Raw genomic sequence first — 121,896 nt, forward strand, 5'->3', positions numbered from 1 at the left:
ACAGTATTTTACCGAGGTTCAAATCTCATGAATCCATTAAGGTGGTACATAACACTACAGGGAGATAACTCTGTAAAAATCAGCTGGACGTTTTAATCACATTCTATTTTAAGGGAATATTAAGCTTCTCAATTATCAAAATTAGTATTTGTCAAACTGCTATATATCCAATAAAATTTTTCCGATAAAGTGTTTGGTTCAAGTGTTTTGAAATTTTTATATTTTCATCAAAGGGTCAAAGTAAATATTTTGTCAAAATGTGTTATGAAAATTAAACGAGACATAATAATTTTAGTCAAGGTGTTTGGTACCACCTTAAGTAGATAAAAAGAAAAAGAATACATAAGGGCATTGCATGCATTCCTAAAAGAGCGAGACCGGTTGCATCGACAGGGTAAGCGTCTCCTGCTGTGCATGCATCGTCCGCCCTGTGAACACACACTAGAGTTAGTTTTAGACGAATTCATAGTTTAACTACAACTACTAAAGCCAATTTTAAATGTAGAAAGACTTTTTGCGGTTACCATTGGGAGCAGATTTATTGGTTTATTTTCAGGGTCTTGTTTGTCTTATTTATATTTCTTTACGCGTAAATCCTACAAATTCACATTTAAGACAATCTTCCAATACCAATCCATGTATATTGAAGTTTAATTATAAATTGATACTTTAACTATGCGACTGATAATTTTCCTATAAGGCAGTAGCTAATGCTGTCCACGTACCTGAATCGGTCCGTTATTTTATTATTTTATTTTAAATGTTTTCACCATGGTTTGTTGTTGTTGTTATGTGCAATTGAAACATATTATTGCATCAAATATTATTTGCAAAAAATGTTAATGTTGTAAATCTACGCTATAATTGAACCTAAAAATAAATTATCATATTAGTTTCATTTTATATCTAAATAGTTTAACGTGTATATATATCATACTGTATAATATGAGATAGAACATAAAAGGGATTTTAATCTATGCTTTAGGTCCAGTGGTGGCCGGAGTAGTAGGATCTAAGAATCCGAAGTATTGTTTATTTGGATCTACAGTTCATGTTGCTGCACTAATGGAATCGTCTAGTGAAAGTAAGACTTTTAACTTTTTCAAAGGAAAATGAAATTTGATATAGTTTATTTAACCATGGAATGGTCAGTTTGGTTTCGACTTATGCGTTTGGATATCCCTATGGTATCATTCGCCTCTCTTTTTCTCTTTCGTGAATTTTAGAGTTGTATTTGAAATTAAAGATAACACAACACATCGAAATGTTTATATACTTCAATTATTTATTGCTAAATCAAAGAATTTAATTCCATTAAAGAAATGTATTGTCTAAAACATATTACCTTTCTTCCAGGCAATAAAATTCAAGTTAGTGCTTCAACAAAAAGACTCTTATACGACATAGGTGGATTTGAAATAACAGAGAGAATGGATGGTTCATCAACAAAAACGGTAAGTTGACAAATAAGTGTTTAAGTTTATTTTTTAGTGATAATTTTTAAATATGATATCTGTTCTTTGAGGCACGTGTTAGGCTCTCGTCCTTTTTGTTTATATTATCAAATCATTAGGCATTATAAGTGATTTTATTTTATTTTGGAATTGACAAGACTTTTGACAAATACAAAATGTGCATTTAACACACTTTCATCACAAAAAACAATCAAAACATCGTTTTATATAAACTCATCATATATATCAGGATAATGATTTTATACGCCAGACTCGCGTTTCGTCTAAAACAGTCTCATCGATGACGCTCGAATCAAAAAAGAGAAAAGTACGAAGTTAAGGAGCATTGAGAACCAAAACTTCCGAAAAATTTTGTCAAATACAGCTAACTTAAGGTAATCTCTCCGTAGGCAGAAAATCCTTAGTATTTTGAATATCAGAGTTTTGTAAACAGTTAATTGAAAATTATGACCATTATATTTGACGGTTTAGTTTTCTTTGTTTTACAGTTGAAAGCTGTATTGGAAGAACACAGTTTGTCGACAAAGACTTACTGGTTAACTGGAACTGATCACAACAGTTGTACAACTGATATATCATCACTTTCTACTGTATCTATCATATCAAAACAATAAAACTTATATATAAATTGTAAAAATTTACAACTTTTTCAAATTTGCCTCCCCCCCCCCCCCCCCCCCCCCCCCCGAGTTATGAGGTAGAACGACTAAAATCGACACTTCACAAGTTTTACGATCACCTTCTAATTTCTTGACCGATACGAAGTGTCGATGTATCACATCATTAACAAAATGTATTAGCGGTCTTAGATTTTTATATACCAGTATAGATCTGTAGTTTACTCATTGTGTCCCCTTCCCATTTTGGCGGAGTGTGGATCGCATGGAGGGTGATATAAAAATAAGAAGATGTGGTATGATTGTCGTTGAGATGCAAGCATTGCAGGAGACGTTTACCCTGTCGACACATCCGGTCTCGATCATTTTGGAGTTCATGCGATTCCCTTAGTTTTTTTGTGTGTTTCCTTGATTAGACTCTTATTAATCGATTTACGCGATTTAAACATTGGTAAACTACTGTCGCCTTAATTTTAATACTTTTTAAAGAAACTACAATACGCGAGAACTTCTGGACTGACATGAAATGACATTGATATGTTAATTTTTATTTTACTTTTCATCAAATGTTATAATCATCTTGAAAACTAAGACTTTTCGCATCAATGCATATATAGCTTTAGTCAATTTTGCACAACTTTTTTGAAACCTCTTATTGGTTCTGATGGTCCTTTACTTTGTAATTGATTTAGCCTTCAATCCGTTTTGATTCGAGCGGTTCTGAAAAAACTTCTCAAGACGAAACACACGTCTGACGTACTAGATTCTGAGCCTTGTTTCTTTGATGACTTTTTAAGGGTCCTTTCCCATCCAAATGTTGAAAAGAACGCTCTTCTTTATTGACTCAGTAAATCAGTATTGTGTTATATGATATGGATAATAGGTAATTAAATTTACTATTCCAATTTCGGATATTTTACTGAATGTACAATCGCTTGAGCACCGACTGTACAATCACTTGGCCTTTTACTATACAATTGCTTGGCCACTTCAAAACCTTGCTATTTTTTCGCTTGACAAAAAAAAAACCTGTACAGCTCCTCCTTACTTCGTGATAAAGGCTTGCTATTTACACGGAAGCTAATGAGACATTTTTTCTTAAATTGGACGTCAAGTTTAAACGGCACTTTCACGAGTTCTTAAACGTATATGGAATATATTTGTCATAGATCGATGAACAAGGAAATATGTATAAATTTGTCACAGAAACAATCCAGTCCTCTTTTCTTGATATCTTCGAATAATCTTCATATTTTATTTTGTCACGAACAACACGTGACTGCATCTTCAAGTGAATGAATTGTTTGCCTTTTCGAAGCACCAGACTTGTCTCTGGTTTAAACGGTGGCTCTTCTAATTGACCTTTTAGTTTTTATGTGTGTTTGTTATGTGTTATTATAAATGCAATTTCTTGTTTTCATCGTTTTCTGTTAATTAAGGTTTAGAAATATGGGCACAAGAACTATCATCCGGACGAGTGACGTCTGTCTTTCTTTTTCTTTTTATTATTTTGGTTGTCCGAGAGTTTAAGTTCGCACTTAGTTGTACAGAACAGAGAATATACTGGAAAAATGGTTATGCAATCTGTGTTTCTAAGAACGCTTGTATGACCTTGTATCTGCATAATTAAGAATCCTACGGGTCTATAGATGAATTTATTTCAAGGTCAAGTTTTGCTCTTTTTTATATACACTCTTTTGTTAATGGTAGTTTAATGGAGGATGGCATATGATAAAAAATAATATGGCCATTTTATTTCAAACTAAGGTTGATTTTATAGATAAATGAAAAGGATAATACAATCATGACACGTTAGTTCAGAAATGTTAATTGAAGTACATGTGAACCAGTCCAGAAATGTCAATTGAAGTTACATGTGAACCAGTTCAGAAATGTCAATTGAAGTTACATGTGAACCAGTTCAGAAATGTCAATTGAAGTTACATGTGAACCAATGCCTTACCAAAAGAGATGTTCACCCATGTATTAGGCAAATCTTCTTTTTTTAGGGGTTGGCAGGTACAATTGTTAGTTCATATAGTTTGTATGGTTTTGCATTGAAAGAGATTAAAGTTTTATGCACATCCGAAGGATATTCTTTTATATACGAATTATATATTAATTTTGAGAGATTCCAGAGGGGGATTAGTTTTATCATACTTTTTCCTTTTTGACTAATCATTGCAGAGCTTGTTGATTGTTTGATCAATTTCTTCCGTGTGGTTTAGTGTTGAATATACATGCAATATTTGTCACTGGACATTAAAGTAAAAAATAATGACTAGTCAATTTTCTAGTCATGATTTTGTCTATCCTTCTTCTGTTTGAGATGTTTTGATTTTAATTTCCAACTTTTATATCAGGTCGTGTTAAGAATTAGAGAATGGTCATGTGCCGATTTTATATTGCAACCACTTGTTGTATTACAGTTTAACTCTCATTTCAGGTACTTGTAGTGTTTATGGTAGCTATAATGTTGACACATTGTTGGCTGATTATCAATACCAATTGGTTATATTTTTTTTATTGCAAGAAATAGTATTTGAAAAACAAAACAGTATACTCAGCAATATCAAAGAGTGCACCACCTCCATTTATTTCTTTGGTGTAAACATTTGTTTCGTAATTTGACATTTTGTAAAGTCATTGGAATCAGTCAAAATTTTCTCCAAATATTTCTTTGGTCATATCAATACTAAATTGTGTGAAAATAAAAAATTTATTCATTTTAATTTTTTGCATAAAAAAAAGCACCTTTTTTGAACTCTCAAAGATAGCAATGTTGACAAATTTGTGAAAACTAAGATTGCGTGTTTCTTTCCATCTATTAAAAAAGAAAATTACTTTGAAATTTGGTTTCTCAAATGAACACTTTTCAAACGAACATTTTGAAATTACCTTATTTCAGACTTTTAATTTCGGCTTTTTTGGATGAAATCAAAATTTTGCCACTTAAATGAAAGTTGGTTTTGTAAGCCGCGGATTATTTCAATGGTTATGCTTGAAATATACTGTATTTCTACAAACATTCAGCAAAACACGAAATTGTGTAACTACAGTACATGAGAAGTGGTGCGTTTTTGAGGGGCAAGGTATATATTGTATATCATTATAGATTATTGTTGGTCATCTCAACGAGATTGATTTTCTCGCTTTAGCCGGCACGGCGAAAGTGAGAAAAGCAATCGAGTTGAGATGACCAATGCTAATCTTTTTATCGCTATTTTACCTATGGCGACGTTGTTAACTTCATTGACAACCGCACGTGTGCCCTTAGTTTCTAGTTTAATTTTAATTTTTCATATCACTCTACTGTGCTGAGAATGGAAATTATCAGTCAGTAAGATCAAAAGAAAATTTCGTAAAATAGCGATATCATGAAATATAAGCTACAAATATAAAGCTATAAGAAAAATCCCGTCACCTAATATTATTAAGATATGATAAAAAAATTCAAACATTAACTATGGTAAACCCTTTTCAAGTTATGTAAAATTAATAAAGTACTAAACCATGAATAAGACAATGATAAAAAAAATTTTAAGTATATCCTAGCTAAGATACCCATTGTATGTTCGAAAGTTACCGTATTTATTCATTTTTTGGAGGGCGTAAGCAACTGGAAATCCTTTCGAAGGAAAACATGTTTTAAACATATAGTTTGAACTATACGTTCAAATACGTTGAACCTTGAGCACTTTACATATTCTAAGTTTGTAAGAGAATGACAATATGTTTCCCCGTGCTAATTACTCGCTCTTACAAAATCATTAAACTTTTATACCGATATCATTCCGGTACTTGTTCAAATACTCGCATGTACTCGAAAAACTCAACCTTGCCACTCCTACTTATAATAATAATACTATATTTCTGTAAGCAAACATAACTTATTGCATTTACACAATATAAATATTCAATAGACTATATACAAAATAATATAACATGTATAATAATAGTATAAAATATATCAAATAACTGAAGCAAAGTTAGATTTTCCAACATACAAGCTTAATAAACAAATTCTCGATTAATTTTACAAACACAATGCTTTTTGTGCAGAGAATTAGTATTTTCCGAGATTGTTAACCTCATTGATATTTCTCACAGATAAAATTTCCATTAATTTAAATGTCGATGGTTTTTTTAAGTAATAACTCTCGATATATTTACCTCTCAATATGTTATATTCTTCACATTATAAAGTAAAATGATACTCATCTCCAATATCATTTTTCTTGCATATATTACTCAGCTGATCATTTTTTGCAATACGAAAATATTCGGCTCTTTTTACATTCAAGTTATGAGGATCAATTTTATATTTAGCAAAAATATATATATACAAACTGCTAAAAGGCCGATGAAGAAAAAATTGCATAGTGTGGCATCAAGTAGAGATACATGTACATTTCGGTAAATTTTCAAAAAAATTTAAACCTTCAGATATATTATTATCTATGACTCTCGAAATCACTTAAACCATATTAACATAATATATCTCGTACTTTACGTTTGGCTTCACATAATTTTATTTAACCATATCATCATATACATTATTTGAAAATATATTAAGTTTATATGTAACACATTCTGAGTTGAACACTCATTCACAGTATCTAGAATCTCTTTTGTAGATCAATAATTCTTTCGCTTAAAAGAACATATCGCATGCGAACATATACAGACATAAACTTAACATTACTACTTCATATAGTTCAATTCTTTGTTTCATCATTTGCGTAGATATAATATAACTAGAGGCTCCAAAGAGCCTGTGTTGCCCACCTAGGTTTATGGGCATCTTCAGCAATAGACACTCTCTTACATTATAGACTATTTACAGTTTTTTCCATCTTCTTTAGTTTCTGCCCAAAAGACAAATAAAATGCTCCTCTGGGCGCAACTCGATACGACATCAGAGGTCGAACCCTGAACAGTTGGGGCTATACGAACAATATATTCAAACTTGATAGGGCTCTGGATTTGGATTGTGATTAAATTTTTGACACAGAATATGTTTTTGACAAAGAATGAATGTGGTCAGACAGCTGAAAATTTTGAAATTCCTATTGTGTTATGGGTCCTTGTGCTAATATTTCATAAAGATCCATGTACTAATCTCAAGTTATCGTCTGCAGACAAAAATGTCTTCGGACGACAAATGTCTATAACAGGCTATGACCCAAAAAAATAAATTCCAACTTTCTTATTGAGGTATGGAACTTTGTGATAAAATTATAGAGATTCATACATTTATACTCAAGTTATTGTTTGTGAACCAAGTTATTATCTGCGAACCAGAATAATGCTTGTTTTGGTCCTTAATTACATAACAGCTGTGACGATAACCCCCAAATTGAATCCAAACATTCCTATTGTGGTATTAAACCTTGTTCTAGAATTTCATAGAGATCCATTCACTTATACTCAAATTATTGTCTCCGAACCAAAATGTCTTCAGACTACAAATGTCTTCGGACGACGACGCAGACATCGCCATAACATAATACGAACGCAAAAATTTTGCGATCGTATGAAAAGGGTAAAAAAAAATCATCGTTTAAGGTCAATCACTACCATAAAGAGTCTACTAACGATTTCGGCAATTTCGATTTATTTGTAGATGTTGTCTTGCTGATTAGGTTTGCTATATAAAGTGTCTATCTGTCTTTTATATATAGTTTTCAAGATGATAGGCAAAACTAAAAAAAAAAATGTAGATCTCATCTTGCTGATCATTTTGATATTTTAAGTGTCTATAGATCGATTAAAGTGTTCAAAATGATAGGCAACAACATTACTGATTGGTAAAAATATTTATTAAAGAGCAATAACTCCAATATAGAGTCGACTGACGATTCGGTTGAATGCTTATTTGTAGATCTGATCTTGCTGATTATTTTGGCTTCTGAACGTTTCCATCTTTATTTTATAGTTTTTTTAGATAATTAGCCAAAAATTGGTATAAAAGGGTCATTAAAGGGAAAAAAACTCCAATAAGAAGTCGTCTGACTATTTCGAAATACAGACTTATTTGAAGATATAGTCTTGCATACTTGTCACATTTCCTCTATTTTTACCGGTTTTCAAGATAATAAAAAACATATGCACTTTACCACTATGTTCTTTTTTCAGCTTTGTCAGTCCTGTTGGTTGGCAAGCGGGGTCATCGGACATATCACAATTATGATTATGGCCAAGTTTAGTTAAATTTGACCGAGTAGTTTCAGACGAGAAGAGGCAACGTCGACAGACGACGACTACAAACGGAAATCGATGGACGACGGACGCCAAGTGATGAGAAAAGCTAACTTGACCCTTTGGGCCAGATGACCTAAAACAGAGATAATGAGTCCCCTATCATTAATTCCTTAATACAGATTAAAACTTAAAACGAAATCTGAAAACTCATCATTGTAATTTATACACATGTATTCAATTCAGAATACATATATTTGATTATACTCATGAGGTTAGTTGTTTCACACTTAAGATTTTTTTTGTCATAAAATATAATGAGATACACTGTTAAAAGCTTCGACACAATCAATAAAACAGCAATATATATATACATATATACACGTATAATTATGTTTTCTTTACGGAAGTATTCAGCTACGACGGATTGAAGAGCAAAGATAGCGTCCCTTATACAAAGGAAGGCGAACCGGAAGCACGAGGTTGATAAAGTGTTTTATGTTTTAATAGGACTGGGTCGATAAGTTTTATAGATTTTGAAAAGACATTGTAAGAATGATAAAGAAAAAAAAATTCAAAATTTTATTTATCATTCATACAATGTCTTTTCAAAATCTATAAAACTTATCTGTAATTATCTTCAAAATTAGTACATTTTAACATTATTTATACAGTCCTATAAAGCTTATAATCATCAACACTTAAAAAAAAACAGAAAATGTTCAATTAAATCTGTAAATCCAATTATAATTGTGTGAGACATTTACCAGATGCTCTTATCTATCAACGGGTGAAAAATTGTCATGTTAGTGTAATCAAATTTTATATATATATAATTAACCATTTCTGTTCAAAGAGAAATAACTCAATCACATTAAAGATCCTTTTGGATATTAAAAAGGGCGATAACTCAACAAGGAGAAAAGCTAATTGTCAAAGCGTTTTCATGTTATTGAGGAGACACTGTTTGGCAGCCGCCGCCCGCCCGCCCGCCCGATCGCCCGCCCGCCCGCCGTACATCCCCAAATCAATAACCGATATTTCCTTCGAAAATCTGTTAAAAAAGCTCTTCTGACGGACGAAATTTATAACGTGTTATTTTCGTTTACTAGCACTAGGTCGATGCCACTGCTGATGGACTTTTTGTCTCCGATGATATTATCAACCCAGTAGTCCTTACTTCGTTACTGATTTATAACATACTTTTACTCTTTTCTCAATTCCCTGATCATAAATGAAGAAATTAAAAAACTAAGAATTACAACTCCCTCTGGCAAACCTGACCTTAGATGAATTTATCTACTACTTTTAAGTTCCTTTTTATCATAGCTCTCTCCCTATTTATATATATGCATATACTCGGAAACGGTTTCTTTAATTGGATTAAATGTAATATTCGTAATTTTCGCTCAATACGTTTCTACTTATTTTACATCTCTTGCATTTAATTATTGGGGTTTGAGCGTCCTTGACGAAGGTTAACCCAGAAAATCGTTATGGACGCACGAAGTTCGTATTGTGTAATTTTCTTTTAGAACCATATTATGGATCAAACATCATTGTGCATCAATCAAGAAACTGTTTCCCTCACACCATTTCACCATTCATCATAACCACAAATTTGTTTTTCTTTTTGGAATCTTTCAAAATGCCTGATTACAATCATGACGTATAATTTTGTGGTTATGAATAAATCTTTGATAGCATCTGTTTGATTGATTCACTAATGTTCTTCGCTTGATGGGATTTACAGCTTAAAATAACGAATCGACATTTGTCTAATGTTTAACTTTTGAATTTTTGTGTCAATGTGTTGCTGTCTGATTGACGAATACCCCAATCTTTTTTTTTATCCATATCAACTTAAAATTTACAGTGCTTTATCATTTTAGCTATCTATCTCTCCGTTCCGTTCATTCATCAGAGTGAACACTTTTAAAAGTATCTAATCTCGCTTCGTGGAGTATCTTGATATCTTTTTCTATTGGAACAATGTTCTCCAGATTATCTTCGCCTGAATCATCACATACCTGCAATAAGAAATTCGAACGTGTAAAATATTTCAGGCATACAGCTGCATGTTATATTTTCGATAAAGTTCACACATCATCTATATAGACCAGGTCGCAACCCATAAAATCACCCATAACCTTCCTTTAATGGTTTAAGCACTTTTAGCACAATTAAATAGCAATTCATAGACTATTTTCAAGTCATTGTTTTGAAACCAGAAAATCCTAGTTTTTACCCCTGTTCGGCCCCTAATTCATAAACAGTTTTGGCAGTGACCCCAAAAATCAATCACAACCTTCCTTTTAAAGTATGAAACCTTGCGGTAAAATTTCATCGAGATCCATACTCTTATTCACAAGTTATTGTTCAGAAATAAGAAAAATGCTTGCTTTTGGACCCAAATACTAACCAGCTACGACAATAAACCCCCAAAGTCAATCCCAACCTTCCAATTGTTGTATGCATTCTTGTGCTAAAATTTCATAGAGATCCATACACATATGCTAGTGATTGTATGCTAACCAGAGACATGCTTGCTTTTGTCCCTTTTTTGGCCCCTAATTACTTACCAGCATCAACAATAACAACCAAAAATCCATCCCGAGCCACTTATACTCAAGTAAATGTTTGTGGACCAAGTAATTAATTGTCTGCGGACCAAACTGCCTTCGGACGACGACGCAGACATCGGCATGACATAATACGGACGCAAAAATTCTGCGGTCGTATAAATATAAAGCAATATTCATTATTTATATTGATCATATTCGTCATTCGTATGAAAACAATTCAAACGACCATCTTTGTACATCTAGCTTTCAAATTTGGTGTTTTCCAACTTTCGGCAAAATTCAAAGAACGTAAGAGAGCAGCCAAATCAGCTGATGAAGTGTTTGTTTTTGAAAACTATGAGCACTCGGGTTATTATCTTGTATTGATTTTAATATAGCTGTGTTTTAATCGAATGTTGATATTACAAAATGTATTACAACTACTGTCACAGTGAATTTAACCTCACGTCTTTTTATTTATAAAGTTTTAATATATCAACTGAAGGTAGATCTATTATTTTGTTTTATTACAGACGATGTTTTTATCATTAATTACAAAATACCTGCTGAAACCTGCTCTGCTCCATATTTCCAATAGGATACGGTACAGTCATTTGCATTTGATTAGTTCGTTGGCCAATACCACACTCACTGTTAGATTGTTCATCCGACCTGAAATGCAGTGAAGTAATGTGAACATTGACTCAAGTGAAATGCAGAATATGTCGTTTAAACATGATCATTACTTTTAAGCGTACATAACATATACTGCATATGGGTTGTCTTGGTATCGTGCTAGCCTAAAGTGATGTAGGGCGTGGATTCGATCATCGGTTAAGACAAACCTAATTTAACATTTACTGCTTCTCAACCTAACATGCGACATTAATTAAGCAGTAAAAGTTATGGGTGGGTCGGTTCGTATTCAAAATAATAGGCCAAGTAAGGATGCATGTCTTTTTGTGGAGTGTTACCATTTGAGCTTTATATATATTTATTAAAAAAAACATGAAAACTACTCGTACTTGTTTCACAAAGAAGAATCAAAGGGGGAAATATATATATTTTATATTTGATAAGAAAATATGTTAGTTCTGTTTTCAGCGCAGAAAATGCTACAAGTCAGTTCTCTTTTGGTTGTCTTAGAGTTGATTGATTTTTCACATTTTAATCCACCATTGTTTTATCTATTAGTTTTTGCTAATTTGTTATTTTTCATAACATTTTGCTGAATTTATCTTTGTTTCGAATAAAGAAAGACTTAGCATGCGTATAGTTTTATCCTGTCCAGTAAAACAGTGAAAATTTCACATGGAATTTCATTGCATATAAGATAGTTAACATCACTGGAAGTTAACCAATTAAATTTTAACCCCTTTTTGTCCTGTGTACAAGCTTTAGTAACCATATCACTTCAAGTTTCCAAAATATTTTATAGAAACTCCAAATAAAAAAACTAGAGGCTCTCAAGAGCCTGTGTCGCTCACCTGTATTTACTGATGATTGGGAAATTGGTAAAATAAGGTTAAAATCATAATTAATAGTATTAGATATTAGATATTATAATGATATCTAAGATAATAACAAAAAACTGCAGCAACGGGTTGTCGGTTTCGTCTAAAAATTTCAGGGCAGATAAATTTAAATCTGATGAACATTTTTGCTACCTGTCAGATTTGCTCTAAATGCTTTAGTTTCAGAGATATAAACCAAAAACTGCATTTTACCCCTATGTTCTATTTTTAACCAAGTTGGCCATGATGGTTGGAAGGCGGGGTCATCGGACAAATTTTTTAAACTAGATACCCTAATAATGATTATGGCCAAGTATGGTTAAATTTGTCTCAGTAGTTTCAGAAAAGAAGATTTTTGTAAAAGATTACAAAAATTTACGAAAAATTGTTAAAAATTGACTTTTAAGGGCAATAACTCCTAAAGGGGTCGACTGACAATTTTGCTCATGACAACTTATTTGTAGATCATACTTTGCTGAACATTATTGCTGTTTACAGTTTATCTCTATCTATAATAATATTCAAGATAATAACCAAAAACTGCAAAATTTTCTTTAAATTACCAATTCAGGGGCAGCAACCGAACAACAGGTTGTCAGATTTGTCTGAAAATTTCAGGGCAGATTGATCTTGACCTGATAATCAGTTTTACCTTGTCAGATTTACTCTAAATGCTTTGGTTTCAGAGATATAAGCCAAAATCTACATTTTACCCCTATGTCATATTTTTAGCCATGGCGGCCATCTTGGTTAGTTGGCGGGGTCATCGGACACATTTTTTAAGTTTGGTTAAATTTGGCCCAGTGGTTTCAGAGGAGAAGATTTATGTAAAAAGCTAACGAGGACGGACGACGACGACGCCAAGTGATGAGAAAAGCTCACTTGGCCCTTTGGGCCAGGTGAGCTAAACAAAAGTGCTTCTAATCCCCCAAGGTATATGTTTATGACTTAGAAATGTTGACCTGCAATGAAATGCAGGGTTAATTTCCAGCAACTGTCAAATTCAAGGAAAATTTGTTTTCGACCCTTTTCGTATGGAACAGGCTGTGACTACCATTTTTTGGTAGTATTACACCTTGTTACACCGTTGCGTTGTTAATGATTCCCACTTCTTACAACGAAATTTAACATACGAAAAGGCAACCATGCAATTCTTTTAACTATTTAAATCTACTACTTCGTTCAGTTCTAAAGAAGTCATGATCAACACGGAACGTAATGTCAAAATCAGCAAAAAACAATATAAACTAGAATTAGGTGTGCTTTAACGGTTGATGCCAAAACCAACATGCAAATTCAATGTGCCCTGTATTTTATGTTTCATAACAATATGTTAAAGTCTAACAATATTTCATCAAATGGTACTATCATTTTTAATTGAAAACAAAAATATCAAAAGGTTAAGTTAACTAAGGGGAATAACTCATTAAAAAAGCAAATCAATTGTTTAATTGTTTAAGGTAAGGGAAATAACTCTTGATCTGTAAATTTCAAAATCGAACTTGACATTTAGTTTATGATACAGGTTAATGTGTCCATATATAAGAAGTAGTATTTTAGCTTTAATCCATTTTTTTAATATAAATTTATGGCTACTTAGGGGCATAACTCTTGAACTATACTTGTCAAAATCATCAATACAATACTTGACCTGTATTCTATATTCCAAATCTAATTGTTGAAATTTCTAAAGCTTTGGTCAAGTGGTACTTTAATTATCATCTGGAAACCAAACAAATACCAATTTTGGAAGTAACTAAGTGCCTAATTCTTGAAGGCAAATGCCAAACCATCAAAATTAAACTTGGCCCGTATTTTATGATACATACCATTGTGTTTAAGTTTCAAAATATTTGGTAAAATGGTAATAACATTATCAAAGAAAACCCCAATTTAAAGTTCGTGTTCCTCAGTCTTTAGTTTTCCATATTGTGTATTGTGTAGTATTGTTTGTCGGTTGGTCTTTTTTTAGCCATTGCATTGTCGGATTGTTTTCGACTTATGTGTTCGAATGTCCCTCGGTATCTTTCGCCTCTCTTTTAAAGATAAAGAGCGTAATTCATGAACAGTAAATGACAAACACCATTAATGTCGAAATGGACATAGGCCTGGACTAATGGTCCAATACAATGCAATAATACAATGTGTTACAATTTCAACAGATTTCTTCAAGTGGTACTTTAAATATCATCGAGATATGTGACGAACGAACGGACACCCGGTATTCCTATGACCCCCTGAAGTCCCCAAAACCAATCATAAACACCCCTGCAAGGTTTTGCGCAGAGGGACAAGAATGAAGACCGAATTCGATGACAGAGTTGTCCCGTAAACTAATATTTTTAATATGTAAACTGTACACTTTTTAAATCTTTGACATGAAATCAAAAAGACAAAGAAAAATAGTCATTATACAAAAAATGTCCTTCGAATGAACAGACCAAACTAAAGTGAAAATTATTCAATTTTTACAATTTGAGTTAAAGTATTTTGAAGTTTAAATTTTTATTTTATTTCAAAAAAATTCTCCTTATGTAAGTTACATTATTTTTGGAATGTTAATTTTTGATAAAGAAGAATGACATACAACTTGAATATTTAGATTACGTAATTAAGCCGGATAACAAAGAGACATGTAAGTGCTAAATTATTTACTTTGGACAGAGACATATATACACATATGTGTATATATGTCTCTGCTTTGGATTATGTACCTTACATGTAAATGTGTATATATGTCTCTGATTAAGGCTTTTTGTTAAACAACCTTTTCCTATTACTCATGTGTGAAATTGTTAATAACACCTGTCACCCATGACTTGATTATTGACCAACCAGTGAAAATAGGTTGTGGTCAAGGGAGCGATACGAGGTACTTTTTGATTGGTGAAAACAGGAGAAAGTTAAGAAATCAGTGATCATGTGACCACGCCCGCATGGAAACAATTTAGGTTTTCAACGGTCACTTTGATTACTGATTTCCAATAATAAACATCTATATTTACTAGAACTTTCTCTTGTTTTACACCAGGTAAGTTGTTTTGTATTTTTGTTTTATTTAAATTAAAGAGTTTTAATTACTTTATATTTTTGGGTAAAGCAAACTAAAGTTAAAATTCATTTTATGATATTCACTTAAATTAATTGTATATATTTTGTATAGATTTTATTTCGTTTCCATTGTGATTAATTATTTTGTATTGGTTACGCTTAGGACGCGAAGCTTTTTATTTATGTAAACAATTGATAAATGTTTCAAGAATTTATTTAATACAAATCTATCCTATGTTTAGAAATATATAGTTGATTTTATAATAGTTATTTTCAAAAGTTTATTGAAAGTCCGGAAATATTTCATATTGTATCCGTATTGACTTTAAATATTATAATGTCCAGGGGAGATAATTTGTAATTTTTATTTGCCGGGAGAAATGTCTTTTGTTGATAAAAGCAATGATTATAGAGTTTTATCGAAAGCTAAATAACAAAGACATGAAACCTTATTTTCTACTTCATTATTCTGTAAGCTGTGTTTTTATATTTTGTATATAGATTGCATATTTAGTTCATAAATTAGGTTTTGGAAAGCGACACTTTTCCGCAGGATTTCAGTTTGTTTACAAAATTGTTTGAACATTTGAATTGACTTTAGAACTTATATCTAAGTTGAATTTTGTTAATTTATTGTATTACACACATACACGGAACTCGTGACAGAAGTACATGTTTGTTGCTTAGCAACATGAACATGGGTATATTCTTTATTTTAATATTTTGCAAAAGGAGTAAATACTGTTTAAGCATTATGCAAGGTTATTTTACATACCAATTTATTCATAAATAAATTGTATTTGGTATTAGATTTTATGTGATTAAATATTAAGATAGTATGACAAAGATTTTATTAATTTTAAAAGTTTATTGTTTCCATCAGTCAGAGATATAACTCTATAGGGTTATTACAGAAAATAACTTGCGTGTGTTATTACAGATACTTTCATGAGTTGTCTACTCTTTATTCCTTAAATTTTCTAAATCTGTAATAACATATGTTTGTTATTTGTAAAATTATTTCATTTATAGTGGCCTCTAGGGATCTCTTGAGACTTTGCGCAGAAACTAAATGCATAGCCTTGATAACTAATTTTTTAATTAAATTAATACATTTTTGATTAACCATGGTAAATCAATGAGACAAGGCTATTAAGGGATAAACTTAGCTGTGATAACAAGGCTCAGTTATTAAAGGAATTTAACTTATTATATAAGACACTTGGGAATTACTGAGAAACTTGCGCAGAACCTCATTACATGCTCTGGTCATTATTTCTTACAATAAATTAAAATACATTGTAATTAAGCATGATGTATGTCTGAGCAAATGCTTTGAAGTGATATAGAGAAGCTGTGATAACACCCTTTAGTTATTACAGGCATATTTTTACTGTAATAACATATAGGTGTACTATGCAAAATTGGCAAACTATGAACTGTTATATCTTTCAATAGTTAAGTATACATATAGACAAAAGTAATATCAATAGAACTTTTAAACATTTTAACTAAACTAATGATGTATATTGTCCCTTTGAAACATATAACATACATAAGTTATCACAGTTCTTTGATTTTTTAATCCACAATAACAAATGTATGTTATTTTTCTGTAATAACCCTATAGAGTTATATCCCTGACTGTCCATAGCAACAAATAATTATGCAAAACTTTTGAAATTAAGTATCCATTTAGGTTTAATTATGCATTAACCTGTACGTAAAGTTTTGTAAAGCTGTTTCACTTGATAAAATAGAGTTTGGGCAAGTTTTATTTAATTGATTAAAATTTGTATAGAGTTATGTCCCTTAATTTAGTTCAGTTGTGAAATTCTAAATTTATTATCAAGTGAGACTTGCTATTTTATTGTGTAAAATCTGTAGCACTTTTTTTACTGATTTCCAATAATAAACATCTATATTTACTAGAACTTTCTCTTGTTTTACACCAGGCGCTAAAAGTCATCAGATGCAGCAGAAAAGTCAGTACGACATTTGGTGGAGTGACTGAAAGATCCAAAGCTAGTCCCAAAACAAGAAAGAAAATAAAATCAGCAACATACAAATGCCAGCACCACTGAATAGCTACCTTCTCCGCAGTCAGGATACAATAAGACCAGAAGCAAGAGTGCATCAACAAGCAACTGAGACAACAGCTTCAACGTCAACAGCTTCAACTTCAACAGCCCCTACAACATCAACAGTACCTGTCCTATCAACAGATACCACAACAACAACATCAACAGTATCAACTGCATCAGCAGCATCAACAGTATCAACTGCATCAACAGCATCAACAGCATCAACACCATCAACACCTGCAGTAGTTCAAGTAATTAGAGAAGTAAGTGTTAACATGCCATCAGGAATCAACCTAAATAATTATGATGGAAAATCATCCGCAGCACAATGGTGGGGATATTTTATCCGTTGGACACTCATTCAAAAAATGTGCGAACAACAACAATGCAATTCCTTTCCATTCTTTATGGCAGATGGTATACCAAAACAATGGTTTGCTACACTTTCAGAAACTGTTCAAAATTCATTACAACTATTAAAGGATGAATTTTTTAAACGTTTTGAAAAATCCCAAGGACTTTTTGATGTAAATATACTTCAGTTAAAACAAGGTTTAAACGAACGAGTTGATGAGTTTATGGCAAGATTACAGGGAAAAACTATAGGACAGGACATTCCTGACAACATTAAGATAGGTATTGCCATACAAGGTTTCAGAGGGGAGATAGGGAAAACAGTGCATAACACTTTCCCAAAGCCAACTACATTGGAACAATTAAGGGCAATCGCAGAAAATGCAGAAAAATCTGAACAACTTGTTCCAGCATCGTCCATCACTGCTGATACAATAGCAGCAATACTGGAAGCCAAGATGCAGGAACCATTGGAGGAGATAAGAAGATTGCATACATTGATTAACATGGCAAGACCAAACCAGCCTCAACAGAACAAAAACAGGTACAACAAACCAAGACAGAACTACAGACAAGGAACTGGTAACCAACAACAACATGCTTTTTTACCCCAACAACAATACATTCCACAACAGCCAGTGTATAATGGACAACAGTACAACCAACCAATGCCAGCAGCAGTACAAAATCCATATCACCAGCAGCAACAACAACAACAAGATGATAAATCATGTCAAAATTGTGGTATGTTTTGTGGTTCTAATTGCCCAGCAAGAAATAAAGAATGTTATAATTGTCATAACATAGGGCATTATGGTCGTAAATGCAGAAGTTCTCAAAAATCTGGTCAAAACCCCCCTTCTCACTGCTAGCGATTCGCGCCTGTCCCTAGACATTTGTCAAAGGATAGGCACAGAAGTAGAAATTCTTTTGCAGAGGTAAATTTGGTATTGCCTATGCAGAAAAATACTTCAATTATTGATATCAATGGCAGAAAAACATATGCATTGATTGATACTGGTGCAGAAATTACTTGCTGTAGCTTTGATTTTTGTCGAGCCTTCGACTGTTGTCGAAAAAGCGAGACATAGCGATCCTACATTCCGTCGGCGTTGTCGTCGGCGGCGTCCACAAATATTCACTCTGTGGTTAAAGTTTTTGAAATTTTAATAACTTTCTTAAACTATCCTGGATTTCTACCAAACTTGGACAGAAGCTTGTTTATGATCATAAGATAATATTCAAAAGTAAATTTTGTAAAAAAAAAATTCCATTTTTTCCGTATTTTACTTATAAATGGACTTAGTTTTTCTGCCAGGAAACATTACATTCACTCTGTGGTTAAAGTTTTTGAAATTTTAATAACTTTCTTAAACTATCCTGGATTTCTACCAAACTTGGAAAGAAGCTTGTTTATGATCATAAGATAGTATCCAGAAGTAAATTTTGTAAAAAAAAAAATCCATTTTTTCCGTATTTTACTTATAAATGGACTTAGTTTTTCTGCCAGTTAACATTACATTCACTCTGTGGTTAAAGTTTTTAAAATTTTAACAACTTTCTTAAACTATCCTGGATTTGTACCAAACTTGGACAGAAGCTTGTTTATGATTAAAAGCTAGTATCCAGAAGTAAATTTTGTAAAAAAAAAATTCCATTTTTTCCGTATTTTACTTATAAATGGACTTAGTTTTTCTGCCAGTTAACATTTCATTCACTCTGTGGTTACAGTTTTTAAAATTTTAACAACTTTCTTAAACTATCCTGGATTTGTACCAAACTTAGACAGAAGCTTGTTTATGATTAAAAGCTAGTATCTAGAAGGAAATTTTGTTCCATTTTTTCCGTATTTTACTTATAAATGGACTTAGTTTTTCTTCCAGTTAACATTACATACAGTCTGCCGTTTAAGTTTTTAAAACATTTATTAGATTCATAAACTATCCTGGATTTTTACCAAACTTGGACAGAAGCTACTTACAATCAAAAGATAGTAAAGAGAGGAATATTTTTATTAATGTTTTTCCTCATTTTTGCTGAGCCTGTGATTAACAGCAAAAAGAAGGCGAGACACTGGGTTCCGCGGAACCCTTACGAATTTTTATAGCAAGTTGGCCCTTTCTGATAAACTTTCGCAATCAGATATTTCATCAATTAAAGGTGTAAGTGTACATAGGTTACAAGTGCTAGGAAAAGTTAATCTACCAATTTCATTTAAAGGTGCTGTTTTTAGTTATCATGTTTATGTTATAGATGGGCTACATCATTCTTTTATAGTTGGTTGGGATTTTTTACATGCAAACAAGATTAATATTGATTTTTCTAAAAGTGTTTTACAGGTACCAGATAAAGAAAATGCAGATATTCCTAAAGTATGTATGATACAGACTATTAGTACTGGCCTTGCTAGAACGTATTACCCTGTCACTATTTCTCCATTTTGTGAAATGAATGTTGGTGTCAAAATTTCAAAGAGAAATTCAGGAGAAATAGTTCTTTTAGAACCAGTAAGTAATTTAGTGGATTCCAATCTTACGAGTGCTAAATGTTTGGTCAAAATTATTAAGAAAAGAGCGGTCATAAGATTGATGAATCCTACAAATCAAGAAATACACATTCCCGCAACAAAAGTGCTAGCTTCTGTTTCAGACATTGATTCAAATTTTATTAATGATTTAGATAATAACATGCCATCTGTAGCTAGTTTACAGCAAACTAAGGAAGTCAAGGAGCCTATAAATTTTGATTTCAGCACTTCTGATTTAAGTTCTGAACAGAGACAGAAAATGTAGACATTTCTTGATTCCTATAGAGATATTTTTGCAACTAATTTATCAGAATTAGGTTTTACTAATGGGTACAAGCACAGAATTGAAACTTTTAGGGATGCCAGACCAGTCAAAATGGGATTCTATAATCAGTCTCCTCATATGCATAAAGAAACTGAAAGACATTTGGTAGAAATGAAGAAAAACAACATCATCAAAGAATCAACCAGTGAGTATCATTCACCTGTTATATTAGTGAAAAAGAAAACTGCACCGGGTCAGCCTCAGCAGTACACATTTTGTGTGGACTTAAGAAAATTGAATCTCCAGACAAAAAATTCATCATTTCCAATTCGTCATCTCAAAAACGTATTTGACACAATTGGTGAAGTGCAGCCTCAAATTCTAAGTTGTCTCGACCTTCACAGTGGTTTTTGGCAAGTCGAGATGGACGAGGAAACCAGACATAATCAGCTTTTATTACTCGCAATGGTGTCTATGAATTTCTCAGAATGCCTTTTGGTCTTAAAAATGCTCCTATTAGTTTTCAACAGCTCATGTCAAATGTTTTACGTGGTCTTAATTGGCAATTTGTTTTAGTTTATGTGGATGATATTTTGGTATTTAGTAGGAGTTTTGAAGAGCATCTTTCGCATCTAGAACAAGTTTTCACTCGTCTTCGTGATGCAAATCTCACATTGAAACCAAGCAAATGTGTGTAGCAGCAAAAGAGGTGAAATACTTAGGTCACATCATTTCAAAAGAAGGTATTAAGGTTGATCCTGAAAAGACAAAAGCTATTAGTACTTTTCCTGTCCCTACAAGACAAAAACAGGTTCGGTCATTTTTGGGAATGTGCAATTATTACCGACGCTTTGTTGATTCATATTCAAAAATTGCCACTCCTTTAAATGGGTTGTTAAAGAAGGAAAGAGAAAGAAGTTTTAAATGGAATAGGGAATGTCAGGTAGCTTTTGACAATTTAAAACAGGCTTTATTAACACCTCCTGTCCTGGCTTACCCTGACATGAATAAACCCTTTATGCTGACTTGTGATGCTTCAAACTCAGCTATTGGTTTTGGTCTAGGTCAATTAGACAGTCAGAGAAAAGAACGTGTCATTGCTTTTGGTGGTAAAAGTTTATCTAAAACTGAACAGGTTTGGAATACAACTGAAAAAGAGTGTTATGCAGTAGTTCAAGGTGTAAAAACATTTAACACTTATCTCGCTACTGGCAAATTCACTATATATACTGATCACAAAGCATTGACATATCTAATGAATCAGAAGGCAAATACAGGTAAACTTACAAGATGGGCAATGGATTTGCAGCATTACAACTTTGAGATTAAGTATAGGAAAGGTTGTAACAATCAAGTAGCTGATGCTCTCAGTAGACGCTCATATCCTAACAGCCTGACGATGAAAATGAAGTCGCAGCTGTAAAGGTATCTGAAGTGAATACTAGAACAGAAGCTAGTGGCAATGATAAGACTTCTGAGAGTATCCAAGTGGAATTTTTTTATGATGATTACACTATGGTTGCTCCATTAGATCCCATTATTGCCAGACCAGAATTGTCAAACCTGCCTGCTATTGCAAAGTTGCAACAAAATTGTCATGATTTTGGAAATATGTACAGATTTCTTACTCAGGGTATTCTTCCTGCAGACAATGATCAGAGTTCAAAAGTTCAAAAATCTGCTCAAGATTACTCCATCTGTAATAATGTTCTGTATAAGTGGTTTCAGAAGAGAGTCAGAGTTGACAATGGTGAAAAGTGGATCAAACAATTATGTCTCCCTCAAGCTCTAAGAGAGGATGCTCTTTTAAGTTACCATGACAGTTTTGTAGGTGGTGCACATCTTGGGATTGAACGTGTTTATCATGCTTTGAGTCTTAAGTACTTTTGGCCTAAAATGCACCAAAGTATTGAAAACTACATTCGATCATGTGATCGCTGTCAGAGATTTAAAAGAGATACAAAGGGTAAGAAACCACCTCTTAATCCTCTGCCAGTTGACACAACCTTTGAAAGATAGGATATGGATTTTCTGAAACTTAGTTATTCTTATGTGTTGTTACTAGTAGATTTTTTTTCAAAATGGAGTGAGGCCTTTCCTATGAAAACTCAAGAAGCTTCTGAGGTTGCAAAGGTTTTATTTCGTGAGATTATTAGTCGTTACGGTGCAATGAAGTGTCTAGTAACAGATCTTGGTCGAAATTTTGTATCGAATTTGGTGAATGCTTTGTGTGAAATGTTGAATATTACAAGGCATCATACAAGTTCATACCATCCACAGACAAATGGATTAGTGGAAAGGACCAATAGCACACTGATACAGGCAGTCAGAGTTTATAGTGATAAGGACCAGAACAATTGGCCAAATAAACTCCCTGGTATTTTAATGGCTTTTAGAAATTCTCCATCAACTCAATCAACAGAGTATTCTCCCTTCTCAATGGTGTTCGGCAAGGAGATGACCTTACCTTTTAATGCATCTGTTTTGCCAAAAGACAATCTGTCAAAAGATGCAAAACACCATTTAGAAGAAATAATTTCAAACCTCAAAATTACCCAAGATTTGGCTGCTGAAAATATTAATCTTAAACAAGCAAAAATGAAAGAACGATACGACAAAAATACCAAAATTCCTGAATTTAGGCTTAGAGATAAAGTTTTACTTAAAGAACATGTAGTTCCTGTCGGTCGTTCACCAAAATTAGTTGATAAATTTAATGGTCCTTATTACATAACTGACTGTGGGCCGAATTTTACATATAAATTAAGACGCTGTAGTGACCAAAAGGAACTTAAAGCTGTGGTCAATGCGAGCAATCTTAGGCAATATGTAGATCCCACTGACTTCCGTGATCCGTCACAAGCTCCAGAACGCCCAGTTCCAAATAATGCACCTGATGAGCAAAATAATCCACCTGCAGATAATGATCAAGTTGCAGAAAATGAGAGTTCAGATTCAGAAACTAACAGTGATAATGGAGATGAACCGAACAATGTTATTGATGATACGTTTCATGAGGTTGAGAAACTACTAAATAACAGGAATACAAGAGGTATACAATATTTTCTTGTAAAATGGAAAGATGGTTCCAAACCGACATGGGAACCAAAACAGAATATAGGAGAGGGCTTGATACAAGAATATTTTACAAGGAAAACTAGGAAAGGAAGGAGGAGAAAACGGAGGAAATATTTTACGAGGCCATAGGTGGAAACAAATTACTGTATAAATTTCACTGGAATAACACAGATAAAGCTTTAATGGTGAATAACTCACATTCAAATAATCTGGATTGTACTCCAGTTTCGAATCTGCGCAGTGGACCATTCTTTATTTATTTGACCCTTTGATTAACTTTTTTTTTCTAATTTCAGAAATTTGATAGGCAAATTATGATGTGAAGTCAAACCAAATAGAATGCATATGTGTTTTGTTGTCAGAAGTGCTAGAGTACGGCCGTGCTCATTCGACTAATCATCACTTTTTTTTTTATTTTAGCAACTGAGTGTCCTGAGAAACTAGAATCCATTCCAATATTATACTTATGTATGATGAAGTTAAGTGTTCAGTGAAATGTTACCGAGAGCCAGAGTGGAGGAGTTTAGAGCATATTAATGTTTAGTTTATTGCTTTTGTAGGATTTAGAACACAGATATATTAAACATTTATTTTTGTAGATTACATTATACCATGGAGATTGCAGAACATGCGCTTGCAAGAAGTGAGCATGTAATGAATTGTTCATTTTCATGTTTTATATTTGAATTTTATATTGTTCATTGTCTATTAATATGAAAATTTATTGGTACTTTGACTTTTCTGTTGCACTAGCACCTGGTTTTCTTGATTTTTCATTATTGGAAAACTGCATCAGTACTATTTTAGAAACACACATATTTTAGTGTGAAGTGTCAATATCCCTCCTCACATGCAAAATGACAATACTGATTAAATGCATATTTGCAAACACACAATACCTCAGTGCCTTCTCGTTACAAACCTATAAACGTACATCCTTTGAAATTTTGGAAGTGTCTTATTGAATATCTGCAATTATGACCATACATATATATATTTTTTTTATTTTTAACTTAAGTATTTTATGGGCATTAGATCACAAAACTACATTCACATAAGTGTGATATATAAACAATGACTCAATATGAAAATTTACATTATATTTTATCATACTTATCTTCATTCTATAAACATGTATATATACCGGTATATATTATTATTCTTATTTTATCTGTTCAGATGATGTTTAAAATTCAAGCTTTGGGACAAAGCTTAGTGAGGTTGAGGAAGAGTTGTTATAGTAAAATTATGAATTGCCAAAGACAAAATTTTAATATAACAGACCAAACTAAAGTGAAAATTATTCAATTTTTACAATTTGAGTTAAAGTATTTTGAAGTTTAAATTTTTATTTTATTTCAAAAAAATTCTCCTTATGTAAGTTACATTATTTTTGGAATGTTAATTTTTGATAAAGAAGAATGACATACAACTTGAATATTTAGATTACGTAATTAAGCCGGATAACAAAGAGACATGTAAGTGCTAAATTATTTACTTTGGATTATGTACCTTACATGTAAATTAAGGCTTTTTGTTAAACAACCTTTTCCTTTTACTCATGTGTGAAATTGTTAATAACACCTGTCACCCATGACTTGATTATTGACCAACCAGTGAAAATAGGTTGTGGTCAAGGGAGCGATACAAGGTACTTTTTGATTTGTGAAAACAGGAGAAAGTTAAGAAATCAGTGATCATGTGACCACGCCCGCATGGAAACAATTTAGGTTTTCAACGGTCACTTTGATTACTGATTTCCAATAATAAACATCTATATTTACTAGAACTTTCTCTTGTTTTACACCAGGTAAGTTGTTTTGTATTTTTGTTTTATTTAAATTAAAGAGTTTTAATTACTTTATATTTTTGGGTAAAGCAAACTAAAGTTAAAATTCATTTTATGATATTCACTTAAATTAATTGTATATATTTTGTAAAGATTTTATTTCGTTTCCATTGTGATTAATTATTTTGTAGTTTTTTTTGTTACGCTTAGGACGCGACGCTTTTTATTTATGTAAACAATTGATAAATGTTTCAAGAATTTTTTTAATACAAATCTATTCTATGTTTAGAAATATATAGTTGATTTTATAATAGTTATTTTCAAAAGTTTATTGAAAGTCCGGAAATATTTCATATTGTATCCGTATTGACTTTAAATATTATAATGTCCAGGGGAGATAATTTGTAATTTTTATTTGCCGGGAGAAATGTCTTTTGTTGATAAAAGCAATGATTATAGAGTTTTATCGAAAGCTAAATAACAAAGACATGAAACCTTATTTTCTACTTCATTATTCTGTAAGCTGTGTTTTTATATTTTGTATATAGATTGCATATTTAGTTCATAAATTAGGTTTTGGAAAGCGACACTTTTCCGCAGGATTTCAGTTTGTTTACAAAATTGTTTGAACATTTGAATTGACTTTAGAACTTATATCTAAGTTGAATTTAGTTAATTTATTGTATTACACACATACACGGAACTCGTGACAGAAGTACATGTTTGTTGCTTAGCAACATGAACATGGATATATTCTTTATTTTAATATTTTGCAAAAGGAGTAAATACTGTTTAAGCATTATGCAAGGTTATTTTACATACCAATTTATTCATAAATAAATTGTATTTGGTATTAGATTTTATGTGATTAAATATTAAGATAGTATGACAAAGATTTTATTAATTTTAAAAGTTTATTGTTTCCATAGCAACAAATAATTATGCAAAACTTTTGAAATTAGGTATCCATTTAGGTTGAAACGATTCGGTTTATTTATCATATTGTATTATGCATTAACCTGTACGTAAAGTTTTGTAAAGCTGTTTCACTTGATAAAATAGAGTTTGGGCAAGTTTTATTTAATTGATTAAAATTTGTATAGAGTTATGTCCCTTAATTTAGTTCAGTTGTGAAATTCTAAATTTATTATCAAGTGAGACTTGCTATTTTATTGTGTAAAATCTGTAGCACTTTTTTTACTGATTTCCAATAATAAACATCTATATTTACTAGAACTTTCTCTTGTTTTACACCAGGCGCTAAAAGTCATCAGACGCAGCAGAAAAGTCAGTACGACATATGTATTTATAAATGGTTACTCGGGAACACGTGTATTTGTTTACGTTGAGCACGTGTGTTCAAATCAAAACATTTTTATGTTTAATTTGATTGGACTAACAGTAAGTTATTACCTGTTTAGATAATATTCATCATGATAATTTCATGCTAGAATTTTAGCGCTAAATTATAATATTATAGTCTAGAATTATCATTCGATGTTCGCCTTTCCGACAGTATAGGTATCATGTCCCACCCACCCTTTACTCCAGAGGAAATTACATAAGTTATATAGTAAATAGCATATATGATCAGTATAAATTAATGTAAAGATTTTGTTCTTCAACTTATAGAATACTTTTCTAATGTAGATTGTGTTTATATGTGATGGCAGCGGTCGATGACAGCAAATTTGACATTTGTGTTTTATTTGTAATAAGATAAGCTTTCTGTGCTGTCGGGGCGAGTTGATTACTAAATATTGGTGTAGCATTGAATAAGAACATAACTGATTTTATATTGGGTCACATGAATTTTGGAGATATTCGAAAGTCATCTTGATGGTATAAACAAGGGGACGAAATTTTATACTTTAACAATTCGATATATTGTTTATTGATTCTCATATGAACTTTTCTAATTTGGATACATGTTATAGTACCAGTATTTGTTTAATAAATCAGGTCCGATAATTAAGTCAACTAGGTTGAGATGAAATTGGTAGCTAAAGCCCATTTAACGACCGAAAACATTATATGAACTTACGAACTACTTTCTTCTGTTGAACTTGACATATTTTCTTCTTCAATGTGATCATCAATATGGTTACTGTTGATTGGTTGTTTTAGGTTAGTTGTATCTAGACAGATTAGAAAGTGTGTTATATATTTTATAATTTCTAGTATACTCTAGTGAGTTTCTATATCATAGACTAAAATTTAATAATAAAGATGACAAAGCATAAAATAAGCCAAATGACAAAATATTATACTACATAATATGGTAAGATTATTGTTTAAGACTAAACTGGCCATATTTGAGGGGTCATTTTAACTGCTACTGACGAGTCTAATCAGTAACTTTTTTTGTAATTATACATATAGGATTAACTATCAAAATCAAATGGGAAGAGAAAGCAAAATATATATAACCTTCTGTGACTCTGATTTGTCTGTCATGTTGTTCAACTGTTTGTCGGCGTACTTCATTCTGAACGCCGTCGAGTACATCCAATGGACAATTAAATTCTCGTTTTAATTCCTGTTGTATTTCAAAGAATTTATCTTCAACTGTGTTGCTTGCGATGTAATAACTTTGATTTTCTGTTGACGCTGCCAGCTCTAATCGCTCTTTAATTGATGAATATGGCATATTGTTAGAATTTATTCCAAGTGTCTGGTCTAACCATACAACAATGGTTGACAAAATGACTAACTTTTCATTATTTCGACCTCTTGGAATTGTTCTTATTAAATTTTCTACTATATCCTTTGTTTTAATTACAGCCTGTAAAAGGTGGTACCATTCTTGTAATGGATTTATCGTTTTGCATTTCTTTCTGTGTCTTTTAATGCATTTATTGCATGCAACAACTCTGCATTTCCTACAGTATGAATCAGCCACACCATTATCATGCTTTTTAATTTGGCAAACAGATTCTGGTGCAAAATCTGTTATTTTGAGATCTTTCCTGCCTGTATCAAAGATGAAATATTTGTGAGTACGCCAATTTAGTATCCTCTGATGAAAGCCGAGGCAGGATTGATCGATGAAGCCTGAACATGTTTTACAGTAGCCAATAGCTTTACCCTTCTCTGTACAAGAATCGCATCGTATTGCATCATTGTATTTGAAAGATGTCCATTTGCGTAAAGCGAAGTTTACATTCGACTTTTCACCTCCTGATTCTTCTTTTCCGAGGTGTTCAGATCCATGAAACTTTAAATAATTTAAAACAGACCGACATTTTACTGCAATAGTTTCCATAAATCCATTCGAAGGCCTGCAAAAGAACAATGTGTATGCTTCTATTTTAAAGAATGCATGTGTATTAATTTAACAATTAAAGATATTGACAAATTCAGTTCTATAAAAAACATACATCATTTTAAAATACGAATTTGAGTTGGTTAATTTTTCGACTATTTTTGAAGACAACGCAAATCAAACGACGATATGTCCTCAGACATAATGGGATAAAAAGACTGTGCATGACTTAAGCTGTGGGAAATATAATATAGTTGGTCATGTGTCATGGCCATAGGATATTATATTATAGAAACTATGGCAATTTTGATATTGAAATTTGGATGTTTAATTTTGACGTTTAATCGAACTATCAAGATTTAGACCTTAAAAAAATTAATTTTGCAAAAATTTGCCTTTTGAATGTTCTTGAATTTAATATATTAAGTACTAAAAGCAACTGAACACAAATTTTTTTATCAGATTTATTACAATTATTCAAAAGTCAAATTTCTATGAGCCCGTGCCTAAAAGTAGAGATTTTCGAAGCGGAGCCTTACATTAACTTGAATTTTTTTCAACTTTTTAAAGTTTTTGGAAGTTTTTTACCATACAGTATTCTTTCATATATTTCGAATGTACTTTAAATGGAAAGAAAAGTTACAAAAAGCATACACCATGAGTATACAATGGTCTTAGGCCATGTAAGACTGAAAATTATTTAGAGTAAATTTAGGCCGTAGCACATATTTACATGCAAAAATGCATGCAGAAGCTATAAGAAATGGGAATTGGTTACTTTTTGCTCATTTCTATGCTAAGATGTCAGGATACAAGAAGTCTAATTGCAAAATACTTTAGGATTGTTTATAAGCGTAAACCCAAATATATCTAAATAGTAAACCCATCATGTATCTGTAAATTAAACAGTGCTTGCAAGATTTGTTTAAGGTAGACGAAATTTTAAACTGACTTTCTTTGTTGAAAAATATACAGATCGCTCATATTTTGACCTCGGCTACTCACTGCTTTTGATCTGGTTCAATGAAATGATTACGTTATAGATAATGCACATTTTAAGGTTTTTCTTATTGTTTAACACACCGAGGGGTGTCAGGATTGATCAAATGAAAGACCAACCGTAGCGAGGTCTTTCTTTTGGGCATTCCTGACACCAGAAGGTGTGTTACACGACAAGAAGAACCTTAAAATATGCATTATCTGACTTATGTACAATAAAAAAATACTATTAACTGTAAATGTTTTTAAGAATTGTATCCAATTTACCGGTCACATTGAAGTGTGATATTCATTCCTCATGAGTTTAGGTATAAATACGCCTTACGGCTCAATTTTAATTTGAAACAAAACTCACTAATAATCTAGACATAAACGTTAGAAATAACTGTCCAGTTGCAATATAAGTGTTACAGTAAATGCATGAAATAAGAAGCAAACGAATTGTAAGATGACGAAAGATCACTTTGTAAGTAATTTATCATATAAACTAAATAAAGGAGGTGCTATATTTTTTTCTCTTGTTTCACGACATTTTTTATCGCTGAAAAAGCAGATTATTTTTCAACACTTTTTAACGAACTTTTCAGAATAATTGTTTTCTCTCTTATGCCTGGCAATGCATTCTTTTTCTTCGGAAATTGAGAATCAAGATGCCTTAAATATCGTCGCTGTTTTATCAATCCAAGGAAAAGTTTGTCATATAACAGAGTAACTGGTATTTTTTTCAGATTAATAAATGGAAGGAAGGACTTTTCTGCCTAAACTTTAAAAAAATGTTCGAGATAGTAAATTGTACAGTAAATCCCCAATTGGCATGAACACACGTTTTACATATTTAAGTACTATATATAATTTGCATTTGTATCATAGTAAATAATGGAAAATAATGACCTGACGCAGGTCATTATTTAATGCCTTGAAGCACATTTCATTGAAACTTCGTATCGTCCAGGTTGTTTCTTCAATCTAATGACCTGTCGTTCTGGAAGGAAATAACTCCATATAGGTATATAAAGCCGATAAGACTGAAGTAATCCTATTTTGAATATACTTCAATGTTTCTCTTCATGTCATATGAAACATCAAGTTTAAGAAAAGTTTAATATGTTTTATATACTAGAATAGCTAAGTTATACAATAGAATCAAGTGTACGTGAACTTTCTTATAAATGAAAATCCTTGAAATTACCAAAATCTTCATAAATGTACTGCTATTTCAACAATGTCTTCCCGTACACTAATTCGTCGATATTTTCTCGTATGCATTGTCCTTCATCTACGAGGATTTCGGCAACCGCACATCGCAAGTTGGAGGAGAAAGCCGTAATAAAAGAATGTAAACAAACGAGATATGAGGTAGACTCAACTGTATTTGTTAAATCTTTTATTCCAAGTTCGATGGGACAGGTGCATTCAACAAACTTTTAGTCATTTAGCCAGACGACATCATCTATATTGCGGGATGTGAAGTTAAAAGAGTATGCTAACTTCTTATCATTTTTCACAAGAAGTTCCTCTATAAAGTCTACCTCATAAAATCGATAAAAAGAGGAACAAAGTTGGTTTCCATAACAAAGTCCTCTAAACGTAACACGTTTGTTGTCAATCTATAAATCTTGATAATGTCAGTTTCAGATAACTGTTTGAACCAAAGTGGTATTTTACAGAGTATCATTTATCTATCTCTCCCTAAAACAAGATGATTGTATCTACGTTGGTCATCTTTTTTATGGATCAATTCTTTCACTTTAAATTTGTCCTGTATTTCAAATGGGAAATACGTGTGTAAAGGATAGAAAGGTCAAATATTTAAATACCATTGCAAGAGGAAAGCGACTAAGATGGCTTTGATTGCTGATAAAATTGATGTTAATAGTTTGTGGAGCACAATATAACACTTTTTATAAGGACAAATATGTAATTAGGTATCCTCATTAGTTCCTCATTAGGGGAAATTTTAAAGGAAAATAGAACAGATCTATGATTAGTTATGGTTTTATCATTGGTAAGTGTTGTGGGGTATATGATGAGTTTCCTGTCAATTATCAATATCCATAAATTAACTTTCAATCGCTTTATGTAAGGTGAACTACAGACAGACCCACAGTGTGCGGGGATAGCAACATAATTTTAAAACAGCGAAGACAGTTCTTAGCAACATATTGGTCTTAAAAGATAGTATGGTTATTCATAAATCCATTCATTTTTTTATTCTAATTTGAATCAACAGCCTCCAATTGAAAAAGAGTATCTACATGTTGTTTTTTTTTTTTGCAATTATCACATTGTTTGGCATAATCCTAGACTGCATTCGTAAATATTTTGAATTTTTGTTTCTGATTGATGAATTAAGACTCGCGATATTTTAGATAACACAATATTGAGATCCTTCAACACGTTTTTGTTATTGAAAGTTAAGCCGTAATTGATTTGGTGTAGGTCTTAGAATGATGGGTACAGACTGATCTTTAAGGAAGGGAGTTATTTTGTTTTTAATTCTATGATGGACGATATTGCCCACGTAGAAATTTGTTGGAAAAGAAAACTTTACGAAATGATTTTTATCTGTTTCATGTTTTAGGTTTAAATGTGATTTAGTTAACTTAATTGGAAAACCTCAATATAAAATAGCGATCTTTTATTGGCACTTCCCACAATTTTTACACTTAACTCACATGTTTATGATGAATCATTTAGACAATCGATCTTCTTTACAAACTGTCTTTTGAAATACTTCGTAAATTTTGCCCTGCCTGTAGTTAGGGCAATCATTTTGTTAAATAGTTGAAATTGAAACAACATACCATGATGATTGAGTCTTTGGTAAGTCAAAGATTTAATACAGTTGTTCAAATTGTTTTTTTCAGAAAAGATCCCATATTTATATTTATCGCAGTGCATAAAAAGGTAATGCATTTAATTTAAAAAATATATATAGTTTCTTCTACCCTTTTTTTAGAAACCCGTCACCTTGCCACCCTCTAATTTTATTGTCACATTACACGATTGCTCTCTTACCTTATAAATGTTATTTGAACTTTTGCAGCAGTAATCGAAGGTCTGAACGCTTTGCAGCTCCTTGGTAAAAGTGCAGCTATTGAAACGATTGGACATCTAAATTTAAACAGGCATAAACTGTATTGCCTATTATCATAAATAACTTGCTATTTAAAGCACAGCAGTTCAGGTAAATTTCTAAACATTTATTTTTATTTCTGTTGCAAAGGTTCTATTTATACACATTACGAAATGAATAAGATTATTACTTTGTGAAATAGAGGAGACGAAAAAAGTAAGTACTGTATTTTAGTTATTTTCAATGTTTTTGTATTGTTTGATTTGTAGTGTAATGTATATGCAATAGTTTTACTATTTTGATTCCTGGTCTTGGTTTGGCAATATTTTTTGTCCATTTTTTATTTAATCGGCGCTCTCACATTTCTGTCAGGTTATTATACGACCGAAAAGTTTTGGCGGCCATATAATAGATTGACTGGCGAAATCGTCGCCATCATCGTCGTCGTCGACGTCGTCCTACCACATTTGGTTTCCAGACAAGAAATCAAATATAACTATATGGCTCTCTTTGAAATTGTATCACAAGGTTCCATACCAAAAACGGAAAGTTGTGAATGATTTTGGGTGTTATGGCCCAAACCCTTGAGGAATTAGGGACAAACAACAACAATTTTCGGATTTCCGGACAATAACTTGAGTATAAGTCTATGGATCTCTATGAAATTGTACCACAAGGTATTAAGATATCAGGATTGCGTGAAATGGTATCTTATCTTTCATTGCTGTCTCAAGACTTTTATCCCTTTTTATCGGTGTTAACATCATAGGCGCTCTGTACATAAAAGAACAATACAACGAACTGATGAAAATTTATATTTGCGCAGCGTCCCGAGATCGTCACAGATTTGTCCGAGGACTACTTTTAAATCTTTACGATAAGAGATTTGTTGCATGGAGATCTGTTCTAAAACCATGGTGAACGATTTCACAATAAAATTCAAATCGTGCGTCGAAAGGATTAGCAGGTCAAACTGAGACCACCATATTCAAAATACCAATAGAAATCAAAACAGTAAAAGTTATAAAAATTTTTCCAAAAAAGCATTGTGATTCGGAGGTTTTTGGGATAGCCTGACTGAACTGACTCAAACTGATTTTTGGAAAATACAGTGTGTGACTTTGTAAATCATAAATTATACCATTATGATAGAAATCGAAAGAAATTTGTTAAATCTTTTGATAACGGACATTTCTACTGCCATTAAAGGTCTGACGCCGCTCATGGCATTGCATCTGGTAAGTGGCCGCCTACCTGAATTCATTTCGGATTTCAAGCAAAATATCGACAGACGAAACGGACTAATAATCTTTTGTCGAAAAAATGAAAATTTGAGGTCTTTTGTCAATTTTACGAAGTATGTGGAAGAATTGAACATACAATTCACATTGATCACATGATGTAGATACTCAATTGTGTATAACGTACCGAAAAATCAGTAGTCCAGCGATAATTTTGAGGCAAAACTGTTCTTGTTCGATCCGCCATTATCAGTTTCGACACATGACTTTATCTTAACTCTACCGTTAGAATAAAAAGCAGCAAAAACGGTTACCACAAATAAACTTTTTCTGATGATGAGAAGTAGTGTTTGGGGATGATTAAAATAATTCAAGTTTTGATATTGTTTCGAATTTGAACAATGTCATTAATGTTTTCGAATCAGTATTCTTTACATTGTTTTGTCATATTTAGCGTAAGGCAATAAGGATGCTGAAAATGGAATAACGTGTACAGTATTCTTTTCCGATGTGGTCACAACCTTTTTGGCGTTTTGATATTTCAATGGTAAATATTTTATTACAGTCACCTGAGAGTCAATAAGCCTTCCTTTACGCCGACTAATTTATGCATTCATACGATTTAAACCATTGTCGTGACGTTAGCCTATTCATTTACCGTGGATTCTTTTTCTAGAATCAACGCTTTCTAAATCTGTCGCTGAAATGGATTCACCAAATTATATTCAATTGTTTCCTTTGTGTGCCTAATTTCATTAAGTTTGAATTAGCTAATTTACTGATTTCTGTTCACTAATGGAATTAATTTAGAAACCTACCTTTATTTTTTGTATTTTTTATATGCCTTCACTGGGAATCGAACCCGTCCTTAAAATCTGTTATGTGTGACTGACATCAACACATCGACGAAACCTCTCGGCTACCAATTGGTTACAATTTATATGTATATTTTATATATATAAATGAACATATGATATACATCAGTACAACGGACACACAGGGCTTGTACCTTTATATATATACATAATAGGCACTCGTATAGTATATGTTGGTTGCCGCGAGGTTAGCATGGTTAAGATCAATGAGTTAAAGAGTCAAGTTAAAGGTAGGGACTTGTCGGTTTAGGTTCAAATCCCTGTATTCTCTTTGTTGTCCCTATTCTTTAGTTTTTCTGGTTTTTTTTCTTATTTTGTATGTTATTGTGGATATTTTTGTAATAATAGCAAGTTTTATCGTTTATTTTTGGATTATTATTGGCTATTTTACATATTTGAAACGAAAATGATTACATTCAATTTGTCCATTTTTGTATTATAAATATAGTAAGACTTCGTCTATTTTACTACATAATTTTCCAAATGTTTATTCGCAAATTCCTGTGCGAGTAAATCGCCTAGAATTAGGCTTCTTGCTAGAAATTTCGGTAACACACTTCTTATATATACTTTATATATGCTCTTTGGTCAGGTTGTTGTCTCTTTGACACATTCCCCATTTCCATTTTCAATTTTATTAGAAATAAGATCGAATATGTTTTATTTTGTAAACACAGTTAATATTCAGATGCCTGGTAATATAAAGGCAGACGTGTTGTGTTATATTTGTATTTTTCTAACCAATTAGTTGTGATCTTATATTTAGTAATGCATCGTTGAACATGATACCATGGTTATTTAAACTCACTTACAATACCTTCTAATTAAGAAAAGGCTTTAATTTTGAAAAGACATTAACACAATAGTTTAAGTTATAGATACAATGGATAAGCGTTGATTCACGAAAAACAAACCATTCGCCCTCCGGGCTCATGGTTTCTTTTTTCAAGAATCAACGCTTATTCATTGTATCTATATAACGTATATCTCATGCATAGGTTTCTCCGGGAAAATGGAATGAAGCTATCATCATTCTTAAAAGATGAATTGGTGTCATTGGAAGTTGGAAAAATGCTGAGTTTGTTATCGTATACATTCTGTTAAAATTTCGATGAAAAATACTTCAGAAACTGTCCGGCCTGCTTTGTACTTTGGCCTACACTTAGCCAACGAAAGTGGGTGTCATTTGAATACAGTTCATTTCAATCTATTATAACAGTTTTGGTCTCAACAAATAATTTTCGGGAAAAAATGTGTTTAGGAACTGTATAAAATTTTGAGGATTAAGAAAATTCAACCATTTCTGAAAATGAAAAAAATTATTTTTAGAGCAATTAACACATAATATCAATTATGGTTTAAAATCAATAAGTTTGACTACAGGTAATTATTGATTCTGCATCTGTTGCAACATTTCATTACTCAAGATTTGTTTCTTTTTTAATATGCACGCTTCAGCGAATATATTGAAAAAAATAAAAGTAAACTATTGTTAGTGAAGAAATAAAGTAACTCTTGAAAAGTCTTGTTTCTCCAATATATAATTTCAGTTTTTTAATGTAAATACATAATGCATTATATATCTCTTTTCACCTTAACCTTGTTTTTTTTTATATTTAGAACAAACCATGCTAGAACGGAAAATGTCATTTCCGAGGTATACAAATAAATGTCAATTGTGTATCGATCACAGTGGAGCCACGTATTGGTGTAAAACATGCAGGAAGGCTATATGTAACTATTGTAAACTTTATCATGAGAAAGTGTGGGTAGTGAGGGACCATATTGTTCATCGGCTGCCACAGACAAAATAAACGATAAAGGATTCATTGCAAGAATAAACAGATCCTCTTTTTGTATTAGTATATCTGGTGTAAGCACAACTATTATATTTTCTAGGTATTAAATGTTCAAAATATTTTCTCTTCCTTATTTGTATGCCCTACGATGCTTTTTATGTCAACATTTGTGACACAATGGTAAAATCATATCAGAATCTGACTAGAATTGATAAATATTGGATTATTCAAAATTTGAAAAAAATATATCATTGAACGCATTTATCTCCGATGTCATACCAATTTTGTTCATATGGTTTAATGGTAAAAATAGTAATATCTCTTTTGGCAGTTACAAAGAACTATCTTTTGTCTATCTGAGGGATAATTCTACATTTGCGGTGGGGGAAAGTTTCTAATAAATTGCTCCTACATTTTTCTTCAAAAGACCACGACATTTCCCTGTTTAGTTTGGGTTAAAAATAAATATCTATATAGTATTCATTCACAAAACAAACAAAAATGACGTAAATGTTCTAGTATAGTGGATGTGCCTTACTGCTGGTTGCAAGTTGTTGGCTGCATTGTATATACTCAATATGCAGGTGCTGCTGAAATGCTGTTATATATAAATGGAAATCTTAGCATTGGAAAATCATTTGTCGTAAAGTTGAGACCAAATACCATCGTTAATTTAGGGTGCAGTGGAAAATATAAACCAGACCAGCTTATGTGCGTGTCGTCTCTAAGTTGCTCTTTTGTTGTATTTATGTGAAAACTGCCAATAACAGATGTTTGATTCTTTGTCAGAGTACGAGTATTTTATGACATTTTTGCTTTTGATACATAGCGGTTTTTTTTTAAATTAATCCTCAAAATCACAATGCGGGTTTGTTATGTCAGTATTGACAATGTTTTTATAATAATCTGTGATGGATCTCCATGTATCTTTCTCGGTTGCATTTTTTGGGTAAAATGTGTATTGAAATAAGTAATTTCATTTTTGTCTATATTTGTCTATATACATCTTTTTGTTCTTGTCTTGTTAGTTAGCACATAAGCGTGTTATCCATTAATCATATTGTTAAAGAAAATTGTTATGGTAGGTTTTTCGCCTAGTTAGTTGGATTGGATAATGTGCCATGTTTCTGTACATAAAAGAGCGGGTGAATATTGAACAAGTTCCAAGAGAAACATTAAATTCCTCATTCAGAGGAACTGGGATTCAAACTTGTATAAATATAGAAACATATAAACATAAACATATAAGTGAAAAAGTATATTTTAACAAAACGCATTTGACTAGCAGGTCGAACAACTGATGTTCTTAAACTCAGCAGGGTTTTGTTAAAATATACTTTTTTCACTTTTTTGGTCTTTTGGAAAATGTTGTTTGTGCTGTATTTAGAAATTTGTTTTGCATGCACACGTATAAAAATTGCGGTTTTTATCCAACGCAATCATAGGTTTGAACGTTGTTTTCAATTTAGACTTATTAACATAAACATATATATATAAAAATAAATTCCGACCACGTGCAATTGGATTTTTCTAGGTCTATTTGATTTCATGTTATAGGTTAGGAAAATAATTTAATCATCGTTTTATCTGTATAAGAATGATAGTTATTCATGTTATTGGATCGAATCAGTCAACGAAATGGTTCACCTTTGTTTCATTTAAATATTGACATTCTTTTCCTTTTTATGGCTGGACACGACTAACACATGCGTATTTAATCTCCAGCTAATGGGTTAAATTGATGGTCACATGAATACGGATTCAATGAGATCAATTATTCGATTCCAAGTCAAGTGATTAATTCGCTTCCAATGTTTCTTAGCTTATTTTGACATAAATTGAACTAAACTGCCTATTAAAAGCGAACTATTATTTCATTATTTCGCTATCATTAATTATTGAACAAAGAAAAATATTATTTTAATTTCTTCTATATCTCGTAGCTAATGCCCCTCTAAATGATTAGAAGAATGCATTGACTTGACATGAATAAAATAATTGAAAAGCAATGATTTATTTATTATCTGTTTATTTACACAAATAAAAATGGAACCACACAATGGATTATATCCGGGCCCGTATGTTTAAAGCTACTTAAGTTAGGATTTTCCTTAGTAACCACTTAAATTTAGGATACTCCGTCCGTTTTACTTGAGAATGCGTAAAGCATCTTAAACTAAGTATTTCCTTCGTAAAATATTATTTGGTTTATGACGCCCATAAAACTTAAGTAGTATGCATAAAATCCTTTAAACTAAGAAAACTTCTCAAATTTCCTTAACTTAAAGTATAAGATACCTTAAATTTTCAAAATAGAGAAAATCAGTCGAAAGTATGTGGTTATGCAAGAAAATTAGAAAATTGATCCTACCTCATTTGATTGTTGTAAAAGGAAGAGGACAAAAATTACTTCTAATCGATATATTTACAAAAAACGGATTTGAAAACAGATTTAGCTAGCTATAAAACTAGGTTTAATCCACCATTTTCTACATAAGAAAATGCCTGTAACAAGTCAGGAATATGACAGTTGTTATCCATTCGTTTGATGTGTTTTTGATTTTGCCATTTGACTACGGACTTTTCGTTTTGAATATTCCTCGGAGTTCGGTATTTTTGTTATTTTTTCTTTTTGGTCCTGTATTGTTAGAGTTGAAAAGATATATTTGTCTCGAGAGAAAAAAAAAAACAAGTCAACTCCACCAAGCAACGCGCATTAAAGATGAATGGTCGGCGGTGCCTAAGAGAAAGGGAAAATCTTATTGATAAAATAGGACGATTTGGAAGTTATATTTTAATGAAGATTTTACATCATTTGCATATGACATTATTAAGCCGTAAAGTTTGCTACATGATAATATTGAGTATTGAACAATTCGACGTTTTACGACTCCTACTGTGATTGAAGTTTTGTTTTCTATAAAAATGAAGAAGGAATGTGTTCATGGGACACAGATGATGCCCTTGCTTGCATATCATATAAAGTTATAAAGGGACAAAACTGAAGAACGTAAAAGTGATGATATCCAAATATGTACTTGGTCTGAGTTTTGTAGCAATATTATTGTTAATAAGTTTCATAACATTTGGCTGAGGCAAACTAAAGTAAGAGAACAAAAACGAAAAATTCAGCAATTTTTTCCATTTGTAAAGGGGCATAATTCTAGAACAGTAAGAGTGACACCGCCAAAATTAATACTTGATCTGTATTTTGTGGTAATAAGTATTGTGTACAAGTTTCCCAACATTTAGTGGAGGCAAACTAAAGTTAGAGAACGGAAACGAAAAACTCAGCAATTTTTCCATTTGTAAATGGGCATAACTCTAGATGGTTAAAGTGACGCCACTAAATTTCAAACATGATCTGTGTTATGTGGTAATAAGCATTGTCTATAAGTTTCATAACATTTGGTTGAGGCAAAATAAAAGTTAGAGAACGGAAAACAACTTTGGGACATACGGACGTACGGACGTACAGACGGACAAGGTAAAACTTAATGCCCCCTCCGCTATGGTGGAGGTATTAAAAATAAAACAAGTGGATAATTTCGAAATATTTGGGTATATTACTTATATCACTACATGCATAAGTTGTCCCACTTATCTAATATTTCTTAAAAATCTCTCAAAACAATCTATTTTATATTTGCAAAATTTTGGAAACGGTATTATGAACAGCGGTATACTACTGTTGCCTTTATATATCTCCCATGGAATTTTCTGTTTAATATCTTTTATATTTGCAAAACTTATCTTTGCCAGGCTTTGACTACACTTTTTGTCCTTTTTCGTTTATAAGCTAGATCTTCATTTTTTAATCAGTTTTGGGTTTACAAAATTTTGGCATCGAGCATTATGAAAGATACACTTATTGTTGAAATGCGCATCTCGTGTAGAAAAAAAATAATATCGTAAATTACTGTTATTAAGAATAAATTTTAATGGGCTTTATGTGCCAGGAAACTGTTTTATGAAGAAGGAAAAAACATCATTTTAGTTTTTGTTCCATGTAAAACATATATTATGCGAAACATATACTCAGTCAAACCGTCATTAAAATATTTTTAACTGAATGAATATTTACCGTTTACAAATCGATATTTCACAAGTACGTCCTACAGGCTTAAGAAACTTCAAACATCTAAAACTATTTTGCTTCTAAATATACTACAAAAAGTATAATATATAAGGGAAATTCCAAAATTAATGAAAACTGGGTTTCCCAATATGAAAAAAACCGCATTGTTTATATTAGGACGTAATCTTAAAATAGAAAAGAAGGCACATTTGTGAAATAGCAATTGATATAAAGGTAAGTTCTAAAATTAATGAAAACTAGGTTTTCCAATATGAAAAAAAAACCGCTTTGTTTATATTAGGACGTAATCTTAAAATAGAAAAGAAGGCACATTTGTGAAACAGTAATAGATATAAAAGGTAAATTCCAAAATTAATGAAAACTAAAATAATGAAAACTAAAATAAAAACGCACAAAATTGGAATTCTATGCGACTGTCATACAAGTGAGAGGTTTAGCTGAATTCTAAAACCAGGTTTAATCCACCATTTTCTAAATGAGGAAATGTCTTTACCAAGTCAGGAATATGAGTTGTATTCCATTCGTCTGAAGTGTTTTATCATTTGATTTTGCCATCCGATAAATGAATTTCCGTTTTAAATTTTCCTTGGAGTTTGATATTTTTGCTATATATTGGCGTCTTTGTTAAATTCATTTGTTTGAAAATAAGAAGATGTGGTATAATTGCCAATACGACAACTTTCCACATGAGACCAAATGACACAGAAATTAACAACCTCAGTTAACAACTATAGTCACCGTACGTATGTTTGTTTGAACTTTTGAGTCAATTGTGTTATAGGTCTGTGATGTATGTTGGCACAGTTTTTGGCTGCTGCATCCCAATTATTGTCATATTAACCTATTATGTTTGTTTGGATTGCTCACTTCATTTTGTTAATTTAACGGCACCATAAGCAACTGTCATATATAGGTCCACCTGACTGTTAAACCATGTTTAACTCACCATTTTCTTCGGGATATGTGTGTACCAAAATGCAAATTTGTGATTCACTCGTTCTGTTGGTTGATACCGTTAGATTTTGTCAGTTTTCATGGACTTTCCTTTTTTTTTTTTTTTTGGAGTTCGGGGTTTTTTTTTTTTTCTTGAGTTGTTTCTTCTAAGTCGTTTTACGAGATGTGGATGATTTTTGACGTTTTTTGCACTACCAACTAAGTAAAAAGTAAAATCACAAAATACTGAACTCCGCGGAAAATTCAAAACGGAAAGTACCTAATCAAGTGGCAAAATCAAAAGCTCAAAGACATCATACGAATGGATAACAGATTGATTAATAGACTAAATACGACTATTATTTTATATCATTGACACGGAAATTATGTATCAACAACATAAATATTTTTAAGAAAAATGTATGGATTTGAAATACAGATTTTATGATTTTATTTTCGGCGATTTTATGTGCTTTCTACATTGTATATTAAAAGTTCAATCTGTAATATTGCAGAAACATCAAAGATAATTGCATCATTTTTTCGATTTAATAATAATAAATGACAGTATATAAAGGATATTACTGTATGCAAAAAGTATCCTTACATTCTATCATATCTGAGAAAACTCTGATCAAACTTGCTTTATGGTTAGTGATTAAGGAATAGTAACTTACATATACTTACTTTGGCCTGGATTTGAACTTGCTCACTGAATAGCTTATGATGCTATACGTTCTATTAACCCGCTGCATTTGTTTGCACCTGTCCTAAGTCAGGAATTTGATGTTCAGTAGTTGTCGTTTGTTGATGTGGTTCATAAGTGTTTCTCGTTTCTCGTTTTTTATATAGATTAGACCGTTGGTTTTCCCGTTTGAATGGTTTTACACTAGTAATTTTTGGGGCCCTTTATAGCTTACTGTTCGGTGTAAGCCAAGGCTCCGTGTTGAAGACCGTACTTTGACCTATAATGGTTTACTTTTATAAATTTTGACTTGGATGGAGAGTTGTCTCATTGGCACTCATACCACATCTTCTTATATCTATTTACAAACAAATTTTTACATTGGCTTGATAACTGGTAATCATTAATTAAGACTGAAGTCAAATTCACGTGCCAGGTACCAATGACATAGAGAAACAAAAGACAACTGATTATTCCCTCTCACTGTTTAAACACTATCTGTTACAAGTTATATTGTTTTCTTTAGTCTATATTATACTGTATTGATGTCAGCACTTCTGAATGAGAATATGGTTCCTATTCTCTCTAGTGGGTCTCATTGGGGTCTAAGCGTGACCCGTGATTGCCGATTTTTTGTAAGCGTGACACGTGAAAGTCAAATTATTGTGCCGTGAAAACGGGAAATGAAGTATAGCGGGACACGGGAAATTACGAAAAAATGGGAATTGCTTACGTACATAGTGTAAGCGGAATACGGGAATCTGACAAAACAGTAAGCGGGATCCGGGATCAGAACACCCCAATGAGACCCCCTCTCTACTTCAATTCAAAGTAAAACCTGATTAACTTCTTACTGTCAACATTCTCAAATAGATGATTGATTGATAGTGTTTATCGCAACCTTTAACACACTTACCTATATCGTTGCTGACAACTTTTAATCATGGAGGAAGTTGGTGTGTCCCAAGAGCACCACCAAACTTCGGCTGATAAACTAGTAATCCTAATCGAGTAAGATCTGAGTAGAATGCATCTGCCAGTGCTCGAACTCACAAGCTCAGTGTTGACAAGCTGGTGATTACAGTAAACGAACTACTAAGACCACCAGCTATACTAGGTCTCGACTACTCAAATGATAATTTTTAGTCCCCTACCGACGAAGTCGAAGGGGACTTTAGGTTTGCACTCTGTCCGTCTGTCTGTCTGTCTGTCTGTCCGTCTGTCAGTCCGACAAATCAATTTTTTCTTCATGCTTAAAGATATTGATTGTTTATTTTAAAATATCTTTATAAACTATAAGATTGTTCAAAATTCAAATTGCATTTCAGTTTAAAACGTACTTTTCACAATTTTCAAATTCTGTGTTTATTTAAACACTGCACAGTACTGTCACATACAGATAAAACTCTGAAGTAGTTGCCCATTTTTACAGGTACATTTTGATATGATTGGAAGAATTAAGATTTTTCTTTGTGGTAAAAGCATCTTGGCATTGACTTTAGTTTCTACTTTAAAACTGATGGAATAATTGTTCATGGATACCAGCACCATTTGGATCTTGAAAACAAGATTATCTCCTCAAGATAACTAATGTCAATGTAAATTTGAGGGAAAATAGTTTCAAAGAACCAAAACAAACTCGTTTTGCTAATAACTCATGCAAGAAAAAATAAGATTACCTCACTATAATTTATGTGCGTTCAATTGCATTTCTGGATTTACCTTCACCAGCAACTCTCAATGTCAAATGTTTTAAATCCAAGCTCTTTTAAAAACTGAAACAGCTCAAGTACTGTTTGACCAAAAAAAGACCTAAAAATAATACTCAAATTTAATATTCCATTTAAGGTCAAGCAACTTTGCCTGAGGGAGTTAAAACCATAGCTTCTTATCAATTTCTTAATCTATATATGAACAATTTTAGAAAAGTTTGCTTTAAATCATGTCAGTATATTCCATCAGCACCTGTATTGACCAAGTGCTGTGAAAAATGAAAACAACATTTACAAATTTCATGAGTCTGGAGCACTTTTCTGGGTTTACCTTCATCATGTAATTCAATCATGCAAAATAATGAAAAAACAGTGATACATTTATTAACAACAGAAATCTCAACAATAAAATACAATGTTTTAAGAAAAAAGTTATAATATCAAAACATAAACAATGTAAATTAGAACTTTGGCACAAAAGTTCATCGTAAAATGATGATTAATTCACAAATCAGCATCCATTTACTCTAATATGTGTCTCCATCCTTGTAAAGAAACGTTTCCAATAACTTAAGTGGGCAACAGCTTCTGGATTATACATATCCCTGGTGTAATCTTTCATGATGATAGAATCACCCTGGAGGTAATACCGGTACCTGTAATACACCATAAAAAACATATGTATGTAAACTCAACATCAAAAGAAACGCACCACCTATATTAATTTCTATTTCATATAAAAGTGATTGAAATTAGTTAAAATTTTGACACAATGTAGACAAAAGCACCAAATTCTGTAGAAATGAAAATTTCTAAAATTATATTTTTGATAAACAAATTTAACCAAAAAAACTGCTGCCAGATTTGTGAATAGATATAAGAAAATGTGGTATGAGTGCCAATGAGACAACTCTCCATCCAAGTCACAATCTGTTGTGAAAAAACTAAAGTCGAGTGTATCTTTTAAACTGAAAGCAAAGAAAATGCCTGATTTTCAGTTTTCTTCGAATTCTTGCCTAATGATCAATTTGAAATTTACTTATCTCAGACTTTAGATTTTTTATTTTTGTGGTTGAAATCTTCATTGTTGCCACTAAAATAAAATTTCTTTGTAAACTTGGCATTAGTTTCATGGTTAAGCTTAAAATATAATAGATTTCCACAAATTTCTAGCAAAAACAAGAAATTGTAATACTCCTTTATATGCTTAAATGTGGTGAATTATTTGTGTTGTTAAGTATATTTTCAATAATGAGCTGCATCTAAAGTTAAAATGGTCTCCTAGATTTTAGATGCTTCTGAAGATTTGCTATAACATTTTACTCCTTCAGCAGTTCTTTATCATGTTTACCTTTCAACCTTTGAAAGTGAAAATGTAAGTCAGAAGATTGAAATATTATTGAGTTAGCTGGTGATTTTCTATATATGACAAATATCAAGGTAATGTTTTTTCATTATTTAGAGAATGGCAGATGTTGGTTTCTCTCAAATTCAAATGAAGATTTAAATTGTATAGACATATTTTTATTGTTGAAGATATCATTTGGTTATTTTGTTCATTAAGTCTCATTGACTTGTACCATACATCTCCTTTTATCAATTGTTGACATAAATTGAACAGGAGTAATTGCATTGAATGAATGGAACATTGGATTGTAATATAAGTTGCCAGAATCTATATTAGGGTCAGGATGGAATTTAAAGAATAGAGAATAAAATTAAAAATCAAAGAATAGAGACCAAAAAAATTATTGAATAAAGATAAATAGGGTGCTAAATTATAAACAAAAGAGAATAATTGGCCAAAATATAAAAAGTACAGAGAAAAATGTCCTAAAATTAAAATAAAAAACAGAAAAGAAGATCCAATCCAGACCCTCCTTTATTACCTTTCTGTTCCTGATTCTTCAATATACTGGTAGCCACCATTACCATATATGATGTAGTAATGCCCATTTTCTAATAGCTCTATAGTACATCTTAGGTTCATCCAAAAATCTACCTCACTATCTACTGTTAAATCTGATCTGTCTGGAACTATATATTACAAGGATTTATTAAGATGCATGATGTTCATTTATTAAGATGTGTGAGGTTCTTTTTGTATTTTACAATTCTAACCACTATAATTGTTAACCCTTAACCTGAATCTGTTCTGTCTGGAGCTATACATTGCAAGGGTTTATTAAGATATATGAGGGTCTTTTTACATTTTGCAATTCTAACCACAATAATTAACTGTTACCTGAGGTTTGTTTTTGGCTTTACAATGATTTCTAAACAAAATATATAGTTCAATTCAACAAGTGTGCAGTTTACAGATTATTGGACTAAATAATATGATTCATGAATACAATTTGGACAGGTTTTCATTTTATATAGTCTACTGTGTCTAAACAGCTTTTACTAAATTTGGAATGATCACATCATGTAATAACACAAGAATATCAATGTTGAATCATGTTTTATCAAAGAAAATTTCCTTTTTTTCTTTTTGAAACCATAGGAAATTAACTGCAACTTAAATACCAACTGTAATGTCAGTGGGGATTGTTGAATAACATTGCATATAGTTCAAATATACTATATAACTATTCAGGTGCAGATCCCCCTTCCTAAAAAAAAAAGAAAATGTAATAAAGGTAAAAATATAGCCAATTTAGTCATCTAATTCCTAATTTTCAGGAGCACACACCCCTAACATCAAATCCTAGATCCGCATCTGCTCTTATACGTAAAATAATTTATTTCAAAATGAACACTTCCATTTGTTCAAGTCATCCATCATATTTCTGAGATGCTAGAATTTCAAAATGTCCTAAGGTAAAGAGTTGTAAACTTTAACAGAAATGTTATATGATACTGTGTGGAACCTTCTTCTGTATTGGCAAGAAGTAAACTTTGTCATAGTTTCCTTTGAAACTAGCAAGTTTCCATACTGCAGTGATGCTTCAAATAAACTGATAAAGATATCATAAGAAGCAGATGAAAAAGACATTTAAACTCATATTTTAAATTCATTGTTAAAGATGTAAGTTCTCAACTTATTTGAAGTTGTTTATTGAGTCAATAACTGCTGGATTATGTAAATTGCAGGAACAGTGCAAATGGTTAAGTCATTAAAATGTCTAATCAGCATAGAAATGGTTCTATTCACAATGAACAAGAATATGGGTCCAACATTTTAATTACTTCCTGAGGATGATCTGTTCAATTTGGACCAAAGTGCTCCAGTTACATGTAATCAGAGCTATTTCCATTTTTGTGTTTGACGTAAATGATATTATGGTGTAAACCATAAGCTGTAAGTCATAGAAACTTATAGTCTTTTGATTTTAAGGTCCATGGTTCATAGGCAGAAAATTGAGGTCAAGGTCAAATGTCTAAATTAACTCCTGTGTAACAGTAAAAGTTATAGACATAGTTTTTTTGTCAAATTATAAGTTGACACAACACAGATCATTAAGGACAAAGTGATGTGGTGACTTTTACAGGATGTTTCTCCACTTCAATATTCAAAAGAATCTGTTTAGTAGGACAACTTCCTAAAGATATAATCAGAGGACTTGGGTCTTTTTATTTGTAATCCTTGATATTTGACCAGCAATTTTTTTTTTTAAATCTTTTTTTTTATTCAACTGTATTCAAGTTCATCTGGACTTAAATGATCAACAAGTCTGAATTTGTTATGGAAAGACCTTCAATTGTTCTCTGAGCCATTGGTTTTTAATTTGATTCATAATTTTTCTCAAAACATTTTTCAACCATATTTTCTTTAAAAAAAACATCTTTTTAATGAATAGAGAAAATGATTGATTGATAGGGTGATTCTTAACATAGAGCATACAGATGGATGTATGCATAATTTTTTAGAGGCAACTGTTACATGCTAATTCTGGACAATAACATGTTAAAAACATTGTATGAACATACCCTAAATACTTTAGTTTGACCTGATAAGATTTCCAGTCCATGACCTCCTCCAATCAAGACAGGCAAGCTACTAAAATGACCATCAAGGAGGATCAATTAAAAAGAGATATAGATTGTAATAAGTACTACATCTTACCTGTATCTATGACTGATTCAATAACAGTAGAAATGACAATGTGATTCCCAGCAATCCTGGCACCACTCACTTTTATCCTTACCTGTATTTATGACTGATTGAATAACAGTAGAAATGACAATGTGATTCCCAGCAATCCTGGCTCTACTCATTTTGATCCTTACCTGTATTTATGACTGATTGAATAACAGTAGAAATGACAATGTGATTCCCAGCAATCCTGGCTCCATTCACTTTTATCCTTAACACTGTAATTAGAAATTCAATATGTGTTAAATGGGTAAAAGATACAAATAACTAGATTGCAATAATTATGGCTTTTAATTTGAAAGGCCAAGTAAAAGGTAATAACACTATCTTGTAATATTCAATATGCCCTAAGGAAAATATATTGGATGGAAAGGTGATTCATAGGTAAACTATTAAGTTGATACTTCCATGTGCTCTATATTTGCAGGTCTGAAAGCTAGTTGAAAATGTTCACCATCTTAAAAGTGTGCAAAAATTCTAAAAATGTGTAAACAAAATGAGATGCACATCTTCAACATATGTAGAAAGTTTGAAGGTTTTAGATAATTATATGTACAGGACGAGTTGATTACAAAAAACAGATATCCTTTAAAAAGCTTTTTTATCCTGTCTGCCTGCCCACTTCTTACTGGACATTTACCATATTATAAGTTTGATACGACTCCATGCAACCTGACCAAAAAAGGTTTATTAATTATGATCATCTACATATTGAAATCAAAAGAACACTTTAAGGCAATTTTTCACATGCTCTCTATTTCAAAGAAGAATTACCATAATACCATTTTTCAATCAGCAGATTCTTTTTGAACTCAATGTGATACTGTAAATTCAGAAATTATTGTGAGGTTTTTATTAATGCGAATAATGTGACTTGGTGAGTATCACAATAATAAGAACTCACATTCTGATAACTGAAATATAGACCAGTATGCATTTTTTTTCGAAATCGCAATAATAAAACTCGCATTTTTGTCCATTCTTGAAAGATTGCAATAATAAATGCACGCAATAATTTCTGAATTTACAGTATTGTTTACATAAACCATGCATATTTATTTTATCACAATCAATCAGAAAATTGTGATAGTGATACAGGCCATTTTTCGCACAATTTCTAAATTATATAATCACATTAACACCACATAATCATATCCCCACAAGTCATGTCATACAATTCTAAAGTATTGAACGCTATCCTTTAACTAACCATAATCTTATATCCCTGACAAGTCATGCCATACTCTGCTGAAGATTGACCTTTAACCTACTATAATCATATCCCTGACAACTCATGTCATACTCTGCTAAAGCACTGAACTTTCCTTTATCTTACCATAATCATATCAGGGATGATTCTACTATATAGTTTAGGGCCGCTAAGCGGCCCTAAAGTTGGCTGGCGGCCCCAAAAAAATTTATGCAAACATAAATTCCCAATTCAGGAAAAGAAATAAAATTCGATATTTCCTGAAATGTTTTCGTCGCTGTTTTAGGCAACTATAATTTTCTAATTTTGTCTTCAAAGCGTTTTAAAATCAGTATAAGAATGCTGTCACCGATCGCATTTTATTAACAACGACTCAATTATTTCAACATGTTGTAAACATGCAGTGGAATAAGACCCCTCATTTTCAATTGACGAAAATACGATATGGGAGTATTTGATCTCGTAAAAGTAATCTAAATAATTATGACGTCTTGAAAGATCAATTTTATTTTTCTGCTGTGATGCCTTACTACGACAGCAAAAACAATTAAAAAGCCTATCAAGACGTCATAATTATTTGGACTATCGTAAAAGCAGATCGCCAAGCAGGTCAATAAAAAAGATGATTTTTGGTCAAAATGGGTCTCATAAAAGCAGACCTTGGCAAAGAGCAAAATTTAAATTTTGATATCACATTGATGAATTTAATGGGCGCCAATCTCGTAAAAGCAGATCTCCCAGCAGAGCCAGTTATATAATAAATATGATGGAAACGTTTTATATTTGATATTTTGTCTGGCTCTATTTCCTCAAGACAAAAGTCTGACTGTCTGAACTTTTTTTGAAATTACATGTTGATAGATTATTCATGAAATAGGATGTCGACACATTATGGAACTGTTTAAAAGTTGTGAAGATGATCCAAATAATATTATAATACAATGGTTCAATGCTTAAATGTGTCTTAGAGTTACACCAATGATTTGTATAGTAACAAATCCTTGGTTACACCTAAGGTAAAACTGGGACATTAGTATAATAGTCCCAGAGTAAAACTATGGCAACCTCCTACATATTAAAAGCAAGCAAACATCACCAAAAAATATCTTATCAATTAAGTACTAAAACTTTTGTAATTACTTTTCCGCTGAATTCAACAGTTATCCATTTCAATTTGAAATCCATTTACATCAAGGTAAATTTATAAAGATGACCTGTTCTTGAAAAAAAATACCCAATGGGTGATTTTTTTCAGTGGTATATCTTAGCTGCTTTATATGTAAAAGGTAACACCTAACTAAGATGCATGCCTTCAAAAGATAGTGCATCATGTGCAATGATTTTCATGTAACAACTTCCCTGGTCTCAATCCACTAAATGTCAAGTGATCTGGTAATCAAATGTATATCAAAATCAATAGCCCGTCCAGGATTATCCAAATGTTACAACTTCGTACAACAGTGTACAGGTAAAACTTAATACATTTTCCGTTTTTATAGGAAATAATGTTATTTCGTCTAAGATTTTATGCATAAAAAAATTCCCAATTGGGATAAAAATTCCCAAATTTGATAGTCAAGGGACCCATTTGAAAACACCTGGAATCAGCCATGCATATTCATGACATATGTCATGTCATACACCACTGAGACATTGACCTTTTTGTTACCTTTAACTTTGCATAATCATATCCCTGACAAGTCATGTTATACACTGCTGAAGCATTGGCCTTTAACCTCTAACTTACCATAATCATATCCATGACAAGTCATTTCATACACTGCTGCAGCATCTATCAATGAACCTTTCAGTTTGTTGTCCCAAATTTCTGCACATTCACCTATAAGACAATATTTTCATATCACATGCATAATTCATCTTTTTTCATAATAAAACTTTTATCAATGATTTTCAAAACTAAATGTAGAGAGATCATTTTCAAATATTTTTCATAACGAAAGTACCTCATAATACTCATAGTTTTAAAAAAAAGAGAAGGTATAGAAATCAGTTGCCAATGTTATATAATCTTAATAATCTTATGATTAAAATCATATTTGAGTCTGATATATATATCTCAGTATAATCAAAATTAGACTTTACTCATAACAGTTTTGTTTGAAAAGAGCTGAAGGATTATCATTAGAGGTCTTCTCTTTAATGGTGTTTCTATAATATTTAACACACTGAAACAAACTGAATAAATTTGGTCACAATATTGTAAGCATCAATGGCCCTCTGTTTTTCTCAGAAGACATGATATGAATTTTGTCAATTTTTATTTGTTTGAAAGAAGATACTGAACATGGTTAACATATGTACATGTAGTCACTATACCATTATTCTGGGTTTCTTTTATTTATTTTCTAATATTTATTCTGAAAATAAAAAAAAAATTTCCCAGTATATATTAGGTATGCTACCTCCAACTTACACTAGTGGAGCAGTATCTGCTTACCCTTCCTGTGCACCTGATATCACTGGTGGTGTTCATGTTGCTAAGTCTTTAGTTTTATATGTATTGTTTTGTGGAGTGCTGTTTCTTTTTCTTCATCTTTCTTTTTTGCCATGATTTTGTCAGTTTCTCTTTGACTTATGAGTTTTGAATGTTCGTATCTTTTGCATCTTTTTTTTACAATACAGACGTACAATTCTACAATTAAATTACCTTCAACACAATGACAATTCTCTTTACTACAGAAAACATCCAATTCTGCAACTTCGTACTGTAGACTATAAAACTTCACACATCTCTCATCTGAAAACAAATTTTCTCATCAAAATGTTAGGTACCATAATTAAGTGTATGTCCTATTTTAACTTTTATATGGACAGAAAATGAAATATAAACTGTATGCAACATTTTTTTAAATAATAATAATAAGTTTTACCATTTTGTTCTGATTAACATGTTGAATGAAATATGAAAACCACAAAATTGCATACTACTTTGTTAAGGTGGTACCAAAACTTTGACTAAAATTAATTTGGCCTCACTTTTATTTTTTTATAAAATTCTGACAAAATATTTACTTTGACCCTTTGACAAAAATATAAAAATTTCAAAAAACTTGATCCACACACTTTATCAGAAAAATTTCATTGGATATATAGCAGTTTGACAACACTAATTTTGATCATTGAGAAGCTTAATATTTCCTTAACAATAGAACGTGATTAAAATGTTCAGCTGATTTTTACAGAGTTATCTCCCTGTAGTGTTTTGTACCACCGTATGTTATGCTAATTACAATAATCTTTTTATTTTAGTGCCAAGTATCAAATTACTTTTTTTTAATAACAAACTGACTATCTGGTCCAATTGTTTTTTGTTTTTTTTGTTTTCCTATGTTTGTACTTCAATTTTTAAGAGGAGCTGGTTTGTTAGTTGTTGTTTGTGGTTGGTATGGTCTGTTTTCCAATTATCCTTTTAAGTAGTTTTTATTGCTTTGTTTTGTAATTTTTATTAAATATCAATTAGTGGGATATAAAATTTATTTAGTTTTCTCGTTTGTATTGATTTTACATTTGTCATTTCTAATCCTTTTGCAGTTTGCTATGAGGTATGGGTTTTGCTTATGTTGAAAGAAATTTTTTTGAAGGATGGGGATTGACTGAAAGGATAATCATGACAGAGGTTATGAATTTTGACAGATGGGGGCTTATATAGAGTAATAGGGAATTTCAACTTTCAAAGGATAGGGGCCAAAATTAATGCACAGGGGCACCCCATGCCTAAAACTTCTAGTGAAAACACTGGGTGACCTATAGTATCATACCACATCTTCTTATCTTTGTACTACTGTGCACCAATTTTCTAACCATGGTTTCCAGTCTGAGAAAGTAGTATTGTTTCATTTAGGATTTAATTTGTGGAAAACAAAATTCTACATAGTAAACGCAGTTGAAAACCCCAACTGAAATTTCTGTTTTTACAGTAAAAAGTAGACAAAATAATACCGACATTCTTTACAAATGATTTACCTTTCTTTGAATAATCATAAACTTCTACTTTTGCTGACTGAAGATTTTCTACCTCAAAGTCCATTATCATTCGTAACTTGAAACATATTTCATCCTGTGGTATCTATTGCAAAAAAAAAAAAAGAGCAATTAATTTCTCTAATTCTTGGCCGATTTATCCTAGTCCTGACCTGTTGATTATTTTTATTTAATCAACGTGTGGTTAATTTGATCTCAGTTCTTCATTGGTCAAAATTCAGTTATGACATCATATTTTCTTGCTTTCCTTTGAATTTCCAATTGTGATGTCATGAAAAAAGGCGACCATGTCTGATGACTTTACATAAAAATAACACATCTTTTTGCTAATCATTGGAAAAGAAGGATAAGGTTTGTCTGCATATTGTCTAAAAATCATTAGAAAAACAGATTTTACTGCCAATTCTCTTGCAATACGATATTTCTATTGTCTCAACAGTTAAATTTTGAATATTTAAAAACGCTCGGTGAGCCTTGCGAGTTAATTTTAAAATTTAACTGTCTCAAGTGAAAAATCTAATATCACATTTGATGCAGTGGTAAAATCTATATATATATTCACAAACAGGTATAAAATTGCAGATTTCAAACTGTCTCTATAAAATTTATTCACAACTCCTTAGACTCAGGGTCACTTAGAGCTTGGCATTACATTCAGTTGCATGAACAATTTTTATTTGTTGAAGACAATATTTTGACCATCTAAACTTTCTTTTTTTCAATGTCATTTGGTTTGTCTCATTGATGTCCCCATGCGGATCTCTTTTTATTCAAATTGACAGGTTAAAACTTTAGTATTTAATCATATTACCATGTAGATGGTCAAACTAGGTACCCCTTAATTTTGTAGCAGGGGTCATATTATTAAAGGTCATTGTTTCCAGATGACAGCCCAAAAGGGTACTTTCTCCAAATCAGAGAACAATAGTTTAGTCATAAAATAATTCATATTTCCAACCTTTTGTAAGTAAAATGTTATAGCTCTCTTAGACACATCATAACTGTCGATGAAATCTTCTTCTGTCACCTGTTAAAAGAAAAGAAAACGTGCTGATAATATCATCAAAAAGACATGTTAACTTCTGTGTCATTTGGTCTCTTGTGGAGAGTTGTCTCATTGGCAATCATACCACATCTTCTTTTTATATATACACCAATATTTCTGTTTTGATGATGAGACATCGAAATAACTTATCTAAAAAAATATTCAAAACATTCAATGATATGGGATTTTTTGGGTCTTAAACCACAATTTTAGGTTGTTAAAATGATTGTTTCTTGCTTAACATCCATGTGCAAATATTTCAGCCTCATTCAGGCAGAAATGAATGAATGAAAAACCATTTAAAGGTCTGGAGTAAGTTTGGTAAGTTTTATATTTGGCCCCGATTATTAATTTCTATGTTTCAAGATAATAAATGAATTGACTTGACAAAAAAACATGTGAGAAAGTTAAATACAACTATCTTTATCAAATTTTTATTTTAAAGTGTTGATTTTTACACTCCAAATAGGTCAAAAATCGAGGTTTTTTGCGAAATTTTACAAAATTAACCCGATTTCAACCACATTAAAGCCTAGGAAACAGAGCGCAAACGTCCACAAAAATTAATGAATCCAAATTATTGCTTCTTTTTAAACTGTCAAAAATGACTGTTTAAGATGCTGTATGATGATTGATAGCTTCCTATCTAAAATTTATCCCGTATTTTCTGTCAATTTCAGAGGTGAAATATTATTTAAACTTTTCATTGAACACAACAGTAAATTTCACACTCCTCTACAACCAAGTGATCCAAAAACAAGCATTCTGAGAGTATTGCATGGCAATACATAGTCCCCTACCAGGTAAAATTTTTTTATACTTGAAAAAAATGCTAACTTGAGCTATAACTTGTCATGGTGTAAACAAAAAGTAAATATCATGTCAATATCTTCAAGCATGACTAAAAACAGTGTGGAAAACTGATTATATGAGTGAATTTTTTCAAGTCCAAGGACCATAACTCTGCACAAAATTATTAGACCGAAACAAAAATTTGAACTTGATCTATAACTTGTCATGATAAAACTATATACCAATTATCAATCAATATCTTATAAGCATGATGAAAAAAACATTAGATATGATTAATAGTTCTCTAAAATTAGAGATGATGTAATACAGTGTATATCTATTTTCAAATTATAATCAAATATAATTAATAGTTCCAAATATTTTTTCTTTCATTTGTCACAAACTAATATAGATTAATTTTGTAACTTATCTATAAAATGTCAACAACTTTTATCTACACAATGTAATGTATTGAAATATATACATTAATAAAAATAGATTATTATCTAATTAAAGGATTTCTCTTCATAATTTTTTTTATATATATAGCATTCAGAAAATAAGTTTATATTAAATAACAAACAAACCTGCCAAAAAATTCTTCAAATATTTTAACAAAGAATGTCTTTTAAAAAGTGAGTTATCTCCTTTTGTACAGAAATATGGTTTAACATAGTACTCTAACATTAGATATGGTCCAGAGTTATGGTCCATAACACTAGACTAAATCATCAGACCGGAACAAAATTCGAACTTGATCTATAACTTGTCATGATAAAACTATATACCAAATATCAAATCAATATCTTAAAGAACGAAGAAAAAAAGTGTGGAAAGCTGATTTGCCGGACTGACGGATGGACAGACGGACAGACGGACAGATGGATAGACGGACGGAGTGCAAACCTATAGTCCCCTTCGACTTCGTCAGTAGGGGACTAAAAATAACGTTGTACACGATATGAACTGGTGTCATCACAAAGTCTCATATAAGAGGGATACCTTATACCTCAGATTCCGATATATATAAATAAGAAGCCATACCTTTTTCAAGTCCTCTTCTTCAACAACATATCCTGTAGGTAGTCCAACATCTATCACTGGCATGTCTAAAATTTCATTTCCTATGTACCTAAAATAGATTATACATTCTAAATGATACCAATTAAACAAAAAAAAGAATCCATCGGACACCATGCGATTTATCATAAATCTGAGAGAGGATCATAACTATATCATTTAATCAAAGTTAGTAATTGCTTCTTTCCATTATTTTTTTCAAAATATCAAAATAAATCAAAACTCAACAATAGATATAGGAAGATGTGGTATGAGTGCCAATGAGACAACTCTCCATCCAAGTCACAATTTTGTAAAAGTAAACCATTATAGATTAAAGTACGGCCTTCAACATGGAGCCCTGGCTCACACCGAACAGCAAGCTATAAAGGGCACCAAAAATGACTAGTGTAAAACCATACAAACAGGAAAACCAAATGTCTAATCTATATAAAAAACGAGAAACGAGAAACACTTATGAACCACATTAACAAACGACAACCACTGAACATCAGGTTCCTGACTTAGGACAGGTGTTAAAAATGCAGCGGGTTTAAATGTTTAAATAGGCGCCAACCTTCACCCTACCTGAAACAATAGTGTAACATCACAACATAGAAAGACACACTATAAAATATCAATTGAAATGGCTTAGCTCAATCAAAAGACATATTAACAAAAACATGTGATCATACACTGAACGAATAAATTTGATCTATGACACAATGTAAATACAAAATTAATAAAACAAGGGGGTTAGATATAAAACAATATAAGAAAGACAACCATAAATTTGGACAAAATGCCGCCAAATAAAATAACGTACACAGGTAAATAAAAATAATTTTGTTGTAAGGTATACATGGAGTACGGATATAATTTTGTTATGGCAATATTGTTTTAAGGTTGATAGGGACATCAACCAAAATTAAAATTATTTCAGATGGAGAATAACAAATGTTTCATTTTACAAAAGTATATTTAAGCAATTGGTCTTTCACAAGGTTTTAAAAAAAAAAAGAAAATCGTCCAATTTTCTGTTTGAGTAATTGTGGCAGCCATGTTTGAAGGTACATAGGGTAACCAAAACTCAAAGAGGATAATATTCAATAGTTAATTGGCTGTTGTCTCATGTACATTCATCCTATATCCTTTCTCTTGATGTGCACATATATGTATTGCTATGCAAATTGCACTGTGTGTATTTACAAAACTGATATCAAAATAATTGAAATCTTTTCCAGTTCTAACAATACTGATTATAATTATCAAATTTGACTTGTTTTGAATACATCTGAAAAAGAAATATAATAATTCCTAAACGGGAACCTGAGATGGTTGTCTTTATTTCATTTTAGTGCTATTCTGCATTACAAGACAATTGTAAAATTTCAGATTTTTAGTCCAATAAATTTATTCATAACAGGACAATTTTGATAGACCTTGACATATGGTATCAATACACATTAATTAATGGAAACTGTATGTCAATGTTTTATTTCTTACTTATTGATGTACACCTCACAATTCCTTCGATTCATATTCAGAATATCTATGAGTCTTTTTTACCTATCTAGTAACCGTGATAAACCTAAAATATTTTCAATGTTTTTTTATAATTGTACAGAAAAATGATACTTACGAAACACAAATTTCCATACACTTCTGTTGCCTACTGGCACCACGGCGACGGGCAGACCTGCCTGTTCTTCTCCTGTTGTTCCTTCTACCACTGATTCTCCCTCTACCACTACTTCTCCTTCTACCACTCCGCCCTCTGCCACTCTGCCCTCTACCACTTCGCCCTCTTGATGTTTCAATATCCACTTCACCAGACAAATCAACATTTAATAGGTCAGGCCCACTAGGACCTAAGGGTGGCCGTGGTCCTTGAACACGATCTGGAGGTGGATTCACATTCTGGTTAGAGAAACCGATTCTTGGGTCAGGATCTGGGACATTGTATCTGTCTAGTACCACATCATAATCAATGTCCTCACATTTACCACAAACATCGCAGTGTTGGTCTCTGTAAAATAATATTCTAATGCATTTTTTATGTAACAATTTTTTTCATTGGCTAAAAGTTACAGTCAAATCCACAGTTGACCAGGCGTAACTAAGGAGGGACCCTCTATTTTGAATTGATTGGATTAACAAATGTTTGATTACTACAATATTATCGAAAATAAAACAACACCTACCTCGAATTTGCCGTTTAAATGTGATTTTTAACCGAATTTGAATCGTAGAAGTAACGTAATAACCTCCAGTTTGTAAGTTTTCATTTGTATGACGTCACGTTTAGCCATGACGTCTTTGCACCAAAATTATTCATGAAGTTTCGCGAAATTTTTTGTGTCAAGTTTATACATTTTTTAAAGCTCTAATGTATTATTTCTTTTTGTAATGCATTAGAATTGGAATAACAGTACTGTAGTTGAAGAGTTGCCACCGTCAATTTTGATTTGACAGTCGCAAATTTCCGTTTTACTGTATCCACAACGCGTCGCCAGTAAAACTGCATTTGCGACCGTCATATCAACAATTGACAGTGGCAACTCTTCAACTACAGTACTGTTATTCCTTAAATATAATGTACAGAATTTCTATATTCTCTAATGATGCACTGGTAGAATTTTGATATAATTTAATTGTCCCAAAAGTATGACACTACACTGTAAAAATCTTTTTGAGATAGAGCAGATGCTATTTTTTGAATTTGAATTTATTGTTTAAAAGAATTGCACTAAGAAATAACTGTGTTCCTGGGCCAGCTGAATTCAAAACAAATGGCACTTTTGAGAAACATGTTCTATCAAAACGCTGTGCTAAAAAGGTTAAAGATCCATTATCACACTTTATATGATTCATGGAAACTTTCATGCAAGTATGTTTTTTCTTTCATGATGTCCCCCTCCTCTCCCCTTGATATGCTGAGAGCAAATTTACACCCACCTCTGTGACTGTTTTTCCTGTAGTATGTCTACATCAATATCATCAATTTCTATATTGATGTCGAATTTACATCCAGTTCTCTCTGTGTCATTGACATTATAACGGAATTCTACCTCCATACGAGCCACACCTCTTCCATGTGTTGTCACATGTAATTTTCCAGTGGCAGGGATCTGTATTGTGACAAAAAAGAATGGTATGAGTATCAAAACTATTGAATATCAATACTATGTACTGTAAACTTTGAAATTACTGCGTGCATTTATTATTGCGATTTCTGAAGAATTGACTATAATGCAAGATAAATAATTGAGATTTTAGGAAAAATTTGCATACAGATTTATGTATCAGATATCAGAATGTGAGTTCTTATTATTGCGATACTCATCCAGTCGCATTATTCGCATAAATAAAAACCTTGCAATAATTTCTGAATTTACAGTATTCATTATTATTCATGACATGGAAAACCAATTTTTGTGGATTTTATGGTTATAGGTAAACAACGAATTTAAAAGTCCAACGAAGTACAGATATTCTGTAGGTCTGTATGGAGATTTTGGTATAACCACAAAATCAAATATCCAGGAAATTTTAATTTTTTCACAATCAAAGAAAATTAATATCCACGAAAAAATAAATGAATCCCTAGTACTTATTGCAGCTGTGAATTTTCATTGCTCATCTTAAATATTAGAATTTGGTAATAGACTGTAAAACCATACTTTGAAACCCTTTATGAAGGAAGCAATGACATGAATTAAAAATGCCACAACTAAGAACTTACATCATGCACAGATTTTCTCAACATATATTTACGTTCCATTAAATGGAGGTGTTCCCTTAATTGTGTGTTCTTTGTGGTAATGGTATGCTAACATCATGTACAAATTTCCTAAGAATCTATTTATGTTCCTTTTAATGGAGGTGTTCCCAAAATTGTGTGCTCCTTGTGGTAACTTTATACTTACATCATGCACAGATTTCCCAACCATAGATTAAGTTCATGTAAATGCAGGTGTTTCCTAAATTAAAGGCTCCTTGTAGTAACTTTATACTTACATCATGAACAGATTTCCCAACCATAGATTTAAGTTCATGTAAATGCAGGTGTTTCCTTAATTGTGTGCTCCTTGTGGTAACTTTATACTTACATCATGAACAGATATCCCAACCATAGATTTAAGTTCATGTAAATGCATTTGTTTCTTAAATTGTGGGCTTCTTGTGGTAACTTTATACTTACATCATGAACAGATTTCTCAACCATAGATTCACGTTCCTGCAAATTGAGGTGTTCTCTAAATGTGCTATTGTGTCCTGAAGTTATAGTACACCTCATGTTCACATCTTCTGCATATGTTCTAACATTATACATGGACAGGGCCTGTAGTCCTACTATGGTATCCTGTAAATATGACATGACATTATATTATGAAAAAGCTCTGAAAATTTCAGAACAATTCATTTAGTTGTTTTGTAATTATGAGAAGGGGATAAAGAATTATATATGATTAAAGGACAAAATACCAAGAAGAATGTGTCTGAGGACACAAATGCTCCACTCAAGCTTCAAACAAACGAAAATGGGACGGACAGAAGGACGAAAACATGGAAAGATGGACAATAATGGGTAACACTTAAAGCCCTGGTCGCCTACGGCGGGGGAAAAATGTGTCCTTATCAGATACTCCTTTTTTCCTACATCAAATTTCTTTTTTTTTTATTAAATGCATTTAAATGCTCTAATGAATTAAAATTATCTTTATAACTCTGGTAAAATGTGCGGACCTAATGGTATTACCAGGCAGGTCCCAACTTCAGATCATTTGTGACATTTCCATCCAACCACAAGGACTCAGATTAAAGGTAAATGTCAATAAGACAGCAATCCAACACATGTTTATTAACACAGATCACCATAGAGCCCTTAAATACAGACAATTCCTCAAACAGCATGGCAAGCTCTAAATTTCACTATATCTAAAAATAGTTTGATAAAAATATAGTAAAAGATTTCAAAGGAAAAGAAGATAATCTCTAGTTGAATAATTATCATGAGTTTTCTGTCCATAATTGAAGCTTAAATCTAAAATGGCACCATTTTTAACAAACCTGTGTTGATACAAAAGCTCCAGAAGCTTGCTGTTGTTCAACCAACCATTCAACAATGTTATGGCTGTATATAATCTTATCTAGTTCTAGCTGAGTGAGCAGAGCATATGCTGTTGTTTCTATGGATACTGCTGAGGGGTTCTTTCTGTACCAATAAGGAATATCTGTCTGATTACGATAATCATAAAATTCTATTGGCCAATATCTGTAACCTAAAAAAAAATATTTTAAAGCGAAGAATAAATATTTTTAAGTATAATTTTAATCAGAAACTTGGTTTACCTAATCCCATGAAATTTACGAAAATTGCTATCCCACAAATAGTAAGGAATTCACAGTACTTATAAAGTTTTAAACCATCTATCAGAGATTCATTTTTACAAATAGACTCTTGTTTACAGGCATCAGTAGTTCTAAAGAAACATAATTGTATAAGTGCCACAATACTAATTGTAAAATTCTTCAATAGTAGACTTCTTGCAATGCTGATCAAAAGAGCAAAAACAAATTTTACATCTTGTATTGTTTCGGCACCTAAAGTTCTCTTAAGTACACTGTTATTAAGATCATATCATTTAAGTGTATACCTTTTCTTCTCTCTCCAGGGAAATTAACAAACTTTGAATATCGTTTTAGTTTTGTATTAACCCTGAACTTCCTATTACTATTGGCTAAAGCTAAAGCATATGCTGCTATTGACAGAGAATATGGATGGTGGGTACTTAAAAACTGGTTTTCTAGAAAATCTACAGCTCTTCTGATGTTATCACTCGTTCCCTGTAACAAAAAACCAGAACATAAATAAGTGAAAAAATCTGAAAAAAAAAACAGGAAATATATTTAACAAAAGCTAAATCATTTAACAGTTTCAACCAACAACCACTGCTTCTAATCAGATGGGGGGGGGGGGGGGGGGGGGGGGAATAGTAGCAGAAGTTCTGCAAATTTTCTCTGTTATGTGTCATATTTAAACATTTGTATTTTTTTGTGATTTAGACAATTTTGAGCTGATGGCTGATCTTGGATATTACTCTCTGTTTATTTCACTTACAACTTTTTTTAGATTTTGAACATTGAGTTTATATATACACAAATCTATTTTGAAGACTGTATGATGACCTCTCAATGTCCTTTAGTTTTTGTTGTGTTGAATGGTTGACATATATCTCAGTCAGAACAGTTAGGTAGTACATAACACTACAGGGAGATAACTCTGTAAAAATCAGCTGAACGTTTTAATCACATTCTAATGTGAAGGAAGTATTAAGCTTCTAAATGATCAAAATTAGTGTTTGTCAAACTGCTATATATCCAATGAAATTTTTCTAATAAAGTGTGTGGTTCAAGGTTTTTTGAAATTTTTATATTTTTGTCAAAGGGTCAAAGTAAATATTTTTTCAAAATTTTATGAAAATTAAACGAGCCAAATCAATTTTATTCAAAGTGTTTGGTACCACCTTAAAGAAAGAACAGTTTCAGCAACCAACCTTCAGTTATCTTAGGCCAAAAAATGTTCTTTTTCCTACCTCCTTCCCTAGCACATTTTACAGACAATTGTTGGTTAAGGACAGTTGAAAGTTCAGACTTTTTTAGTTTGAAGCAAGGTTTATTTTCATCATACCATCTGCGGATCACTTCAAGTTTGGAGCACACCTGTAATCTAAAATCACATTCCTTTGACTCACCTGTAATCTACAATCACATTCCAACAGAGATATCAATACAAAAGCTGTTAGGGATGTCTCTCCATTTATACCACCCTGAAAAGATTGATAAAAGGTCAAATGCCAACTGTTACCAATTTTTGAACAAACCTTTGTATTATGTTAAACTTTGATGAATCTAATATTCTTGATTGACATCTTTGATGTCCACTAGGTTAATCAAAATACTTTAAAAAGAAATTTTTTCTTAACAAACAAGAGTGCACACGCTGAAATGACTCGCCTGCTTTACTACCATTGATTTCATGTTGATAGCCCTAAATATAAAGTTTTAGTACAAGTATCACATTAACTTATCATGATCCTAGAAAATTAGGTCAAGGTCAGAAAAACCAAGCCAGAAATACATGTACACCTTACAATCATTCCATACATTGAATATAGTTGACGTATTGCTTATAGTATACAAGAAACAGACCAAACCATAAAAATTTTGACCAATGAACCATGAATATGAGGTCAAGGTCGGATGAACACTGCCAGACAGACATGTACAAATTACAATTATTCCACGGATCAAATATAGTTGATGTATTAAATATAGTATCTAAGAAACAAACTTAATCACGAAAACTTATCATTGAACAATGAACCATGAAAATGAGGTCAAGGTCAGATGATACCTGCCAGACAGACATATAAACATTACAATCATTCCATACACCAAACATAGTTGACCTATTGCTTATAGTTTAAGAAAAACAGAACAAACCACAAAAACTTAACATTGAGCAATGAACTGTTAAAATGAAGTCACGGTCAAATAAAACCTGCCAGACTGACATGTACATCATAAAATATTTCCATACACCAAATATAGCTGACCAATTGCATACAGTATTAGAAAAATAGACCAAATCACAAAAACTTAACTTTAACCACTGAACCATGAAAAAGAAGTCAAGGAGAAATGACACCTGCCAGCTGGACAATCATTCTATACACCAAATATAGTAGACCTATTGCTTATAGTATCTGAGATATAAACTTGACCACGAAAACGTAACCTTGTTCACTGATCCATGAAATGAGGTCGAGGCCAAGTGAAAACTGTCGGACAGGCATGAGGACTGTGCAAGGTATGCACATACCAAATATAGTTATCCAATTACTCAAAATAAGAGAGAAATTAACATTATAAAAAAACTAATAAACTTTTTTTTCAAGTAGTCACTGAACCATGAAAATGAGGTCAAGGGCAAAGGACATATGACAGACAGAAACTTCATAACATAAGGCATCTATATACAAAGTATTAAGCATCCAGTTCTTCTACCTTCTGGAATATTAAGCTTTTAAGTAGTTAGTAAACGCCGCTTCAGCCGCCGCCACTGCTGCCACCAGATCACTATCCCTAAGTCGAGCTTTCTGCAACAAAAGTCGCAGGCTCAACAATAAAACTACTGTCTGACTAAGTATGAATAACAAATTTCCAGATATCAAAAATATTTACAAGTTTTCTTCAAAACTCTTTTAATAAAGATTGATTGTTGGTATTTAACATCATTTTCAGCCCTATTGGCTAAATCATGGCGATCAGTTTTTATTGGTGGAGGAAGCCAGAGTGTCAGGTGATAACAGGAAAACTGACAACCATAGTCAATTAAAATTGGAGTCAAACAAAACTGCCACATGTGTTTTCGAACTCAATACCTCAGTGTTGACAGGCCAGTGATACAGTAGATGAACAACTTAAACCACTTGGCCACCACAGCCCTTCTTTTAATAAAGGAAATACAGAAATTATTCATATCTTATTCCAAACAGAAACAACTTACCATTATTTCTTTGTGATAAACTGGAGATGATTCAGTAAATGATCCATTTGCGTTTTGTTTTGTAAAGAGCCATTGCATCCCTGTACAGATAATATTCTGGTCTATATCAATGTAGGTTTTAGCTTGACAAAACACTTTCAATACAAAAGCTGTTAACCTGCAAAATAATACCATATGTAATGATTGTTGTCATCTGAATTTATATATAAGCAGATATGTACATGTTTTCCCATGGGAAACCCAAAAAATAACTCTTATTGAATAATCAGGTTTTCAATTGCATGCCCTGTAGGTTGCACTTTGTAAATACAGCTGTTTCTCAAACCACGCCTCTTTTGGGGAGATATATAATATTCATAGATATGTTAATTTGTTAACGTACTGGTTCCCATTTATGATCTCTGTGTTTCATCTCATAGAGACATCACTTGGGAATGTAACCAGTATAGAAAAACATGGTAGTGCCTAAATTTTAATTCTTAGGAGGTCCAAATATGGAGGTAAGGGTAGTATAGAACTTTAGTACAAGTTTTAACTCTTAGAAGTTCAGGGCATATAAATGTTGAAAATATGCCGCACAGCCCTATATTTTGACCTTTGAATAAAATAGTGGTTCATATAAACTTTCCGTTCTGGGATATTTTTTTTCACGAAACTTCATAGTAAAAGTGTCACAGTTTCAGCCGCAAAGGGAGTTCCTATGGGAAATTGCATTGTCTTTATTTACAGAATTGCAACCTGTAGAAGAATATGTGAAAGTTTGGATATATTCTGTTGAGTTGCTTTTCAAGAAGTTGAAGATTAACAACTGATAAAAATAGAATTTGCTAAGTCTATATTTTGGTATTGGAAAGCCCTAAAATAATGTAGATAAAAAATAATATAAGTATATGAACAATTTCCTTTGCAAGTTTGGATGAAGTTTGTCCTACCATTTTTTAAGGAGAACTGATAATGTATGATTTGGACAACAACACCAATGATGACAACGCAACAGGTCAGAAGTGATCCTATGTTTTGCTAGCTACAGCTGGACAAAATATGGCGACACAATTACCTGATTACATAAAAAGGTTTTTTTCCATTGACAGTTGGAAAATTATGATGAACAAAATTAATGTGTTTTCCTATATACTGGCAACTAATTCTCACAAATGTTAGATCATCTATGACACCGTTCACACTAGCATTTTTTATCAATCTAATTAAAAAAACCAGTTAGCATTTACACTATCTTTAATCCTAACGATCTCTATCATTCTAATCTGATCCACTGCATTCACACCACAATTAATAAATTGCTTCGCTGGGCACAGCTGGATACGACCGCGGAGGTCAAACCCTGAACAGTTGGGGCAAAAATGGACACAATATTCGCGCTTGATACAGGTCTGAATTTGGATTGTAATTAAATATTTTACACATAATAGGTTTAAGACACAGAATAACTGGAGTCAAAGAACTTAGAATTGGTTATATGATTTGAATTTATATTCAATTTTTTGCTTTTGTGCAATACACTGTGCCTGTGCGAATTGACCCCCCCTCCCCCTCCACCCAAAAAATAAATAAAAATTAACCCATCTTTTTTTGCTTTTGTGCAAAACACTATGCTGTTGTTCGTATTGACCCCCCCACCTTTTTTTTGCAAAAAAAAAAATATGTGAAGAAATTTTGTTTAATTTCTGAAATCTGAAATGAGAAAAAATTGCCCCCCCCCCCCCCCCCCCCCCTTTTTCAAAAAAAAAAATCTTTCCCTCAAGATATGGTCATGATCACAAGGGAGGTAATCCAACATTGTACACATTGTACAATTTTGTTTTTAGATTACCTCCCTTACACTGCTTTTAAATTGTCCATTAACCAGGACACCCTTGTTTTTCCCCCTTTTTTGCCCCTAATTCCTAAACGGTTTGAGCCATAACCCCCAAAGCCAATCCTAACCATCCCTTTGTGGTATGGAAACTTGTGGTATAATTTCACAGAGATCCATACACTTAAACACAAGTTATTGTCTGGAAGTTACAAAAATACTTATTTTTGGCCCCTAATTCAATAACTGTTGGTACCATAACCCCCAAAATCAATCCCAACCTTCCTTTTGTGGTATTGAACCTTATGGTAAAATTTCATAGAGATCCATTCACTTAAACAAAAGTTATTGTGCAAAAACCAATGTGTCTTCAAACGACGATGACTACGACGACGCCAACGTCATACCAATATACGACTGCAAAAAATTTTTGCAGTCGAATAAAAATGCAATCAATATGACCTAGTTACCCATGAAATTGTAAACACTGTGTATAAATAGAAATATCTAATCAAATTAATGTGTTGATACACATGCTTCTACAAAATAAACTGTTAACACAGAGATATGTCTTGCCTTTTTGTAATTTTGATAATGCAAATGTTGAAATTAAAATAGCAATACTTTAACATGTAAGTTATGCAAATATTCAAAGTTAATGAACCATGACTGAAGGCACATGGCTAAACAATCTCCATGGTAAAGAGATGTGCCAATGCTAATACAACTGCATACCAAATACCATTGACTAACCTAAACACAAACATTAACTTGTAAACTATGTAAAAGTTTCAAAGCCAATGATGAGTGGTGGGGCCAAATAATCTCCATGGAAATGAGATGTGCCAATGCTAATACAACTGCATACCAAACATCATTGACCTACCACTAGTGGTTCACTATAAACTAGACACAAACTAATACATTGTTGACACTGCCGACGACACAGCATACCTATCTATGTCCTGCTTTTTGACTCCGTCAAGGCGAGGCAAAAAATGGATGAATTCATTGTTTCACTTGAATTACAAGTTCTAATGTTGTTGCCACTGTTGGTATAGTTTTCGATAATTTTCAGCCCTTTCATGTTGGTCATTTATTTTGTAATAAATTGCACCTGTAATTTTGCCGCCATTCATGCGCACACATTATTTTCAATTCAATCGTACTAGTTAAGATCGATCTCTGCATTCACATTTAACGTTCAATTGGTTCACTTTAGATCGATTCAAACTAAGCTTCCTCATTTGGTGTTTTAGTTTAGACCGATTAAAGATCGATTCAATGCATTCACATTCAGCTTAAATCGAACTTAAGTGAACTAATCTAGTTTAAATCGATCTAAATGTCCAAGTGTGAACGGGGTCTAAGAATCAAACAGGTAATTTAAAATGTTCTTACCATGTACTTGAAGGTCTGTGTTGCCAAACAGAAAAAGAACCATCTTGTTTCCTGAAAGCCAACTCTCTCTGGTACCCTGTATTTAAAAAAAAGTCCAATATACTGTTATTCTATCATTATCTGAATATTTACTTTGTTTTTACATTTTCTACAAAAAAAATCTATTTAGCTTTCAATTCAAACTACAGCTCTTTTGCATGTATACTGTAACAACAAAAATTTGCAAAAGTATTCAAATGCAAAAGAAGTAGCTGCAGCTATGAACTATGGTCAAAATTGACCAAAATTTTGAACTATAAAATTAGCTGTGATTATTATGAAATAAATATGTTTTGGTAAACTCAATATACCTTCAAATTTCTTTTTCATTCTGATAAACTAATAGGAAAAGCTAAAACCCTTTCAACAGATTTGTTCAAGAAGTTGAATCCCTTAAAGATTTGGTCTTTCAGCACATGGAAAAAATTATTCCTCACTTGCGACTTTTCAAAATATTTCATTTAAAACGACATTTGGGTTGGGTAGACACAGCTCAATTTTGTTTATATTGCTTTATTTTCTGATGATGTAAACACATGATTTTTTTATCTAGAAATTTGATATATATTTTTACTAAATTAAATTGTAAACGATAATAATGTCTGTTTACATCAGGAGAATATAATAAGTATCATTTTTGGCTACTGAAAGGTCTACAACTCAACAACGAGAACAGCTAAAATCGTGAAAATGGAACTTGACCTTCATTTAGTCACAGAAAACAACATATCTAAATTTGAAAAAATTTCGTCAAAGTGTTTGCATGTTAATGAACACTGTTTGGCAGCCACCTGCCCTACATCCCAAAATCAATATCTGATTTTCCTTCGAAAATCCAGTTAAAAATGCAAACTCAAGACAAAATCATTCACTTAAAACAGGTCTACATCTTTCACAACACCTTGTTTGAAAAATTGCAATTGTAAATGATATCTACTTTTTTTTATTTAATTAATTATACAAAATATATAGCAAATTTGTTGAAAACAAATACTTATGGTCATGTACTGTATAATAAATGTTAAAAAACATATAAAGGTGAAACAAAAATGAAAGTGAAAATCTTACCTACTTTCATGAAGAATTTGCCTCTGTTCTCAGCTTGTGGTGTCAATCCAGTGGTACCATGAAGATATCTCATAGCATAGACTAGAGGTGCCATCAGGATCATGGTCTGTTCTCCACATCCATGGGGTATATTGTCCAGCAGTGTCCCTACACCTCCTAATACAGTCTGTACGGCGGCATCCATAATGTTACCTGCAAAATCAGTGAAATAACCAAGAAAATTTTTAAAATGTTTGTGAATATGATAGTATGTGACAGGGAAACAACAACTGTAAATTCAGAAAATTGTTGTGATGTTTTTATTAATGAAACATTGTGACAGAATAGGTTTTGAAAAAAATAAAAACTAACATTTTAATTTTGATAGCATTTAATATTGAAAACAACATTATGAGATTGACTTTTCCTTATTATGAACAAAAAAAACAAACCTATGGCTGACACTTTACACTGTCCTGTGCCTGGGATAGCTTCTTCTGGCAAGGTAAGGTCTACTGTTGTAACCTGTGTATCAAGATGGTGGAAAGGGTGTGATACTGCAAAAAAAAACAATAACTATCATATACATTGTATTATACAAAATGTTTATCGAAAGTACATCTATTTAAAGTTTAATTTATAAAGGCATAATTTCACTGACTATTAGATGAAATTATTTTTTTTCATAAAGACTAAAATGTTAAGTTCAAATCAAAATTTATGGGTTTCATAACTAGTGAAAATTGTATTTCACTTGATATTATTGAGTTACAGTCAAACCTGGGTAAACCGGACCCTGAATAACCTGTCAATTCCAGCTGAAGATTGAAGTCCAATTTTTTCCCTTCAAAGTCATTGTAAAAATACCCCCTGTAAACCGGACCCTGTGTATTTCGAATTCCAGTCTAATTATGCAGTCCTAATATTCTTAATTACATTAACTATTACATGTCAAAACCGGTTTGTTTTTAATAATTTAACATCATAACAGTGATCGATATGCAATCAAAACATAATTGTTCATACAGGATCTTTTTTTAGGATAATCAATTAGCAAGGTGTTAAACCGTGAACTTACAGTAGGGAGCTTTATCATTGAAACACTATTCAGTTTTAATTAAAACAAACGCCGAACATATCTCAGATAAAACTTTGTTGTTACTTTGATAAATTTTTCAAATTGCAGAGTAAGAAATTTACATTGTGTTTTTCGAAATGCTGGGTTCCCTGTTGTGAACCCCGAAACCAATGACCCTGATAATGAAGAAGACCAAGATGACAACATTCCATTTTTGAGTTTATGGGTATCGTACCTTGAACGACAATGTTTCGATCATGATGAAAGTTTGTTTGATAAAATTATTGCTTTTTAATTGGCTTTATCAACGTAGGAAATGAACGATGGAAGTAAAACGAAACTCTCATTGAACAATTCAAACAACGCTAGGATTCTGATGTAAATTAAAACAATGAACTCAAAGTGAAACTAAAACTGACAAGTTGGAGACTGGTGATACCAAGGTCAATTTGACATTTGACTTGGATGGAGAGTTGTCTCTTTGGCACTCAAACCACATCTTATTTATAAGGATATGTAAAAAGTAGTTAAAATTTTTTTTATTTTAATTTCAGTGGAACAACCAATTTCTGAAATTTCTAAAGCCAATGAATACGAAGACTCAACCCAACGACTGTGTAAAGTTTAATGGTGAAAAGGCAGGGAACTGACTTTTAATGTCCATGCCACAATATTTTAACACAAATTCTGACATTAAAAAATATATTTATATTACAGTATTTGTATTTAAAAGTGTACAATTTACAATAAGTCAGAACTTTTACATGCAAAAGATCTGACGTCACAAGTCAATAACTTCCTGTCAAAACGAAAACCTGAATAAACCTACCCACTGTCCAAAATGGCCCTTTTTCAAAGTCCCATAGCCGGCCGGTTAATACAGGTTTTACTGTATTTAATACCAATAAAATAATCAAGAACCTTTGGCAAGCTTAATATTACTATTCAAATTAAATAACAAGAGTGTAACTTTGATAAATAAACCCATGAAAAAATGAGATATGCCAATGCATCATTTTATTGTTTAAATTGAGGTGAGATAATAAATTTATACTGAATGTTATTTGTTAAAGAAATAGATATCATAATTAAAAGTCACCTTGGGTCCATGGAGTACAGATTTGTATGATACCCAGTAGAACTCAAATCTATGTCGATATATTAGATGTAAAATACCACTACAGAAACTTTAACAAAGTATACCAACAATAACACATGTACATTATACTATTATTGTCTTTTCATGAGGTTGATAAATCATGTTATTATACTTCATGTCAAAATGCCAGATTTTAATTGGTTAATACGAGGGAGACAATTTACTCTATCCCATGGCAAATACTCTATTACCCTTCACGGAGACGCTTGCTCAAGTTTGCTCTTTAATAGATACGGATGATTGTTATGCACAAGACGTCATAGTTTATTACTTGGAATTTAAAATTTAATAGACAGTAATAACAGAACATTCAGTATAATAAATTAAATAACACATATCTGAGAGGGTGATAGAGCAGATTGTTATCCCTCAAAAAGACATTGTCAACCTTGGCTTCGCCTCAGTTGATAATGTTTTCTCAGGGTAACAATCTGCTCTATCAACCTCTCAGCTATGTGTTATTTATATAGTATCAACTGATATCAAAAGTCAACATATGTTTTATTATACAGTCGACTCTCGTTATCTCGAAGTCAGCCGGACCAGAGAAATATTTCGAGATACCCGTAGTTCGACTCAAACGAAAACCGGAAGTTTGACAGACCAAGGGACACAACTCTTGCTTACCTTGGTAAAGCTAAAATAAATCCGGATTAATATGAGAAGGGGATCGATATTCTGGTCTCATATCGATGGATTTGTATGTTATGGTCTTTCATTATTATAACATTGTTTTCACTTATTTAATTATTTCTTTGAACAGTTACAATTTTTTCCTGTGGCTTTTATCCGAGAGAGTAATTTCCAATCGATCTTAGCGTTATTTAAGTCATTTAAATTTGACAAAATTGTTTATTCTGGGATACAAGAGATTTTAGAAATTTAGATTTATTTTTATTTTCTGTTATCTCAATCTTTCTTTTAAAGAAAAAATACAAAAAGATAAAAGACGCCGATTGAGTAGTTTTTATGTGATCACCAACAGAAGTCTTAATCCCCACTTTATACACATCCAAGCTCATCAGAGTAAATCACGATTAATCTAATTAATTTTTTTGTAAACATTTAAAAAAAAATTTCATAAACTTTAACACTAATTATTTATCATGGTGATAAAAGATAATCTTAGGTAAACACTAGTGGAAATAGAATGTCATAAATCAATACCTTGGTCAGTAACCGGAAATTTAATAACACGTGTATTGTCAGATTAACTCTTCAATCCATTTAAATCCCAGAGGTCATGTTTTGACATATGTGTATTAGTTCGAGATAAATAATGAATTTTGAATGCTTTTGTTAACCTTGGGACCGTAAATTTAGTTCGACTCAACCGAAATTTCGACTCATCCAATTTCGACTCATCAGGAGTCGAAATACATATATTTATATGGAACAAAGTTCGGGACCACGAGAAAACTTCGACTCATCTGAAAATTCGAGTCAACCAAGTTCGAGACAACGAGAGTTAACTGTATTACTTTTTTATCCATCTCTAATTTCTAGTATTTGCTCAAGATATTTAACAGCTCCTTTTATACTAAATACATGATCTGCTTTAGCAGTTGCTAAGCTTTTATAACTTGAAATATTCAGTAAGATTTATATAAAATAAAATAACATAAAAAAGAAGAAGAAAAATGAGAATTTGCATGACGTAATAAGCTTACGTTATTGGCATTATTAGGGGAAAAAATCAAACTTGATCTGTATTTTGTAGTAATAAGCGTTGTGTATAAGTTTCATAACATTTGGTTGAGGCTAACTTAAGTTAGAGAACAGAAATGAAAAATTCAGCAATTTTTCCATTTGTAAAGGGGCATAACTCTAGAACGGTTAAAGTGACGACACCAAAATTCAAACTTAATCTGTGTTTTTGTGGTAATTAGCATTGTGTATCAGTTTCATAACATTTGGTTGAGGCAAACTTAAGTTAGAGAACGGAAACCAACTTTGGGACGTACGGACGGACAAGGGTAGCAGGGGCATAAATATTTATAGGTACACATTAGCTGTTCCAAATCTTATATTAACCTCTCGTGTTTTAGGTAATATACCGTCTTATCAAAGAAGATTCTCTTCGTTTTTAGTCAATGAGAAAAGAGAATTTTTATAGTCATATGTAAATAAATAATGAAGCTTATGAATAAACCAAATTAATTAAACCTTGAACAGTAAGATCTGATTCATCATGATAGTGTTTCCTTTGACCTTTAGGGTCAAGCCAAAATGATACTGTTTTCTTTTCTTCTCTTCCTTCATTCTAAAATAAAATAATAAATAAAAAGTATGTAGAATTAAAACAAGACTCTGTGTTCATAGGACACCATTCCCTACTTACTATATTTCTATATAATTAAGGAGATGTGTTATGATTGCCAATGAGACAGATATCCACTTTTAAATGACAAAGATAAAAGCAATTCGAAAAATGTGAAACAATTCAAACGAGAAAACTAAAAGCATAATTTATGACAATTCAACTTCATCAAAAACTACCTTGACCAAAAACTTTAACCTGAAGCGACCAAAAACTTAAACCTGAAGTGACTAAAAACTTTAACCTGAAGCGGGACAGACGGACAAACGGACGGACAGAAGAACGGACAAACGGACGCACAGACCGAAAAACATAATGCCCTAGGTGGGGCATTAAAAAAACAAATATGAGACCTGAAGCAACAACCACAAAATTACTCTTCTTTCATATTTGCTTATGTACTTTGTCTATAGAGTGTCTATAAGCCATTTTGTTTTTCTTTGTTGAAAGTGTTATTTGTTTTTATAGTGTTTAAGATTATAACACGATGTTGACTGCTGTACCCCAAATTTGTAATTTTTACCTAATATATCTGTTTGTTTTGCTCACACATTGTTGTCAATATAATGGAATTCTATATGACTGTCACACAAGTGAGAGGTTTAGCTAGCTTTAAAACCAGGTTTAATCCACCATTTTCTACATAAGGAAATGACTGTATCAAGTCAGGAATATGACAGTTGTTTTCCATTCATTTGATGTGTTTGAGCTTTTGATTTTGCCATTTGATAAAGGACTTTCCGTTTTGAATTTTCCTTGGAGTTCTGTTTTTATGTTATTTTACTTTTTACAGGCTCCTTCCTGACTTGGTACAGACACATAAGGAAGTAGATCCTCATTTTACATACCACAACTCTTAAAGTTTTCTTTACTCTGTCTCCTACATTATAACATAGAACTATGACATCAATGATAAATTCTCCAGCTCTCATAGGCACTATAGGAAATCTGACAAGCTGAACACTGTTAGGCTCTATCTCAATACGAATAGTATCCTGCTCTGTAGAACACACACCCTCTGTGTTTTGCAGACGTACATGACACTGAAAAATAAGAATAATATGTTTCCTTCAAAAATTCAATTTTGAAAAAAGAAGATTTAAAATCAATATCCTAATAAGCCTTATATATTCCATCAATAAAAGTTTTCATTTAAAACTAACCATCTGGAAGCCATTTTTCAAAAAAAAAACTTTTTTTTTGTAACAGTGACCAGCTTTCACTTTGAACACCTAGATCAATAGTCCTATTTCCTTCCCTATGTTTTTCATAAGTTTGGTTCCAATAAACCAACCGAAGCTTTAGTTACCATCCAGAAAGCATTTGTTTCAGACACATAGACTGACAGATTGACAAAGTGACAACTATATGCTCATGAAAGATTTTTTTTGGACAGCATATATAGGTTTCTTGTCAACAAGCATACTTTTTTCAACTAAAGTGAGCATTAATATTAAAATAGTCTTTAAAATGTTTAACAGAAGGAAAAACTAAAATTTGAAAACAAGAATTCAAAATCAAAGACGATTGGTACATACCGGTAGTTTTCTAGATCTATAGTTGTGAAGTGTAGCTCTAATTTCTGTTTGTTCCATTCTGACAACACTGTAAGGAAGGTCAAGGTCAACAAAGAAATCCTTGGTACTAATAACATCAACAGATTGTGCAACACACATGCCATAAAGAGGGGACAGACTGACAGCTTGCAGAACGTGAGTTGTAGTAGAATCTGGCATAATAACAGATCTGATTAAAGCACCACTCGCACTGAAATTCAAACCAATATGATTATAACCTTTGTGTTATTATTTGTATTACTGATAGATTAATTGAATGCATGTATTACTGAAAATCAACGTGCATATTATAAAAGGAGTGGTGATTTTGCATTTCAGTCAGTTCTTTATTTTCTGGATTTGTAATATATACATATATATATACAAGAAATCTGTGTTAAGGATGTAGTCAGGTCAGGTTCAGGAATTTTTGTCAGATGTTCGGACTCCTCCAGGGTTTAATCCAATAATACAAGATAAAATATTCTTCCCCATATCACTCACTTTTCTTTTCATTTAAGACTTCAATAGCTCATAAAAGGGTCATTACCAAAATTTAAGCAGATTCTAGATTCTTTTTCTTAAGAGTTGAGACCCAAAAAATGCCAATGCTAAATATAAGGTAAAAGTCCGAGTCAGCCTTTTTCCGCCATTTTTTAAAAATCAAATATCTCGAAAAGGAGTTCAATAACCTATCATTATTTTTAGCTTATTTTGTTCCTTAACTAATGCTCTTTTGACTTATGGTATCAATTTTAAATTCTAGATTTTTTAATTTCACCTAACTAAATCCTTAATTGTTATTAATTACAAATGCTTCATAATTTCTACAAACGGTGGATTAATCATTATTTGTGGGATAACAATTTTCTTTGTATTTCATGGGTATAGGTTAACTATGGTTCTGAACGCTCAACAAAGTATAAATTGTCTTTAAAGGTTAATAACTCCTTAAGGGGGTCAATTGACAATTATGGTCATATTAACTTTTTTGTAGATCTTACTTTGCTGAACATTATTGCTGCTTACAGTTTATATATATCTATAATAATATTCAAAATAATAACAAAAAACTGCAAAATTTTGTTAAAACTACCAATTCGGTGGCAGCAACCCAACAATGGGTTGTTCGATTCGTCTGAAAATTACACAGCTGATAGATCTTGACCAATTGAACAATTTTACCCCATGTCAGATTTGCTCTAAAAGCTTAAGTTTTTGAGATATAAGCCAAAAACTGCATTTGACCCCTATGTTCTATTTTTAGCCATGGCGGCCATGTTTGTTGATGGATACAAACTTTGGATACAATTTATAAACAAGATACCCTAAGGAACATTTAGTTAAAGTTTGAAGGTATTTGGCCCAGTAGTTTCAGAGGAGAAGATTTTTGAAATAGTTTACGACAACAGACGACGGACGACGACAGACGCCAAGTGATGGCATAAGCTCACATGGGGCCCTTTGGGCCCTGGTGAGCTAAAAATGGCATAAATAATTAAAGAATACAGAAATAAAGGCCACCCCCCACCCCCCCCCCCCCCCCCCTCCCCCCCCCCCCATCCAGACAATCATAGTAGAACGTCATTTGTTTGAATGTATTGTCCAGATGTCACATACCATTTCTGTGTGTTGACATCTTAATGTGTCATTGACATCTTCCACCACCACCCTTTATTCATATTACAATAAATACACAAACCAAAATGTTTGGTTTATAGTATCTTATCTATATTCTCTAACTTACTCCAATGAACTTTCTTCAAACATCCAAGATTCTGGGAAGAACGATCTAATTGGAACATCTTCTGCCATCATATTTATATCTCTGAATGTATATTCTTCATCCTGAGATATAACTACTGTTCTGTCTAAATATAAAGTAAATATAACAAATTTCCAATTCTCTTATAGAATGATTGAGAATGCTGCCAGGAAATCTCTAAGAAAATATCATAAAAGCTACCATTTTACTACCTCCTCCCCGCAACAGATGCTAAAGAGCCTGTTGCTCACCTAGGTCTATGTGCATCTTCAACATCTCCAACATTGTGGACTAGCATAGAATTCAGAACAAAAATCTGTATTTGTTGATCTTGAATTGCTGATCATTTTATCTGTTAATAGTTTCTCCCTATCTTCTTTAGTTTTTGCTCAAAACACAAAAAGGGTTAAAAAAATTGTCATTTAAGGGCAATCATTCCTATATAGAGTCTACTAACCATTTCTGCAAAATATGACTTATCTGAAGATCTTTTATTACTGATCATTTTAGCACTTATTTAAAGTGGCTATCTATTTACAAAAGTTTTCAAGATAAGAGGCAAAACACTAACTAGAGGCTCTCAAGAGCCTGTGTCGCTCACCTGTATTTACTGATGCTTTGGAAATCATGTAAAATAAGGTTAAACTCATAATTAATAGTATTAGATATTAGATATTATAATGATATCTAAAATAATAACAAAAAACTATAAAATTTCTGTAAAATTACTAACTCAGGGGCAGCAGCCCAACAACAGGTTATCGGATTCGTCTGAAAATTTCAGGGCAGATAAATCTAAATCTGATGAACATTTTTGCCACCTGTCAGATTTGCTCTAAATGCTTAGTTTCAGAGATATAAACATAAAACTGCATTTTACCCCTATGTTCTATTTTTAACCAAGTCGGCCATGATGGTTGGAAGGCAGGGTCATCGGACAAATTTTTTAAACTAAATACCCTAATAATGATTATGGCCAAGTATGGTTAAATTTGTCTCATTAGTTTTAGAGAAGAAGATTTTTGTAAAAGATTACAAAAATTTACGAAAAATTGTTAAAAATTTACTATAAGGGGCAATAACTCCTAAAGGGATCGACTGACAATTTTGGTAATGTGACTTATTTGTAGATCTTACTTTGCTGAACATTATTGCTGTTTACAGTTTATCTCTATCTATAATAATATTCAAGATAATAACCAAAAACTGCAAAATTTCCTTAAAATTACCAATTCAGGGGCAGCAACCCAACAACAGATTGTCAGATTTGTCTGAAAATTTCAGGGCAGATAGATCTTGACCTGATAATCAGTTTTACCCTATTTTGTCAGATTTTCTCTAAATGCTTTGGTTTCAGAGATATAAGCCAAAATCTACATTTTACCCCTATGTTCTATTTTTAGCCATGGCGGCTATCTTGGTTGGTTGGCGGGGTCATGGGACACATTTTTGAAACTAGATGACCTAATCATGATTGTGGCCAAGTTTGGTTAAATTTGGCCCAGTGGTTTCAGAGGAGAAGATTTTTGTAAAAAGCTAACGATGACGGACGACGGACGCCAAGTGATGAGAAAAGCTCACTTGGCCCTTTGGGCCAGGTGAGCTAAAAATGGATAAAAATTGTCAATAAAGAACAATAACTTCAACAAGGAGTGAACTGACAATTTGAGCAAGAAGACTTATTTATAGATCTGGTCTTGCTGATAATTTTTACTTATTTAAGTTTCTATCCATCTATTACAGTTTTTCAGATATAAGGCAAAATGCAAAAAAAGGTAAAAATCTTCATTAAAGGGTAACTACTGCAACTAGAGGCTCTAAAGAGCCTGTGTCGCTCACCTGTATCTACTGTGGTTTTGGAAATCATGTAAAATAAGGTTTAAATCATAATAAATAGTATTAGATACCCTAATAATGATTGAGGCCAAGTTTGGTTTAATTTGGCCCAATAGTTAATTTAAAAGCAGGTCATCCCACTAGTAACTAGACTTACAATAGTTACTGAAGACCCCTTATCATTATTTAAATTAGTTTTCAATTGTGACCATTTGAAATTGTTTTTTTTACAATTTTCCCTTAGACTTCTATAGTCAATCCCTATGTTCTATTTTTAGCCATGGTGCCCATGTTGGTTGGATGGCAGGGTCATCAGATACATTTTTCAATCAAGATACCCTATTGAAAATTGTGGCTAAGTTTAATTCTATTTGGCCCAGTAGATTAAGTGGAGAAGATTTGTGTAAAAGATTGCAAAAATTTACGAAAAAATTGTTAAAAATTGACTATAAAGGGCAATAACTTCTTAAGGGGTCAATTGAAAATTTTTGTCATATTGACTTATTTGTATTAACATACTCTGCTGAACATTATTGCTGTTTACATTTTATCTCTATCTATAATAATATTTAAGATAATAACCAAAAACTGCAAAATTTCCTTAAAATTACCAATTCAGGGGCAGCAACCCAACAACAGGTTGTCTGATTCATCTAAAAATTTCAGGGCAGATAGATCTTAACCTGATAAACATTTTTACCCTATGTCAGATTTACTGATGAAAATAGCTCACTTCCCCTTTGGGCTTTAACAGATATTTCTTTGTATAAAATGTTTTTTCCAATTAAGAGATTTTGGAAAATCCACAAGTGAACATTCAAATGACAAATTCATAATAAATAAACAGCTATGATAGGAGGGCATAATACGCCTTCCCTTTGCATTTTGATATGGTTGTCAGAATAAAATAGAATATTGAGAAGGTTTTTAATAAGACATTAGTAAAAATCGCCCTGTAAAACATCTTGCATGATATCCTAAAATATATACCGGTAAATATGGCTTAAAATATGACTGTTAAAAGTTACATAACTCTGTAATAACAGACAAGAAAATTTTCAAAATTAAAAGGGACCCTACAATCATTAATTCAAATAACAATTTAAAGTTTATAATGATTTTTCAAGGCATACCAGAGCTAGTGCATGACATGTGAAAAAACTACTTTAAATTTAATGTAAAGTGCCATAAATATAAAAATAAGAAGATGTGGTATGATTGCCAATGAGACCATTCTCCACAAGAGACCAAATGACACAGACATGGCAACTATAGGTCACCGTACAGCCTTCAACAACGAGTCATAACTCTGGAATAAAAAATCAAAAAAAAATTCTAATTTCAAAATGTACCTTCCCTTGACCAATTCCAACAATTGGGTAAAGTAAATTTCAAGTAAATCTTTAGTAGCAAACATGAAAATTTATTTTGACAGTTAAAGTCCTCAAACTCTGGAATAACAAACAAGAAAATTATCTTAATATAAAGAAAGCTTCCTTTATTTAAAACAATCCGAATGACAATCCAAAGTTTAGAGTAAATCTACCTGAGCATACTCCAGTAAGATTGAGATATACCAAAAATTCCATTATATTTCATAGAGAAAATCCCTTATCTCGGGAACAACAATCCAAAGTTTTCTTCATCAATTTAAATAGTCATTACAAGTTTCATGATGTTTGGTAATGGTGCTTCGAAACACCCAAGATATGTTTATGACTCATACATATTTTTCTGCAATGAAATGCAGGGTAACCTGGGATTACTTCCTAAAACTGTCAAATTCAAGGGAACTTCCTAAAACTATTAAATTCAAGGGAATATTTTTTTCGACCCTCTTTCGTATGAAACCTGATGTGAAGTACTATGATTTGGTGGTATTACACATTAACTACAAAATTTCATGAAATTCTAATGTCTTGTTTCAGAGGAGTGGGGCTGAAAAACTTGCAGTAGTATATTATGGCCAAAATTTTTAATTCAAAGGGGCACAACTCATAGAAAATACATTGAATCATAATTTCCTGTCTATATGCACATCTACATTGTATGTCCTTATTATCTACAAAGTTTCTAGGAAATTCTGTAGTGTGGTTTCAGGGGAGTTGGGATGACAAATTTTGCAGTAGTATATTTAGGCCAAAATTCTAAGTTCAAAGGAGCATAACCCCTAGAAAAAAATTTAATAATAAATTCCTGTTGATATACACATCTTCATAGTATGTCCTTATAATCTACAAAAATTCAGGAATTTCTGGTGTGTGATTTCAAAGGAGTTGCGATGACAAGAACAGGACGGATGGACAGGCAGGTAAAACATTATGCCCTACGCAACGTTTTTACGTGGGGTATAATTAAATCTGGTATGCTATATTTATGTACCAGATGTAATAACCCATGAAATGCCATGTGATGGTTACACAATTTAAAGAAACATCTATAACCAAGAAGCTTCCTTTCTTTTTTCAGGTCTAATGCTACCGCACCTGTTAAGTTAAAAAATATATATATATTTTGTACATGTATTCACACAAACCCTTTCAATGAGGTTTTACTTACCAAAGTCGAAAAAGTCTCCTCTATTTTCCAACATTGCATGTGATATCATATGTTCAGGATTACTTAGTCTCTCTTCATATGATTTACAACATCTATAGAAAGCTTTGGCACATCTAGAACTTTTTATTAGATTGTGAACTTTCTGTCCTTCTGTGTAACAATCACTGGCAGCTATAAAATGGGTCTGGCCATACTGGAAAGCAAATCTTCTTCCAGCTTGACAACATGGGTTTGTCTCTTCACTTGGATCTAAATTTGTACAGCAAATCTTTAAGGATACTTGTTTTTGAAACTTTTGAAATTAAGAACAGGTGTGGTCTAACAAAGTGACTTTTCCCATCTAAATTGGACCAAATCAGAAATCCAAGTTATGACAGTCATTCTTAACACCCTTGTAAATGCCACTTCTAGGACACTGTGGGTGTCACATGTGGAGCAGGAGATTTGAGGGAATTCAGTATCATTGGCAAATCTTTGATTATCTATGTTCAAAACGTTTTACATTCAGGGCATTTCATAACTCAACACATTGAATTGACACCTATTTATTGTTGAATATAGAATACAGAATGGACAAAGGGAGTGTGTCAAAGAGATCAAAGAGCAGAATACAGCCCAAGGCCACCAATGGGTCTTCAATGCAGAGAGAAAATCCTGCATCCTGATAGGGGCTTCAGCTGGCCCCTAAACAATAATGTATTTTAGTTCACCAAAATGGACGCCACACCCAACTCTGAAACATACAAATCAACCAAAATCTAATTGGGACAGGCACAAAATTGCCGCGGAGTTAAACTTGTTTTGTGAGATGTCAACCCTCCCGTATACCTCTAACCAATGTGGAATAAAAAAACACAGCAAAACGCTCAGTAAAACTCAGCTTAAAAGAAGTCCTAGTCTGATGTTTAGAAGTCTATAAATTGACCTCTAGATATCAGGTGTTTTTATGTTTTGTTGTTTCTTGCATTGTTTTTGTAGGATTCCTGATTCATTAAGTTACACTCTACCTTTCCTTTTAATCACACCTAAAGCTACTGCCTACTGATTCTCATCTAAAACAAAGATAGCCAACATTTATTGTAACAATTTTTAAGTGCTGTTCTGAACTTTGAGTTTCAAATATGAATATGATACTCAAGTTCTTTATGAAAAATATGGTTTATGTGGATTATATTATGCATAATATATATAATGTATAAGATTTTCAAAAATATCAAATTGGAAAATTAAAAACTTCTAATAAAAATAGGTAATGACAAGATATTCAGATCCCTGTCCATTTTATCAAAATAACAAATATTTATTTTTTGCAATAAAAATTAAAATTACTTATGGATCTTTTTCTTCGACCAGTTGTAGGACATTGAACACTGTCTCGTTGACTTGTTTGAACATCTGCATTGGTAAGAACTGATAAACCAGCATCCTGTTGTAAAAGAATTTATTCAAGAAATTAATCAAACTAGAGGTACTGCAATCAAAGTTTACATAATGATACCCCATCCATTTGATTTGCAAAGGGACACCCAGAAATTAATCAAATGAAAAAACAAAATAGGAGGTGCACAATGGCAATATATGGTGAATAATATGAAAAGTTTCTTTAATTATTTAATAACTTATCCAAAAATTCATATATCGAAAAATATTCATGGAGTGTAGGAACAATGGACTATTCCATTTAATATCTGAAAAATGGGTGTGAATGTTTTTTTCTTAGGGGTATCAAAAGTCATTTCTTAGGGGTATCGATTGGCTCACAATATATCTGAGAGTTACCCATTTTTGTTTCTGTGGGGTCTTTTCTTGTTTAAATATGTAAAAATGAGGGGTTGATGACACAATTTGGCATCTGAGGGGTTGTAAGCCAAGCATCTGAGGGATTGAAATTTGCCTGAAAATTTTCTTAAGAAGGTCTTTGACAAGGTAACCATCCACTACCTATGTCCAGAAATTAAATGAAATGGCCCAATACATTAATTCACTAACGAAGTTAGCACATGAGTGAATTATCAGTGTTGTTCTGTCACTCATTGAATATTTAATTGTATTTGAATTCCTGGATAAGTTATTCTTTTTATGATGTTGATACATCAAGAATAAATGGAGAATGTGTCCATGGGACACAGATGATGCCCCCACTTGCATATAATTTTATAAAGGGACATAACTCAAAAACAGTTAAAGTGAGGCAACCTGGATTTGAATTTGATCTGTGTTTTGTGGTAATAAGCATTGTGTATAAGTTTCATAACATTTGGTTGAGACAAACTAAAGTTAGAGAACAGAGACCAATTTTGGGATATACGGACGGAAGGACAAGGGAAACACTTAATGCCCCCTCCGCTGACACGGGGGCATAAATATTATGTAGAAAATGCAAAGGACTGTGTATTTTTCTAAAGCATTCTCATTTCATTTTGATGCAATGTCATAGACACGGTCATTGCTGTATGACATCAGAGGAGTGAAATTGCAGGATTTCTTTCACCTGCCAATAAAATGACAGACAGACTGATGGGCTGAAAAAAAAAGTAAGTTAGCAAAATGTCATACTTGACCCCGAATATTAAGTCCAATGTTTTAAGAAAAGAAATATTTCACTCTCATGAAAAGACATGTGATAAAATGACCTGAAACTATTTTTGTTAATGCTTTTCTTATAACTGTATGACATGGACACCAACTAGGCCAAAAACAAAGATTTTAGTAAAATTTGATAAAATTGTCAGGATTTCAACCAAATTTAAGCCTAGGAAACATACAGTGCCAGCTTCAACAAACATGGAAGTTAGGTAAATTTTTATAACAAAATTAATGTTATAAGATCCTTTTTTTATGACACATGCCCTATCCTTCTAGTCCTAAAAATGGAAATTGACCTGTTTTCATTGAATTTCCTTTCAAAATCAAAATTTGTGCTTCAAGTGACGTGACATCATAAAAAGAACCCTTTACATGATTTCCTATCTAGGCATTGTTTAAGCTATATGAATCATTGTTAAATTGCTCAATAAATCCCTATTCGAAATTTTAGCTACAATAGGGGCCATATTAGGGCCTTATAGAACCTACTCCTGTATTTTGTCTGGTTAATAAAAACATTCCTAAAATTTCTGAATTTATAGGTGACCATAAATAACAATAAATTCAAAAAGATTACCATAACCCACACTTATATTTGAACAGGTGAGCTAAAATAACTCAAATCTTCAAAATCAAATTACTACGAGGACAGTTTTACTGTAAATAAACTCACCTCAAACACTTTGTTGACATTAATTCCTCCACCTACACTGCAACCAAGATCATGATCACTAAAGGATGAAAACATCTGTAAAATAAAACTAAGCTTGAAAATAATGTTTGTTTTGTTATGTTATCTATTTTCAGAGAAATAAAATCTTCGTTTCTACTCAAAATCAAATCAGACACCATTCAGAACAAGTTTTTCAGACATGAGAAATTTTCTTCCATGACATATCCTTTTAATCAAAAGACTTTGGTAAATCATTACCAAATAAATGATAAAATTTCTAATTACAGAAATTCAGTGTATGTACAGCATATTCTATGTTATTCAGGTTTCAGACATGGTATGTGACAATCCCAACTATATTTCCTGAGCAGAAGTTCCATTCGGGGTAAAACTAGAGGCTCTCAAGAGCCTGTGTCGCTCACCTGTATTTACTGATACTTTGGAAATCATGTAAAATAAGGCTAAAATCATAATTAATAGTATTACATATTAGATATTATAATGATATCTAAGATAATAACAAACTAGAGGCTCTAAAGAGCCTGTGTCGATCACCTTGGTCTATGTGCATATTAAACAAAGGACACAGATGGATTCATGACAAAATTGTGTTTTGGTGATGGTGATGTGTTTGTAGATCTTACTTTACTGAAAATTCTTGCTCCTTACTATTATTTATCTATAATGAACTTGGCCCAGTAGTTACAGTGGAAAATATTTTGTAAAAATTTACAAAAATTTACAAAATTTATGAAAATTGTAAAAAATTGACTATTAAGGGCAATAACTCCTTAAGGGATCAATTGACAATTTTGGTCATGTTGATTTATTTGTAGATTTTACTTTGCTGTACATTATTGCTGTTTACAGTTTATCTCTATCTATAATAATATTCAAGATAATAACCAAAAGCTGCAAAATTTTCTTAAATTACCAATTCAGGGGCAGCAACCCAACAACGGGTTGTCCGATTCATCTGAAAATTTCAGGGCAGATAGATCTTGACCTGATAAACAATTTAACCCCATGTCAGAGATATAAGCCAAAATCTACATTTTACCCCTATGTTCTATTTTTAGCCATGGCGGCCATCTTGGTTGGTTGGCCTGGTCATCGGTTAAACTAGATACCCTAATAATGATTATGGCCAAGTATGGTTAAATTTGTCTCAGTAGTTTCAGAGAAGAAGATTTTTGTAAAAGATTACAAAAATTTACGAAAAATTGTTAAAAATTGACTATTAAGGGCAATAACTCCTATAGGGGTCGACTGACAATTTTGGTCATGACAACTTATTTGTAGATCTTACTTTGCTGAACATTATTGCTGTTTACAGTTTATCTCTATCTATAATAATATTCAAGATAATAACCAAAAACTGCAAAATTTCCTTAAAATTACCAATTCAGGGGCAGCAACCCAACAACAGGTTGTCAGATTTGTCTGAAAATTTCAGGGCAGATAGATCTTGACCTGATAATCAGTTTTATCCTAGTCAGATTTACTATAAATGCTTTGGTTTCAGAGATATAAGCCAAAATCTACATTTTACCCCTATGTTCTATTTTTAGCCATGGCGGCCATCTTGGTTGGTTGGCGGGGTCATTGGACACATTCTTTAAACTAGATACCCTATTGATGATTTTAGCAAAGTTTGGTTAAATTTGGCCCAGTGGTTTCAGAGGAGAAGATTTTTGTAAAAAAGCTAACGACGGACGACGACGACGACGACAACGACGGACGACGGATGACAGACGCAAAGTGATGAGAAAAGCTCACTTGGCCCTTCGGGCCAGGTGAGCTGAAAAAAGTCTTATTTTTCCCTGATGTTTCATGAATATGTACTGCCATCTCTGTGTAGTTATCCAATTGCTAAACTTGACACATTTGTAATCCTTAATATAAGTTATGATACCTTTTCTTTCTTCAGTCTATTTTTATCACTAATTTGATACACAGCTTTGTCTATGGCCATAAAGCCCACTTTACTGAGCGGTGGTCCAGTGACATTAATCGTCAGCACAGACTTTGGACTAATTTCTGTGTTTGGCACCATTACCTCAAGCTACAAAGATAAAATGTTCATATATATGGTCGATAAAAATTGTTTTTTATAACGCATACATACATTTCTTAATTTTCTGATGCCTATGCCTTTAAATTCAAATCAGACCTATAATGATTGCTAAAATAATTTTAAAAAAGTCTTTGCTATGTTTAAAATGACTAAACAGGTATGATGTAATGTTACACTACTATTTCAGGTTAGGGTGAAAGTTGGCGCCTGTTAAAAACGTTTAAACCCACTGCATTTGTTTGCACCTGTCCTAAGTCAGGAACCTGTTGTTCAGTGGTTGTCGTTTGTTGATGTGGTTTATAATTGTTTCTCCTTTCTCGTATTTTTATATAGAATAGACTATTGGTTTTCCTGTTTGAATTGTTTTACACTAATCATTTTGGCGCCCTTTATAGCTTGCTGTTCGGTGTGAGACAAGGCTCTGACCTATAATTGTTTTTTACTTTTTACACATTGTGACTTGGATGGAGAGTTGTCTCATTGGCACTCATTCCACATCTATGAACACAAAAATAATTAAATTCTAAATGGTCCAAAACAGACAAACTAGTGAGATAAAGAATAAAGCAGTTACAACCTTAACTATAGCTAATCTATTGGCATGTTACACTAATATAAGATTCTAGCCCCTTCCAATGTTCATTGAATCAATTCTTGTCGAAACTAAAGATCAAGTAACCAACTTTTTTTCAACTGACTTTTATTACAATTAAAGATGTGTCCTACTGACAAAATATTGATCCTTAAACTTAAAGTTGCCTAGATCTGGACTTTCATATAAAAAAAAGATTGAAGTCTTTTCAAAAATTTGTTCCTAAAATGAAAATAACATTGTGCTCTGGAAGGGTAATACATGTACCTGCCTGTCAACTTTTCAAAAATCTCCATGGGGGATTTTAAGCAGAAGAGGACCTGATGCATCTTTTTTACTTGTCATCAGTGTTTTCAATTTAATATTCTACAGTTTTAAATGAGTAAATATATGTTATAATGTATTTTTAACTCCTTTAAATGCCTTCTTGAAGGTTTTCAGTTATATAATGTAGAACTTTAAGTGTCAAGTCAACATCTCTCATGGGGGTAATCCCCAATAAATTTGGCTAGTTGGCAGGTTTGTAATAATAAGTAACTAAAATTGTCAATATATACTGTAAATTCAGAAATTATTGAGATGTTTTTATTAATGCATAAAATCTGACAGTTTCAAGTTCGAAAAATAAAAAACTTGCATTCATAATTTCAGTATTGATTTTTCTTCATAAAATTTTTGCAAGCACATTAATTAGATTTTGCATTTTCGCCATAAGAAAAGGATTAGCATTAACAAATGAAAGCACTAATTTAGGGCTATTCCATTAAAATGTATGTGGGAGGGTAGGAAGGGAAGGTTAATTATTGAATGTGGGTCATGGGTCTTTTTTCAGTATGCGTCTATTACCATTATGCAAAATTATTTAAAAAATGGTTCTTGGTTGTAGGGATATTTTGAAAGTCCCTTCCTACCCTCCCACATACATTTTAATGGAATAGCCCTTAAGAATTTTCAGTGTGTAAAAACCAATATACAAATCCATATAGCCATACAAAAAAGTACCTCTTGATGATTACAAGAAGAAACAACTTCAATTACAGCAGAATCAGCTGCTACTTCTGTAGATCCTCTCAATCTCTGATTAAAGGCATAAGTCACAATACGCATGTTAGGTGCCATGTCACTGTTGATAGTTTGTAAGAAAGAGTTACTTCCCCTAGACTGTAAAACTGATAAAATTCTACCACCTGAAATCAGCTGAAAATATATGTTCATTACAATAGAATGAAAAAGTAGGTGTGACAAGGAATTATTTGACTTAGAATGAAGTATTATTATACTATAATGAATCATAGGTAGTAAAGTCTGAACTGTAAGAATGAATATTCAACAAGATTTTTACATAGAAAGAATGGATAAATTTCATTTTTGTTCAGAAATGTCAAATTTGCTATGTCTTGACATCATATGGGATTGGAAAATATCAAGTGCATAAAAGAACTACAAAAATATTTAAAGAAGAGATGTATTTCATGTATATGGGTCAATATCTCTAATGGGCCTCAAATTGAGGAACTCAAAAGTTGTGCGTAAACAAAAAATCTCTGTGTAGTGATATTGCACATGTTTCTATTTTTAACAAGTGACTGAGCTTAACCATTTGTGTCGATTTAGAAAGAAGAGGACCATAGAATAAATGTGTAAAAACTATGGAGTTATTAAATGAATTCAAAGTATTAAATTTTCAAAGAACTAATTGTGTGAAAAAGGGGATTTTTTACCACAAGGAGCTGCATCCCGAAAGGATTTTTCAGGGTATGCTAATTTACGGAAAAATGAATCACACTTCATACCCCGAAAATTTAACCACATATGTGAAACGATCCATCATACATATCCAAGTTTACGATATGGACTGAGCTACAGAAGAAAATGTTACCATTACCACCTATGGAAAATCAATTGTGCATATTGCCCCATATAGACATTGTGGTAGTGTATCTACTTGGTTTCTCATACTCAAATATTTCTTATTAAAATTTTAATACCAGTGCCTTGCAGTGATGCCATCACAACCATACTCAAAAAAATTATATTCAAATTTCAATAAGAAAATCAGAAATATTTAAGAAGTAGTGAACTCAAATTTTAAAATACATAAACCATGTAAAAATGCATATGAGAACCTGTAAACAAACTAATTTTCAAGAGCAATTTATTTTTTGCAACCTCTGCAAGTAGATAAATAACATGAATATAAATCTTTGCGAACTTGTCAAACTTTGATCTTCTCATATATTAATACAAAAAAAGAATGTAGAAAAACAGTGTAAATAAATTGCTGTGAAATAGGTAAGAAAGAGCCAAACATGAAAAAGTATCTACAAATATAAGTTGGTTGATATTTTGTTCCTTTGATTTGGGAAAGATAAGGTTTTTCAAAATTCTATATCTGAAAATCATTCCAAATTGCTAGAATCTTTCAAAATATTGGATATAACGTTTGAAAAATTTAATAAAGATCTTACCTCTTAAAATGTCTTTTTTCTATCAGATGTTTCTCACATTATCTTAAACATGCACATCACAGCTTTTCAATTTAAATCATGTTGTTAGTAACACTTAATTTTAGAAGAGAAAAAAAACAACAAAAAGTTATATATGCCTTACCAGGTGGTAAAACTCAGTTGATCTTAATCTTCTGGTTGAAATTTCAGCAGTTAATCTCCCATCATTCTAGAACAAAAAACTGATGTATAATGATATTAGCTACTCAATTTAAAGTGGTACTAATAAGTATTGTGATTTGTTGTGTTTATACCTAGTAATACTGATGATGTCAAGTTAAATGGTCTCCTTACAAGAGTACTCAAGACAACTTTGACAATTATAACAACTATTTCCATGGCATGGTCTAACTAAGTTGCAATATATAACTTTTAAAAAAAGAAAAATGACAAATTTAGAAATAACAGTGTGAAAAGCCTCTAGAAGTCTTCATATTTTTTGTTACTTGGTAGCTGTCTTATTGATGTATACCCAACGTAACCATGTTTCACACTTAACCTATGGTAAAAGCTGAATAAAACCCTTCTAGTATGTTTTGAATTACACATCTTCTACTAATGGAACAAATTCAAGTATTCAAGATAGTCTTTGTTTTGTTATAAACTTTCTTTAGCATCTTTCTTATTGATAATACTCATCATAGATACCAGGATTAAAATTTTGTACATCAGAAGACCCATCAGTGACGATCAAATTTAAAAAGTTAAAAAGGCCAAATAAAGTAGGAAGTTAAAGAGCATTGAAGATCCAAAATTCTGAAAGATTTTGTCAAATACGGCTAAAATAATCCTTAGTATTTCGAAAAACTCAAAGTTTTGTGAACAGTCAATTTATAATTATGACCATATCAATGATAATTCATGTCAACACACAAGTGCTGACTATTGGGCTGGTACCGGTGAGGGTATAATGTATACAAAATATTTCATAAAGAATGCACATGGCTACTTACCAATGTAGGTTTGACTCTGATAAATCTGTTAGATGATGATTGCATGGCTGCCACAGCAAATGTGACCTCTGACTGTACTGTATTAGCATAGTTATTTCTATCTGCATCTGTTTTTATCTAAGCAATCAAGTAAGGATAAAATATTATACCAACAAGAATATGTGTCCATAGGAAAACATACCCAGCATGCACTATTACATTTGAAAATTCAGTGAACTGTGTAATTTGTTACAAAACCCTATTTTCAGTTCATAACGAACATGTGTACAAGCCTGGTTACCAACGAAATCTGAGAAAATTGGTATCCCATAATAGTAATAAATCCATAGTATATGAAAACTAGAGGCTCTCAAGAGCCTGTGTCGCTCACCTGTATTTACTTATGCTTTGGAAATCATGTAAAATAAGGTTAAAATCATAATTAATAGTATTAGATATTAGATATTATAATGATATCTAAGATAATAACAAAATACTGTAAAATTACTAACTCAGGGGCAGCAACCCAACAACAGGTTGTCAGATTCGTCTGAAAATTACAGGGCAGATAAATCTAAATATGACGAACATTTTTTATAAACTAGATACCCTAATAATAATAATGGCCAAGTATGGTTAAATTTGATAATCAGTTTTACCCTATGTCAGATTTACTCTAAATGCTTTGGTTTCAGAGATATAAGCCAAAATCTACATTTTACCCGTATGTTCTATTTTTAGCCATGGCGGCCATCTTGGTTGGTTGGTGGGGTCATCGGACACATTTTTTAAACTAAATACCCTAATGATGATTGTGGTCAAGATTGGTTAAATTTGGCCCAGTGGTTTCAGAGGAGAAGATTTTTGTAACAAGCATTCTGAGAGTATTGCATGGCAATATCTAGTCCCCTACCAGGTAAAAATTCATTATACTGGAACAAAATGCTAAATTGTTCTATAACTTGTCATGGTGTAAACAAAAAGAAAATATCAAGTCAATATCTTCAAGCATGACTAAAACAGTGTGGAAAACTGAATATATGAGTGAATTTTTTCAAGTCCAAGGACCATAACTCTGCACAAAATTATCAGACTGAAACAAAAATTTTAACTTGATCTGTAACTTGTCATGATAAAACTATATACCAATTGTCAATCAATATCTTCAAGCATGATGAAAAAAAGTGTGGAAAACCTATAACACTCTAACATTAGATATGATTAATAGTTCTCTAAAATTAGATATGATGTAATACAATGTATATCTATTTTCAAATTACAATCAAATATAATTAATAGTTCCAAATTTTTTTTCTTTCATTTGTCACAAACTAATATAGATTTGTAACTTATCTATAAAATGTCAACAACTTTCATCTAAACAATGTAATGTTATGAAATATAAACCTTAATAAAATGCTCCGCAGGGCGCAGCTTGATAAGACCGCAGAGGTCGAACCCTGAACAGTTGGGGCAAGTATGGACACAACATTCAAGCTTGATACAGCTCTGAATTTGGATTGTGATTAAATATTTGACACAGCATAGGTTTCTGACACAGAATGAATGTGGTCTAAGAACTTAAATATTTTAAATTGGACATTCACCTATTATGGTCCAATATCCAAAATCTAAATACATGGTCAGATTCAACATATCAAAGAACCCCAGGAATTCAATTTTTGATGAAATCAAACAAAGTTTAATTTTGGACCCTTTTGACCTCAATGTGGACAAAGTTGATAATGGGGCCCAAAAATCAAAAATCTAAATACATGGTTAGATTCAGCATATCAAAGAACCCCATATATTCAATTTTTGTTGAAATCAAACAAAGTTTAATTTTGGACCCCGATTTGGACCAACTTGAAAACTGGGCCCATAATCAAAAATCTAAATACATGTTTAGATTCAGCATATCAAAGAACCCTAAGAATTAAATTTTTTTTAAAATCAAACTAAGTTTAATTTTGGACCCTTTGGACCTTAATGTAGACCAATTTGAAAACGGAACCAAAAATTAAGAATCTAAATACACGGTTAGATTCGGCATATCAAAGAACCCCAATAATTCAATTTTTGATGAAATCAAACAAAGTTTAATTTTGGACCCTTTGGACCTCAATGTGGACCAATTAAAAAACGGGGGCCAAAATCCAAAAACTTAATACACGGTTAGAATCAGCATATTAAAGAACCCCAAGAATTCAAGAATAAAACCCCATTGAAATTGGTCAAGAAATAAGCAATTTATACGAAGTATCTTCTTTTGCACAATACTGTGCAATTGAATATTTCTTGCTATTGCGCAATACTGTACAATTGACAATTTCTTGCTATTGCGCAATATTGTCCTATTGGATATTTCTTGCTATTGCACAATACTGTGCAATTGAAGATTTCTTGCTATTGCCCAATACTGTGCAATTGAAGATTTCTTGCTATTGTGCAATACTATGCAATTGAAAATTTCTTGCTATTGCACAATACTTATTATATGATAATTTACACATCCTGTTTGGTGTGTATCTCCTACCATATCATTATTATTTGCTTTTAAATATAAAACAGATATAACCAACTTAAAATGGAAAATTTTAAAAGAAAAAAAAAAGGAAAAAAAAAAATCCCCCCCCCCCAAAAATTTTTTGAACCCCCTTATGATTCATCACCCCCAAACTCAATCTCAGCCTCCCCTTTGTGGTATGGTACCTTGCAGTACAATTTCAGAGAGATCCATACACTTGAACACAAGTTATTGTCTGGAAACTAGAAAAATGCTTATTTTTGGCCCCTTTTTGGCCCCTTATTCCTAAACGTTTTGGGCAATTACCCCCAAACTCAATTCCAGCTTTCCCTTTGTGATATGGAACCTTGTAGTACAATTTCAGAAAGATCCATACACTTACACACAAGTTATTATTATGAAACTAGAAAAATGCTTGTTTTTTGTCCCTTTTTTGGCCCCTTATTCCTAATATTTTGAGGCAATTACCCCCAAAATCAATCCCAGCATTCCCTGTGTGATATGGAACCTTGTGGTACAATTTCAGAGAGATCCATACACTTGAACACAAGTTATTGTCTGGAAACTAGAAAAATGCTTATTTTTGGCCCTTTTTGGCCCCTTATTCCTAAACGTTTTGGGCAATTACCCCCAAACTCAATTCCAGCTTTCCCTTTGTGATATGGAACCTTGTAGTACAATTTCAGAAAGATCCATACACTTACACACAAGTTATTGTCATGAAACTAGAAAAATGCTTGTTTTTTTACCCTTTTTTGGCCCCTAATTCCTAATTTTTTGAGGCAATTACCCCCAAAATCAATCCCAGCATTCCCTGTGTGATATGGAACCTTGTGGTACAATTTCAGAGAGATCCATACACTTGAACACAAGTTATTGTCTGGAAACTAGAAAAATGCTTATTTTTGGCCCCTTTTTGGCCCCTTATTCCTAAACATTTTGGGCAATTACCCCCAAACTCAATTCCAGCTTTCCCTTTGTGATATGGAACCTTGTAGTACAATTTCAGAAAGATCCATACACTTTCACACAAGTTATTGTCATGAAACTAGAAAAATGCTTGTTTTTTGCCTCTTTTTTTGCCCCTAATTCCTAATATTTTGAGGCAATTACCCCCAAAATCAATCCCAGCATTCCCTGTGTGATATGGAACCTTGTGGTACAATGTCAGAGAGATCCATACACTAACACACAAGTTATGTCTGGAAGTTACAAAAATGCTTATTTTTGGCCCCTTTTTGGCCCCTAATTCCTTAACTGTTGGTACCATAACCCCCAAAATCAATCCCAACCTTCCTTTTGTGGTATTAAACCTTATGGTAAAATTTCATAGAGATCCATTCACTTAAACTAAAGTTAGAGTGCGAAAACCAATGTGTCTTCGGACGACGCCAGACGACGACGACAACGACGACGACGACGACGACGACGCCAACGTCATACCAATATATGACCGCAAAATTTTTTTGCGGTCGTATAATAAAAATAGATTATTATCTAATTAAAGGATTTCACTTAATTAAAATATATATATATATATATACATGTAGCATTCAGAAAATTGGTTTATACAAAATAACATATAAATCTGCCACAAAATTCCTCCAACAATTTACCAAAGAATGTCTTTTAAAAAATGAGTTATCTCCCTTCGTACAGGTATATGGTTAATATAGTACTCTAAAATTAGTTATGGAGTTTTTTTATGGACCATAACTCTGGACTTAATCATCAGACCGGAACAAAATTGGAACTTGATCTATAACTTGTCATGATAAAACTATATACCAAATATCAAATCAATATCTTCAAGAACGAAGAAAAAAAGTGTGTAAATCTGAGTTGCCGGACTGACCGATGGACAGACAGACAGATGGACAGACGGACAGACAGACAGAGTGCAAACCTAAAGTCTCCTTCGACTTCGTCGGTAGGGGACTAAAAAGCTAACGACGACGACAACGGACGCCAAGTGATGAGAAAAGCTCACTTGGCCCTTCGGGCCAGGTGAGCTAAAAATGGAGAATGTGTCCATGGGACACAGATGATGCCTCTGTTTGTATAAAACGTTATAAAGGGGCAAAACATGAGAACGGTAAATTGATGCCACCCAAATTCAAATTTGATCTGTTTTTTGTGGTAATAAGCTTTGTGTATAAGTTTCATAACATTTGGTCAAGGGAAACTAAAGTTAGAGAACAGAAACTAATTTCGGGACGTACGGAAGTACAGACAGACAAGGGTAAACCTTAATGCCTCTTTGAACAGCGGGGGCATAAAAATTTCTTTATTTAAAATCAAGCCTCTTGATAATGTCAGTTTTAGATAACTTTTCGTCTGAACTAAAGAGTGGAATTTATCAAGTGATTAGTCCATGCCTAAATCAAGAAATAAGATCTAGATTTAGGAATCTATTAAATCATTTGTTTATTTTTTTTGGTGCAAAATCTTTAATAAACCCCTCAAACTCCCAAGGCCAAAACCCCACCTGTTACAAAAATCTGCAAAATATATTGTAATATACATACTGTACATGATAAGCTTGTATCTATGTTTTCAATATTAACAGATTTAATGAGTCGTCCAGTCTCATCTGTTTCTAAATTACTTCTTCTTAAAGGTATTACACTGCCATGAATTGTTCTCTTTCCACAATATATACTAAGTGGACAGTTTGGTGCTGGTTTTCCATTGGCATAGAAAGTGTCAATCTGAAAAACAAAACAAAAATATTTACAGGAACTGATAACTGGCTTAGGTATTTGTAAGATACTGTGGATTCATTATTATTCATGGGATACCAATTTACATGTATTTTGTGAGTATGGTTAAACCACAAATTATATATTCAAGAAGTGTAAATTTACTATAGGATTGTGAGCAAACTTTTGCAAAACCATGAAATCAAAACGAAAATACAATTGTTCCTCAATTCATGAATATTAGTACCCATTAAAAATAATAGGCATTTTAATCCTGCAATATATAACTATTATTAGTCATATTAATGTAAACAGTATGTGAAAAAAAATTTCACATCATTCTCCTTTCATTTAATATTCTTAAAGGGGCACTAGCTATCAAATTCATGTTCACCAATTTGACTCAAATTCTTATATTTGATTTATAACCATGTAAAACATTTATCCAAATTATAAAAAGTCTAAAATAAACTATTTACAGGGCATGGGCTAGATTATATGTAGCTTCGTTTCGTGTGTATTTTAGTCTTGACACCATCTAGTTAACTATCAAGTTGACCTCCGAACACCTCCGATGGTCATATAAGCGATATAAACATAAATATAAATAGAAAGAAAACTCGTGCAATTGGATTTTTCTAGGTCTATCTAATTTCATATTATAGATTAAAAATATATGTTAATCATCGTTTTTTACCTGTATAAGAATGATTTTTGTGGATCGAATCAGTCAATCAAATGATTTACCTTTGTTTCACTTTAAATGTTGACATTCTTTTCCTTTAAATAACCAAACACGCACAATGCAAGCGTTGTCCATCTCTAGCTAAGGGGTTAAATTGAAGTTCACATGAATACGGATTCAATGAGGTCGTATTATTCACTTGCAAGTGAATAATTCATCATCAATGTTTCTTAGCTAAATTTGACAAAATTGAACCATACTGGCTGCTAAAAGCGAATTATTATTTCGCTATTTCACTTTTATTAATGATTGAACAAAAAAGTCATGCTTTAGATTTTTATATATCTCGTAGCTAGTGCCCCTTTAAAAAATATATATATATTTCTTAAAAATCAATACCAATACCCTGTCTCAACCTGCATCATTGCATGCAATTGATTGAGATAACATGTGTACTGAAGCATAAATGATGAAGACATTTCCAAAAACAAGACAAGAAATGATTGATGAAAATTTTCCATGTACAGTGACTGTTGTAAAATTTCAAACTATCAGTTAAACAGGAAATGGCAGCACAGACAGATGTAAAAATTGCTTACACACTACAGCCCAACATTATTAAGCTGCAAACCAAGTATAAAATTATTCCTTTTCATAGAAGCCAAGAAAACTCTTAATAAAAGTTTTCTACCCAGGGTGTTTTGGACAGACATTAATTGGATCCTGTTTTGTCCTTGCTATTACCTGTACACATTGAGGCACTTACCCTAAATCCAATTTCATAATCAACAAACAGTTTGCAATCACAAGCATAACAAATTTCAAGTAACATGATAACAAGAAGTGACAAGCATCCTCCACAACTGTACTTATTCAAATACTTACTACCAAGTCATAGGGAATTCCAGGTTTGAAGTATTTCTGTGATTTTTCTACAGATATTTTGTATGGATGGTTAGAGAACACAGTTTTCTTGTCAGACACTTGTTCCCTTCTTCCTGTTCCCTTATCTAGTATGGTAACCTCTAGATATAGTCTTGCACCATCTGGGAACCAGTATGATGGAAATCTCTCTTCCAATGTATTAGTACTTATTTCAAAATCTGTTGATCCTACCGTCATCTACAAACAACAAATTACCATAACATCTATCACAAATAATTATAAATATCAAATGAAAATTTATTGTTTATATTCAACTCTACTTAATAATAATAATTAATTATGTAAAAACTTGTCATAGATGGATTTCGATTGACACAATTTGAACAAGAGTTACTTCCCTTTTTTCACCACATTGGAGGTCTATGTTCACAAATCTTTTCATAAATTAGCCAAATTCAACTAGAAATACTGACTACTAGACTGCTGTTTTCTGAACAATTTTAATTTCTTTTAGTCTTGCTTGATTCATCGCAACTATCTAGTTACGAAGGATCTCTTATCAGACTTGTTTATACCACATGTTTAAATTTGGTTAGACAAATAACAAAACCAGCCATTTACCCCTCGAAAATGGTGGCCAAGGGAAACTCTTACTCACATGACGTCATATTGAAACCTATCTACTCATATTTCCATGCTCATTGATTGATGGCTGCTTAACTTCTAGTGGCAAAGTATCCTTGCATATTCAAAACCATAACTGAGTACACTAACATGTGTATTAAGAGTACTTTCATCCCAGTGAGTAGAACTTTCAGTACTCTAGTGTGTAATGAAACCCTAAAGAAAATATGTTATGGAATTTTTATACTCATGTATTTATTCTTCACACTAGTGTGTTTATTCCATCAGAAATGAAACCCTAGAGAAAATATGTCAGGGAATTTTAACACATATATTTCTTTCAAAGGAAAGGGTACCTTGCCAGAAAAAAATTCACTGAAACAAATGCAGTCAGATTTTTTTCATGCTAGCTCAAGAGGAAACAGTCTTCAGGAAGACATATCACCTTCTTCAGACATATCATAACGGCACATGCTTGGCAGAGAGCCAGCAAGTACCAATTTCAAAATCTTTGATAAGACAAAGCTGGAGATCAAACCCATGCCTTCCACACATGAGATGAGTAGGTTACCACAAGACCCCCCCAAGACATTTATATTTATGCTTAAGGATTTCCAGTTTAGTTCAGGGCTTCCAAAAAATATTTGAGCCAGCCAGACATTTTATATCTGATCCCAATTTTAATCCCTTAAGGCTAAGTTACAAAAGGCAATCATGGTAATCAGTTGGCCATCCCAATGATTGACAATAAAAAAAAAAACGATATCAAACTTTACTTTGATATAAATTCAATGTTCTGACGTAAACTGTTAAATTGGCAGTGCATCATTTGAAGTGTGCAACATCAGCATTATTATCTCGGCCTTAGACTCTTTATATGCGCAAAATAACGTTGTCAAAAACTTTACTTTCGTTTTTAAAAGCACATTTACCTAATACTGGATGTTGACTTGACGATGGTAAAACATGGACCAGAGACGGATACGTAAAATCCGTGTGTGTTTACAAAGCACGACTGAGTGTAAGAAGCTCTTTCCACGTTATTTCTTCAAGAAAATACTCGAATGAATGTTAGATACAGGTATCAATGATAATTTTAGCATTTTTGAAGAAATTAGGATGCATAATTAAATTTCCAACCTGTGCACATGCCCACACGTGTACTAGTTCAAACAACGTGGTTCTGACGATTTTTCGTTTAAAACCATTTTAAATTTTTCAACAAATATTTATAAACGTATTTCTTATAATTTTAATCGTGTCAAAAATATCGCGAATTGTGTTTTATATCTCTTAATAAAGCCTTGAACACTAAAAAGTAGATGTTCGGTTCATGCTTATCCCAGGCGGACAATGTCCAGTAAATTTATAAATGTCCGGAATATATGACCGTTTTGGAAGCTATGGTTTAGTTTGTATTGTACATTAACTGTAGATGTGAAGTTTTACCTGCTGTTTAAGATCAACATCACTGATTTTATGTTGTCCATCTGTAATAATTCCATATGATAATACACATGTACCATCTATTGCTTTTCCATGAAAATAACTGAAATTCAATCAATATTTAGACATTAAGAAAAGATGGTTCAAATGATATCAACTGGAATGCAAACTTTCCCACCCCTCCCCCAATTTTAGTCTATCTATTGCAGCTCTGACCTTGATTTTTTATCTTTGACCTAGTGACCTCAAAGACAATAGAGGTCTTCTTCACCCATGGGGCATTATCAAACCAGTTTGGTCAAGATATTGTCTATGAATATGGTCAAAAGGCAGTGTCTGGAAACAGAAATGTTGACAAAGAAACAATGAATTCTGTAATTGTAAAAAGAAGTTATTGCCATAAAATAAAAATCATAAGAATTAATTTATTCATTGAATGAAAACAAAATTTACTGATTCAAATTAATATTTGGACTTATTGCAGCCATTTGCAATTCAAGATTGCAGAGAACTCCTTTACTACCTTAACATTAGCAAATACTCACTTAGCTGAAACATTTATTCTTATAGTCTCTGTTGTTGGGAGAATAATGTCTGGTTCTGACTGCAGAGTTATACTGAACTTTGGTAAAACTGAAATGTCAGAGGATCAAATTGGTAACTTAGAATAACTAAATATTCAAGCATATTTAATGTACAGTGTTAGAAAGAATAATTAAAATAAAGCCCAGAAAATATTCCAAAGCTATGATAATGACAGGTACCAAACCTAAACATAAATTTTCCACATATTTGTACAATTAGGTTACTCAGTTTTACCTAAAAATAAAACACTAAATCCATTCATCTATTGGTTGCTTGATTAATAGGGTTTGCTTAACATTGTGTCTGCAAGAGCAGAAGGCTAATGAGTAACTGTCCTATTTTGAAAATGATTAATAAGGCAAGATTTGAGAGGCTGTCAATAAATCATTACATCACAGCATAAAATAATAATAGAAAAAAAGGTTTTCTTTGAACAGACTAAATATGAGTTATCTCCCATTAAATTCTAATAATTCTTGACTTTTTCATATGATTACATTTTTTTTTTCAATTTGCTCTCTTAAATGTTTATCAAGAGATGTGGATTAAAGCAAACTCTGACCTCAGAATCAGATATTTCTTTTTAAATTATTAAAAAGTACTAAGATATAATTATACTCTGTACTAATGGTTGTTAATAAATAAATAAATTCATTTTTTATTTATTCTTTTGTCTAACTTTCTTTATATTTACCATACTCTTTTACTTCAAAGGTAACTACTGTTTCTGTTTCAAGCTGAAAAAACGTAAAAGTTTATTGATACGAATGTGAATTAAAAAAAAAACCATGAATTTACCATTGAATCTAAGTTATCAAATAAATAGCTGTACCTAGAGCGGATCAGTCGAAGATGAGAAACATTTCCTACTATATTGTAAAGCTTACAATGATTTTAGAAACTTGCTATTTGAATCAATGAACATTGACAAGAATTCTATTAATGATAGAACATTTGTTAATTTGATGACTGTTCATCAATAACAAACAGCCAAATATTTGAATTTATTTTTCTGGAAAAGGAAGGAACTTCTTTACAAGTAACAATTTCACATTTGCCTATTGAAAATATGAACATTAAGTTTAAAGTGACATATAGGTCCAACTGGCCGGGGTAATTTAAAATTATTATTGTATTATTAATATGTAATATTATTTATGCTACACATGTCACTACAATAAATGATCTACTTACATACTTATATATCAAAAATGTGCAGCTGGATACGACCGCAGAGGTCGAACTCTGAACAGTTAGGGCAAGTATGGACACAATATTCAAGCTTGATACAGCTCTGAATTTGGATAGTGATACAATATTTGACACATTATAGATTTCTGACAGAATAAATGAGGTCAGATAACATAAAAAATTGAAATGGGACATTTAATCTACTTAATTGTCCAATATTCAAAATCTAATTCCATGGTTAGATTCAGCATATAAAAAAATAAATGGGGACTGTGTCCATGGGACACAGATGATGCCCTGCTTGCAAATCATATAAAGTTATAAAGGGACATAACTGAAGAACGGTAAAAGTGACGCTACCCAAATTTGTACTTGATCTCAGTTTTGTGGTAATAAGTATTGTGTATAAGTTTCATAATATTTGGTTGAGGCAAACTTAAGTTAGAGAATGGAAACAAAAAATTCAGCAATTTTTCCATATGTAAAGGGGCATAACTCTAGAACAGTAAAAGTGACACCACCAAAATTTAAACTTGATCTGTATTTTGTGCTAATAAGCATTGTGTATAAGTTTCATAACATTTGGTGGAGGCTAACTAAAGTTAGAGAACGGAAACGAAAAATTCAGCAATTTTTCCATTTGTAAAGGGACATAACTCTAGAACGGTTAAAGTGACATCACCAAAATTCACACCTGATCTGTATTTTGTGGTAATAAGCATTGTGTATAAGTTTCATAACATTTGGTTGAGGCTATAAGCATTGTGTATAAGTTTCATAACATTTAGTTAAGGCTAACTAAAGTTAGTGAATGGAAATGAAAAATTCAGCAATTTTTCCATTTGTAAAGGGACATAACTCTAGAACGGTTAAAGTGATGCCAACAAAATTCAAACCTGATCTGTGTTTTGTGGTAATAAGCATTTTGTATAAGTTTCATAACATTTGGTTGAGGCAAACTAAAGTTAGAGAACAGAAACCAACTTTGGGACGTATGTACGGACGGACAAAGATAAAACTTAATGCCCCCTCCGCTACGGCAGGGGCTTAAAAAAAACATGAATTCAAACAAAGTTTAATTTTTGATCCTTTGGACCTTAATATGGACTAATTTGAAAACAGGGCCCAAAATTAAAAATTTGTAGGCACAGTTAGATTCAGCATATCATAGAACCACAAGAATTCAGTTTTTAAAAAGTCTAATTTTGGACCCTTTGGACCTCAATGTAGACCTGTTTAAAAATGTCCAAATATCCAATATAGTAAAACATGGTAAAAACCTCAAACAATTCAAGACTTTAAATTAATCCTCATTGAAATTGGGTAAAAGATTTGTATTTATTTTCAATTGAAGATTTCTTGCTGTTGTGCAATACTTTGCTGTTGCGCAATACTTAGTAAATCTGTTTACAAACTAGATATAATAATTTACACACCCTGTTTGGTGTGTATCTCCTGCCATATCAGTATTTGTTGTTTCTTTATATAGATCAGAAATAATTTATGTTAGAATCAGCTTAGCCAGTACTAGAAAAGTCTTGTTTTTGGCCCCTATTTGGCCTCTAGTTTCTTAACGATTAAAGCCACAACCCACAAAATCTAAACAATTTGGACCATAACCCCCAAAATCAATCCCAACCTTCCTTTTGTGCTATTGAACCTTGTGGTTAAATTCATAGAGATCCATTCACTTATACTAAAGTTATTGTCCGGAAACCAAATGTCTTCGGAAGACAACGACAGCAACATGATAGCAATATATGAACGAAAATTTATTGCGGTCATATAAAAAGACCACTTATCCTATGATCTCAAATTTCCAACATTAGATAAGGAATCCATGTATATAAACAGAACGGTGTATATGAAATTTAACAATTTTATACCTACCCCATTAGTGAACCTAGCCTCGACAGTCCAGTTGTTACCATAGAATGGGCGTGACGGTAGATGAAATCTGTCTGTTATAAAACTGCCATGATACGAGGCATTCTTCCTTTGGACTATAACTCCTTGTGGATTCTAAAAAATAATGGTAATAAATATGTAATGACATACTGATATGATTAATAAAGAGACATAAAATCCAGGACATAAAAAGTCAAGTCAGAAAAGACAGAAATTGTGCTCGTCCTAAGCCTATTTCCATTGTGAAGGAATGGAGAAGCAAAACTCAACTGCCTGTAGGGTGTGTTAATTGGAATCATTTCCAAAAGTCCCAAAACTGCAATAAAACCTTTTTAGAACATTAATTTAAACAAGAATATGTATGTCTATAGGACACCAAGCCCCACTTGCAGTATCATACATCCATGTTAAGACTGTAAAATTAGGGTCAAAATCCAAATTTAGAATATAATATTAAAATTTCATCCAACAATTAACATGTGCACTAAGTTTTAAGTTGATGTGACCACAATTTCATGGTCAACTACCTTAACCAAAAACTCTAACATAAGAATATACTAATTCACGCTATCACATTTTAATGTTCAGTAAACCATGAAAACTAAGTCAAAGCTGAAATTGTACATAAGATTTAAAGTTCATATCATAATGAGCATGTGTAATAAGTTTCAAGTTGATGTGATCAAAACTTCAAGGTAAACTACTTTAGCCATGTTAAACAAAATTTTTAACGTAGTGCGGGACAGACTAGGGAATGACAAATGGACTGACGCACTGACCAGACAACATAAAAGCCCCTACTGCCGTTGTGGAGGCGTACATATAAATTGGGACTTGAAAGGGTTTCCCCTTATCAAGTCTTACTTGTACCTAAATTGGTAAGTAAAAAAAAGGTCAACTATACTGATACTCATTCAGAATATGTATAAACAACTCTTATTTTTCAAGTGTCACTGATGAGTCTTTTGCCAGGTTTGTACTAACATGAGCAACACGACGGGTGCCACATGTGGAGCAGGATCTGCTTACCCTTCTGGAGGACCTGAGATCACCCCCAGTTTTTGGTGGGGTTCATGTTGCTCAGTCTTTAGTTTTCTATGTTGTGTTTTGTGTACTATTGTTTGTCTTTTACTTTTTTAGCCATGGCGTTGTCAGTTTATTTTCGACTTATGAGTTTGAATGTCCCTTTGGTATCTTTCACCTCTCTTTTTGAAGAAACATGCGTCTGGCATACAAAATATAAGCGCGGTATCTTTGATGAGTTTTGTTTACACAATAACATACCATAAAATCAACGCTACATATGTTAGCAAGGTTTAAACAACTGAGCATAATTCTGTGATTTTTCTGGATAAATTATAATTTCTGTTATATTGATAATGTAAAGTTAATTGGTATACCTTGATATCAATATGTACGGGTACAGTTGATGGTCGTCTCACCTCATCCAATGGAATAACTCTTATCCTTACTGAAATATTGTATGTTTAGATATTTCAATATGCCTTTATTTGACATTAAAAGACATGTAATACTGAAAATTCAGAACTTATTGCAAGGCTTTTATTAATGTGAATAACGGGACTGGGTAGGTATCACAATAATCAGAACTCATATTTTCATATCAAATTCATAATCTGCACATATGCTGCTTTTCTAAAATTGCAATAATTAATCTCAGATTTTTGTCCACTCTTTAAAAATCACGTTAATAATTGCATGCAATAATATCTGAATTTACAATTATTGGGACAAGTTTTCGATCAAAAGTCAGAATTACACACAAATTTACTGGAACACTTAATCTAAGGTATCTATCAAAACACATTGTCAAATCTCTATATGATAAGTTAACAAAAATCTACGTTAAACATGTGTACTTATTATTGTGAATCTTCAATATCACTATTTGTGTTACTAATGACCATTTTTCTCCTGTTGTTTTAGAATATACCTAGCAATAATTAAACTGCAAGTTCTAATCATTGCAATGTTTATCTTGTTATCATTTTTGCATTTACAAACAAAATATACTTTTCAATGAATAATACACATTGTCAAACTATTTGTCACATCAAGATCATTTTGTTGTTCATATTGATACTATAGTGACATATACTGCACATCAGGTTATTCATTAAGCATGTAAAATTTAACTAATTTAGAATAAGAGTTCAAAAAGCAAAAAGCATAAGGTTGATAAATTAACAAAATGAATGTATTATGATGCTGTAATAATTAACATAGTTACGGTACATGCTTTAAATGAGAAAACCAGAAATAACAAGCATTCTGAGAGTATTGCATGGCAATACATAGTCCCCTACCAGTTAAAAATTCATTGTACTGGAACAAAATGCTAACTTGATCTATAACTTGTCATGGTGTAAACTATATAACAAATATCAAGTCAATATCATCAAGCAAGAAGAAAAAAAAAGTGTGGAAAACTGATAATTTGAGTGAATTTTTATAAGTCCAAGGACCATAACTCTGCACAAAATCATCAGACCAGAACAAAATTCGAACTTGGTCTGTAACTTGTCATGATAAAACTATATACCAATTATCAAATCAATATCTTCAAGCATGACGAAAAAAGTACAGAAAACTGATTATTTAAATAGAGTGAATTTTCTAAGTCCAAGGACCATAACTCTGCACAAAATCATCAGACCGGAACAAAATTCAAACTTGATCTGTAACTTGTCATGATAAAACAATATACCAAATATCAAATCAATATCTTCAAGCACGAAGAAAGAAAGTGTGGAAACCTGATTTCCCGGACTGACTGATGGACAGACAGACAGAGAGACGGACGGAGTGCAAACCTAAAGTCCCCTTCCACTTTGTCGGTAGGGGACTAAAAACACTTAAACAGTTGGACCTCATTTAGCAAGCATTTCACAGTACAGTCAAACCCTGCTATGAAGGTCACCTCTACTTAACACAAGAGTGCACATGCTGAAATGTCTCGCCTTCTTTACTAACCATTGATTTTATGTTGATAGTCCTAAATACAAAGCTTTACTACAAGTAAAACATAAACTTAACATGATCCAAGAAAATGAGGTCAAGGTCAGATAAACCAAACGAGAAATACATGTACACCTTACAATCATTCAATAAACCAAACATAGTTGACCTATTTGCTTATTGTTTCTAAGAAACAGTCTTAAACAAGAAAACTTAACATTGACTAATGAACCATTAAAATGAGGTCAAGGTCAGATGAAGCATGCCAGACAGACATGTACACCTTACAATCAATTTAGGCATTAAATATAGTTGACCTATTGCTTATAGTATCTAAGAAACAAACTTAACCATGAAAACTTAACATTGACCAATGAACCATGAACATGAGGTCAAGGTCAGATGATACCTGCCAGACAGACATATACACCTTACAATCCTTCCATACATCAAATATAGTTGATCTATTGCTTATAGTTGAAGAAAAACAGAACAAAACACAATAAAATGCTCCGCAGGGCGCAGCTTGATACGACCTCAGAGGTCGAACCCTGAACAGTTGGGGCAAGTATGGACACAACATTCAAGCTTGATACAGCTCTGAATTTGGATTGTGATTAAATATTTGACACAGCATAGGTTTCTGACACAGAATGAATGTGGTCTAAGAACTTAAAAATTTTAAATTGGACATTCACCTATTATGGTCCAATATCCAAAATCTAAATACATGGTTAGATTCAGCATATCAAAGAACCCCAAGAATTCAATTTTTGATGAAATCAAACAAAGTTTAATTTTGGACCCTTTTGACCTCAATGTGGACAAAGTTGATAACGGGGCCCAAAAATCAAAAATCTAAATACATGGTTAGATTCAGCATATCAAAGAACCCCATATATTCAATTTTTGTTGAAATCAAACAAAGTTTAATTTTGGACCCCGATTTGGACCAACTTGAAAACTGGGCCCATAATCAAAAATCTAAATACATGTTTAGATTCAGAATATCAAAGATCCCTAAGAATTCAATTTTTGTTTAAATCAAACTTAGTTTTATTTTGGACCCTTTGGACCTTAATGTAGACCAATTTGAAAACGGAACCAAAAATTAAGAATCTAAATACACGGTTAGATTCGGCATATCAAAAAACCCCAATAATTCAATTTTTGATAAAATCAAACAAAGTTTAAATTTGGACCCTTTGGACCTCAATGTGGACCAATTTAAAAACTGGGCCCAAAATCCAAAAACTTAATACACGGTTAGATTCAGCATATTAAACAACCCCAAGAATTCAAGAATAAAACCCCATTGAAATTGGTCAAGAAATAAGCAATTTATACAAAGTATCTTCTTTTGCACAATACTGTGCAATTGAATATTTCTTGCTATTGCGCAATACTGCACAATTGACAATTTCTTGCTATTGCGCAATATTGTGCTATTGGATATTTCTTGCTATTGCGCAATACTGTGCAATTGAAGATTTTTTTGCTATTGCGCAATACTGTGCAATTGAAGATTTCTTGGTATTGTGCAATACTGTGCAATTGAAAATTTCTTGCTATTGCACAATACTTATAATATAATAATTTACACATCCTGTTTGGTGTGTATCTCCTACCATATCATTATTATTTGCTTTTAAATATAAATCAGAAATAACCAACTTAAAATGGAAAATTTTAAAAGAAAAAAAAAAGGAAAAAAAAAAAAATCCCCCCCCCCCCAATTTTTTGAACCCCCTTATGATTCATCACCCCCAAACTCAATCCCAGTCTTCCCTTTGTGGTATGGTACCTTGCAGAACAATTTCAGAGAGATCCATACACAAGTTATTGTCTGGAAACTAGAAAAATGTGTTTTTTGGTCCCTTTTTGGCCCCTTATTCCTAAACGTTTCGGGCAATTACCCCCAAACTCAATTCCAGCTTTCCCTTTGTGATATGGAACCTTGTAGTACAATTTCAGAAATATCCAAACACTTACACACAAGTTATTGTCATGAAACTAGAAAAATGCTTGTTTTTTCCCCCTTTTTTGGCCCCTAATTCCTAAAATTTTGAAGCAATTACCCCCAAAATCAATCCCAGCATTCCCTGTGTGATATGGAACCTTGTGGTACAATTTCAGAGAGATCCATACACTTGAACACAAGTTATTGTCTGGAAACTAGAAAAATGCTTATTTTTGGTCCCTTTTTGGCCCCTTATTCCTAAACGTTTCGGGCTATTACCCCCAAACTCAATTCCAGCTTTCCCTTTGTGATATTGAACCTTGTAGTACAATTTCAGAAAGATCCATACACTTTCACACAAGTTATTGTCATGAAACTAGAAAAATGCTTGTTTTTTGGCCCCTAATTCCTAATATTTTGAGGCAATTACCCCCAAAATCAATCCCAGCATTCCCTTTATGATATGGAACCTTGTGGTACAATGTCAGAGAGATCCATACACTTACACACAAGTTATGTCTGGAAGTTACAAAAATGCTTATTTTTGGCCCCTTTTTGGCCCCTAATTCCTTAACTGTTGGTACCATAACCCCCAAAATCAATCCCAACCTTCCTTTTGTGGTATTGAACCTTATGGTAAAATTTCATAGAGATCCATTCACTTAAACTAAAGTTAGAGTGCGAAAACCAATGTGTCTTCGGACGACGCAGGACGACGACGACAACAACGACTACAACGACGCCAATGTCATACCAATATACGACCGCAAAAATTTTTGCGGTCGTATAAAAACATAACACTGAGAAATGAACCGTGAAAATGAGGTCAAGGTCAAATAAAACCTGTGAGACTGACATGTACATCATAAAATATTTCCATACACCATTTATAGTTGACCTATTGCATATAGTATTAGAAAAAAAGACCAAAACTCAAAAACTTAACTTTGACCACTGAACCATGAAAATGAGGTCAAGGTCAGATGACACCTACCAGCTGGACATGTACACCTTACAATCATTCCATATACCAAATATAGTAGACCTACTGCTTATAGTATCTGATATATGGACTTGACTACGAAAACTTAACCTTGTTCACTGATCCATGAAATGAGGTCGAGGTCAAATGAAAATTGTCTGACGGGCATGAGGACCTTGCAAGGTAGGCACATACTAAATATAGTTATCCTATTACTCATAACAAGGATTTGCATAGTCACTATACAAATCCTTGCTCATAATAAGAAAGAAATTAACATTACAAAAAATGTTGACTTTTTTTTCAAGTAGCCACTGAACCATGAAAATGAGGTCAAGGACAATGGACATATAACAGACAGAAACTTCATAACATAAGGCATCTATATACGAAGTATGAAACATCCAGGTCTTCTAGCTTGTAAAATATAAAGCTTTTAAGAAGTTAGCTAACGCCGCCGCTGCTGCCGGATCACTTTCCCTATGTCAAGCTTTCTGCGACAAAAGTCGCAGGCTTGACAAAAAATCTGTCTTGTTCGGTAAAACACTTCTTGTCACGCTATAGTAAAGCCTATGCATTTTTAACCTAAATTCAAAAGTCACCTCTCTTAGGGAGCTACCATTTGATTTTTATGGGGGGGGGGGGGGGGGGGGGGGGCTAGGATGAAAAATTTAGTCCTGCATTTTTTTTAAGTTTTAATCTCTGTCTTGCCTTTTTATTTTTCACTTTATTCAGTCCTAACTTTTTTTTTATTAGTTTATCCTGATTTTTTTTTTTACTCAAAACTCCTGCCTTTTTTTCAAATTTCATCCTAGCCCCCCCCCCCCCCCCCCCCCCCCCCATCAAAAATCAAATGGTAGTTCCCTTATAAGGTCAGTATTTTTCTTGTCCCAAGAGTTTTACTGTTATCAGTATCTTAATTTACCTTCCTGGTTAGGTGTATACACAGGTTTGTCTGTCTGTATAAAAATATATCCACTCTGTCTAGACAAAAGAATCACTTTCTCTTTCTCAAATATAAATCTCCCATTTGTAGACTTGGCTACAAGTGACACATATTGTATGGTATTGCCATCCGTGTCCTGAAGATCTGATGCTTGTAGTGTAAACGTTGTGTTCTTCACTTCACCTGTTCAATAACAAAAATTAATGCTTTAGAGGTAATCCAGAGAGAATAATTTATTGCAGATTTTTTTATTTTCGTTGGTATCAATTTTCATAGATTCAGGGGGAAAAAATAAAATTTTAATGAATGTTTTATTTTATGGATTTGTCAAAGTCTGCATACAAGCCTAGAGATAATTTGTATTCTATTCATTTTTTAAATCTGTTGTTCATTTTGCACTGTGAACTTCAAATTAAACATTGCATTGTATTGAGCAAATTGGAACACATTTAGGCAATGTTTTGAATAGTAGATGTTATCTTCCTTTGACCATATCTAACTTTTGAACAAAATGAATAGTATGAGGTTCTACATGCACATATCATTTTGTTTCTTGAAAAACTTGGTATTTTTCATTAATAAACTGCTTGACATGGACATGGAAATGATCTAAGAATGTTCACAGCATTGAACTATGTTGTTTTTGCTCTCAAAGGTAGATTTATGGCCTCGAAAATCTAACAAACACAGGATAATAGGATTTGGATTGCATTTCATGGAATCTTTACCCCAAAAGGCCCAAAGAAACCGAAAATAATGAAAAAACTTATGGATTGAAAAAACATGCACCTTTAGGGATAAGTTAGGTGCTTGGAGGCAACTGGCCTAAGAACACAATTATTATGTAGTGCATTTCTTTAGAACAATAAAAGCAAATTAAAAAAAATCACCTGTGTTTTCTCAATTAGATTTTTAGTGTAGTGTACTACTTTTGGGACAAATCAAATTTATAGAAAAGTCTACACGCTCTAACTCAAAATCGGAACAATTTTATCTTTAATTCAGTTTGACAGCATCAGACATGCTAGTTTTTTCACCAAATTTGAACTGGACCAAATCATCACCCTACTTCCTATTTTATGCATAATTATGAAAATAAGTTTGGAAGGTTTGTAAAAAAAAAATTTGAGTTATACACTGGACACACTAGGGACTATAATTGGACAACAAAAATCAAAGGACAATTTGATTTGATTTGATTTTTGGTGTTTTAACGCCACTTTTAAGCACCGCTTTTGGGCTATTTCGTGGCGGCCAGTTTTTATTGGTGGAGGAAGCCGGAGCGCCCGGAGAAAACCACCGACCTTCGATAGGAAAATTGACAATCCTAGTCAATTAAGATTGGAGTCGAGTGCACCCGCACGAGCGGGGTTCGAACTCACAACCTCAGTGTTGACTGGCTAGTGATTACAGTAGTAACTACTTAGACCACTCGGCCACCGAGGCCCCTCAAAGGACAATAAATGTGTCCCTGGACCACCTGTAATATTGCTCAAGTAAAAATCTTGTGAAGTTGTAATTGGTAATAATTTAAGAAATAAGAAATCTAAGTATAAAAGACTTACCAGATGAGATTGTGACAGTCCTCTCATACAATATCTTTTGTTTGGCAGGATGGTCCTGTATGTAGAGCTGGATTGAGATAATGTCTATACCAGAAATACTGACAGACACCGTCTCTGGAGCATCCAGTCTGAACACACTTGGAGCTGTTATGAAGTATATTGGTCTGGCAATGTAAAAAGATACATACAGTCACTACAGATATAAAGCAAATACTACATCTTTAATGATAAATATAAAAAAAAGTTGGGAATGTGTCCATGGGACACAGATGATGCCCCCGCTTGCATATAACATTATTAAGGGACATAACTCAATAACTGTAAAAGTGATGCTACCCAAATTCATACATGATCTAAGTTTTGCAGTAATATTACTTATGTGTATAAGATTCATAACATTTGGTTGAGGCAAACTTAAGTTTGAGAACAGAAACAAAAAGTTCAGCAATTTTTCCATTTGTAAAGGGGCATTACTCTAGAAAGTTAATCAAAGTACTGAAGTACTGAACATCAGATGACCACAAGTTCTTGAGGATGGTCAAAAGCACTTGTCTCAGAAAAAAAACAACATATCTCTTTACCTGAAACTGAGGTTAATGTACAGAGATATATTTTTTTCTAGACAAGTGCGTGCGAGTATGATGAATAAATGACAGGAAATTCAACTTCACCGTAATAACTATTATATTGTAGTGTAATATTTTAATGTTTTGTAAATATTGACCTCTGGTTAAATTGGCTTTATAACTGTTTATTTCTGTACAGAGAAAATTAATGACGCAAGGCTAATTTGACAAATGGCTAGTTTTATTATCTGCAGTTAAAGTTGAACTGTCAGATGTAATTAAGACAAGTAGCATGTCTTGGGGTGTAGGGTAATAAAATAAGTTATGCCTATTTGTTTTGTCTAGAGTGAAAGTAATTAAACTCTATGATAAAGGTTAGTTGGTCAGAGACTGTCGGATTGTGTATCAGCTGTGATACTGAAAGGATGTGTATTCCTTAAGTCTTGAATCAGTAAAGATTCTGGAGGACTTGTTTTTAAAGTTTATATGTTTAAACTTTGTAGCTAACTTTATCAATAAGTCGGAAGTAATGTACATTTGTTAATAAACTTATACATATATACCGTATTATTTAGTTACTGGGAATTTACCACAGGATATATTGTCGTGCCATAGATGGCTATGTCCGTCCGTCTGTGTCGTTGTCGTTCCTCCCCTCGGTCACGTTACAATTTTTGGTGGCAGCGGTGTGGATATTATTTAGATGGATTAGTTTATTTCTATTATAAGAATCGATGTGCAATTTGGAATTTAACATTGTATTTACGCAAAATATATTCAGTGGATTTATAGTAATATTCCGATAATTTTGTGTGAGAGGATTATTGCAAATGGATCAAATATTTCTTGTGCATAAATAAAGGAACTGTAATTAAATTGTTATAAAATGGATAAACGTGATTCTTCTGATAGAGAAATCTATTTCGGAGGTGCAAGACCTAAAATATCAATGGATACGGGAATAGGATTGAGTTCAACTGTGTTATCAGCTTCAACGCCTAGAATGATTGAAACCCAAAGAGAAATTCAGCGTTTAACTAAAGAGTATGAAACTCTTCAGGAGGAAATTTCAAGTGCTCTGACGCCGAGAAGATCACCGATTCCATCCGTGTTTCAACCTTTTAGTAATCAAGGATCGCATTCACCTAAGCGTATGAAAATTGAAAAGCCAGTTGTCCCACCCTCGAAATATGATGGTTCTGTTTCTTGGGAAGATTATAAAATTCAGTTTGAAATGATATCCGAATTAAATTGTTGGACGGATAATCAGAAAGCAATGTTTCTTGCAACAAGTCTAAGTGGGAATGCGCAAAGTGTTTTAGTCGATATTGATCCGATAAAGCGTAAAGATTATCAATCGATATCTGCAGCATTAACAAGTAGATTTGGAACCGAAAACAGAACAGAGCTTTTCCGTGTGCAGCTTAAGAATATCCGTAAAAGAAGAGATCAAGAATTGCCTGAATTGGCGCAACATATCAAGAGACTAAGCCGTAAAGTATATCCCAAAGCTCAACTGGAACTACAAGAGATGTTGAGCCGAGATCATTTCATTGATGCATTAGATGACGCGGATACACGGTTGCGTATACATCAAGCTCACCCAAAGACACTAGATGATGCAGTTAAGTTGGCTGTTGAGCTTGAGGCTTTTTATATTGCGGATAAACAGAGGGACAAACCTTCAAGTGTTCGGAATTTCGCTATTTCGGAAAGTTCAGAAGTATCTGGTCAAATTAAAACCTTATCTGATGTGGTAGAGGAACTTCGACGTGAGCTTCAGTTTCTTAAGCGCGATATGAGTCAACAGAGACGCGGATTTAATAACAATAACAACAAGCCGGGGAAAAGGGGATGTTGGACTTGTGGCGAGACAAGTCATATCAGAAGAAATTGTCCTAATGATGACAAAAGTAACAGAAATTATCAACAAAAAGACAGAGTAAGAACCGGTCGTGTAGCGAGTGGCGATGGAGGAATGTATATTTCTGGTAAATTTCAAGGTAAAAACATCCAATGTTTAGTAGATACAGGTGCAAATGTGACAATTTTGAACAGTAAGGTATACGATTCTCTGTCCGATGGAAACAAAGTGGTGTTGCGTCCAACACATACAAACATGAAACTTGCCGACGGTAAACCAGTTAAAGTAAGAGGAATAGGTAAAATGAACGTTAAAATTGGAAGGACACTTCTCACACACGATGTGTGGGTAGCTGATATAGATGAAGATATAGACTGTATTATCTGTTTTGACTTCATGAAACAAAATATGTGTTGCATTGATGTGGCTAACAATACAATGACTTTTAACAAAGAACAGATATCTTGTGCAGTAGTAAATACACAAGGTGTGCGATGTTGTCGGGTTGCTGTGTCAGAAACAACAGTTATTCCGCCGGGTGTCGAGCAGATTATTCCGGGGAAAGTTATTGATATTGGTTATGCTCCAGATTGTAGCATGTTAGTAGCTTCAGATAAATTTGTGGAGAAACATCAGCTTCTGTTGGCTAAAACAGTATTTAATTCATCATCAAATGTCGTTCCGATTCAAGTTTTGAAAGCAACAGATAAGTCTGTTAAAGTGTATGAAAAAACTATTGAAACGCCATGTGAAGCAGTAACAGTATTTAACGAGTCAGCTTGTTCTCTAGATTCGTCAAAAGAAGATATTCCAGAACATTTATTTAGTTTATCATGTTTATATACAAACAGTATTAGTGACTTGGTTTACCGTATTCAAAATTCAGAACCAGCAAAATCAAGAGTTGTTCATTACAACAGACTAAAACCATATCATGGAGATTTTGACAATTGGCTAATTAAAATTGTAATTCAAAAAGACACCGAGTCTCACGCTACCGCAATCGAAGAAAATAACATTGAGTCTGACATTGAATTGAGTGAAAATGAACAGTGCGATATGTCTAATTTTCCAACTGACAATATTGAATACGGTCGCGGACATCGTGTGAAACGTCCACCCAACAGATTCGTGCCTGATTAAAACTTTTATTGAACTTTATAAACTATGAACATTTAAAATGAACATTGAAATGAACATTGCATGTTTTCATGATTATGATTGAATTATTTGATTTATTTTATTGTTAAAATGTTGAAATTGATTTTTGATACATTTTGATTTTTCCATTTAAATTTTATTGAGTATTTTTGTTTTATTTTTGAAAGTGGTCTTCCATACTTTAATAAGTTAAAGTTGGTTTTTTTTAATTTACATGTGGGACACATGTTTTTCAAAGAGGGAGGCAATGTAATATTTTAATGTTTTGTAAATATTGACCTCTGGTTAAATTGGCTTTATAACTGTTTATTTGTGTACAGAGAAAATTAATGACGCAAGGCTAATTTGACAAATGGCTAGTTTTATTATCTGCAGTTAAAGTTGAACTGTCAGATGTAATTAAGACAAGTAGCGATGTCTTGGGGTGTAGGGTAATAAAATAAGTTATGCCTATTTGTTTTGTCTAGAGTGAAAGTAATTAAACTCTATGATAAAGGTTAGCTGGTCAGAGACTGTCGGATTGTGTATCAGCTGTGATACTGAAAGGATGTGTATTCCTTAAGTCTTGAATCAGTAAAGATTCTGGAGGACTTGTTTTTAAAGTTTATATGTTTAAACTTTGTAGCTAACTTTGTCAATAAGTCGGAAGTAATGTACATTTGTTAATAAACTTATATATATATACCGTATTATTTAGTTACTGGGAATTTACCACAGGATATATTGTCGTGCCATAGATGGCTATGTCCGTCCGTCTGTGTCGTTGTCGTTCCTCCCCTCGGTCACGTAACAGTAGTGATACAAATCAGTATACACTGATTTGTTGTTATATATTATATTAAAATAACAGTTACATATATATATGATTTGCATCCGTTTGTATATCATTCTATTCTACTGTTCTAATAATAGTGCAATGCAAGTGCATGGTGGTCACTTTTCTGTAAAAATTCGATTTTTCTAAGATTGGATACGAGTAGGCATTCATATTTTCCCGCAAAAACAATTACAGAGTTACCGGTCCTGTCGCAAAACGTTCTTTGAGATATTCTTCCGCATGCTTTAACACAATTTTTCGGTACGTGTGCATTGATATTATCAATGATTTTTTACTTATATATATATATCTAACTACAAAACATTTTCACATTATTAATTTATGTTGTAAACAAAAATATTTTTATCAGTATTCATTGAAGAGATGTATACGTATTTATATCAAATGACAAGGAATGTTATTTTGCACTCGTTTATGTGCGCATATTTATCATGTTTATAGATCGGTTACAAACCCAAAACTAATTTACATAATGGAAATCTAGGCGATAGCAATACATCGGAATGACCTCGATGTAAAAATGATGCTACCAAAATTCAAACTTGATCTGTTTTTTGTGGGAATAAGCATTGTGCATAAGTTTCAGCGGGGGCATAAAAAATTTAAAGTCTTTGCCTGGGTCAATTTCCATCATACATGAATATTTTCTTATACATGGATGACTTTAGATACCACTATTTTAACTACATACAAGACTTCAACCATAAAAATTATAGTCAGAGTTTACATACTCATGCCTAAATATATGAAACTCTTAAACTGTTAAAATGTCTAGCCTGCTTTAACAAATTATGATTGAATTTTTGTTGAAAATCTTGAAGATCTCTTACTTTAAATCATATTTACTTAACATTATCATTGATCCATGAAAATGGGGTCACAGTCAGACAAACATGTATGTCTTACAATGTTCTTTTAGGCCATGGATACGTAGACCTTACAATCATTCTATGCATGGAAAATAATTGATCCATAACTCATAATATCCAAAAAACTAGCCTTATCATGCAAACTTAATTTTAATTACTGAACCATGAAGATAAGGTCAAGGTCAGATTAACCCTGTCAGAGGGACATGTACAACTAGAACTTAACTGAACCCTGAAATGAGTTAAGGGTCAGGTGAATCATGCCTGACAGACCTTGCAATGATTCTTTTATACTAAATATAGTTGTCCATTTATATTCTCATAAAAGCATGTGTTAAAGTTTGGTTTTTTAATTAAACAGATGCTGAACAATGAAAATGAGGTCAAAGACAACAGACATATGCCTGAAAGAAACTTCAGACCATAACACATCTTTATACAAGATATTTATTATCCAGCTCTTTTAACTTCTAATGATGATGGACGGCTGTTTAATGTCCAGCTGCAAATTAAATGCATATTCAGAACGAGAACATGTTAATGTTATATGAAAATTTACCCTGCTTTGTACTAGACTGACAGGCTGAGCCAGATTTTTAACATTCACAAGGTAACAGTCTCCAGGAAGTCATGTCACACAACCCAGACACATTATTCTGACTCTGAGCCAATCAGTCTTTGTTCTTACTTCTTCCATGTGCTTAGAAGAGAAGCAGCAAATACCAATTTCAACGTCTTTGGTTTGACCTGGCCAGGGTTCGAACTCGCGACTTCCCATACTACAAACACGCTACAGTAGACCATTGAGGTGGTTTTAACTTCTTTAGATAAAGCTTTGTACAACTAGTTTAAACCACTGCCTCTGCAAAGGTATAGTTTTTCTATGAGGAATCCCCCAAAAATTTCAAATAAAAAAATGAAATAGGTGAACAATGTAATTAGGAACTGTATGTATGCAGTTGTATATTTCTGAAAATTTAATTGAAAAGTACCAAACCCTTGGTTTAATTAACTAATTTCTAAAATAAAGTGCAGATAGACCTTTACAATAAACAGACACAATAAACTGGAAGGTACCAATATATAGATACAAAAGAGAAAGAAGAAATCAAGGGCAACAAAAAATCATGAGTCTAATAAAAACAGACAACACCATTGCCATAAAGAAAAACAACAAAAAGACAAATAAACAACAAAAAGACAATTAAACAACAATGTCAAAATATTGCCAAGGAGGATGTGTATTGCCTGCCGTCTCTAATGAATATTAGCAAAGTCCATGTTTTTGTATGAAAACCCCAGAAATTGCTTAGATCAAATATTAAAATAGCAGGTGCACAAATGCATGTCCTGTAGAAAACTCTAGTTGGTGGATTTCTGTCAATCTGTTTTCAAAAAGTTGAGATTAACAATGTGTGATTCAGACAACAAAGACAGACCACAGACTAATCACTATAGCTTCCCTGTCAGGTGACATAATAAATAAACTGTTCACACAGATATATGTCTCACCTTTCTGTAATTTTGATAGTAAAATGCAAATACTGAATCCAAATGGCAATATCTAAACATGTAAACTATGCATAAGATTCAAAGTCAATCAACCATGATTTATGGTGCAGTACCATATAACCCAATGGAAATGAGAAATGACAATGCTTATAAAACTGCATAGAAAATACCACTGACTATATCATAAGTGGTTCCCTTTACAATAACCTAAACACAAACTTTAATTTGTAAACAATGTAATAGTTTCAGTGTCAATGAACCATGCTGAGGGGTGGGGCCATATAATTACCATGGAAAAGAGACTTGCAAATGATAATACAACTGCATAACAAATATCATTGCCTCAACATTAGTGGTTCCTCTTAAACTGATCTAATCACAAACTTCACATGTAAATTATGCAAAACATTCTAAGTCAAAAGACCATGACTGAGGGGGTGAAGCCAAATAATTTCCAATGAAATGAGATGTGCCAAAACTAATGCATCTACATACCAAATATTATTGACCTACCACTAGTGGTTCTTCTTAAACTGACCTTATCATAAATTAATACATATAAAGTAAGCAAAAGTTTCAGTCAATAGACCATGACTGAGGGGGCAGGTTAAATAATCTCCATGGAAATGAGATGTGCCAATGCTAATACAACTGCATATCAAATAGTATTGACCTACCACTAGTGGTTCCCAATAAACTGACCTAATCACAAACTAGTACATTGCTGACGCCGCTGCAGCCACCACTGTCAGAAACAGCATACCTAGAAGTCTCGCTTTTTTACCTCGTCAAGGTGAGACAAAAATCCAAAATACTAAATGCTGTACACATACAGCCCCCCCTCCCCCCTTATAGATAGGAAAATATATATTATTTAGCATGATATTTGAATTCTTGGTTTTGCCAAAGTCTGCATACAAACTTTTATAAAATTTTTAGTTCGTTGAGCATTTAAATTCGTGGTTCACATGTATCAATGAAATCCACGAAAATTGGTATCCCACGAATAATACTGAATCCACAGTAGCATGTTTTCAAATTATTTTCACATCTTTGTACAATTAAAGATCAAGTTGAACTCTCTGCAATAAGTCATGATCTTATGATGTTAACCATAATCATAATCTCCTCTTTTTCCATCAGTTCTCCAACCTAAGCATTTTGATATTAAATATTCCTCCAGATAGAATGGAGAGGTGATACAGCATTTGTTTTAGTTGATCAATTTTTAAAACATCATGTGTTTTGTAAATTAAATAAATGTGGAATGTGTCCATGGGACACAGATGATGCCCCCACTTGCATATCATATAAAGATATAAAGGGACATAACTGAAGAACGGTAAAAGTGACACTACCCAAATAAGTACTTGATCTGAGTTTTGTGGTAATAAGCATTGTGTATAAGTTTCATAACATTTGGTTGAGGCAAACTAAAGTTAGAGAAAGGAAACGAAAAATTCAGCAATTTTTATGTTTATAAAGGGGCATAACTCAAGAACGGTAAAAGTGACACCAACCAAATTCTTGATCTGTATTATATGGTAATAAGCATTGTGTATATGTTTCATAACATTTGTTTGAGGCAAACTAAAGTTAGAGAACTAAAACCAAAAATTCAGCAATTTTTATGTTTATAAAGGGCATAACTCAAGAACGGTAAAAGTGACGCCACCCAATTTTGAACTTGATCTGTATTATGTGGTAATAAGCATTGTGTATAAGTTTCATAACATTTGGTTGAGGCAAACTAAAGTTAGAGAACAGAAACCAACTTTGGGACGTACGGACGTATACAGACGTACAGACGGACAAGGGTAAAACTTAATGCCCCCTCTACTACAGCGGGGGAATAAAAACTCCATTTTAAAGTTATGCAACATTTTCATTTAATTTTGTCAGTGTAACATCTAACTTCAGATATATTTTTTTTTATATGTAATAGGATGTTTTATCTGTGGGTGTATGTGTGATAATTATATATCACTAGAAACCAGAATCAGGTACAGCAATCTATTTCGCTTGGTCAGCTTTAAAAAAGAATAAAAAAATAAATGTACTGAACAGAACCTAGTTAGTGCTGAAATTTTTGATTATTCATACCATTAAATAGTGATAAACGAAGTCAAAGTTACACAGATTTAACAATTTCAGTCTGCAACTCTCCAAATTGAAGAAGAAATGCATACATTGCAAAACATTTTCCTTTAACCTTGAACTTTGCATATTCTCCTTAAGCCTTTAAAAAAATATTATTATATAACAATGTACTTCTTATATACAATGCAACTATCTTATTACATGTTTTATGGTTTGAATTACGCTATGACGCTGTTCATCTTCTTTCATTTAGCTTTCTTAAGTTTACTTGATAACACACAATCATAAAAATTCCCTGATATATTGAAATCAGAAATGATATACAGATTTTGAACTGATTATTATACATCATAAGATAAGATATACTCACTCAGAATAAACCATTAAAAAGTCCAAAAAGAAAAGTAAAATTACTGACAACCTCATTTCTACGACATCTATATTACAAAATCACATTTACGAAATTTTGAAGGTAATTTCCCTTTTCATGCTCTTGATATGAACCAGAACTGAAGAAAGTGCCAAATTGTTTTGATAATTCTCACTTTGTTTATTTTTTAGCTATTAATTTGTTTATCTGAGGGATGGGAAAGAGTTTATCAGTGTAATCTTCTAAGAATTAAACAATGAATGGGTGCCAAATTATGTTTATCTACAAATCAGCATGTTATCTCTAGACACTTAAATTGTTAAAATAAAAATCCCATGCATTATAAAAAACTAGAGGCCCTATGGTGAAGAAGTGGTAAACAAACTGACATATATGTAATTTTAGAAACAATCATGTGTTTTAAATTGTAAATATTAAACTCTACTAAAAACTTTTGTACTTCAAAGACCAATCCAGCTGTTACCATTGAATGGATTATTTCTAACACTTATAATTTACAATAGAGTCTGTGATATTCTTGCTTTAAGTTGTTAGCTCTTTAAAATATTAAAGACCTTCCAGTTATTTAAATATGAAGAGCAGCAATAAAAGCACTGTTCTTTTGATAAATTGGTTGTTTTCTAGTATTTCATAGAACTTTAATCTACGTCTAACATAATTATATTCTCTTGTTTTCAAATAATGA

General features: G+C 32.3%; 2 protein-coding genes and 1 long non-coding RNA gene across 3 annotated transcripts; 2 read left to right on the top strand and 1 right to left on the bottom strand.

Moving 5' to 3' along the window:
* Window positions 1-15,587: 15,587 nt before the first annotated feature.
* Window positions 15,588-24,034, top strand: LOC127720911 (uncharacterized). The gene is made up of 4 exons (XM_052227649.1): window positions 15,588-15,893; window positions 17,378-18,604; window positions 23,573-23,704; window positions 24,027-24,034. Exons 2-4 carry the CDS (start codon window positions 17,491-17,493, stop codon window positions 24,032-24,034), a joined length of 1,254 nt encoding a protein of 417 aa, XP_052083609.1. The 5' UTR covers window positions 15,588-15,893; window positions 17,378-17,490.
* An 8,931-nt stretch (window positions 24,035-32,965) lies between these two features.
* Window positions 32,966-36,893, top strand: LOC127720094 (uncharacterized). The gene is made up of 2 exons (XR_007990612.1): window positions 32,966-33,075; window positions 36,596-36,893. It is a non-coding gene; the product is annotated as an uncharacterized LOC127720094 (long non-coding RNA).
* A 7,678-nt stretch (window positions 36,894-44,571) lies between these two features.
* LOC127720067 (complement C3-like) lies at window positions 44,572-121,356 on the bottom strand. Its single transcript, XM_052226463.1, has 39 exons — window positions 121,191-121,356; window positions 111,911-112,074; window positions 110,325-110,528; window positions 104,879-104,949; window positions 103,461-103,592; window positions 101,074-101,116; window positions 100,340-100,427; window positions 99,798-99,897; window positions 97,725-97,961; window positions 95,981-96,163; window positions 90,947-91,063; window positions 90,097-90,162; window positions 88,489-88,683; window positions 86,733-86,882; window positions 84,818-84,892; window positions 82,888-82,984; window positions 81,559-81,807; window positions 77,146-77,269; window positions 75,381-75,609; window positions 74,691-74,885; window positions 73,689-73,785; window positions 69,738-69,842; window positions 69,307-69,498; window positions 68,200-68,275; window positions 64,986-65,142; window positions 63,169-63,243; window positions 62,071-62,260; window positions 61,484-61,695; window positions 60,615-60,776; window positions 59,369-59,541; window positions 58,053-58,439; window positions 56,396-56,483; window positions 54,473-54,541; window positions 53,497-53,599; window positions 52,181-52,270; window positions 51,260-51,352; window positions 48,437-48,520; window positions 46,093-46,240; window positions 44,572-44,859 (listed from the first exon to the last, which is right to left on the bottom strand). Exons 1-39 carry the CDS (start codon window positions 121,244-121,246, stop codon window positions 44,715-44,717), a joined length of 5,421 nt encoding a protein of 1,806 aa, XP_052082423.1. The 5' UTR covers window positions 121,247-121,356; the 3' UTR covers window positions 44,572-44,714.
* Window positions 121,357-121,896: the final 540 nt, after the last annotated feature.

This window comes from Mytilus californianus, unplaced genomic scaffold (assembly GCF_021869535.1).
Source record: "Mytilus californianus isolate M0D057914Y unplaced genomic scaffold, xbMytCali1.0.p SCAF_11, whole genome shotgun sequence".
Lineage (NCBI taxonomy): Eukaryota > Metazoa > Mollusca > Bivalvia > Mytilida > Mytilidae > Mytilus > Mytilus californianus.

What these genes read in the sequence shown, in the direction of transcription:
- LOC127720067 (XM_052226463.1), bottom strand. Translation starts at nt 121,246, where the DNA reads ATGAGGTTGTCAGTAATTTTACTTTTCTTTTTGGACTTTTTAATGGTT. An exon ending in TCAGAGTCAAACCTACATTG is followed by an intron (nt 90,163 to 90,946) that starts GTAAGTAGCCAT and finishes TTTTTGTTCTAG; the next exon opens with AATGATGGGAGATTAACTGC. An exon ending in CAGGAAAAACAGTCACAGAG is followed by an intron (nt 58,440 to 59,368) that starts GTGGGTGTAAAT and finishes ATTATTTTACAG; the next exon opens with AGACCAACACTGCGATGTTT.
- LOC127720911 (XM_052227649.1), top strand. Translation starts at nt 17,491, where the DNA reads ATGCCAGCACCACTGAATAGCTACCTTCTCCGCAGTCAGGATACAATA. An exon ending in TAAATCATGTCAAAATTGTG is followed by an intron (nt 18,605 to 23,572) that starts GTATGTTTTGTG and finishes ATCCACCTGCAG; the next exon opens with ATAATGATCAAGTTGCAGAA.